The sequence below is a fragment of the Micromys minutus genome (genome assembly GCF_963924665.1).
Source record: "Micromys minutus genome assembly, chromosome: 9".
Lineage (NCBI taxonomy): Eukaryota > Metazoa > Chordata > Mammalia > Rodentia > Muridae > Micromys > Micromys minutus.
Genome location: NC_137978.1, coordinates 27186801 through 27329388, shown reverse-complemented (window position 1 = coordinate 27329388; position 142588 = coordinate 27186801). Strand labels below are relative to the sequence as shown.

At 48.6% G+C, this 142588-nt stretch overlaps 4 protein-coding genes across 14 annotated transcripts; 1 reads left to right on the top strand and 3 right to left on the bottom strand.

The window, feature by feature from the left end:
* Positions 1–18793: 18793 nt before the first annotated feature.
* On the top strand, positions 18794–33675 carry CPT2 (carnitine palmitoyltransferase 2). Its single transcript, XM_080921743.1, has 5 exons — positions 18794–19050; positions 27396–27476; positions 29005–29111; positions 30234–31538; positions 33089–33675. Exons 1-5 carry the CDS (start codon positions 18899–18901, stop codon positions 33418–33420), a joined length of 1977 nt encoding a protein of 658 aa, XP_080777869.1. The 5' UTR covers positions 18794–18898; the 3' UTR covers positions 33421–33675.
* Positions 33676–41802: 8127 nt separating this feature from the next.
* Positions 41803–49622, bottom strand: CZIB (CXXC motif containing zinc binding protein). Its single transcript, XM_080921894.1, has 8 exons — positions 49575–49622; positions 49280–49363; positions 47709–47765; positions 47237–47318; positions 47021–47052; positions 45856–45933; positions 44408–44473; positions 41803–42705 (listed from the first exon to the last, which is right to left on the bottom strand). The coding sequence occupies exons 1-8, from the start codon at positions 49578–49580 to the stop codon at positions 42628–42630; spliced, it is 483 nt and encodes a 160-aa protein (XP_080778020.1). The 5' UTR covers positions 49581–49622; the 3' UTR covers positions 41803–42627.
* Positions 49623–51398: 1776 nt separating this feature from the next.
* Positions 51399–59560, bottom strand: MAGOH (mago homolog, exon junction complex subunit). Its single transcript, XM_080921980.1, has 5 exons — positions 59395–59560; positions 57599–57657; positions 55369–55479; positions 53714–53796; positions 51399–51601 (listed from the first exon to the last, which is right to left on the bottom strand). Exons 1-5 carry the CDS (start codon positions 59480–59482, stop codon positions 51502–51504), a joined length of 441 nt encoding a protein of 146 aa, XP_080778106.1. The 5' UTR covers positions 59483–59560; the 3' UTR covers positions 51399–51501.
* A 10798-nt stretch (positions 59561–70358) lies between these two features.
* LRP8 (LDL receptor related protein 8) lies at positions 70359–138042 on the bottom strand (the record flags this gene model as incomplete). 11 transcript variants are annotated; one of them, XM_080921307.1, is made up of 21 exons in its annotated part: positions 70359–70397; positions 72423–72599; positions 73500–73672; positions 78605–78673; positions 81074–81298; positions 82217–82369; positions 83132–83273; positions 84533–84672; positions 84894–85012; positions 86065–86292; positions 87841–88015; positions 90529–90654; positions 90727–90846; positions 91985–92023; positions 93843–93965; positions 94624–94749; positions 95564–95944; positions 98536–98664; positions 106798–106920; positions 137107–137226; positions 137940–138042. In XM_080921307.1, 21 exons carry the CDS (start codon positions 138040–138042, stop codon positions 70359–70361), a joined length of 3030 nt encoding a protein of 1009 aa, XP_080777433.1. The 11 variants fall into 11 exon arrangements, with proteins under 11 accessions (XP_080777433.1, XP_080777430.1, XP_080777434.1 ...); XM_080921304.1 differs by having other exon boundaries at positions 94615–94746; XM_080921308.1 differs by having other exon boundaries at positions 94624–94746.
* Positions 138043–142588: the final 4546 nt, after the last annotated feature.

The following is a 142588-nucleotide window of genomic DNA, read 5'->3' as shown; positions in this document are numbered from 1 at the left end:
TGACAGTCTCTGCTGCCCTTATCCTGGGAGCCACAGCTCTGCCAAGAACAGTCAGGACTTGCAGTGGCTGTCAGCATTCCACCCATCCCCACCACCGGAGACTGCCAAATATGTTCATTTCTCCTCTCTCTCTCCCTCTCTGCCTCTCTCTCTCTCTCTCTCTCTCTCTCTCTCTCTCTCTCTCTCTCACACACACACACACACACACACACACACCCCTTCCTAATGAAGGCCAAGACTACGTCATAAAGTCTTTCTTTATACTATAAAATTTTCCTGCTTCTGATTTACCTTTGAATTCATGCCAAATACAAATGATGGCGGGTGACTTGCTCTACCAAGTTCCGAATCGCCGGTCTGTGTGTCCTCCCTCGGTGGTGGGGATCCAGCACCCATTTTTTTTTTAAAGGTTAGGCTCTTTCTACCTATGATCACAGTGCTGAGGACATGGAGACAGGAGGGTTTTGGGGGGCTTGCTTGGTGCTGGTCTAGCCAATCTGTATGCTGTAGTGAGACCCTGTTTTAACATGTAAGGTGGAGGAGCTAGACAGATGGTTTCACTGTTAAGAATACTAGCTGTCCTTTCTGAGGACCCAGATTTGATTCCTAGCACCCACATCTGTAATTCCCACCCCAGGGAATCCAACACCCTTCTCTGGCCTCCTCGGGCATTGCAGACACCTCATACACAGACATACACACAGCCAAAACAACTATACATATAAAAAGTGTTCGTGAAAAAAAGGTGGGAAAAGGTTGAGAAACACCCCAACGTCAACATCCATCCTCCACACTCTGTCACACATGTGAACTCATGCACACACAGAATAGAGTTTTCTTGAATAGGATTTTCTGACACACGAGTGCCTAATTTCACAAAGAGTTGTAGTAAAAAGTCAGATGCAAGTCAGATGTAATGGTCCACCCGGTTATCACAGCACACAGAGTATCAGGAGTTAGAGGCCAGCATGAGCTTCCTGTTAACAAGACCTTGTCTCAGATCGAGCTGTGAGTGCTTGGGAAGAGTGTGAGTCATGCGAGCTAGCTGAAGTTGGCTGGCTGTGGCTAGGGTGGGGAGGTGATTCCTGACCTCGGGTTACTATAGAACCAAGCATCACGGAAGCTTGTTTTCTTACTATTTATTGCTCATAAAATTGATTGGCAACCACCTTCCTCCTTCCCCCATGTCCCCGGATCTCCTAGTTGTTTAGATTATGGGTAAACAGCCTGTGGGTGGATATGGAGTGCAGAAGGCGGCAGAGACAGAGGAAGAGGCGCCATAGGGTGGTCCTTGAGAAGCTGTTCTGGCCCACAGTGCTGAGACCCCCATTTTCCATCTCTTCATCGCTGTGAGGCACGCATAATGCCTCCCAAACCAAAGCAGAGTGGATCCTGTCTCCTGAGCATTGTAGAAAGTTCTGTGTCTGCCTTAAAAAAAAAAAAAAAAAAAAAAGGAGAAGAAATTCCAAGCATCCTTTCAGCTCCATTTAGCTCTTTTTATGGCTGTGTTTGGACAAGTTGAGCAAATGAAACGTGACATCCAGCTTGGGGACTTTGGTTGATCGCTGGGTGTTCTGTCTGAGTCAAATCTGAAAGTGCACATCATGGAGGATTCTAAAGGCCCCAGCCTGCCCTGCCTCCAACCCCCACCTTCTCACCCCTCTGCCTCTTCTTGTTCTATCTACAGCCCCCTGTGCCCTTTCCAGAGCCTTTTCCATGCCTGTCTTTCGGGGTGGCCTCTCCTCTCAGTCCCTAAGACTCATCCTGCTTGAAAACCCAGTATCCGAGAAGTAGATTGACTTAGTCATGGTTGCTGTGAAGAAACACCACGACCGGAAGCAACTTGGGAAGGGAAGGGTTTCTTTCTGCTTTAAACTCAGGTCACACTCCACTGCTGAGGGAAGTCCGGACAGGCCTACAGCAGGGCAGGAACACGGGGTAAAGACTGAAGCAGAGACCACAGAGGGGTGCTGCTTACTGGCTTGCTCCTTATGGCTTGCTCAACATGCTTTCTTATACAGGCCAGGACCACCAGCCCATGGTGAGTGGGCTGCCCCCACCCCATATCAATCATTAACAAAATCAATGAGGAATCAAGAAAACGTCCCACAGGCCTGTTCTAAAGGTCAATATGGTAAGGACATTTTCTCAGTAGAGGTCCTCTCTTCCGAAATGACTGTAGGCTATATCATGTTGACATAAAAAAGTAGCCGGTTCACAGAGGCAGGAGGCCCAATTGTTCAAGGTAACCCTTGGCAGTGTAGCAAGATCAAGGCCAGTCTGGAATATATTAGATTCAACTCCCACCCCTCATAAAACACCAGCATTGCCACATTTGTGAGGCCTTCACACACACTTTGGAGAAAGAACCATTTATTTTATCACCTCTGTGTTCACTCCTCCTCACGCCCAGCTCTGAGGGACAGAAGAGAAGGGCGGGTTTGGAGAGGGACAGCTCTCTGCCATTATCCCAGGTGGCTGCAGGGTCTCCTTTCACATCCCCTCTTGCCCTTCTCCATCCTGTTTCTCCATCCTGGGAGCCGACCTGTGACACTGGGACCGTTGGTCTTCAGCTTCAGGTGGGACACACACAGACAATGAGGGTAGGGTCAGGATGAAGAAGACAGAGTCAAGGGGGGTCGCCACACATCCCACTGCTTTCTTCTTGTGGGGCCACCTAAGGCTGGGTCTATGCTGAGCAAGGTCACGTGGTCTCTCCATGAAAGTAACCACTGCAGAGGTGGCAAGCCTTAGTGATGATGATGATGCTCATGTTGCTAGGCAACTCAGGGACTCCCTAGTTACGAGTTCTTCACATCTTTGTAAGTCTGACCTTTGTTCAAATGTTTTTAAATACCCAATTTGAGCACACCACCTGCTCCCTGCCCACTCCACCCTCAACGGAGAAGACACACTTTAATGTCCTCCTTAAACCTGGTGGGTGAGATTTGGGGAGGGGAGTCCAGAGAACTGATCCCACTTCTTCCCTATAAGTGTGACTGACTACAGGGCTGGGAGAAGAACACATTGGCCAGAAGACTTACACCAGCAAAACGAAGCCAGTGGTTCCCTGAAGTCCCCGGAAGTACCTGTGTACATGTTCATACATGTATGTGGAGAGACTGACAGACACAGCACATCTCCTGCAGATGGACTGCTAACATCAGCACACAGCTGAGTGAATCGTAACATACCCTAATGGCTAATTTTTCTGTCAACATGGCTGAACTACGGTGCTTAAATACTTGACTAAATTTTATTCTGGATGCTTCTGCCAAAGTATTTGGGGTCAGATTGACATTTAAACAGGTGACCTTTGGGAAAAGAAATATGTCCTTCATTTTTACTGCCACTTATGTGTAAGCCTCACAAACCTCAGCCTCTCTCCACACATACTCTGCTGGTTCTGTTTCTCTGGAGAGTCCCAACTTATACCTTCCCCATCAATGAGTCAATATGGGATCAATCAATGGCAGCCTGCCTGGGGCTTCATTTGACTGGATGTTTGTCACCTCTTGAGAGCCATGCAAGCCATTCCAAAGCAGGGAATCTGCTAAGCATTCAGCAGACTGTCACCCTCAACTGCCTCCACCAGCCTTGCCTTACCCACCTATGACTGACCCTTTTCCCTGATTTTCCTTATTTTCCCCACCTCTGTCTGAAGCATAAAGCCTGCAGTGGTCAACTTATGCTAACCTTTAGCTTCCACCTTCCCATTTTCAGATTTTTCCCTACTTCTGGGTATGCAGAATGCTTGGTGATTCATACTGTACACACGTCATGCTCTCTAGGCATAGGGCCCTGTGTTAGAACCAATCACATAGACCTAGGCTTCAAGATACCCAGAGCCTAGGAAAACCCAGGTTGGAAACAATTAAATGTGTTCACGATTGGCAGTGCCCCAAGACCACACTGGCTTGGGAGAGGAGAGGCCGCTTGCAGAGGAAGGATGTTCGTAATGTTCCCTCCTCTATACCTCAGGAAAGCCCCAGTGTTCTTCCTGAATTTCAATCAGGATCGGCAAAAGACTAAAATCACTGATTCTTTTGATCAAGCAGTCAAATACATGGGCCAAACACAGGAAGATACTGGGGAACTCTGTGACGGGTGCACTCCATCTGGGGGTTGGCAATCTCTGGATAGGCTGCTGAAGAAAAGATGGCTGACAGATAACAAGCACGCCCTCTGTCCCCAGCCTCTGTAGAGAGTGTCCAGTTAGCATTCACTCAGCCCTTGGAAGTGTGTACTGCAACCCCATTTTGCAGAAAAGGAACTGAGATGCAGACTCATGACTTGACAAGACTACTGCTTAGCAGTGATGGGGTCAGGATTTAAAGTCACAAAGTCTCACTCCATGGCCCTTGAGCCTCCTTGCTGGACAGAGTCCAGAGCAAGCACCCAAGAACAATCCCTTACAAATAGGGCAGGGCATTTCCGATGGACATGTAGTCAGGAGAACATCCCTCTGTGAGCTCTTAGCATGTTCTCTGCTTTCTGCATTTGGAAGCTTGAGGCACTGAACCTCCCTGCAGCTGTGACTGATGGCACAGCTGCATTAGTGAGCACACACAGTAGTTCCAGGGCTTCTGGAGTGTCTGAATGACATCAGTCTAAGATCCTTAAAGAGAATTTAAATGCCCAAGAACTAAATAAACTCCCGCAACCACTCACCGAGATTCTGGTGTGTATAAACAGCTCAAGGAGTTACATCTGGCAGCCCATTGACAGGAATTTCTGTTTACTAGCTAAAGTGGTGCCCCCGTGTGGCCAGACTGAAAACCATGATTTGCAAGGGACTTGACTAGCCCCTTTGAAATTGCAACTAACTTTGCAACTAACTTTTATTTCAATTGGGAATAGTTATATATTTTAAAGTTAGACACAAGGTCAAATTTTATTTGTACTTTATACAGCAGGGTCTTATATTCCAATAACTTAAATTTAAGTGCCTGTGAGGGCTAGGGTTTAGGTGGGTCCCATGCCATCGAGCTTGATGAGACTTCAGGGAGGAGGAGCTAGGGGGCTCCTGAGAATAAGTACCATGCCATCTGGCTTTGGGAAGAGTTTTCTAAAAGACCACACAGAAGCAGACCACAGAAGCTGGGGACACATGCTGGCAATTCCAGCACTCGGGAGCTAGAGATTCAAGATCATCCTCCATTACATAACACACTTGAGGTCAGCAAGGGCTGAGAGAGAGAGAGAGAGAGAGAAGAGGACAGCCCAGGATATGACACCACGAGGAACCAGAAAAGACTTCATGAAAAATTGGCTGTGTGGATCCCAGGCCCTGAGAGAGCAGCTGGGGAGAATCAGGCAGGGCCAGGTGAAGGAGGGCCACGTGTGCTATAGGAAGGACCGTTTCTCTCGTGGATTGGAGGCCGCTGAGTGATGGAAGGAAAATCTCTGCATTCAGGATGATTAGGAATCACAGAGTCAGACCCAAGGAGAGAAGAGAACATAAGGAACAAGGACACTATCGGCAGACTGTTGCCAACGCGGCTCGTTCGTTCTTCAGATAGTGACTGAGCCCCTGACTCTGTTCCAGGCCGCTCTCTGGGCATTACAGCCAGAGACAATAAAGGACAAGACTGACTCAGGGAGGTTCTGTTTGAGGGCCACAGCAACAATAAAGGAGGAGTAGAGGCCAGAGAATATGGTTGTGAATGGTTCTCGACTTCCTGGAAGATGATGGGGAGGGAGCTGGTGAGAGACTGAGTAAAAGATCACTGGGATAAGGGAGTTCAGGATCCCAAGTTCTGGCAGGAGGGGTGCTGGGCAGAAAGGCCAGCAGCAAGGAGCTAGGAGGCTGGAGTGACTGAAACAGAATCAAGTCTGGTGAGGTGTGTGTGTGTGTGTGTGTGTGTAGAGAGAGAGAGAGAGAGAGAAAGAGAGAGAGAGATAGACACACACAGAGACAGACAGACAGACAGACAGACACACACACACACACACACACACACACACACACGGCGGGGGGGGGGCAATACTTAACATTTAGACTTTGTGGTCTCTTAGAACTGATTATGCAACTTGGCCACAGTAGCATGGATGCAGCTACAGATTATTCGAAAGAATTGGGGGCATGGCAGAGCTGCAGGAGGACCACAAGTTCAAGGCTTGCCTGTACTACAGACTGAGTTCTAGGCTGGCCTAAGAAACTTAGTAAGAACCTGTCTCAAAACTAAAACTTAAGAGGGCGTTTGCCTATCATGAATAAAGCTGTAGGTTCAATCCCCAGTACAGAAAAGCAAAAAGAGGACAGGGGGAGTTTGGGTGTGAGAGCTTACTGGGGTCAGGTATAGAGAATGAAAGGTCTGGGTATAGAGTATTTACCTAGTGTGTGAGACCCTAGGTTTAATCCTCAGCACTAGGTGGGTGGTGGGGGCTGAGGGGTGTCTTATTTAGACTTTCCATTGCTGTAAAGAGACACCATGACCAAGGCAACTCTTATAAAGGACAACATTTAATTGGGACTGACTTATAGGTTCAGAGGTTCAGTCCATTCTCATCAAGTCAGGAAGCACGGCAGCATCCAGGCAGGCCTGGTGCAGGAGGAGCTGAGAGTTCTACATCTTGTTCCAAAGGTGAACAGGAGAAGACTGGCTCCCAGGCAATTAAGAGGAGGGTCTCAAAGCCCACCTCAACAGCGGCACACTTCCTCTGACAAGGCCACACCTCCTAATAGTGTCACTTCCTGTCACTATCTCCACAGGGGTGCAGAGGAGGATGGAACCGAGTATAGTACACATGGAGCACAGAGAGCTATTTGGGGATGAATGGCTGAACGGAAAAGATTTAAAAGGAAGCCGTAATTGGGACAAGGTATGAGATCCAGACAGAGCTGCAGGTGATAATGAAGCAAACGGTTGCCAAGGATCTGCCTAAGGCCTTGGACCCAGAGTGGCGATCAGATGAGCTGCCGGCGAGAAGGACTGTGATTGCTGAAGTCTGAGGGCCAGCTGTCTCTAAGTTCCTAGGCTCACTGAAGGATGTTGGGGAGCAGCACCCCTTCTCTATGGCACTTGAAGCACACCGCTACTGCTGTATAATTGCTTTCAGGTCCACCTGGCATCTGCAGTCTGCGCCACCGCCACATTTAATTTTGTAGAATTGGCACAGAGTGGGGGCTTAGGGACAGCCCCAGTGAAGGTGAGCTACAGGAAGGCAGCAGTTCCAGTCAGCTTGACAGGACAGTGATCTCCTGGGCCACATCACAAACATCACAGAGTATGCATACTCCCCTGCCCTCTCCCTTTTCCTCCCCAACTCTTTTTGTCCTAGGTATGTGGATGGATTCTTGGCAAAGACCAACCATGTTTATTTAACACAGAAGCATCGCTGATGGTCCGTCCAGATCTAGATCTTAATATAAGAGCTCACCAGTCCACTGTTGCTTCAGGTCGCAATGCCTGGGGTCGTCTGGTGGAGTCTATCCAGAGTGGGTCATACAGCCATATAGTCACATGACTGGCCTTGGGATTTTTAAGAAGGCTATTCAGTAGGTGCCAAAGGATCAGTCCTATTGCCTCCAGAGTCAGTCCATGCCAGGCCCACTTCCTGTCCTGCTTTTTAACACAAGGCCAGTTACTGAAGAGTTGCTATCTTCAGGAGTCTAGCTGGGTCTGCTCACAAAATACCGACTGGCCTAAAACTGACTGTTCCTTCACAGGAGGGGGCAGGAAGGGCCACAGGAACCTCATCCAAACATGTAGACATGCCTCCCAACCAGCTATGAACAAGTCTGTCCTAATTGCAAATGGTCTTGAGAGGTCAGAGAGGGCTGTTGAATATAGGTAAGGAAGGACTAGTGGGAGAGGCTCTATCTACACAGCCAACGGGAAGCCATTATCCACCGTGGATGCAATCTGTCTCATGTGGCTGCTTTAAGATCACTCATGGTTCTTCCTGTAACCCCTCACCCCTTGCTCTGTCAGTAAACCTTATCATCAAGTGACCACTGGTGGAATTATACTTCAATTTGTCTTTGGGATCATAGGAAGAGGGGATAGATAGTGTTTATGTCTCTGCCTGGGAAGGGAGTTGGGCAGCGATGCCCTGTTACTAGGTCTCCTTAAAGAATCAGACTTTCAGTAGTGCAGTGCAGAGACAGCTATAGCATTAGTAGGCAGCCTAGACCATTCTAGTACTCTAGAGCTGAGAACTACTGACCTGGGCCTGGATGCTTCCTAATTCTGATCTCTGAATAGTTCTAATTCATTCATTATCTGAGATTTTGTTGAGCTTTTTCTCCCTGCCAGCCACTGACCATGGTGAATACAAACAAGAGGCACAGCAAAGGCAGGTGGGGCAGAAATCCCAGGCATGTGATGGGTGGTGTGGGAGCCCAGGACATGGGTAGAGGGTTCTCATAGTTTGATCGGTTAAGAACAGGAAGGAAAACTGAGCATGGGGTTCACTAGTTGAGAAATGCCCCAAGCTGAGAAAGCAAAGGCAGGTGGATCCCTGGGTTCAACCAGGCTAGCTTTGTTGGCAAGCCCCAGGCCTGTAAGAGATCCTGCCTCAAAAACCCCCCAAGGTGAATGGCTTCTGAGAAAGGATATCTGAAGTGGACCTCTGGCGCCCACATGCATGCACATATATGTGCATATACAAACAGAAAAGAAAGGGCAGGATGTGATAATGGACTGGAATTACAGCTTAGAGCACAGAAAAAAGGTGGCCCAATGCTCTATCCATTGGGATAATCTTGAGTTCACTCAGGGAGGGAAAAAGTGGGTGAAAATAGTAAGAGACCATGAAGGGTGCTAAGCTCAGAGACTGAGCCTCATTCTCCATGCCTAAGATTCCACAAAAACTAAATGTTGGTGGGGTGCATGCCTTTAATTCTAGCACTTGAAGGCCAGTCTGGTCTATATAGCAAGTACCAGGACATCCAGGACTATATAGAGACCCTGTCAAAAGAAAAATGCAGACCAGTAACAAACACAGCAAATGCTAGCTAGCTAGCTCTCACCACGGCCATGACTTCATTACTGTTGTTACTACTGACAGGTTTTTGTTTTAGGACTATTCTACAAACAAGATACAGAATGAGCTAGAAAGAACCTATCACTCCCCATCCCCCCCCCCCGTGTGTGTGTACATGTGTATGTGCATACCATATATGTTCAGGTGCCCCAGGAGGCCAGAAGAAGGTGTCATTAAATCTCCTGAAACTGGAGTTAGAGGTGACTCTGTGCCTCCTGATGTGGTTTCTGGAGACTGAACTTTGGTCCTCTGGAAGAGCATCAAGCTCTCTTAGCCTTCAAGCTGTCTCTCCACCCCTAAGGCAGTGTTATGGGGCATGAGGACTGTATACCTAAATTATGGAAGGAAATGAGTTTGGAGTATTTCAGAGACAGCCCAACTGGAGGAAAAGAGTCTTGAAGGACAGAGGTGAGAGATGTCTAGGGAGCCTGGTTCCTGAGAGCTGTCCTGAGATCAGCACCCACCTTCAGGTCAGAAGCTGTGTATACATTCCCTGTGCACAACTGACCTGATTTCATGACATCCCCTAAGGAAAGCTGTTTATGTAGTGTCATCTTCAACTCAGCCTATTTTCACATGCTTCCCACCGTCCTCACCAAGCTCCCCCTTGGAAGGGGACATTCTCTAACAGGCTGGATCATGGCAAATGTGGGGTTGACAGGTTTTGCCTTTTAACCTTCTCCCCTGGCTAAAACCTATCTCTTTGTTTACTTTTCCAAAGTTAATCCCCAAAGTCCGTTCCCTTATTTGGCCACTGACTCATTCTGAGACAAAGCACTAAGGTCCAAAAATCAAAATTCATTTTTTGGCTAACATGTGCAATCAGAATTAGTTTACCAACTCACCCTAGCACAGATTCCTCCTTTTTCTCCTTAAAGACCCACTCCTGCACAAAACCAAGCGAAACCAGAAAACCCACCTACTTTTTGCTTGCTCCTTTTTGGTACTGGTGCTGCCTTTGCACACACACACACACACACACACACACACACACAACCACCACCACCACCATCACCACCACAGTACCCCTCTTGGGTAATACATCTCTTTTGGGCTGAGAATTTGATGTCTGGGTATGTCCTGTACAGACTTCAAAGGGGCCACCCTCTCTTCCAGGTGTCAGTGGTTTTAGAACTGCATATTTAGTAGAGGATGGCATTTAACTTTAATACCACCTACCTTTCCAGCAGGAATATCTAGAAATTGGCCAAGGCACATAACAGAATGTTCTGGAAGGGTCCTTCCTATCTTAAATGGCAAGCCCATCCTTAAGTAGGCCCTGGCCGAATTGGCCAGTGACATGAGAGAGAACAGTTGGTCTCACAGCTGGAAGGAACTCTTCTGTCCCAAGAAGTCCTTCCCGGGCATAAAGAACAAGAAAGCTCACTCAGGCTGCAAAGGTAGCTGGAGGACAGATGTCGCCATCCCTTTCAGTAAGTTCGGAAACCCAAAACTATGCCTTGTTTGCTCTGCACTTTCACTCAACGTTCCTGCCAGTTACCTGCTATGTGTCTTCTCCAGGTGTTGATATTAAGAATTTGTTGGGTCAAGTTCTTTTCACGTAGTGGGCCAGCTGTTCACAAGCCTGGGAAGTATTTTGTACTCGCTGAGTGTAAGGTAAATGGCATGAAAACAGGGATCACAAGCAATCAGAGACACAGCTCTAACAAGTGCCACCTCCTCAGCCAGAAGGCGCGCAGGGGGGAGGGGGCTCATCCCTGTCCTCCTTTTCCATGGCTGGTTGGATGTCCCCTACCCCCATCGTGGTGTTGGGGAGTCCTGAGGAAAAACACATACATATCCTCACCCCATGTCAGCAAGTGGGCTGGTGACTGCCATTGTGATGTTAGGGGATATCTCCACTCTACCAGTGCAAGAGGGATATTCCGGGGTAGGAAAGCCCAATGTTTCTAGGCAGGGCTTAATCCCTCATCATCAAAGGGGAGGAAGTTTAGGTGAAACAATGCCAGGGCTAAGCGAGGGTCCCGTTTGAACTCCAAGGAGGTAAACTGAGTCAGCCACTCCTTTAGAGTCCTAGTGGGCCTTTCTACTAGCACTTGGTCTTGGGGGTTATAGGGAATCCCAAAAGTATGGTTAATCTCACTGAGCTGTTGAGAGGCAAAGGCAACAGGGTCATTACCTGTCTTCAAAGCCCAAAGCACACCCATAACCAAGGCAGATTTCTCAGCCTTGATGGTGCAGGAGGCTTTTTCTCCCGTCAAGGCTACGACATATACAGAGGAGCAGCAAGTACCTGCACTAACATATACGTGCCTAAGATTACCAAAGGACGGATAGTGAGTCAAGTCCATCTGCCAAATAGCATTGGGGAGTAACCCTTTTGGCTTGACACCTCCCCCGTTGAGAGGCACCAATGGTGCAAACGGGCACAAGTGGCACAAGATCTTGCAAGATGCTTGCATTGTGTCGTAGATCGTTCCGGCAAGAGCTTGTGTAAGTTTTGCAAGGAAAGGTGGAACTTGATGCAGTGGTCTAGCCCGTTCAACAGTCATTATCATTAAGTTGGTCGTCTCACTGCCCTTAGCCAAGATTGCTGGCAACCTGGCCTGGGGTCTGATGTGAGAAATGAACCATGGTGTGCCCTGTTCTCAAGGGACTCATAAGGACGTGTATGGAACTCTTCGGATCTTTTATGTAGGACGATAGTGTTCAAATAGCCCGTATTGCATACTGGCCGCCCGAAAATATGACAGGTTCAGCCTGACAGAGTTCAAAGATCCTCAGGGGCCCCAACAACTCTTCTAATTAGACTGATCCGTGGTTCAGAAGGAAGTGAGTAACATCCTTCAAAGCCTGGCCTCTGTAGTAAAATCCTGTATCTTTGTTGGCAGTGGCCTTAGGGATTAGGCTAGAACTGGGTAGCCTTCGGGGCTTAACTTCAATAGGTAAATGGAGAAGGGCTCCCAGGTGGCTACCTGGGGATAGGTGGTTATCAAGAGTGTACGGAAAACCTGTCAACATTTTCTTGAAAACTAAGGGAATCTGCCCATAAAGATTGAGAGTGCTTAAGAGAAAAGGGCAATATTGTCTTATCAGGTTTCTTATTATAAATTCTTCTTATTAAACGCCTTAAGAGCAAGTTTAAAAGTGATTTCATATTTGGAAGTTACCTTATGAACTTCTGAGTGAGCTTGGTGCAGCCACATGAAGGGGCCATTTTGCCACAGGGCCCCTAGGAACGCCCTAAATGATCCACATAATTACTGCCAGCAAAGGCCTCAGAGGGTTATGTCTATGAAAGCCTGTGTCAGATAAGCAGGTCATTGTCTTCTGCAGGAGTCTCAGCATCATGGGTAAGGATAATCTTAGTAGAGGGGCCATTGGGGTGCCCCAATAGGGAGAAGAGGTTTCTCATCTCTTGATCGGGGATTGGAAGAAATGGCTTTAACCAATTAATAGTCTCACACAGTTGTTGAAGCCCCACGAGGGAGAAGGTCTCTTTCCAAGAAATAGAGAATCCCAGAAAGGCATACAGAGGGCACTGACTGAAACTTTTGGGGGCCAACCCACAGATTAAGATCTTCTAATCTTTTAGGAGCTGTGAGGTAGCCCCTTGTAAAAAAGATGAATCAGGATGTGCCAGCATAATGTCATCCATATAATGAACAGTCAAAATATCTTTAGGGACTGCTTGAAAAGCTGGCAGATGGTGGGACTATTCTTCATTCTCTGTGGGAGGACTGTCCATTGGTGTCTCTTAACTGGGTTTTGCATATTAAGTTCCCACACTATAAAGACAAAGCGGCATCTGTCTTTTGGTGTGTGTGTGGGGGGGGGGGGATTTGGAAAACCAGTTCTTGATATCCATCACTAGTCTGTGACAGGAGGGTAGAGGGCACCAGAATGAAGCAATCCCGCCCTAGTAGTCCCCATTTCTTCCATTTGTTCATTGATAGCTCTCAGATCTTGTAAGAGTCTATATTTTCCTGACTTCTTTTTTTATAACAAAGATGGGGGTGTTGTGTCTACTGGTCAAGGGTTCTAAGTGACCCAATTTAAGTTGTTCCTCAACCAGTTCTTTGAGTGCGGACACTTTTGGTTCAATGATTGGCCGCTGGTCCACCCAGATATTGGTGTCTGATAGCCAGGTCAGCAGTATGGGGTCAGATACTGCAATAGGAGGAGGCTCTGGGTGGGCAGTGTCCCTTAGAATTGGGGTGATCCCCTTTTAGGAGGCCTGTTCATGTTCCATGATGTCATCAAAGAAGGCCTTCTCATCCATTGTAAGGAGGGTACCCATGTCTTCTAATATGTCCCTGCCCCAAAGAGTGTGAGGGGTGTCAGCAACAACAAATCCCATCTATGTTACAGTCATGGGTAGATGTGGAAACACAGAGAGAGTACAATATATAGTAGGCTTGGAGTGGTCCCCTCTTATTGACAGGGCTGAGGGACACCCCTTTTGGAGCTTAAATCATCCTTGAGTTTATCAGAGTTCTAGGACCTGCAGTCTTGTGCCCAGTGAAAACCTTTGTTACTGTGAGGCCACTTTGTTCTTGGCCTAGCGTTAGTGCAGACCCTGTGGAGATGTCCTGTCTTTCCACAGCCACAGCAGGGACAATTGTCGCTACCTTCTCTGACCAGCAGAAAAGGAGTGACAACACAGCGTTCTTCTCAAAGTGGTTTATTCAGGAACCTTACAGCATCTTTCGGTCCCTTTTTGTCTCTGTTTCTCTTTCTGTTTTTTCCCCCCAAGCACTGTCCCTTTTATCCTCTCTCAACTCCACCTCCTCAGTCCATGTTGTGTGGCTGCAGTTCATAGGTCCATGTCATCTGGCCTGATCTCGTGCGCCTGCGCAGCTCGCATGGTGGGTGTGGCTAATATCAGGGGCAGGAGGAAGTCAGGTGCTAGTCACAAGACTTGGCCGGAGTCCCAGTCACCATCTTTGGACTGCCGCCACACCCACTCTCCACAGACAATCAGACAGGCCTCTCTGTGAGAATCTGTTGTTAGACCTTTTCCTGTCAGCCAACAGGGCATCGAGAAAGGTAGTCAGGGTTGCTATAGGGTCTGCTCTGGGGTCAAGGTCCCTGGTGGTCACTACCCATTTATGAAGGTTATCTTTACTGTGGACTTCTGCCATTTCGGGTGGGAACATCAAGACCCTCCCAGGTCAATCGTTTAAAAAGCATGTCTTGAATGTGTCCCGCATCCACGCTTCTCTCCATTGCCTCAGAAACCCTTGTGAGAAAGTCCATAAAGGACTCGCCAGATTGTTGTACGGAAATAGAGGGACCCCTGGGAGTGCAGGCCTTGAAAGACAGATCGGCCACTTGGCTGATAGTAGCTTGTCCCCTGGCTGATCAGCATGTCTAGGGTGACGTTAAGGTATATTCAAGATTTAAGCGTGCCTGACTCTCAGTCATGTCCTGATATGCTGACCAGTTAAAAAACATGGTGGGTTCCACTACTGCTTTTGTACCAGTCATAATAGGTTTATAAGTGCATGGATGGCCCATTCTCTGAAGACCTGTTCAAAGCAGGGAGAGCTGTCCAGGGCAGCGGCAACAGAGGTACATACACCCCTGGCTGACCTCCCTTTAATTAGAAGGTGGCCAGTGAATCAGGGTGTGACTCTCCCTGCCCTTGGGGGTTGGGGAAGAGCTGGTGCAGATTCAAAATGCCACAGCAAGCTCATCTAAACTGCTGCAAACTCCTTTAGTACCCTCCCCCTTGTCCCCATTGGTTCCCAAGAAAGCGTCTCTTCTAAACAGCAGTTCCTGATTGGCTGGCACTGTTTGCACCAGCAATCCTTGGTCTCTCATGCAGTCCTCAATTAGGTCCTCCACGGGAGATGCTTTTGCAGCTGCACGGGCCCCCTGCTTTTGCATAGAGGCAGCCGGGCCGTTCCTGCTACACCTCCCTATCTGGACAATTGACACAAAGGAATAATACAAAGGCCTCCACGCTTACCTCTCATGGGAGCAAAGCACATAGAACATGAAGGGGCCAATTTACTAGTGAGGGGGCGGGGCCAAAGGAGGGCACTCCACCATGAGGAAAAAAGGATGGTGACTGCAATGCAAAACTAAGCCAGAACTCGAGCAAGCTCAACGCCCATACTCCCATTGGTGAAGAGCACCATGCTGGACACCGGATGTTGCTTGTCACCCTGACCTTGGGGGCAGTGGTAAGAAGGCACAGAGTCAATAACCCAGACTCCTGGAGTCTGGCACATGGCAAAAACAGACTCGTTTCGTTCAGGAACTGGCAATATCTCCTTCCTAAAATTTCATTGGTTCTCAAGTAGCCAGAGATGACGCTGTCTTTTTCTCAGTGGCTCGCTCCATTGCCTGGTCCAGCATCAGCAGCCTCTAGCTGTACTGTCAGATTCTAGGTTGGCTTAGGGAGGAGCTATCAGTGGCCTATATGCCAGCATTGTGGCTGGGCCTGCTTTGCTAAGTTCCTCCTTCAGTCAGAGACGCCTTTAGCAGCCACACACCACTGTGGTGCTTGCTCTAGGTAAAACCTGGTAGAAACTGGAAACTTGGGACTCAAGCCCAGCCCACTTCCTGTCATTTCTTTGACTACTGGACTGTTCACTTCTGCTGTGTTTGGTTTCCCTTTACCAGCTGGAACTTTTTGTTGAAACGTGAGCTTTTTCTTCACGTATCTATAAAGTCTCTTGTTTCTGAGAACATTCATTGTGAAATTGAATATTACTTTAACCTGGCTACTGTGTTGAATCCCTTCATCATTAATTCAAGCTAGAACAAAACTCTGGGAATTACTTCAATACAGCTGCTTTGGTCTTCAGGCTTTTTCTCTAAGTAGATGAACTTCCTTGATCCTTACACAGTCTTCCTAGACTCCCAGCTCATGATATCTGCCTTAGTTAGGGTTTTATTGCTGTGAACAGACACCATGACCAAGGCAACTCTTATAAAGGCAACTTTTAATTGGGGCTGGCTTACAGGTTCAGAGGTGCAGTCCATTATCATCAAGGTGGGAGCATGGCAGCATCCAGGCAGGCATGGTTTAAGGGGAGCTGAGAGTTCTACATCTTCATCCAAAGGAAGCCAGGAACAGACTGAGCATCCTCAGGCAGCTAGGAGGCCTACTCCCAGAGTGACACACTTCCTCCAACAAGGCCACACCTTCTAATAGTGCCACACCCGGGGCCAAGCATATTCGAACCATCACAATATCTTTAATGTGGTACAGGATCATACCTAAATAAAATATGCACAGTCCTTGCCCACAGAAGGGCCAAGGTAAGACATGGGTACATTCATGCAAACAAGGTCTCTACCCTTGAGGAACTCAAAGTTTACTGTAAGAGGTAGATAATCAAACAACTCACAACTGAGCTAAGCTTTTTGTAGGATTGGGGGGTGGGAGCATTGTGGAATCACAGCGGGAAGAACTCACTCTTGCAAAATGAAGGACTAGGATGGAGAGGAACTCCTGAGACACTGGAGCTCAGGATCCCTACAGCGCTGAGATAGGGCAGTGTCCCAGTGGAACAGCATCCTGAGACATGGGAGCTCAGGCACCACAAGCTCCGAGATAAAGCAGAGGTACTGCAGCTCTCAGGGGAGGGTATCCCCCAGCTCAGGAGCCTCAGCCTCCCTCCTTTTCTTTGCTTCTTCTCTTCATTGCTTCTTTTCTTCTCGGCTTCTTCTGCTGAAAGAGTCACACCAGGCAGAATCTCATGAAAGAGATTTGTTGGGAGGTCCAGGGTGTAGAGGATGATCCAGGGATGGCTGCCCTCTGCTTCCGGGGGGGGGGGCAGCAAGGAATTGGACAAAGGGCAGCACTTACACAGTATTTCTTAGGGGGCAGAGCATTTAAGGGTAGAGATTTTTAGATTGGTGGGTTTTCCTGTTCAGGGATTGGTGGTTTTTTTCACTCCCCTGTTCCCTGAATTGGGCCCTTGGGTTAGAGTAAGCCCTGGATGTTCTGGAATTCACTTTGTAGACTAGGCTATCCTTGAACTCACATAGAATCGTTTGCCTCTGCTTCCCAAGGCTTTAATCTCAGCATTCCTGGCCTGACAAATAAACCTTTTCAGAAAGGACTTTATATTTTCCCTATGACACCATATCCCACAGACAAGATATTCTGATGCTTTGAACTTGGGCCAGATCTGTTCTCTCCTCAAGGGAAGAAACCTAGGTGTTTGGTATTTTTTCAATGTTGATGTGTTTTTGTTTTTAAATTACCATTTTATAATTTTGTGGTGGAGGTCAGAGGACATCCTTCACAAGTCAGCTCTTTTTCCATCACGTGTGTCTTGAGGATTAAATGCGGATCATCAGATTAGTGGCTAGACGTTTACTCACTGAGCTATCTTACCAGTCAACACTGAATCAATTCTCCTGCCTCTACCTCCCCAATGCTGGGATTACAGGCGTTTATCACCACATTTGGTTGGTTTATGGGATACCGGGGATTGAATCCAGGATTTCATCCCTGCTAAGCAAGCACTCTATCCACCTGAGCAGCATTGTCAGGTCCCATTAGCTTTGAATTCTGTGCTTAGTTCTTGAGTCAGTGAAAAGTTCTTCACTGTGGAGCTTGTTAGTAATCTTCCTGTTTAACTGCTGGTCACCTAAACAAGGACAGAGCCCGAGAAACAAACTCAGGTCGCCTGAACTCCAACTCACGACTCTTCCTACTTCCGGAACAGACAAAATGTACGTGACTGCTTCAGATCTACAGGGTCCTGACAGGCAGCTGGAGAAGAAAAGTCGTGTTCCTAGAATGGAATTCTGTTGTACTCCAAGTCAGAATGATTCTCCATATAGAGAGAAACTAAATGGTAGCAGAACCCATTAATTCTTTAGCTACAGATGAGGCAGAGACCAGGGGCCTGGGGTATATGTTGCTTGTCTGTGGTGGTTTAGTGATGGATGAGGGATATTCAAGATCAAGAATCTTTGGATCAGAGTTGAGAACTTCAGGACCCATGTGTGTTGACAGGCAGCCTCCTTTGGTGGACTGAACCTAGAAGATACCCTTAGCCAGAAGACAAGAATTTTCTCTTAATAGGGAAGCCGGTTTTGTTTTTGTTTGTTTTGCATTTTTTTGTTTCCTTTGAGAATTTACTCTGAAAAGGGATGCTCATCTCTGATCCCTGTGTGTTTTTTTCTTTCTTCCTCTTGTTTTGATTAAGATAGTTTTGTGTAGCTCAGGATGGCTTCAAACTCACTATGTAGCTTAATGTAGGTTAGAATTATTAATTCTCTGCCTCTCCCACAGATTACAGGCATCACCCCCAATTCCCAGTTATACATTTTTTAAAACATTGCCTAGCTGAGTGGGCACCTGAGTAGAATTTGGAAGCCACTCACTTCGAAGACTTCAGACCTGGGGAACACTACAAGGACCTAATATGAGCAAAGTATTCTGCCTAACAAATTGTATTGGTAAAATAAGTATGTCTGTTGTTCAGTAAATCTAGAACCGTGGGGGAGTTTTGTTGATCTTGTTTTCTACTTAGATGATGTCATCTAAGGTTTGAAATGTTCTTGGTCTCTAGAAACCAAGCCTTGACAAGTTTGGGTCTGCCAAATGCCAAAAGTTTCAGAGTTTCTTTTTCTCTACCTCTGATTTCTATCCTGTCTGTGAAAGGAAAAGAGGGCAGCTTCAGAGCTGTATGCCTGCCGCCTGGGGCAAGAAGCTGGACTTACGGTCTTGGAGACAGCTCCCTGGCCGGGTGGGCGCGGCCCGTTCGTGGGCGTGGCCACGATGTGGGCGGGTTCTTGGAGAGGCTGAGTGTGGGCCGGGCCGCTGCGGGGCCGCGCCCGGAAGTGCCCTGTGGGCGGAGTTGAACTGGACGTTGAGTTTCTGCGTAGTGTCCCGGGCCTGAGGGCAGCGGCCTGTTTCCCCACGAACTCCCTCAGCCGCCGCGTTCTCCAGCCGCCGTTGCCGCCCGGGACGATGGTGCCGCGCCTGCTGTTGAGTGCCTGGCCCCGCTGCCCCTCGCTTGTCTTAGGAGCCCCTAGTCGGTCTTTAAGTGCTGTCTCGGGGTCCGACGAGTATCTGCAGCGCAGCATCGTGCCCACTATGCACTATCAGGACAGCCTGCCCAGGTGAGCCCAGCCTCCTGGCCCCAGCCGCAGACCCGACCCCTGGCACTCAGGACTTACCCTCAACCTCCAGCCCTGGAGGCAGCCACTTTCCCCAGCTTGGGAAACCTGAGACTGAGAATTCCCTGGCTCAGAAGATTCAGAAACTGTAAAGTCCCCTCCATACCCTTCCTGTCTATAAGTTTCATCTTGAATCCTACAAACTCCCTCTCCATTAATCTTAGACAGCTATCCTGAGCCCTTCACACTTAATGCCTTGAAAACCACCCGAATCCTTTCTACTAAGGGTAGTCAAAATTCCTTGTTTTGAGACAGGGTTTCTTTGTGTGCCCTAGAACTAGCTCTGTAGACCAGGCTGGCCTACAGTGATCCTCTTGCTTCTGCCTACAGAGTGCTGGGATTAAAGGCATAGGGCACCCCCCATCCAGGTGGGTGGATCAATGCCTAACACGAGACTCCCTCAGGTCAATTTCCACCATTCACCCTCTTTCCCTGTGACTGAGAACAAACCACTCCTTCCAGCACCTGCTGTTAGTGTCACGTCTGTTGCTGCAAGCACACCTTCATCCTCAGTTTAGCACTCTCTACAGCCTTAACCTAGAACCTGCTCACCCTCCCCCACACGACCTAACCTATCCAAACAGCCCTAATAAGTGTTTCTCCATGCCCATTCAGCCCCTCTCCCCAGTATGTCCTTAAATCTGGATTCTAGTTTTCTCTCTGATCTCTCAGCTCTGATCTGGGTTGCCATATCTACTCCAAGAATAGAAATTACCTTCTCTCTAAGCCAAACCTAAATTGTCTTTGCTTCATTCACTGTTTATCTCCCAAACTAAGCTCCAAACCTGTTTCAAAATCCCTTCCCACAGCCCTTCTGGCTCAGCTGCCAGCCATCTCCTGTTCAGGAGCTTCCTGTTCAATCCAGGAAAAGACAAACATTGTACCAAGGTATTGTTCCCTGCTGTGGGGTTTGTTTTCCTCCCCGTCCAGCAGTTATTTAGTGTCGCCAGCCCACCCTGCCTTCTCAGCAAGAACACGCTGGGAATAATGTGTGTGTGTGTGTGTGTGTGTGTGTGTGTGTGTGTGTATGTGTGTACTGCCTGGTTTTGTATGTCAACTTGACACAAGCTGGAGTTATCACAGAGAAAGGAGCCTCCCTTGAGGAAATGCCTCTTTGAGATCCAGCAATAAGGCATTTTCTCAACTAGTGATCAAGGTGGGAGGGCCCCTTGTGGGTGGTGCCGTCCCTGGTTTGGTGCCCAGTATGCTAATGTGTAAGACCAACTACAGGGAGGTAATCTGAATTCAGCAGGAGGGAGTGGGGAAGAGAAAAGATCTTTGCTATTGTAGGATGCGGGTGTAACCTGGCCTCCTGACAGCTTGTGTGAGTAGCACTAATATGTAGGGGAAAGGTGAGGGCTTGGGAAAGAGTGGTTTCATTTGCTGAGTCAGATGGGCACTGACTTGATTGGCAGGCTTGTGCCTCACCCAGGTTTAAGAGCAGACGCACTGCTGGCAGTTTAGAGTTGGAAAACTGTAAGAATAGCCAGCATTGTTTAGTCCTGTCCACAGCACAGACGTCTGTAAGATCCTGGAAATATAAATAGTACCACTAGTCAAGTGTAGTGGGACCTACCTTTAATCCGAGCGTTCAGAAGGTGGGGGCTGGCTGTGAGTTCAAGACCTGCCTGATTTATATCGTGAGTTCCAGGACAGCCAGAGCTACATTTTAGAGCCTGTCTTGGGAAAAGCAAAAACAAAACAAAACAAAACAAAACAAAAAAACCAAAAACAAAAAATAACCAGCCCCCTCCTCCAAAACCCAAGCAAAGCCATACTACTACTGTATGTTCTTCATGGAACAGCCAACTTTCCTGGGGCCTCATCTAGAAGTGGGAGTTAGAGGAGACTCCTGTGTCAGCAGTTCTGGGCTAGGAAGGTATATTCTCTTTGACACTTGGCAAGGAGCTCTGACCTTGAGGAGGTCGGGTGTTTGTCGTCAGGGCTACAGTTTTGCACAATTAAAGAGCCACAGTCCTCTGTGAGGTGAATGGCAACACAGTTCTTTGGACTATTAGGAGTTCTGTGGGATAAGATGCCAGGGATGAGGAAACCATTGTCACACCCATTGTTCTCTTCATCACTGCTTCATTTTAGCCACAGAGGCCTTAGACTCTGTCTAGTAGGAGCCCTGGAATTATCACTTGCTTGACTTTCGAAAGTGCTATGGCCTTTGTTCTTGTATAAGAGGTTCATAGCCGGGGTATAGAAAGAGTGGTTAAGAGTGATTGCTGCTCTTGCAGAGGCCTTGAGTTCTGTTCCCAGTACCACATCCAGCTCCAGAGGGAGTAATTAGAACTAAACACCCCATGTAAAGCCCTTGTGCACGTTTGGCACAGAGCACTTAGTAGGCATTCACAACCATGGTACCTGGTGTGAGAAGACAACTGCTGGGCTGCCAGTGACCTAATGTTTGGGTTGCTGAAGGAAGCCCGGTAGACAAGGGGACACTGACCTGGATTTGACATTTACCGAGTGAAAGAAAGAACAGAGCTGGGAGACAGGAAAGGGTCCCCGAAACAGTGTTGTATGTAGAGAGGTGGAGAAGTAGTCATTAGCACAGAGCTGCACCATTTGGGCCTTGCTGTTTTGGGGCTGCAGTGTTTCTTGGGGGAGTCTCGTTAGATCTACAGTTGGACTGCAATAATAAACGCCAATTATCTGTTGTTGTTCTTTTAACCACCTACAGTGATAGCCAGTGTTCAAAACAGAATGGGCAGATTCTGTAGGGAACCCGTGTGGCAGGCAAGAGTGGGCAGGGTTCACCTGGCGCTAGAGTAACTGGTAGAGACTAATTTGTAAGCTCCAACGGCATGTCTTCCAGGCCAGACTCTGTTTTCCAGAATAACTTTATTCCTAAATGACTCTTGTGAACACTACCCCAATTATAACTAGATCCTGTAGACTGGGAAGGTATTTTATCTGTGTTCCTGCAGGAAGAAAGCCAAAGTCCCTGCTTTAGGGGAGCAGACTGGGTAGGAGAGCATGTGACTCTGTAGCTTTCACAGGAGATAAATCTATGTAAAATTTCCCTTTCATATTTATTCAGGCAAATGTCTGTTAGGTAGGGATGGGGGTACAACAGAAAACATGAGTGGTTAAGATGAAGTTGCTGTAAGCATCTCTCCAGACCCTGGCTCTAACCTCTTTTGAGGCTTGATGAGTCACCCAGAGATCTCCTGTCTTGGTCTCGTTACTGGGATAATGGTTGGGGAACACTCTATAAAAAGAAGATTATTATAATAAGAGTCTTTGTACATGTTGCAGAAAGTCCAATTAAACTGGCTTAAGTAACTCAAGATCTATGAGCTCATGCCGGCTTCCGGAACCCACTGATGCGTTTGGCCTCCCACTGAGCTCTCCGTTTGTGATTTCATTTTTGAGCCAGCCTTCTCTTCATGGCTGCAGAGAGGCAGGCAGCCCAGGAAGCACGGCTTACACCTGTCTCTTGGTGACCAGAACTGATGAACATTTTTCCTCGAAATTCTAAGTTCTATCTCATTGGCTTTTCACTGGGTTGGCAAAGATCTGACCAGGAGGCTGGAAGCCCACATTCAGAGTGGGTCTTCCCACCTCACTAGCCTAACTAAGAAGATTTCTCACAGGCTGCAGGCTGGCCCAACTCAGGCAGTGATTCTAGGCTGTGTGGAGTTGACAGTTAAAAAAACGGTCCTTTCGCATGTAGATGGGCTGGTCTGCTAGCCCTAAGCATCCTCCTGTCTTCAGCTATATCTAGTGCTAGCATTACACCCCTGTGCTGCCTGCCATACCTTCTTCTTCTTCTTCTTTTTTTTTTTTTTGAACAACTTTATTTTAAAAAACAAAGATAAATGTACAAATTTTAAGCATTTTTGCATAAAAGTATACAAATACATTTTTGTCAGTGCTTGGCTTTTTTTTTTTTTTTTTAAAAAGGTTTGATAGTGTGCATTAAGATCTTACTAGTTACAATGAGCATAAAGTACATGTAAAACAGGATGTAACCCAGAATTAGTCAAAGTTTTCTTGGTGTGTAAGGATTAAGCATAATAGTTTTTCCTTTTCTTTTTCTTTTTTTCTTTTCTTGAACTTCACACAGTCTGTGAGTTGTTTCTGGGGTGTTCAGAGCTTTCTGGGGTTAGTATCCCATTACCAGTGACTACATATTATGTCTGTTCTTTTGTGACTGGGTTATCTCACTCAGGATGATATATTCTCTAGATGCATCCAATTTCTAAGAATTTCATAAAGTCATTGTTTCTGATAGCTGAGTAGTACTCCATTGTGTAAATATACCACAATTTTTGTATCCATTCATCTACTGAAGGACATCTGGGTTCTTTCCAGCTTCTGGCTATTATAAATAGAGCTGCTATGAACATTGTAGTGCATGCGTCTTTGTTGTATTTTGGAGCGTCTCTGGGGTATATGCCCAGAAGTGGAATAACTGGGTCTTCAGGTAGTACTATGTCCAATTTTCTGAGGAATTGCCAGACTAATTTCCAGAGTGGTTGTACCAGTTTACAACCCCACCAACAGTGGAGAAGTGTTCCTCTTTCTCCACATCCTTGCCAGCATCTGTTGTTGTCTGAGTTTTGGATCTTGGCCAATCTGACTGGTGTGAGGTGGAATCTCAGGGTTGTTTTGATTTGCATTTCCCTGATGGCTAAGGATGTTAAGCACTTCCTTACATGCTTCTCAGCCATTCGATATTCTTAAATTGAGAACTTTTTGTTTAGCTCTGTACCCCATTTTTTAATAGGGTTGTTTGATTCTCAGGTATCTAGCTTCTTGAGTTCCTTGTACACCTTGGATATTAGGCCTCTATCTTATGTGGGGTTGATAAAGATCTTTTCCCACTCTGTTGGCTGCCGTTTTGTTTTCTTGACAGTGTCCTTAGCCTTACAGAAACTTTGCAATCTCATTAAGTCCCATTGGTCAATCTTTGACCTTAGAGCACAAGTCATTGGTGTTTGGTTCAGGAAATTTTCTCTTGTGCCTGTGTGTTCTAAGGTTTTCCCTACTTTCTCATCTAATAGTTTCAGTGTACCTGGTTTAATGTGGAGATCTTTGATCCACTTGCACTTGAGCTTTTTACAAGGAGATAAGAAAGAATCTATTTTCATATTTCTGTATGCTGAGTGCCAGATAGACCAACACCATTTGTTGAAGAGGCTGTCCTTTTTCCATTGAATGTTTACAGCTCCTTTGTCAAAAATCAGGTGACCATATATGTGAGGGCTCATTTCTGGATCTTCTATTCCATTGATCTACGTGCCTATTTCTGTACCAGTACCATGCAGTTTTTAGCACACATACCTTCTTTTTTTAAAGTGGGTTCTGGGGCCTCAAACTCAGGCCCTCCTGCTTCTTAAGCAAGCACTGTACTGATTCAACCATCTTGCCAGCCAGAATTCACTGTTTTCCAGTATAACTTCAGCATATTCACAGCACTGTGCAGCCATCACTACTGTGGGATGCATCTTAGCATCCTTTCCCCTCAAAGCCTGTCATTAGTTAGACACATCCCACTCTGTCTGCCTCCCCTTTGTATCCCTGATCTTCCTTCTAGAAGGTGACCTAATGTTTGAACTTAGGATTGTTGTCAACAATCAGACATTTTCTGGCGTGCCATCTATAAAGAGAATAAACTTGCAGTTGGCAAAATCCTGCTGCTTCTGGTTTCACTCTTTTCCTGTATGGAGGAACTGGTAAAAGTTCAAATGGCCAAATTAGAGCAATAAACTGTTGCAATGTATTCAGTCCTGAAAAGACACAAATGTTCAGGGTGAAGACGGTAAGGGAAGAAACACAGATGATCATGTCAAAACCCATAGGATACTTGGAGAGTTTCTAGCCTATCTTGTATGTGGTAACAATTTTAAGCATCCATTAACGATTTCACAGTTTGGTGAGGAGAAAAATAAAATTGCCACAGGGCTGGAGAGATGGCTCAGCGGTTAAGAGCACTGACTACTCTTCCAGAGGTCCGGAGTTCAATTCCCAGCAACCACATGGTGGTTCAGAACCATCAGTAATGGGGTCAGATGCCCTCTTCTGGTTTGTCTGAAATCAGCTATAGTGTGTCATAAAATAAATAAATCTTAAAAAAAAAAAAAAGAATTGCCACAAAATTGAAGGGAAAAAAAACCCCACTTATCTCTGTGTGTATGTGTGTGCATGTGTGTGTATGTGTGTGTGTATGCGAGTGCGTGCAAGTGCATGCATATGCTGTGTGGGCATTCATCTGCTGTGTGGAAGAGGAGGTCAGAGGACAAATTTCAGGTTCTTTTTCATCATGTGGTCCCTGGGGATCAAACTCAGGTCATTAGGCTTGAAGATGAATGCCTTTACTCACTGGGCCCTCCTCCTGACTCTTGCCTCTAAATTTGGTAGAGAAAAACCTGGAGAGTAGGTTCTTCTTGGGAGTGGGCTTTTATTGAAACAGTAAGTGTGCCATTATAGCAAATCTGAACTGACATAATGACTCACCTCTGTAATCACAGCACTTTGGAGGCTGAGGCAGTCTATCCTGGGCTTTATAGCATGACCTTGTCCCCAAAACAGCAAAGCAGCTTTGGCTTTTGTGGTCCTTGTGCTATCTTCCTTCATGTTGTGATGTGCAAGATGGCTTTCAAGATTTTAATCTTCTGCTAGGTGAGGGGGTCCATACCTTTAATCTCAGCACTTGGGAGGTAGAAAGAAGCAGATGGATCTTGTGAGTTTCTAGGCCACCCAGGGCTACATAGTTAGACCCAGTTTCCAAATAAGTAAGTAAGTAAATAAATAAACAAACAAATAATTTTGGACTGGAGAGATGGCTCAGCAGTTAAGAGTACCAGCTGCTGCTCTTCCAAAGGACCTGGGTTCAATTCCCAGCATTCACACAGCTCACAGCTGTCTATAACCTCAGTTCCAGGGGATCTGACACCCTCATGCAGACATGCATGTGTATAAAATAAATTAGGAAAGAGAAGAGGGAGGTACATCCCAAGCCATACTCAAGAAGAAAGAAAAAGAAAAAAGAAAGGAAGGAAGACCCAGCCTTCCCAGATTCCCCAGCCTCCAGAGCATAAGAACCTTTTCTTTGTAAATGATGTTGTCTTGTGTTGTGAAGAGCAAGTCATTAGTTAATTCATCAGATATAAGTTTATTAAAACCCTGCCCTATGTTGGCCCACATACCAATGGTCGTTAGAGAAGTTGTACGGGAACAATTAGTAGTGGAAAGGCCTGCTCTGTAAGACACCATAACCACAGAGGCAGTTCTATTCCCCTCTTCCTGGCTTCATACTCATTGGCTGGAAACTTCCAGAAACCTGCAGATGTTACAGTTCAGGGTCCATCCCAGGAGCTTTCCTGGAGGGAGCTCGAACAAATCTCTCCTCCTCTAAGTTATTTTTCTCAGGACTCTAGTCACAGGAACAAAAAAATGTTTGTGTTGTGAAATTAGTGATTTAAAGCAAAGTCACCACTCTTCCAGAGGTCCTGAGTTCAAATCCCAGCATCCACATGGTGGCTCACAACCATCTGTAATGAGATCTGATGCCCTCTTCTGGTGTGTCTGAAGACAGCTATAATATATATAAATTATATATATATATATATATGATAAATCTTTAAAAAGAAGAGGAGGAACCGCCTGGCCACTAAGCTAAAGCAATATAAAACTAAGCTAGTGTGTATGTGTCATCAGCGGATCTAAGAGAACCTAGGCGGGGCTGGTAGTGTGTTCCGCCAGGAGCTTAAAGCAGGGTAGCAAGAGCTACACACAACACTGGAGTAAAAGCATGAGCCTCCATGTTTGGCCTTGTTTTACTCTTATGTGAGTTTCTTTTGTAAAATGCTCAACAATACTTTACAAACAAAACTCTTTTCCTTTCATCATGGATTTGGGAATGTATGTTCAGTCAAAAACTAGGACTTAGTACTAAACCATGTTAGAGTTAGTATAACTGGCCAGGAAACAGGAATGCTTGGGCTAGCCTCTACTTTTAGAGAAATTTTACTAGAATAGAATAGGATAGATTTAACTGTTGAAGCAGTAGTAAATTCATCAGCTCTGATTGTTACTACTTGTTTATTTACTGTGGTGTAGAATAAAACCTAGGACTTCAGGCAAGCTATGCTAGGGAAGTGCTCTACAGTGACCTACATCCCAGCCCTTGTTCATCAATTCTAATGTGTTACTGGCTTTTTCTTTTTAGAAAGGGAATTAATTATCCAGTACTTGGTTTACTAGTTTGGCCTACAAAGCTTCTGATGACTTCCTGTGCTGTCAGCCTCACACTGATTTTGTGTTCTCCCTAGGCTGCCTATCCCTAAACTTGAAGACACCATGAAGAGATACCTCAGTGCACAGAAGCCTCTGTTGAATGACAGCCAGTTCAGGTAAACACTGTGAACTCAGAGAACCATTGCTAGCAGGTAGAATTCCAAGGCAGGCTAGCAAAAGTCACAGACCAAACTTTAATGGATGTCAGTGGCCTGACAGAGTCTCCTGAACCTAGAACCTGGTTTATATATTTGCAAATTCAGGAATTAGGTTTTCCTTCTAAAGGCTAATTAAGCTAGGGTAAGTCCCTCTAGTGAGACCCAGCAGGAGATGGTTAATAAGCCAGAATGGCATGTTTGTGCTTTATCTTGGGAGGCTGGCTAGTACTGATCATATCAAGAGGCCAGTGTTCTAGGAGGGAGGCACATAAAAGATCATACAGCAGACCAGAGTCTGCTTGCTGAAGATGTTTACCAGGTTGGATACTGTGCCCCAAACACCTTTTAAAATCTCAGAATGAGACATGGAAACCAGATTGTTGCAGATATAATTAATTTAGATGAGGTTCTATTGGGATTGGGTGGATCCCTAATCCAGCAAGACTGATGTCCTTAAGAGTTGTTAACAGCCATAAAGAACTCAGGTAGAGATTGGATTGTTGTGTTCACAAGTACAGAACACCAAGGACTGTTGCCAATGGAACAGAGTCTGTCTTCCATGGTCTGCAGAAAGAATGCCGTCTTGTTTACACTTAGTTTCCTGCTTCTAGCTTCCAGGACCCCCAGTGAGTAAAACCTTAGGGGTGTTTTTGTTGTTGTTGTTTTGTTTGTTTGTTGTTGTTTTGAGACAGGACCTTTGTACATAGTACTGGTTGTCCTGGAACTCACTATGTAGACTAGGCTGGTCTTGAACTCACAGAGTGCTTGTATCAAAGGCATGCACCATCACACTGGGTTTTCATCTATATTGGTTCTGTGGTACCAGTAAGAGCAACTTAGGAAACCAACTTAGCACAGACTGAAGAGAACATCACATCGGGTGTTAGAATAGGATTGCATCAAAGCCTTGTAGTGTAGTATAGTTGGTGCTGCTTCCCAGCCTGGGGGTTTCTGTACAGATCACTAGTATTGTTGTTAGAGTCTCAGTCCTTCACTCACAGTGAAAGGAACAGGTGAACTGTTCATAGTCTAGGCCTCTGCTTTGAAATAGTCATCTACAGCTGCCTTTTACAACACAATGGCTTCCAGTTACTATGCCATGCTTTCCTCTAGCCTAAGCTTTGTGCTTTTTAATTCCTTGCAATGACATATTCTCTTTTATGCAAACAGAAACCGAAGCCTGGGGATATGAGCAACTTGTCTGAAGTCACCCAGTTGACTGTGGCAGCTAGGATTCAACTTGACCCCTTTTGATCCCAGTGCATTCTCCCTGCCCAACAGCCTCCTAGTGAACACGTGCTTTTGTGCGGTGCCATTGGCCTTCCCGGTTCCCTAGGTATAATCCAGATGCCTGCTCTTCTCTTCTGATCTTATTCCCAGGTTGTGGGATATGCTGTTGGAACCCAGAGTGTGAATTCCTGGCCAGGAACCTGTAAGCCATGTATTCCCCACTGTGGTTTGATCTGTCTTTTCTTGAACATTACAGGAAAACAGAGTTGTTGTGTAAGAACTTTGAGCACGGCGTTGGGAAGGAGCTGCACGAACACCTGCTCGCTCAGGATAAGCAGAATAAGCACACCAGCTACATCTCAGGTAGGTGGGCAGGGGTGGGGTCCTGATTCCCCTGCAACAGCGCAACTTCTTCCCTCCTGAGGTGTGTGGAAGGAGGCTTAAGCAGGTGTGGACTGGCCTCCATACACAAGACCAGCTTATCCTGATGGAGAGAACAAGAGTGGGGAAGGAATTATAGAGTTGCAGGCAAACATAGTACCATTTCACCCTGGTCCTCTGGGAGGTCTGCTGCATGAAGCAGATTGTATCTTGCCATCTTGCTATGTTGACATTGGCCTTCTTCCATCTGTCTTGGGCATTACCAGTTGCCTAGATACTTTCAGACTTTCAGTCTTTCCTTTCTCATTCTCTTGACCTTGGCAGTTTTGTAATCTTGACTGCCCTGACTACCCAAAAGGCTGAGAAAGAAGCATTACAAATTTCAGATCAGCTGTGGCAACAGTGAGACCCTGTCTAGGGTCATAAAAAAGATATACATATTAGAAGCAGTTGCTTTTGAGAGTGTGGAAACTGGAACTTTCACATAAGGCTTATGAGTATTCATCAGAGGGCTTAAGTTGTAGAAGCCAGGTGTGGTGGGAAAGCCTTTAATACCAGCACTGAGGAAGCAGAGGCATTCAGATCTCTGTAAATTCAAGGCCAGCCTGGTCTACATAGTGAATTCCAGGACTGCTATGGCTATATAGAGATACCCTGTCTCACAAAACAAAACAAAACAACAACAAAAAACTAAATAAAAAAATGTTAAAGGCTTAGGAAAGACTTACCTAGCTTACATATATTCTTAGAAACGTGAGAATACATGTCCACAGGGAGACTTCATATAAAGGTTCATAGGACTATCATGCTTGGCTAAGGGGTGAAAAAAAACCCGGATATTCACTAACTGATGAATGGATAAACAGGTGTACTATATCCACGTTACATGCATGTTACAACCTGGGTAAACCTCAGAACCATTATTAAAAGTAACAGAATCCAGACGCCTAAGACCACGCGTTGTGTGATTCTGTTGGTATGGCGTAAAACATTGTGCAGCCAAATACAGCCACCTTCTTGGAGTTGGTACCGTTTCTTCCACTGGAGCTGGGATTCTTTTCTCTTTAGACATTGCATTAGCTTTTTATGTTTTCTCTTTCTTAGGCCCCTGGTTTGATATGTATTTAACTGCTAGAGACTCTGTCGTTTTAAACTTTAACCCATTTATGGCATTCAATCCGGACCCGAAGTCTGAGTATAATGACCAGCTCACCCGGGCGACCAACTTGACAGTCTCTGCAGTCCGGTTCCTGAAGACACTTCGGGCCGGCCTTCTAGAGCCAGAAGTGTTCCACTTGAACCCTGCCAAAAGTGACACAGATGCTTTCAAAAGACTCATACGCTTTGTTCCTTCCTCTCTGTCCTGGTATGGAGCCTACCTATTCAACGCATATCCCCTGGATATGTCCCAATATTTTCGGCTTTTCAATTCAACTCGTATACCCAAACCCAGCCGAGACGAGCTTTTTACTGATGCCAAGGCTAGACACCTCCTGGTCCTGAGAAAAGGACATTTCTATGTCTTTGATGTCCTCGATCAAGATGGGAACATCGTGCATCCCTCAAAAATTCAGGCACACCTAAAGTACATTCTCTCGGACAGCAGCCCTGTGCCCGAGTTTCCCCTGGCATATTTGACCAGTGAGAACCGAGATGTCTGGGCAGAGCTCAGACAGAAGTTGATTCTTGGTGGTAACGAGGAAACCCTGAGGAAAGTGGACTCTGCTGTCTTCTGCCTCTGCCTAGATGACTTCCCGATGAAGGATCTTATTCACTTGTCACACACCATGCTGCATGGTGACGGCACAAACCGCTGGTTTGACAAGTCCTTTAACCTCATTGTAGCCAAGGATGGCACTGCGGCGGTCCACTTTGAGCATGCGTGGGGGGATGGTGTAGCGGTGCTTAGGTTTTTCAATGAAGTGTTCAAAGACAGCACTCAGACCCCTGCCATCACTCCCCAGAGCCAGCCAGCCTCCACCGACTCCTCTGCATCTGTGCAGAAACTCAACTTCAAGCTCAGTAGTGCTTTAAAGGCTGGTATCACCACTGCCAAGGAGAAGTTTGAGACCACCACGGAAACCCTCACCATTGACTCCATTCAGTTTCAGAGAGGTGGCAAGGAATTCTTGAAGAAGAAAAAGCTGAGCCCTGATGCAGTGGCCCAGCTGGCCTTCCAGATGGCTTTCCTGAGACAGTATGGCCAGACAGTGGCTACCTATGAATCCTGCAGCACTGCAGCCTTCAAGCACGGCCGCACAGAGACTATCCGCCCAGCCTCCATCTTTACTAAGAGATGCTCAGAGGCGTTTGTCAGGGAGCCCTCCAAGCACAGTGTGGGCGAGCTTCAGCACATGATGGCCGAGTGTTCCAAATACCATGGCCAGCTGACCAAGGAAGCAGCAATGGGTAAGGCATGGGTGGGGAGAACACCGTGGGTCTTGCCCTCCCTGAGCCTCAGCAATACTCCACTCACATCACTGGGTTTAATCTACTTGCCAACTCCCCTAGCCATGTCTGAACAGCCAGAGTAGCCACTGGGGTCAGAAGCTAAGGTGACACGGGAACTGTCCCCTCTTCTAAAGTCGATTTCAGCTGCATCAAATGGTTTGTTTTGTTGTTGCTTTGTTTTTCCGCTGCCCCTTATTGGTCATCACACATTTTGGCCATTTAGGATCTCTAAGCCTCTCCTCTCATTTCACCTCAGCTACAGTGCATTGGCTCTGTAAATAGTCTGTCTCAGAAGCTCATGACAGTTGTTTGTTTGCTTGCTTGCTTTTTGAGACAGGGTTTCTCTGTGTAGCTCAGGCTGTCCTGGAACTCTATGTAAACCAAGCTGAATTCAGAGATCTACCTGCTTCTGTTTCTACTGGGGTTATTTTTCTTCAAATCTTTGTGATAAAATCCAAGAACTGGAAAGGACATTGAGGATCTCATAGTCCAGTCTTGTTATGTAGCATTTCATAGCGCCCTGGAATGAAGGGTGCTCAAGACACCTAGGTACTCTTTGTCCGTAAGTTAGGAAGCTAAGCCACTGGCCCAGGATTACACACAGCTGAGATTAGAACCTTGGGTAGACGGCCTTACTGCTTTTTCCACCCAGTGAGTTAGTTATGCAGAGTTTTACCCAGTTTTCTTTTCTTTACCCACTCAAGAAGCAGAAATGTGTGTGTGTGTGTTTTGTTGAGGAATGAACCCAGGGCCCCAGGGCCCATTGAGCCTCATTTCAGTTGTGAAGTTTGTTGTTTCTTTTATACCATCTGGCTCTGAAATGATTCAGTCTTTTTGTTTAACTATTTTAGATGCTTTATTTTATTTTGCCTTTATGTGTGTGCACCATGTGCATTCCTGATGCCCACAGAGGTCAGAAAAGGCCATCATGTCTCCTGGAACTAGAGTCACAGCAGTTGTGAGCCACTATGTGGGTTCTGAGAATCGAACCAGGTCATCTGCAAGTACCCTTGTTTGTTTGTTTGTTTCTCTCTGAGTAGTCCTGGCTGACCTGAAACTCAATGTGTAAACCAGACAGGCCTCAAACTCATAGAGACCCTCATGTCTCTGCCTCCTGAGTTTTGAGATGTTAAAGGTGTGTGCCGTCATGCATGGCCTTCATTTGGTTTTGATACAAGGTTTTTTGCCACGTTATCCATATTGTCCTTAAACTTGTAATCCTCCTGCCTCAGCTTCCCTAGTGCTGGGGGTACAGTTATGCACCACATTCAGTGTTTTTAGCATCTTTCATGTTACATTCATGTTTAGCCCATCGTTAGCAGCTGAGAATGTCGTTTTTACGTGTTCTGGAGCAGCCTGCTGTATGGTGAGCTGGAGGTGTGTGTGTCAGGGTAGAGAAGACCCTTCTCCCACTTTTTGTGTGTTGGTCCCTATTGTGGTTGGGGGTCGCCTAAACCACCTTCACTGTGAGGTCCTGAGACTCTGGGTTTTCATTTTGTCTCTGACAGGCCAGGGCTTTGACCGACACTTGTTTGCTCTGCGGTATCTGGCAACAGCCAGAGGAGTCACCCTACCTGAGCTCTATCTGGACCCTGCGTACCAGCAGATAAACCACAACATCCTGTCCACCAGCACTCTGAACAGCCCAGCAGTGAGCCTTGGGGGCTTTGCCCCTGTAGTCCCTGATGGCTTTGGCATTGCATATGCTGTTCATGATGACTGGATAGGCTGCAATGTCTCCTCCTACTCAGGACGCAATGCCCGAGAGTTTCTCCACTGTGTCCAGAAGTGCTTGGAAGACATGTTCGATGCCCTAGAAGGCAAAGCCATCAAAACTTAGACTCTTGGTTGGTGAAAGCCTCCATTCTTCTTCATGAGCATGGGTGCTCATGTAGCTGGAAGGTAGCATCTCGTGCCCAAGAAAACTAGTCCCAAGGTGCTTGAACAGCCAGTGCTGCAGGTGTGAGCTGGAAGATCCCAAATGAAGGTAATGAGAGACTGTAGCTTTAAAGCCCTTTGTTCAGGAGCTAGGGTCTGGAAAACTAACTCAGCTGTATTTATTGTTTAAATAAAAATAAACCCAGTGTTGCTTGGAGATATGCCCCCCCCCACTGTGTTTCCTAATCCCCCAAAGAACTTTCCAACAGAATGAACAGGTTACACAGTGACTTTGGGGTCCCAGTCTTGGGGTGGTGTGGGTCCTGTTCGCATGTAAGCTTGCCCCAGTATCTGAGATACAGTCTGTTTAAAAGCACTCCTTCCTAAGGTGTGAACTTGCAGGCCAGCTGGAGCAGAAGCTCTTCCCATGGGTTGGAAGACTGTATTCTTTTCTAGCCAGATTAAGAAATTCCAGTCCTTCCTTCCTTCCTTCCTCCCTCCCTCCCTCCCTCCCTTCTTCCTTCCTTTTAAGAATTTGTTTTTATTTTTAATTTTTAAATTATTTTTTTCTTTATAAGGCAGGGTTTCTTTTCTTCACCTAGAACTTGCTCTGTTCTAGGCTGGCCTTGAATTCAGAGATCTGCTTGTCTTTGACTCCTGGAATTAAAGGTTTGTACTAAGTCGCCTGGAGCTAATTTAGCTGGATGGGGTCTTGCCTCTAGGACTTTACTACCTTAATTCAATTTAAAATTCTTGAACACAGGATTTAGCTCCATTTTACTTCCTGGTGTCCAGGAAAAAAATATTGAACCATATATTTTGTATCTTTCCTTTCTCAACTTGCTCCTTTTCATTAAAATGTTCTTCATAAGGGTGAGCTTAGTAACCACACAACAGAATTTACACCAGGATGATTTGAGACTTCCTTTTTCAAAGCAATTAATCTAAATCTCTTCATCTTAAACTCATGTAGATTCTTTGAACAAGGGCAAAAAGCAGCCATGTTCTTCACCAAAATACTACAAAAACAGTCTCTTGGCCACATGCTGAAATTCTCCACTGAAACCGCTTGATCCAAGTCAACACATTTCAAATCACTCTCAGTAACAAAGTCTTCCTTATTCTTACTAGGACAGCCCATTAAGCCCCATTTAAAGCCTTCCACAGCTTTCCAAATCCAAAGTCCCAAAATCCACATTCTTCCAAACAAAAGCATGGTCAGGTCTATCACAGAAATACCCCAGTCCCTGGTACCAACTTCTGTCTTAGTCAGGGTTTTATTGTTGTGAACAGACACCATGACCAAGGCAAGTCTTATAAATAACAACATGTAATTGCGGCTGGCTTACAGGTTCAGAGGTGCAGTCCATTATCATCAAGACAAGAGCATGGCAGCATCCAGGTAGGCACAGTGCAGGAGGAGCTGAGAGTTCTAAATCTTCATCCAAAGGAAGTCAGGAACAGACTGAGCATCCTCAGGCAGCTAGGAGTGTCTCCAAGCCCACCCCCAGAGTGACACATTTCCTCCAACAAGGCCACACCTTCTAATAGTGTCAAACCCTGGGTCCAGCATATGCAAACCGTCACAGATGGTGCATTAGTGGCTCACAATTTGAGAGGTCATGGTGATTGGGGTGCCGTCAGTGGTAACAGGGCAGCTGCTGGTCATGTGGTAGCAGAGAGATGGGCCAGAAGCTGAGACAGGGAAGCCTGAGGGGGCTGCTCCATCTGTGCAGCTACAGAGAAGCTTCCCAGGTATGGCCAGTTGGAGGAGAAGGGCCCACACCACTCACTGTAAGTGAGCCTCACCCATGTGCTGTAAGGAGGCCTCGTCAGTTCCTCACAGTGAACTTCAGTGGAATTGTGCTTCAGTTTGTTGTTGAGACCTTAGGAGAAGGCTTACATTTCCCCCTGGCAATACATTTTAACAACATTTGGCATAGTTGGTAGGATATGACAAACAGGATGAGTTTATGAAATGCAGTTGTAACTGTTGGGATTCTGTAAACCCCACCCCACAGTTACCTGGCAACAGCAGGTATGCTCCCCCTCACAGTTACCTGGCACTATACAGAGAGCTGCTTGCCCCCTCACACACACACACTCTCTCTCTCTCTCTCTCTCTCTCTCTCTCTCTCTCGCTCCTCTCTTGCTGTCCCCCTATCCCTTCCCACCTCTCTCTCCATGTGCTCATAGCTGGCCTCTACTTTTCTACTCCTCTCCCTCTACCCCTACTACCCTTATAACTCCCCTCCTCATGCCCTGAATAAACTCTATTCTATATTGTACCATCGGGAGGAAGGGACTCAACATGCATCTGCCAGAGGCATCCCCTTCTCCCCATACCCCCCACACCTCCACAGAACACATTCCCTCACTCTCTTTATCTTTTCCCTAACAGTATCCCTGATATGAGGAATGAGACAAGCAGATGAAGCCAGGTTGTGTGAATTGGGGTGGAGGTAGTGGTGTTTGTGGAGGAAACTGGCATGGTGGTATTCCTTGCAGGGCTTTGCAGGAATAGTGGCTCAGGCTTGGACAGTGGAAAGTAGTGAGATGTTTGCCTCAGGTGTGGCCAGCAGGACAGGAGCTTGGGGGGAGGGGGGTTACCCCATGTCAGCAGGCTTCTTCCAGGTGGTATGGAGTGGCATTACTGCTTGATGGCTGGGAGTTTTCAATGAAGTGGGGAGGTGGTTTGAGAACTGCCAGAGGTCTAGAGCAGGCATTGCAAGTCCTGGGAGTAACACACCAGGGATGGAGGTATCAAGTGCTGCTGTGGGTAATACAGACCTATCTGAGGCCAGGGGTGGGGACAGCCCAGAGGCAGACTGCTGATATTGGGTGGAGAGTAGAGAGAAAATGACAGCAAGAAAGGGACACCTGGTGGTGGCTTTGACATTGGCATTACTGACGAAGCAGGTAAATTGGGTAAGACAGATGGAAAAATAGAGGTGTTTTCTATGGCTAAGGGACCAAAAGGAAAGAAGGCCAGTAATATACAGCCCCTGCTGGAACCCCTAAATCTGGTTCCCCTGAGAGGAACTTGGTCACAAAAGAATCTGGTTTGTGAGGCTGTGGGTATGGGAACAGGTGGAGATCAGTCCCTGTGTTGTAGAAACAGAGATATTGAGCAGTGTAACCACACATCAGTCCTTGAGACAAGCTGCACAGCCTGAGGCAGTACAAGGGATACAGTCTCTGATGGACTGGTTCATTAGAGCCATTAGAGATGTTTGGTCATCACCAGAGACCTTAGGAAGAACTAACTGGTTTTACCAAGGACCTGAGACTTTGTGTCAGGCTTTCCTCAAAAACAGCTGAAGTGTGTGAGCAAACTTCTGGAAGGCTTTAAAGCCTGAGGAGCAGCTCACAGAAGGCCTCCATGATAAACCCATATAAGTGCAGAAGATCAAGTCTATTCAGAGAGCAGGCAGTCTGCTTCAGCTACAGCCACAGTGCCAGCCGAGAGCCTTCCTGACTCAGAGAACCAGCCTGAGCAAATTCAGCAGGGGAGAGCAAGACCCTACCATTAACTGAGTAGGCCAAAAATTATGAGCCAGATTTACCAAGCTGTTGTGGGTGGGGAATGCAGGGAGGCTTCATGGAAGAGCACCAGGGGATGTGCCCTAGCTATGGTTCCTCCTGCTTTGATGAAACAGCATGATCAAAAAGCAAGTTGGGGGAGGAAAGGGCTTATCTGGCTAATACTTCCACATTACTGTTCATCATTGAAGGAAGTCAGGATAGAAATTCAAACAGATTAGGAACTTGGAGGCAGGAGCTAATGCAGAGGCCATAGAGGAGTGCTGCTTACTGGCTTGCTCCCCATGGCTTGCTCAGCCTGCTTTCTTATAGAACCCAGGACAATCATCCCAGGGATGACACCACCCACAATGGGCAGGACCCTCCCCCATCAGTCACTAACTGAGAAAATACCTATAGGCTTGCCTACAGCTCCATCTTTATGAGAACACTTCCTGAGGTTCCCTCCTCTTAGATGACTTAGTTTGTGTCAGGCTGCTGGCATAAAACCATCCAGCAGTGTGGAAGTGGAATGGTTCAGAGAGGTGACTGAGGGTTGTGGCAAGCTTAGTGCCTCCTGTCTATGACACTGTACCCAACATGGGTGTGCTGGTTTTGATGGCCATCTCCTTGGCTCTCTAAAAGCAGATCATCCCTGCTTTTTGCGCAACTGTATCCCACAGTGATCTCCAGAACCCAGTGAGTGTTGTGCGACACATCACTGGACCACTCAGCACTCGTCTTGCACATTGCTCATGCTGCCGGCTCTAGAGGAAGAACACCGGGTCCCGCTCTGTGCTTTGAATGAGAAATGTCCCGTTAGTCTCTGGTATTTGAATGTTTCCAATTGGTGGCACTTTGGGGAACATTTAGGTGGTATGGTCTTGCTAGGAACTACCTTTGAAGAGACAGGGGAAGCCTTGCCTACTTGAGTTTGCTTCCTTTGTGCTTACAGTTCAAGAGACAAGGTCTCAGTATCCAATTCCTGCTGCTTGCTCTTTGCATCCCTGCCCTGAAGGAACTGTAAGCCAATATAAACTATGTTGTCTTGGGCTGGAGAGGTGGCTCAGTGGCTAAAAGTACTGGCTGTTCTCCCAGAGGTCCTGAGTTCAATTCCCAGCAACCACATGGTGGCTCACAACCATCTGTAATGGGGATCTGATGCCCTCTTCTGGTGTGTCTGAAGACCAGTGAGAGTGTGCCCACATACATAAAATAAAAATAAATCTTAAAAAAAAAGTGTCTTGGTCATGGTGTTTGGTCACAAGAACAGAAAAGTTAACTAGCAGAGTTCCCTGATCTTGCCCTTTTTTTTTTTTTTTTTTTTTTTTTGTGGCCTGAGGTCACTTCTGACCCCCAGGCACTTTGTAGCTCGTTGAGGTGAGGGTTATTGTGGCCAGAGGCCACAGATCTTCCCTAAATGAACTATTGTGAAGCAGTTCTAACTGGCTTTAAATGTAACCCATACCTATGGCTTTCTCCTTGTATTAGATTTTCTGTTCAGAACCATTTATCTCTAGAAGGTGTGAGCACAGAATTTACTCACAGCCCCTCTAAGGAACACAAACTACTTTTCTGTTTTTTCCCACCCTAGAGAGCAACAAGAGGCAGCTGGTAAGCAAAGGTTTTATCTTTACATCTGACAAGAAAACAGCCGTATTCTTCTAGCATGTCAGAAGGCTGCAGGGACTACAACTGTGCCCTGTGCTGGTTCCACGTGGGTACTGGGTCACTAGAGAGCAGTACAGCCTGGCTGCACTTCTGATGAGATCATATGTCAGTTGCATCAGTTTGCTGAGCCTGCTGTCTGCCTCATCTCTACCCCTGCAGCAGCCCCACAGCACCTCCTACTGTGGAGGTGCGTCCCATTCTGCTGGGAGTGCTTCTGCCAATCTCCGGCCTCCACCTGGGAGAAGCACATCTCATGGGCATTCAGTGAAGCCAGGAAATGAGTGTTTTCAACCGTTTTCCCAGTGAGAAGAATGGCTAGGGAGGTATTGCAGCTAGTGGCTTATGCCCCACTCCCTGCTTGCTCCTTAGCACATGAGCTCCAGTGAACCCTTTAAAGCATTTAGTTTAGGGAAGTCCTTGGGAAACAATGCCAGGAGAATGTGCAGAAGGTGCCAGGAAATAATGATGTGCAGTGCTGAGAGCCCTGCAGCTTTCTAAAGGCCTGGCTTGAAAGCCCCTGTCCCCTATCCCCAGGGCTCATACACTGGCACATGGCTTAGGACAGTGCTATGTAAGGATTGCCAGTCAGCTAAGCAGAGACCCTGGATGTTTCTCCTCTGAGAAGTAGCAGAAAAGGCAGTCATACACAAAGCATGCAGTCCAAATACCACAACCACAACACTGTTACTGACAAAAAGCCAAGCTTACACACAGTCTAGCTAAGAAAATACACATTCTGGATAAGGATGGTACTTTTGAAAAAAAGCTGCTCAGGGATAACCCAAGGGCAGACTTAAAGTCCAAACAGAAGCCAGTGTTTGGGAGCAGTGAGGTGGCTCAGTGGGTAAAAGTGCTTGTCACCAGCCTGATTCAATTCCCAGGAGTCCACATGGAGGAGAGAACAGACTAGGTCAAGCTATCCTTTGACCTGTGAGCACGCAGCACAGCTCACTAGTGAGACGGTGGCTTCCTCGGTGATGGCACTTGCTGGCAAGTCTGACAACCTGATTAGATCCTTGGGATCTGCACAGTGGGAGGGAGAACCAACTCCTGCAGTTTCCTCCGACCTCGGTATCTGCCCATCTGTCATCTCCCCAGACTCTACCTTTATTTACAGCTTAAGGGGCAGGTTATCAGGCTTGCCAGCAAGTGCCATCACCCCTAAGCCACCATCTTACTAGTCTATTTAACATTTGTGTATGTGAGGCACGTGTGCTGTGATGTCCTCAGACAGCATCTGGACTGATCTTGAGTAACACTACAGAGCAGAAACTGTCTTCATGCTTACATGAAGAAAATAAGGTCCCAAGATGAAGGATACTTGCCCAGGGTTTGCAGAGAGGCAGATGCTGAGCCCAGTAAGCCTCTCCTGCCTATGTCAGCATCAAAACCCAAGCTTACAAGCCTTGGTTGGAACACATATTCAGTGCACAGTGAAGTAGGGCTCCAACCTTGCCTCACTGCAATTTAACACTTATCTCTACACACAAAGAGTTAATAATTAATATGTTCATTTGCAACACCATCTGTCATTAATGTTTTTTATCAGTGGGTCTGCTTAACCCGTTTATTGATCTGTTTGGCTATCACAAGGCTAGCTTAACTGCCACTGCCCTGTAAGCTGTGGTATCTGGTACATAAGTCATAGGGATTTCGGAATTGTCTCAAGTTCTGTTTGAGCAGAAGTTGCAATTTCAATGAAATTTATAAAATGAAGTTTTTGAAAATGGGTGTCTGACTGAATACTGTCTGTCTACCTATAATTATAATGTAGGTCTTTAATGACGTTCAGTGAAGCTTAATAGTATTCTCCATTGTTATAAACTTCCTTGAGATTAGATCCTTGTTAGTCTGGGAAACCAGGTATATATTCTATTATTTTCTCACTTTGTGGTCCTGAAGTGTAACCAGGGGCTGTTCTGTGCTCTGCCCCTGAGAGACAGCCCACCCTAGGCTATTATAAAACACATCTTTTCTTGAATTAATCTTTGCTTGTCAATTAATTGAAATGCCTTTGGTTCCTCACTGATCCTAAATCTAGCAGCACCTCTGAACTGTTCTGGACATTTTTTAGTTCTTTCCTTTTTTCATCCTTTTTTATCAGGCTGGTGGGACCCAGCAAAACAACCAGAAGCAGTGACAGTCCTCAACACCGACCTTTCCTTATAAACACGACACTTGCTCTTGGCTTTCTCCTAATTCTTGGTCTGGTAAGGTCTTTGTTACTGTTTTGGTTAAACAGGTATTAATGTTACCTGTCTGCATAATCTATTTCGCTTCTTGATGACGACTTGGGTTCCCTAGCCTTCTTCAACCAAGAGTGATTTCATGAACACACACTGGCTGTATAGAGACTAGAAACAAGAAAAGCTACTTCCCAAGTGCAGGGCTACCTGCCTGCTTCTAGGACAGACTGAGGCTTGAGCTAGTGGGTGAGAGCCTGCCTTGAGGGAGGCTGGAAACCATTCTGTCAGTCACAGAAGCACCCAGGAAGCAGGGAACAGAGATGTTCCTGTTTTAATATGCCTTAAAGGCAGATATCAGCCCTCTATGCTAGGTCATCCACTTGGTTGTCAGTAACCTCGAGCTATCACTTGAATGTCCTGCCTGGGCCACTCTTACTCCAACCGGTGGGCTGTACGGCCATGTGCTCACAGCTCACCTTCCCACGGCACTTTCCTCCTTCTTCCTCTCCCTTTTCTCGTGGTCTCTCTTTAGACACTCCCATGGGACTGGGAGTTTGGTATTCACAGCATGGTTGGCAGACTAGAAGGGAGGCAAGCAGACACCTTCCTCCAATCTTAGATGTGGCCCGTTTGCCAGCGCCCTCGGTTTAGCCCTCTTAACCAGCCTGGGGACCACATGCCCTTCTCTACTCTCGGAAGTAGGAAAACGGGCTACAGATGAGATGGCTCAGCAGTTAAGAGCACACAATGCTCTTGCAGAAGGCCCGGGTTGGTTCCTAGGATCCACACTGGGTGGGTCAAAATAGCCTGTAACTAGTTCTAAGGAACATGACATCCCCTTCTGGTCTCCAAGGGTACCTGCACTCACACCCACATACCTACACATAAATACACACAAGTATACATAATTAAAATATATTTTTGTTGTTGCTCCAGTAGAATATTGGAGAAATAAGTGTGTGGAAACAGGTTTTCCAAATAGTGGTTTGCCAAGTAAGAAGGTACAACACACTCATTGCCTAGTACTGCGCCCAGCAGCTCTGTTGGCTGTATGAGGATCTTTGGTTCCACGAGACTCAGAAGGCCATGACTGCTGCCTTCACTCTGAGAACTGTCTGGAAGCAGAACAGGAGATACGTTGGGACCAGCAAGAGGTGCTTCAGGGGACGCAGAGGCTGATTCCACACAAGGAAGAACTTTCATGTTGACTCTGACAGGAAGTACACTATCACAGCCAGTGGACAGAGCCATCACAGGAAATCTGCAGTAGACAAACATGTGGCAGCAGTGGGCTGCTGGTGTCTGGCGTGGGCTCTCGGGTGTGAGACGAGCAGCTAACAGAGATACCAGGGTTTACTGGAGAGTCGCATGATCAGGGAGTGCTTTAGTTTGGAGCTTCTAGGTCCACAGCAGCTCCACGGGCTTCTCTGCCCTTTGTGCCAGTGGCTTTCATGCCTGTGACCCTGTAGGCTGACCTGCCTGCTTCTAAGAGCTGGAGAGCCTTTAGATAAGCTGTGTGCAAACTGATCAGGTACAGCACACGATTACAAAGCAAAGACCTCCAGAGTCCATCCTTATCTGTGGAGGAAGGATTGCTAAGACCACCTTCACACACCACTGTGGCACCAACGGGCTTTATTGGTGGGACTCGGAGCTGTGGAAAACCCTGGCATGCACACTGAGGGCTTGGTACAGGTGCTTAGGAGAGCAGAGATGAGAAGCCTCCACGGGAACTGCGCTCGGGGAACTCTGTCTCTTCCTTCTTACAGGCAGGTTTGCAGGCAGAGAGTTCAGCACTTCACAAACTGATGGGTGACCTCGAAGATCCCCACAGACTCCTGAGCCTTTTCATCATAGTCTGTCCAGTCCTATGAAATAAGAAGGCAGCATGAGCCTTTTAAGGCAGAAAAGGACAATGTGGACAGTGGAGAACCAATCCAGGCTCTGACTCAGCTAGTTATGAACACAGGAGACCCTTAACAGAGCAGACAGCCCAGGCCTAAACCCCATCTCTTGGTCTTGTAACCAGGTCAGTCATGTCATTTCCCCAAACCTGAGCTCGGTTACTGCTGTTAAAGGAGCCGGGCAAACAAACAAAGAGCTGGTGTCATCCTTCACAGTTCGCCCTTCAGAGCTGGAGCACTAGACTTGTCTATCTGCGGGGTTGAGTCAGTACTACAGTGATCACTCACACTTCAACTACTCCTCCTAGGAGCAGGGTTAGCGTCTCATGAGCTGGTCACACAACTTTCATCAACCAGTAACATACTCTACTTTATGTGTTTAAGAGCAGCACACTTACTATGTAGCTCAGCCACCAGCACTGTAACTTGGGCCTGACTGTGCACTGTGTCGGGCACATCCGGCCTTCCTGCACATATAACCATGGACTGCCTGGCGGCGGCCGTGCTAGAGAAACTGTAGTCAGCAATGAAGCTAATGGAGTTCAGGTCACCGGTTAGCAGAGCAGCCATTGGTTTACCTTGGAGAGGCAAAGCCTGGGGCGGGGGGTGTTCAGAGTGCCCCTTGCTGCTGCTAGGCCTTATCATGCTTGATTCTACCACGTTGTGTTTATTGTGGTGTGATTATCCCCACTCCGCTCTGGGCAGTTCACCTGTAGGACAGTGATGGTCTTTCCAGGACAGTGCTATTTACACGAACTAATGATTCAGTTCAACTTTCTGAGAATAGTTTAAAGGTACAAGTGGCCTGGGCTTCTTATGAGGGATATAGAAAAGAGCAATAAAACTAGAAAATACCTCTTTTCAGCTGGATGCGAGATTTACTGAAGATAGGATATAAGAACAGGGACATTTCAGGCACTGCTAGCTCGCAAGTGTTGCCTGTGAGACAGGCCAATGATTCTGTGACTATGGTCAGGTCTGAGTTTCCTGTCGTGTAGCTTACAGATGAAATTACAGGTTTTTGGTATGCACCTGGAGAAAACTGCTGAAAGGAAAATAAAGGACCCTACTGGGAGTGAGAGAGAAGGAAGTAGATGGTCATCTAGGCCAGCTCAGCAAGGCTTTGTACACTAGAACAACTGCACGCTGCTGCCAGCTGGTAAAAGAAAGCTGGCTGAAATATACTTTGATTTGAATTAAACCTTGTTAATCAATAATAAAAAATATTGCTTTGGGGTAAAGATGTAATTATGGGAGCAAAAATAGTAGGGAGAATGCTTAATTACATGTGGGCTTCTGAGGAAATTTGTTTTTTGAAATATGTGACAGGATTATGAGGTAATTTCTTTCTGCAAAGACTTTTGTTCTGAGCAGGAAATAAGAGATGAGGAAAACCACATTAGAGAACAAGAGAAAATATGAGCTTGCTTCGACTGTAACATGTCTGTGTGTCTTCTTATTGCCAGCTTCACAGTTCCGCCTCAGAACCCTGACCGCTGGAGCCGGACTCTGGCCACCGCCCTTAAGCATCGCGCTTCTGGCCATATCAATAGCAGAATCACCAACCAAAAGCACGGAAATCTGGAGCTAGCTCAAAAGCCCTTTTTGCCAAAAAGAGATTTCTACCAGGTACCGTGTAACACCTTGCAGGATCCCCAAGTCTCACCTTTTCTTGTAGATTAATGTCACTGAAGACTGTCCCTGACTCCATACCTTCAGCAGCAAACCCAGCCTGCAGGGGACAGGAAGACAGTAGGGAGGTTAGGGAAAAGAAGGTGCCTGTGAATACTTCCCCAGGCCTGCTCTTCCTAGCAAAGCCTTCAAGATGAAAGGCGACTTCAGCGTATACAACTGCTCCTGAAAAACTCCAGTTTCCAAGTTACTTGGCACTGCCATGGTGTCTCTAAATTACAGCCCTGGTTTCCTTTCTGTTGCTGTGATAAGCACCATGACCCAAAAGTACCTTGGGAGAGCCAGGGCTTACTTCTCGCACGGCCATCATCCAGGGACACCAGGCGGGACCCTACAAATAGGCAGAGCATCTAGGAGGAGAGCTCCCTGGCCTGCTCAGAGCTTTTCTTTCCCATCCTTTTCTGGTTTTGAGGCAGTCTCACTATGTAGTCCTGGCTGACCTGGAACTTGCTCTGTAAATCATGTTGGTTTTGAGCTCACAGAGATCCGCCTGCCTCTGCCCCTCAAGCACTGGGAGTAAAGGCATGTAACCACGGCCAGACCCAGCTATTTTTCTTGTATCTCCCAGGCCCACCTCGATCAGCAAGGGGGACAGTTCTTCAGCTGTTTCCTACTCAGGTTTGTGTTAACAAAATCTAACCAAGTATAAAGGCAGGATAGGGATAAACTCTCCCCTCATTCTATCTGTGTGAGGACTGGGTATGCACCCTACTTCCCTCTCTGAGCCTTAGTTTGTGGGGTGTTTGTTTGGTGAGACAGGCCTCTCTACATATCCTTGGTTATCCTGGAATTTGCTAAGGAGACTGAGCTGTCTTTGAACTCACAGAAATCCACCTGCCTCAGCCTCCTGAGTGCTGGGATTATAGGTGGGCCGCACTATGCCTGGCTCTGAACCTAGGTTTTGTTTGTTTGATCCTGAGACAGGGTCTCATGATCCCAGGCTGGCCTTAAACTTTCTGTGTGGCTGAAGATTTTTATTTGTTTTTGATTATGATATGGGATGCCAACACCATCTTCTCTAACTTACCCCACAGGTTTACTGTAAGGTGAATTGTACAAATAAGGGATGAGCACTGACTGTAAGACTCAGACATGGGTTCGAATCACAGTCCCTGCTTACTGACTGTAGGAGTCTGCCACGCCGCAGTCTCTGAAGTTCCCTTGTCTAAAAACTAGGATGAATATAACTAGGGTTGCAGTAAGGATGAAATGAAGTAACACAGAAAGGTGATGGGCATGAATACAGCACACAGCAGGCATTTAATAAGTGACAGTTGCAATTCACAGACTTCCTGCTTTGTGTTGTAGCTCAGTGCTTGAACATGGACGGGAAGAGCAAGATGGGGAATTCCTATTTTAGTTTCTATAAGAAGCAAAGTTCACTCATTTCATTCCCACCACAGAGAGTATTAAAATACATACCTGGGGCTGGAAGTCAATTGGTTCAAGGCCCCGGCACTCAAACTCTACTATTGTCTTGAACTTCTCATTGTCTTCAGCCTAGAGAGGAAGTGTATTGAGGAGGCAGGCCTAATGGGCCTTAGGGAGACCCCATGCCTTCTGTCCTTTCTACCTTGTGGGCCCTTACTGGACCCATGAGCCTTGAATAAGACCCAGAGCAAGATTGGTCTTTAAAATAATCAAAAAGCCTGTTTTGGGTACTGCTCCCAATAGGACCTTCTGTAGACACAGATTCTGTAGGAGAGTAAGGGTCCTTGGATCAGCCTTCCTGCATGTCAATAGAGCAGAGGAAACTCTACATGTTTATTGTAAGAATCTGAATCATACACTAAGAGTCAAGCATTGACCCTAACACTATGTTACATGAATAGTAAATGACCAAGACAGAATGTTAAGCCACAAGGGCTCTAGACCATCAACATATTCTCAGTAAGGACACCATACCCTTTTGCTAACCATCCACCATGTTGGGCTGGAGAGATGGCTCAGAGGTTAAGAGCACTGTCTGCTCTTCCAGAGGTTCTGAGTTCAATTTCCAGCAGTTGCTATAGATGGTAACTCATAATCATCTATAATGAGATCTGGTGCCCTCTTCTGTCCTGCAAGCAGACAGAACACTAAATACATAATAAATATATCTTAAAAAAATAAGGGGGAAAAAAGCCACCATCTACCATGTCATGAAGAGAAGGGCTGGAGAAGGTACCTCTTGGGAGGTGGGTAGGCAGAAATCCATGTCTACTTCATCCATGGGCTCAGACTACGGAGCACCATGCCCTGATTTTCATCCCCTGTACTTTCAGGAAAACACTGCAGTATCAACCAGTGAATAATGTAGATATGGTGGACAAAAGGTCCTGAGCAAATGAACAACTGAGCTACGTTCATGAGAGAGCAGTAAGCAGGGGACCATGGTGTCAAGTACCTGGACTCAGCATTCAGGAGGCCGAAAGGAGCATGATGAGCTTGCCTGAGCTACCACTGAGAGCTAGTCTCAAGCAAAACAAAAAGTACATGGGGCGATGTCCAGTGGCAGGCCACTCTGATGCGGGTACTCGGAACCCACTCCCCCAGCCATCAGGTCAGATTTAATCCCACCATTTCTAATGCTGCAGCAGAAACTTACATTGTAAGACTTGATAGTGCCGCTCAAAATTTCTGAAATACAAAAAGGAAAAGCTGACTTGAATTTATACCCAGGATCACTCAGGTGCCCAGACATGACCTGGGGAAAAAGAGCTGCACGGGGTTTAGTAATTCACACCCAAGTCCATCCCTGCACAACACAAGCATGCTCCTTCCAGTCAGCCTGGAAGAGCCCGGTAGGCACGGCCTGACCTACCAATAGAGTTTTCCCGTGCACACAGCTTGCACTTCTGGACCATGGAGGCACTGCCTCGGCCTCCCTTCAGCGCCACACTGTCCTGACAAAAAGCAAACAGAAAGATTTCATCCCACCACCTCATCCAGTGGAAAAAACTAAGCCCACAGACAGAAGTGAGTTCACTTGCTGACAAGTGACAAGAGGGTTAAGCAGAGCTCAGTAGTATAACATGCTCAGGGTGTGCAAAACCCTGGACTCAATTCCCTAGGTGGGGCAGAATCTTAAAGAGTCTTTTTGTGGTTGACAAAAAAGTCCCTCTTGATTTTGAACTCTGCCTCATATCCCAAAGCTGCCTGTTGTTCCCCATGTGGGTCACATTGGTTCTCTCTCAACGCCTGCCCCCCAAATGGTCTAAGGAAAGAGAGATGAAGGCCAGTTTCCCCAAATTTCTGCCCAGGAGCATATGTGTTTATGTGGTAAGAACCATTACCATCAGCCGGATATATTGCCACTTCTCTGAAACCTCACCACAGTTGCCACATTTCATCTTGGGGAAGAAAAAAAATATTAGTTGAACAGGTGACTTACTTGGAAAGACATCATGGGAAGGGTACGGCATAGTGTAAACAAGCTCATAGCCTAATGCCTCTTTTTTTTTTTTTTTTTTAATATTTTAAAGGTTTATTCATTATATACACTGTGGCTGTCTTCAGACACACCAGAAGAGGGCATCAGATTCCATTATATACGGTTATGAACCATTATGTGGTTGCTGGGAATTTAACTCAGGACCTCTGGGAGAGCAGTCAGTGCTCTTAACCACTGAGCCATCTCTCCAGCCCCTAATATCCCCAAATTTATTTATTTTAGATGAGATCTCACTACATAGCCCAAACTGTTTTTGAGCCTGAGATCTTCCTGCCTCTGCTTTCCAGTACTGGGGTTATGTTACAAATGAGTGCCTCTGTACATAATGTATCCCATCTTCTAGGTGATTCTTACATCATCCTACAGTCAGTTCCAATGAGGACATGAGCAGATTTATTTCCAGGTAAGAGCACGTTGTTTCTGATGCTGTCACCCCTGTCCTCCTCTAGAATCTGTGCCATTTGGCTGGGGACTCTAGGTTGTCACAGGCCTCCAGCAACTCTGCTGGTTAGGAGCTCTGTGCTTAGAGTCCTGAGAGCTGGGGTTAACAGTTCATCATTTTGTTACTGTTTTTCTCTCCTTCATTATTCTGTGTTTCTTCAAGTCAGAGAAGTTCATTCTTCAAATGAGCACTGGATCTCCTGCTCTAAACATTTGGAAATAAGAGCTGTGGGTGCAATGGTAGAGCATTTGTCTAGTATGGGGTGTTGTGTGTGGGGAAATAAAAGTGATCAGTTATGGCCTCCAGAAAGACAAGGCTTTTTGGTTAGGGATGTGAGTCACTGAGATAGACTAGGAGAATAAAGCATAATCTGCTACAATAAAGAGCCTCACACTGTTTTAACCTCTACAGACTATAGGGCAGAGTACCTACCCAGTTGACTAGCACTGTGTGAGGACAAAGGGTGGTCAACTTTCACAGTAAGTAAAGCCAGCAAATAAAACAAGCTGAGTTTATTCCCTATACTAAGCAATCACAAGGTCCCTTCAAATAACATTTTGTTCAGTGTACGTTTACAAACCAAGAGCTGGAAGGATTTCACATCAGGAGAGTACTAGTGTGCTGCCCCAAATTCAGATATACCCCCAGAACAAAAGGGGGGCACAAACAGAAAACTCCAGTGTGTAATCCTAGCAATCCTAGCAAGACCAGGAGTTCAAAGTCATCCTTCGATACATAAAAGAACTCAAGGCCAGCCTAGATTACGTAAGACTAATGTTTAATCAATAAAAATAAAATTTAAAGTTCCATCCTAAAAACTCACTTAGATGCCTGGGTAAGTACCTCAGACCCAACAGAACAGAAAAGCTCCCAGTTCAACACTGAGATCATGGCTTGGCCATGAGCACTAAGATGCGCACTGCTCCCCGATGCTCCTCCCCTTCCCAGAAGAAGTCCGCCTTCCATCGTACCTTCAGGTACCACCGGAAGTCCTCGCCCACCGGCCGAAGGTTCGTGACGTTCTCCAGCGTGGCTTTGAGCTGCAGAGCGATTTTCTGAGAAGTGGGCGGGACAAGCTGAATGCAAGGCCTCAGCTGCGTGCCACGCCCCACTCCGCCCCTCCCGGCTGAAGCCCGGTCTCCAGGGCCTCACTCCTTCCATTCCCTCCTGGCCTGAGCTCACGACTTAGAGCTCCTCGTTATCTCCGCCCCACCCCTCACTCGGCTACCGGATGGGATGCCCCGATAGAGAATCGCGTCCCCTTACCCCCATAGCAGCTTGGTTCACGTTGTTCAGCCGCGACAGCTGCTTTCCGGCCGGTCGTAAAAGGCTTGGCGCACCGCGCAGCCTCAGTACGGGTGGGCGGGGAGCGGGCCGTTGGTGAGCAGTGTTGGTTGGTTTTTCCTGGTTTGTCCCTCCTTAAACGGCTGTGCAGGGCTGTTCTCTGTTGGTTGTAGGTTCGCTGGAACAGATGTAATCGCTACTGCTAGAGATAGTTCCTGATTCTTAGTCTGTCCATCACTAAACGGGCTCAAAATCCTCTGCCTTTTCTAGGCCCTCGGTTCTCACTACCCCGTGGTCCTGAGGCTTCTCAGATTACATTGCAGCCTCGCAGATTTGGGATAGTCGCCCTTCTAAACTGCCCACTTTGATCTACGTGATCTGATGCTGCGGACCTTTCCCACAGGGCTGCCCTGTGTCTACCTGTCTGAACAGGGCTGGCTTTCCCCAACCTTAGAGTCACATACTTAACGACACTGCAGGAGCTGTGGGCACCAACATTCGAAAATATGTTCCACTCTTTTCGAGACAGGGTTCATCTTTTTAATAATAGCCCTAGCTGTCCTGCACTCGCTTTATAGACCTCGCTTCGAATTCAAAGAGATCCACCTGCCTCTGCCTCCCCAGTGCTGGCATTTATGGCCTAGTCTTTTTAAATTTTGTGTGTTTATTTTGGCAGGTAGTATGTCTGTGCTCCACATGCATGCAGCTCCTACTGAGGCTATAAGAGGGTACCATAACCCTTTCTAACAGATTGATGTGAGCAATCCCGTGGATGTTAGGAACAGGATAGGGTCCTTTACTCGAGCAGCAAGTTCTCTTGACGGCTGAGCCATCTCCCTACTTGCTGACACCGCCAGACTGGCTTTTATCTCAGAAGTCTGGCATCCTGGCATGTCAGATACAAATGATATCCTTAACCCGAAGCAGAAAAGTCTGAGGACGCTTGGGACCTTGTCTCAGACTGGAATGTCTCTAAGGCTATGTATTTACTCATGTCCTTTCAGCAAGATGAAACCTATCAAGTAAATTTAAGTAATGGCAAGAGAAAGCTCCTGCCAATCTACCTACTTAAGTTTTCCTTCACACTGAAATAAAGGATATGTAAAAAGGCCCAACCACAGTACAATTTCATGCCTGAGAAGGTAACACTAATGCTAGCCACGTTTTACTACTGAACTATAACTCCAGCAATTAATTATCTTGTACATTTTCAGGGTTTCCATTTCCCTCGAAAGTTAAAAATCCAGGTTGAACTGGGTGTGTTGTCACCTGCCTGTAATTCCAACACTTGGGAGACTGATCCCAAGTTCAAAGTTATCCTGGGCAAAGGGAAGGGAGGCTTTGTCAAAACAAAATCCAGGTACCTTGTCCTGGAATATTGCTAATGAGATTCATAATTCTCACTATACTGAAAAAATTTAGATGTGTGTGTGGGCACACACCCATGGAACAGAACAGGAGTGGAAGTTCTGAGATCTTGCCTTCCACCTTATTAAGGCAGGGTCTCTTTCTACTACTGTGTGGCTTAGTCCAGGATAGCTGGCCCAGTGGAGATCCCGGGGATGTGGGTGGTGGTCAGTTTTATCCAGCTAAAGCTTGCACTGCCAGAACCATCTCTTTGGCCCTCACTGTATTTTTAAACCTTTCCTATTATTTCCTGTAAAATGGCAGTTTTTAGGCAGTTGCTCAGGTTTTTTTTTCCTTTCCTTTGACAAATCTCCTATAGAATGTTTGCATTTACATGCTGAAAATTCAGATATTTAGGTGTTTAAAAAATAACAAAAAAGATGTTATCACATTTTTTAAAGACATTATTTATTGTTTACAAAAATCGCCCCAATATACAGAAAAAAAATCCTAATTACGGTAACTAAAGCCTCCCACCCACCTTGTGTCCACAATATTCAATCTAGATTGGTTTGATCTTGAAGTGTAATCCAATAAGACTGAAGACTAAACACTTCAGGTCCTGGACAAGATAATAAAACACTCGTAAGCCTTCTGGATCCCTAAAATACAAAAGAAAACCAAAATGTTTAAGAAGCAGAGAAAAATCGGCAAATACAAAAGAATTAATAACCCCGATTACTACAAAAATGTTCCTTATGAAGATATTTACAGTAATAAAGACTGAGGAAGCACACGTCCTTTAAAATGGAGTATTATGAAGCCATTTAAGCAATGTTGTTTTTATTGTGAAAATATGTTAAATTAAGGGAAAAAAACCTGATTTCTACAACAGTTTGTCTCTTGTACTTTCAAAACAAAACTATATGTAGAAGTGGAAATTCAGGTCAGTTAGTGGTGGACAAATGCAAGTCTCTAACCATGTTCGATTCCTAGCACCACAAACCTAAACAAAAAGTCACACCTCCACCCTCCTACAGGGTGAAGGGGTTAAAATTTGTTTTGTTAGGCTGGAGAGATGGCTCAGCAGTTCAGAGCACTGACTGCTCTTCCAGAGGTCTTGAGTTCAATTCCCAGCAACCACATGGTGGCTCACAACCATCTGTAATGAGATCTGATGCCCTCTTCTGGTGTGTCTGAAGACAGCTACAGTGTACTTATAAATAATAAATAAATCTTTTAAAAAATTGTTTTGTTTTTGAGGCTGGATCTTGTTATATACACCAGGATGGCTCAACCATGGGATTCCTATGGTGTTGTTTTTGTTAAACAAAATCTCAATTGTTTGGTTTTATCAATGAAGATTGCAGAGCCAGATGCTGGGGTGAAAGCCTCCTATCTCAGAAGGACAGAGAAAGCACCTAGCTGACCTTCCTCATCAGCTAATGTCCCAGAAGCCATTTCCTAAAAAAATCCTTCAAACTGAAGCCCCTTTCTTCTACTTCCTGTGTGTCTATCTGCCCTCCTGACTTCCTGTTACTCTCTATGGTTTTCTTCTTCTGTTCATTCTCGGTCAACTGTTTGCTCTGCCTTTCAGCCAGTGATTGAGTTTATTTAATCTGTTTACAATATCCAAGCAGAAAGTTCTTGGATTAAAGGTGCATGCAAAGGCTGAGCCATACTACAATTAAAGGTAGGGTTTTTCAAAGTAAATAATCTTGGGGTTCACAGTGTGATCCGATATTTCTGTGCTATCTCTCCCAAGTACTTGAGATTTCAAGTATGCACCACCATGTCTCAGATCCTAGTGTTTGCTAAGACTAAGAATTTACATGTGAAGATGTTAGGTAGCGCTGGGCATAGGAGACACACATGCTTCTATTCAAAGTTCAAGGCTGCCTGACTTACATAGCTGAGTTCCTGGACAGTCATGGTTATCACTGGTTGTCTATCAAGGATATGAAAGAACATTCCCTTTCTCTTTTCTACATTTCCTGTATTTTCTACAATCATTATTGTTCTCAGAATTGAAGAAAAAAAGTTTAAAGCTAGTAAGCAGGACTGACAAGTATGTCCAGGAAGCAGAGAACTGCCAAATTCCATGGGTTCTTTCTAGCACATAGTGTCACATCCTGGTGCTAAGAATTCAAATTTCACCAAGACTAAGATGGACTGACTATTCTCAACAGTTAACACCAAGAAAGTTGTTCACACAGTAAGCAGTATTGTATGGCTTCATTTCATTTTCTCTTCTGGTTATCACTACGCATTCCTCCATGTCACTGGGAAGCATTAACTGCATGAACCCCACAAATAAAAGAAGAAACTTCTGAAAATACAACTGGCCCGAATCTGCGAGCTCTGCACTCATAAGCTCAACCATGGGTGGATGCGTTAGGCTTATGAGGTTTCCAACTGTCACATGTATGTTTTCTCTTGCCATCATTTCCTAAGCGATACATTTTAACAGCTATTTATACAGAGTCTGGTTTTACAAAGATGACTTAAAGTATATAGAAAGTACACAGACTCCATGCAAACATGACAATATTTTATATAAGGAGATTAGGCATTAAAGATTCTAGTACCTAAATTCCTAAAACCAACCCCTCCATGATACTGAACCACTGTAACCTGGAGCCCCCTATGAATAAAGAGGATCCCACCACCCACTTCTGCGCTGTGTCTGCACCACATCTTTGATGGTGCCCCGTGTGGCTGACACTTTTCAATCTTTAACAACAGAAACAACTGATTATGTCATATATGCTTACTTAGACTGGTTGACATCAATAAGGGAACCAATTTTTGATGTTGTAAAAGAAATGTGTTCATCTCCAATGACAATTTCAAGCTCCTAAAAAAAAAAGAAATTAAAAAAAAAAAAAAAAACAAAACCCAAAGTCAGACAGTGTTGGTTCATTCATCAAGCACACCGGGACAATGGCTCATCCAAACTCTGGTCTTTATGTTTGCATCATTAGTGTGTGTGTGTGTGTGTGTGTGTGTGTGTGTAAGATATATGCATGAAGGCATGAATCTCAGCATATTCATGGAGGTATGATGACAACTTATTAAGGTTCTCCTCATACCTTTTCATGGGTTCTGGAGACTGAACACAGCTGTCAGGTGTGACTGCAAGAACCTTCACCCTATGATCCACCTTGCTGCCCCCATCCCCATTCCATCTTTTTAGGAAACACACATTAATGCCTGTCTTCCACTCTATTCTCTGGCATCCCCTAAAGCTGCTGTGTACTCCTTCCACTTGCTTTTTTTAAGACTTAACACCATCTTTTTAAAGAAATGGCCACAGCACATGTGTACACGTTCTTTTTCATTCAATATTGTTTCTAAGATTTACCCTCATTGAACTGCTCAACACTTAAATGCTCTGAACATGCCATTTCCTTACTGAGTGGACTTAAGTTCCCAAATTTTGTTACTATAAATGATGTGGCAAGAATGTTCTAGGTCTTGGGGCTGAGCTCACAGTACACATTTGTGCTAGCCCTGGGTTAGGTCCCCAGGCTCACTCTGCCAGCTCCCATCCACATGGCTGCCGATGCGGCTGCACAGACACTCCATTCCTACCAGCAGTGTACCGGCTCTTTTTATCCCTTTGAAGACCTGGGGGAGGCTTTAAGTGTTCTCCTACTTTTGCAGGTTACAAATGCACCTGTGGATCTTTTCTGTGTTTACTAGCTATAATTCGAGTCTATAAACTGTCTACTTATAACCTTTGCAACATTTTTCCCTACCCAGGGTTATCTTTTTATTGGTTTAAATATATTTTCTAACAATCTTCAGCCAGTCTGTGGGTTGTTTCAACTTTATTTTGATATCTTTTAGCAAACAACTTTTAAGGTTTTTTTAAAATGTATTTGTTAAGACAGGGTTTCTCTGTGTAGCCCTGGCTGTCCTGGAACTCACAAGATCCCCCTGCCTCTTCCACTATAACAGCCTAGCTACGTTTTAACGTTAATGAAGTAAGATTTATAAATCTTCTCCTTGAACTTGCTATGTAGATCCAGGCTGGCCTAGAATCCAGAGATCCACCGGCCTCTGGTTCCCAAGTGCTGAGGGCAGATGCATACACCACCATGCCCAGCAGAAAAAGCCCCCAGGCTTTAGGATAGAGATACAGGGTGATACATGAGAAACACAGAAAAAGAAGTCTGCAGTAGAAGAGTAAGTAGCACTCAAGGTAGAATTATCTTTTATTTTTTAATTACCAAGATGGTAATATTGGGCTGGAAAGCTGATTGCCCTTCCAGAGGATCTGAGCTGCATCCCCAGCACCATCATGGAATTAATGGCTCCCTAGAACAGGGTATTCCTAGACATGTAGGGCTCCCTCCTCCCCATGTCCCACAGAGCAGCAGTCCTCTCTGTAAGAAGTACAAAGGGCAGTCAATAAAGCACTCACCTGCCGGCCCACTCGATCAGGAGGGGGCCACAGAGCATCATCTTCTTTAGTGATTTCACTATCATCGATAATTCTCTTTAATTCTTCCATCACACTTTTATGTACATAAGCCTGGAATCAAGTTAAGATGTATGAGCCTATAGGAACCATTCTCATTCAAACCACCGCACGCCAACATTATTCTAACTCAGAAAACGATAGGAGATAAAAATGACTGCTCCTGAAGATCTGTCTCTGGCACCTCCATGAGGAGGGTCAGGATCACACGTATCCAATGACAACATTCCAGCTCCCCAGCTTCCTGCTGGCACATCCTTTTCACACACATCTCTCTCTGCTTTAGTTTGAATGTTTGTGCCCCCGCCCCAGATTATGTTGAAATTTAATTGCCAATGTGAGCAGAGTGAGAGGTAAAGCCCTTAGTACAGATCGGGCACAAGGACAGAGGATGCAAGGGAATTGAAGGGAATTGTTTGGCCCCCTTTGCTCCTTTGTCACATGAGGAACAAAGTTTGTTTTAGGAGGTTACAGCAATAAGACACCATACAGAACAGATGGGGTCCTCACCATACACCAAACCTGACAGGGTCTTGGAATTCACTGAGTGGTGAATCCATTCTTTATACCCAGCCTGAGGTATTTTAATATAGCAGACAATGGACGGAGAGACACCTCTGCTCTGTGGAATGGCTTGGACATGATTTCAGTGTGTCCTCCCAACTCCATTTATGTGACTAAAGGTCTGGTCCTCAGGCTGGCACTATGGGAAACAGTGCAGACCTTGAAGAGGTGGGAATTAACGTTAGGTCATTAGATCATTGTAGAGTATCATCAGAGAAACTGTGGACTCCAGTGTCTGTGAGAGGACACTGCATGGCCACACGCATTCCCACTCTGCTGTCATGTTTGGATTTTGAGCCTCCAGAATGATGAACTAAATAAGCTCTTCTTTGTCTTTGAAAGTCTCACTTAGTCGCACTGGCTTCAAACTTACTATAAACTCTAGATCAGGCTGTCTCAGACTCAGAGACTGCCCTCATTCTGCCTCTCGAGTGCTGGGATTAAGATCACACACCATCACCAGCCCCATCACTGTGTCCAACTTGAATTTCTAATACCCCTGCCTTCAACTACCAAGTCCTGGGATTGTAGGCATCTATGATTCCTGGCAATAATCCTGCAATAGCTTCTGTCAGACATACGGTATCGTGGTAACAAAAAACCAATACCAACTACTTCTTAAAGACAAGGTTTTATACAGCTCTGATTGGCCTTGAACCTCCCCAGTGCTGATATTACAGACATGACTAGCATAACCAGTTTCTGTGAAGCTAAGGATGAAACCCAGAACCTCATGACGACAAGCACTCTATCAACTGTGCCTCATCCCAGTATTCTTAATTAGACAGTATGTTTTAGAGGAGCACTGGGTCATGCAATAAAACAGAAAAAGATATGATGCTGACTTGGCATAAAATGAACTGCTAAATAGTATAAAGACATACTGACTGTCATATTTTTAAGTATAACAAACTGGCTAAAAGAAAAGCAGTTGTGATGAAGCCTTAATGATATGGTAGAAATCCCAGCAGAATGGACACAGGAACTTTACTAAGATATGGATAGGCCCTAATTCCTATCAACATCCCTTACAAGATAGATAAGAATAACTATTAAAGCCTCAGGTTTAATATCTAGGCTATCATTTTCTTATATGAAAATATGGCAGAATACTGTCACGTGGGCTTTTATAATCAGGATTAAAGAACAGACATATATGTAAAATTCCTAGTGTCACACAAGGGATCCATCAGCTGCACTTAAAAGACTTTCCCCATGTCTTTCCTCTTCAGAAGTAAATTCAATGCTCTCTTCCTAGTCTATGTACTAGAAACTATATCAAACACTGTAAATATATTTACTTCTGTGATAGCACGTGGGAGTGGAAGGTAGGTTTTCTCATCCTTTGTTTTACAGAGAACAAGTCCAGCCAGTTCAGTCACACAGTCAGTACGGGGTATATCAAGGGTACAAACCAAGACATACAGATTTCAAAAAATTTCTAGCTACTGATTCTGCACTGGGGGGAAAAAGCGAATCAGACCTGAGATATAATCTAGCTGTTTAGAAATAAGTGCTTGCTTCCCGCCGATCATCTTTCATTACCATTACCAGAGAGAGCATAAACAATGTGAAACAGAAGGCTAACGAGTAGAGGAGAGGTCCGTACCTCTTTCCTGATCATGACGTCATTTTTGTAATTGCTGTTGTTGGCATATCGCAATTTACCTTCGGGAGAAGAATAATGAACGAAATGTATTAGAAAACATAAACATGTCATCATTACCCTCCTAAGAATATCAGCTTTGCCTGTATTAGATGTAATGTTTCAACCCATTACCCAGCTGGGATATTCATCTTTTTGGTGCTTTACTTTACACAACTGAACAACAGAAGACCTGAAAGTCCTGGCAAAGGCTATGATGATAGAGCAAAAGAACACATTCTCAACTCTGGCAAACAGTTCTGCAGGTTAGCGTCTTCAGATGCAAACAGGAATTTTAATTGCTTTCACCTGCACAGAGAACATGCTGATTTTAACTCGGTTGTGAAAACTAAGAAAGCTGCATGCATTCGAGCAAGCAAACAAGCACGAATGCACAGTTACTGATCTATTTCTGCATTTTTAAATTGAGCACATTTAGTTCATAAGGTTCTTTGTGTTATGTGTACAACCAAAAGACTACCTTGGGCATATCCTGAAGATAAAGATTTAAAAAAGTCATGGTGACACACACTATTAATCCCAGCAGGCAGAGGTAGGTGAATCTCCTTGAGTTTGAGGCTAGTCTGGTCTGCACTGCAATTCTGGCACAGACAGGGCTACACAGTAAGAATCTGTCTCAAAAATCAAACAATAAAACAGCCCACAGTGTATTAGGTGCTGTGGTAGAAAGAAACAAGAGTAAACTTTGGAAAGAACCACCTAATGTAGGCTGAAGATCTGAGTAGTTTCATGCATAAAGTTGCTTTGGGGGCAGTTGGGGGGCTAAAGGAGGAATGTACAAGTAAAGTGTAGGTACAGGTTAAAGGACCAAGAAGACAAGACAGTGTTTTGGACAGAAGTCACAGCAAAGAGGCTGAAAACTAAAAAGTGCTTGGGACACTGCAGGCATAAAAAAGTCATTTGATTCTAAGAGTGTGGAAAGAATAATTAATGTAGGGCTGGAAAGGCAGGCAGAAACTCAATCCTGGCTGTATGCCATGGTAAGGGTTTGAATTTTGTCAGGAAGATAAAAGGGAAGCTATTGAAAATATCAGAGCGATAGAGTAATGTAATTACATAGGCCTGATGCTACATTTTCTTGTCCAGGATACTTTTAAAAGAATAAACCACATCTTTTCTCTTGAAAAGTCTTCATCTGTTTCCTGTTGCTTCTATTCATGCCCTACAAACACCTGTATAGTGAGGCTCCTAACATCACCTACTGTCCTTCGGTCGTTCCAGTCACCACCTGAAATATGCTGGTTCTTTGCGGCCCTATGACCTTGACACGTGCTACTCCTATAGATGCTTTTCTTTCCTGAACTTCAAAAGTCGCTCCCTTTTCCATCACGCCTTAATTCAAATACCCAGTCTTCAGAGTGCTCTCTAAAAGCGACCTTATATTTTGATCACTCCTCACTACAAGAGGTCACTGTGGTTTCTTCCGGCTCTGAAACATGTTCCACGAGAGGGAAAATTTATTTTCGTTGCTCGGTCCCCAGATTAGAAAACAACCTGTTCGAAGATGGACATTCAATCTTTGTTGAAATGTAAACAATCTGGCTTTTTAAGAAATACCAAGAAGCTCCAGCGGATGAAGAAAGAACCAATGAAGCCGACAAAAGAAAGCGCCTTTCACAGCCCAACAGCATCCACCGGTCTGAGTCCCTTGCTTCGCTTAGCCACAATCCAGAGCCCGCCTTCTCGGCCGCCCTCCCCCGGTCCGGTCCCAATGCCCGCAGGCGGGAGGCCGCTCTTACCGTCAGGTCGGAATTCAAACTCCAGGAACTCATGACCGAACTTGCCTTTGTGACCCACGTAGTAACGTAGGTAAAAGTCACTCTCCATGCCTCGCAAGGGACAAGCAAGACCGAATTTCAGGAACAGATGACACTACCACGGCCTGCGGTCTGCGTCCAACACGGGCGTAATGGTGGCGCGCGGAAATGACGTCAGCCATGCGCCGTTAAGAGCTTTGCACTCTCCGGAGGCGGGAACGAGATTACCACGCCCCCTCGTCTAGAAGCAAGATCTAGGTCGCCTCGGGCCCCCTCGCTGGGAGTCAGAAGTTCTGGAAGGTCATGGAAACTGAGAACTGCATCTGGAAAGAGCTGACCTAGGTTTCAGCCCAACACTGAGCGCTAGAGTCCAGTCAGGCTCAACCCCAATTTAAAGAGACAAGTGTCGAACGAGGCTATTCACACTCTGAACCTAGATGGGTTTCCACAGTAAAATGGGGCAGAATGATTCAGCCATCTATGAGCACGCTGTCCCCCTTCTTCCACTCCCCAGTGTGTGGATCAAGAGCTGGCTTTGGGGCAGGAGAGTAGTAGTGAATGTAGTAGTTTAGCGCTAAAGAGAGTAACGCAGAGGGGGGCACGAGTTTGAGACCAGTGGCTACATACCAACACCCAGTTTCGAAAAACAAAGTTGGCTTTATGTCTTTAAGAAAACTGTTTCAATGACTCCTTACCCAATCCACAATGTTGCCTGAAACTTGCCTGAGCTTAGCCAACATCCCTTCCTGCTATTTATTTTATGTATAAGCAAAGTACTGCTACATGATCCAGACTGACCTGGAACTACTAACCCTCCTATCACATCCTCCGGAATAAGTTGTCTTGCATTCTTTCCTGTCTTCCAAGATAACTGATGTCCAGGATAGGTGTTGTGGGTCAGCTAAATGGATGTTGGATCCTTACTCCAAATCATTTTATTTAGCATTGATTCTCAGCCCTGGCCACATGCTTACAGAATCCAGTTTCATTGAATCCTCTAAAAAAATACGCAGGTCAGGACTGGGTCAATGCCTTCAATCCCAACACTTCAGAGGTAGAGTGGAGTAGGCCTCTGTGAGTTTAAGCCTCGACTTCTCTATACATAGTGAGTTCCAGGCCAGCCAGGACCACCAAGTGAGACACACACTTACTTTATTTTACCTACTCGACCTTAAAATTCCCACAACCAGAAAACTTTCACAGAGGTCAACTTTGGCTCTTGAAAATGAACCTCTTGGGCAGTGGTCCCCACGTTTGACTCACCTCGTTTTGTTTTGTTAAGTGCTAGTCATACAGGATTGACACACATCTTTACCAGAGTTGCTGTACCACCACTCTCAGCCCTGCCACTGCTTTGTTTCTTGTTCTCTGAGACAGGGTGTGACCGTGTAGCCCTGGCTGGCCCGAAACTCACTATATTGGCCGGACTGGACTTGAGTGAAGAGGGCCACCTGCCTTTGCCTCTGGAGCGCTGCTATCAAAGGCATGTGCCACCGCCATGCCCGGCTCTCACTGCATTTTAGAAAGATCACTTTGGTTGTCATGTAGCAAGACTGGAATGTAGAAGGGCCGAACTGTGTTACATGGAGGTAGGAGTTGATAAAGTAACCCATGAAGTTAGCATTGTGATGGCGATCCATGTGAGGTGGTGACTGTGGGATCTGGAAAATGAGTGGGTCTGAAATGAAGTATCTTAACCAAAGGGTAGGCGAAGGAGACTGAGCTGTGGCCCAAGCTGTAAGGAGAAAACCAGGAATGCGAAGCCATAGAAGCCAAAATAAGAGTATTCCAAGAAGAGTGGCCTAGTGTAAAATACTGCTCCTAGGTCAAGGAAGAAAAGGACTGGGGGTGTCTACAAGGAGGCCCTAGATGACTAGAATGGCTATTCCTGGTTGTCAATTTGACCAAATCTGGAATGAACTACAATCCAGAATTGAAGATTCACCTACGATCCAGATCTTGAGTCTGGGAGATACAAGTTTCTGACCTGGATCTTGGCATGGAGATTTTGAGGCATAAATGGCTATGAATCCCAGGAGACTAAGGCAAGGGGATCTCTAAGTTCAAGGTCATTTGGGATAAAGCAAGTCCCAGATCCAGGCATAGTGGTACACCCTTTAATCTGGGCCACACCTTCTGTTGGAGACCTACATAAGGACATTGGAAGAAGGAAGATTCTGTTTGCCTTGTGAGACTGAGCAACTGCTAGGTCCTTGGAGCTTGACTACAGACTATAAGTCATCATAATAAATTCCTTTACTACATAGATACTACCTATAAGTTTGGTGACTCTAGAGAGCCCTGACTAAGATAGAAGTTGGTACCAGGGACTGGGGTATTGCTGTGATAGGCCTGATCATGCTTTTGTTTGGAAGAATTCGGATTTGGGGACTTTGGATTTGGAAAGCAGTGGAATGCTTTAAATTGGGGCTTAATGGGCCATCCTAGTAGGGATATGGAAGATTTTGTTGCCAAGAGTAATTTGAATTGTGTTGACCTGGCCTAAAAGGTTTCAGAGAAAAATTTCAGTATGTAGTATACGGACCATTTTGTGGTATTTTGGTGAAGAATGTGGCTTCTTTTTGTCCTTGTCTGAAGAGTCTGCCTGAGGTTAAGATGAAGAGATTCAGATTAATTGCATCGACAAAGGAAGTCTCAGAAATGCCCATCATAGACTTTGTTCTCTGGTTAAGTCTCATGAAGAGCATTTTAAACAAGCATAGCAAGCTGAGAAAGGAAAAATATAAAATATATTGTTTCAAGTATTAAAGGGGCACCAGGAAGTAAAATGGAGCTGAATCCTGAGTTCAGTGATTTTAAATTGAATTAAGGGAGTGGGACTTTGGGGCAAGATCCTACCCAGCTAAATTTAGATCCAGGCACAGTGGTGCACACTTTTAATTCCAGGAGACAGGCATGCAATTTAAGGTCTATCTACAGAGCAAGATCCAGGACAGCCAAGCTTAGGTAGTCAAGGGGTTGGAAAGGAGGAAGCTAGTGATAATGTAATAGAACAAGGGGGCCATGTTCCAGCTCCTGCAAACAGCAGAACTCGGCGGCTTCAGCCATGCGTCTCTCTGGCTTTATATCAAGAGGTAAAGGAGACGATTGGCACAGTTAATGCTAGTTAGCTGGACCTAAGAAATTAGTGATTAAGAAGAGACCGGCATCACTGAGGTGAAATCTTCTGGGAAGTGTTCTCTGGGAGCACAAAGAAGCTGTGTTCCAGAGATAGCCAAGGTTGTACCTCATGCTGCAGCTGTACTTGGTAATGTGTAAGAGTCACCCAGGTGGGACTGGTTTTGAAGGCATGAAGGGGTCACGGAGAGGAGCTGAGGCTTGACACCGCGAGAGGCCATGGAAAACCACTGTTGAAGCCTCGGTTACAGCTGATGGCCCAGGACTGAAGGGTTCATGAAAAGGAGCTGAGGCTTGGCACCAAGAAGAGAGCCTGTGAGAGGCTCTTGGTGAAGCCTAGTTGCAGCAGAAGACTGCAGCATACCATGGGATGATCATCAAGAACAGCAGCAGCAGCGGAGTGGATCAACCTGAGGTTAGAGTGCTACAGAGGGCAGAGCTGGAGAAGTGACACCAGTCCTTGGGAGAAGCCCGGAAGATCATGTGTGGATCCCAGAAATTGGAACAAGAAGCTGTAACATTGAAGTTGCCTTGGAGACCCCAAGATATTTGAGATGCCAGAGCCATGGGTTTTCTGCTGAGGAAAGCTGCTAACAGGGAGTGGAACCAGCCCAGGAGAAAGAAGTTTGTTGCAGTCAACAAAGATGAAAAGGGATTTGGGAGATCTGAAGACTGCTTTGACATTAGCCTTAGAGAGGCAGAGTTTGGAGTTTGCCTAGCTGGTTTCCTGTCTTGCTTTGGGAATTACAGTTAAATTTCTCAGAAGAGACTTTGAACTTTGGACTCTTAACATTGTTGAGATTGCCATAGACTATGGGGACTTTGGAAGCTAACTAAATGTATTTATTTTGCATTATGCTATGTTTAGGTATGCCCCCATAGACTCATATGTTTGGACAAGACTATGGGGGCCAGGGAGTGGAATGTGATGGTTTGTATATGCTTAGCTCAGGAAGTGGCACTATTAGGAGGTGTGGCCTTGTTGGGGTAGGGGTGGCCTTGTGGTAGGTGTGGTCACTGTGGGTGTGGGCTCAAATGCCTATGATTTCTACTCCTGTTACAGTGCTATTTGCTGCCAAGAAAGTGCCTATAGCCTCATGGGGTGTTCCCTATGGTCAGCTGACTGAAGAAGAGAAGACTAGGACCTGGTTTACTGATGGTTCTGCATGTTATACAAGCACCACCCAGAAATGGACAGCTGCAGCATTACAACCCCTTTCTTGGACAACCCTGAAAGATACCAGTGAAGGAAAATCTTCACAGTGTGCAGAACTTTGGGCAGTACACATGGTATTACATTTTGTTTGGAAGAAGAAATGACCAGATGTATGATTGTTCACTGACTCAATGGACTGGCTGGATGGCCAGGGACTTGGAAAGATCATGATTGGAAAGTTGGTAAGACATCTGGGGAAGATGTGGATAGATCTCTCCAAATGGGCAAAGAATGTGAAGATATTTGTGTCTCATGTAAATGCTCACCAAAAGGTGACTTGAGCTTCGGAAGAGTTTAGTAATCAAGTGGATAAGATGTCCCGTTCTGTGGACAATCAGCCTCTTTCCCCAGCCATCCCTGTCATTGCTCAATGGGCACATGAACAAAGTGGCCATGGTGGCTGAGATGGAAGTTATGCTTGGGCTCAACAATGTTGTTATATGTAAGGAAGGAAGGCACAAGATAAGGCAAGTCCTGTGATTGAACAAGAAAAAAACATAGGCAGGAATAGAGTTTTTGAAAGGGGAAAATTTTTTGCTTCCTGTCCCCACAATTCTAGGTTCTGCTGGCCTAGAGGTTTTGGTTCCAGGGGTGAGGGTTCTCCTACCAGGAGCCACAACAAACATTAGGAAGGAAGATAGATCCAGATTACTGTGGGGAAATTGGATTGCCTCTCCACAATGGAGGTAAAAAGGATTATGTCTGGGGTGCAGGAGATCCCCTAGGGAGTCTTAGTACTACCATGTCCTGTGATTAAAGTCAATGGGAAACTACAACAGCCTGATCCAAGCAGGATGACCAAGTACGCAGACCCATCAGGAATGAAGGTGTGGGTCACTCCTCCAGGAAAAGAGCCAAGACATGTTGAGGTGCCTGCAGAAGGTAGAAGAAATACAGAATGGGTAGTAGAGGAAGGTAATTATAAATACCAGCTAAGGCCATGTAACCAGTAGCAAAAGAGAGGATTATAAAGTAATATGAATGATTATTTTGTTAAGAAAACATTTATGCTTTCTTCCAATTTCTTTAACATCATTTGGTATGTAAGTTGAGATACTAAAAGAATGTTCCCAAGGGACATTGCCTCACTGTAATTTATAAATGCGTTTGTGATTGTACCAGGAATGGCTATATCATGTGAGGTGTATTCATGACCTGTTACTGTTTCATGTGGACATGAGATATTATTTGTGTCAAGTTGACAAGGGGTGGATTGTAATGGCTATTCCTGGTTGTCAACTTGACTATATCTGGAGTGAACCACAATCCAGAATTGAAGATTCACCTGTGATCCAGATCTTGAGACCGGGAGATACAAGTTTCTGACCTGGATCTTGGCATGGAGATCTTGACACATAGTGGCTATGAGCTCAAGGTCATCTGGGACAAAGCAAGCCCCAGACATAGTGCTTCACCCTTTAATCTGGGATACACCTTCTGCTGGAGACCTATACAAGGGCACTGGAAGAAGGAAGAGTCTGCTAGCAACTATAGCAACTACTAGATTCTTGGAGCTGGGCTACAGACTATAAGTCACCATAATAAACTCCTTTACTATGTAAGTTCTGTGACTCTAGAGAACCCTGACTAACACAGTAGACAAAGGAGACTGAGCTGTGGCCCAAGCTGTAAGGAGAAAACCAGGAATGTGAAGCCATAGAAACTAAAATAAGAGTATTCCAAGAAGAGTGGCCTAGTGTAAAATACTGCTCCTAGGTCAAGGAAGAAAAGGACTAGGGTGTCTACAAGGAGGCCCTAGGTGACCTTGGTAAAAGTCACTCAATGGCATGAGAGTAAGTTGCAGGTCAGAATGACTGGGCTGCACGTGAACAAAAACCATAATGGAAATAGAGTTTTCTAATCCAGACAGATGAGCTTACTTCCTAGCAGAGAGACTACCTAAACTGAGTCCTAAATAGGTAGGAAGAAAACATAGGCAGAGAGTGCTATACATTCTATCGTTCTTTAGGACTACAAGAAAGAACTGTGTGGATTTGGGCTGTTACTTTACATCTCTTTATAAAATGGGAGTGGATAATACCGAATACTTATTGCTAAGATTGAGGTCTTTGTGCAAAACCTTTGGTATACATTAGGGGGTTAGCTGGTGAGAGGGCACACCTTCCCTCCACCCCCACCAAATCACCACAAGGAAACAAAACATTTTGAAAAATGAATTTAATCTCTCTAGAAATAGTGTGCAGACTTTACAGATGTCCACATTTGGATGATGTCAGTACAGCTAATGAAATGGAGCACACTTGCTCCAGTCCCTCTGCCTCTGGAAGAAGCTAGACTGCCGAGTACAGGAGCTAATGGAACCCAGAATGACATGACAGGAGCAGAAATGGTTAATGTGACCTAATATTTTTACATGCCCTACTATTACACCAAATATGGTAACTGGAGGGTGGGGTGACAAACAAGAAAATCCATTTGAATAGTGAGTTTGAAAACCAGTACCTTACCCCTCACATCAACAGCTTGTAGAGAACAAAATGCTATTTTAAAAGCCTGTGGTTTGTACAGTCTTCTCTTGTAGTTTTTGTAAAAAAAAAAAAGTATCAAAACCTTGTTTTTAAATATATATATTTATATTTATACAGGTAGCTTTTTAAAATTTATTTTTTATAGCACAATGTATTTGCAAATGCAGTTCCTGCTGATTCTTAAGACTGTGCACATGGTGCCCAGCCTGAATGAAGCTTCCTTTAGTTAACTGAAAATTTGAAGACATAATTTCTTCCACCTTCTAAATTCTCCATCCTGGAAACTCCCAAATACCCTAAAAATATAGTGTAAAGAGATGGACTTTCTATCTTCATGCATTTATGGGGAAGGAAATTACATAATTGGAAAGTGCTGACTTACTGATGTTTCATGAAATGGTGAGTGTGTGGCCGGGCAGGAGTCTTTGTAGTGCTGTGGGGTTGGATTTTCTCCACCCAATAGCGCCTGACTGTAATGTGATTGAGTTACCCTGTCCAAATTCTGTGTCTTTATCATCTTGTTCTCTTCCTCCCAGGTGAGACCATTTCAAAGGTGCTCAGCAACATGGCACGCTTCTGTTCAAAATCCTACCGCCTTTCCGTTAGCTTTCACTAACCATACCAAAAATCTCTGACTCAAATAAATAAAACAGTCATTTCCCTATAGCCACCGGAAAGCTCTGGGCGGATGCCTGCAAAGTGCTGGCAGTGAGTTTCCCACAATGCCTTGCACACGGGAACTGACCAAAGAAATGCCCGCTTACTTAGATCGGACATTATTTTATAAAGTGCTTCTGTTGAACGTGTCTTTCCATCCAGTTTCACATCTTGCCAAAACTCCTTAAGTTCTTTATTCCAGGTGTCATGATACATGTTCTCCTTAAAAGACCTGCTGCTGATTCACTCCTCAATCTTGGTTAGCCCAGTCTCTCTTCTCACAGAAGAAGACTGAACACCTTTTACTTTTGAAGACTTGGCTTCGGGTCACTTCTGTGTAGACCTGATTTTTTCACCTCTTCGGGTAAAATGTCCCCCTCCCCCCTCTCTTGTGCCTTGGGAGTATTCTAAGTGAGATCTACGGAAATCTGTTTTTTTTCTTCCTGTATCCACACATACTGCTGTGAGTCCTGAAAGGGTGAAGACCATGGACGGCCTGCGATGTCTGCAGTGCCTGGCACACAGCAGCCAGGGGATAGTCAGAGTGTGTAGTGACACACAGGAGTTACTGCCATCCATATAAATCCATCTCGTTCTTCTTACTCCCGAGTCAGAAGCCGTCCGTCTGTCCCTCTCTGTGTCCACACATACACACATTCTGGAGAGTAAACAACATTGTAGTTTCTTGTTACATAAAGTCCTTTCTGTCTGTCAGTGCCTTCAACCCACTGGGCAGATAGCTGTGGGAGAGGGAGCAGGCTTGAGGCCTTGTTCAGGCTGCCCAGAGTCGTCTTCTAGAGAAGGGAGGGGTGGGATTTGTTTTTATAAGTAGTTTGTTGAATTTTATGCCCTCTTGGTTTATCACTAAGCGTTCTTCTGGTTGTTATTGGCCGTGGATACAAAAGCAGAGGCAAAGGGCCATAGAAAATCTGAATTACACTTCAGAATGAGGCTCAAAAAGTTTCCAAGGATAGGAGAGAGTGGATCTGCCTCCTCAGAGTGCTTACGCTCTCCAGCCGCCCCTGGATTTGTCCATCTGTCTACTGCAGGCTGCTCTCAAACTGCAGCTGCAGCACATTCAGGACACACAGTATTTTGATATGAATCTAACCATCTTTTGGAAACCCTCAACGGTTTGTCTCAACCTTGTTGTGATGGCTAGGATCTGGCTAAAAGTTCAGAAACTGCACTCACTATTAAGGTTCAGTTTCCTCGGAAGCAGATCAAAGAAAAACCCCTGCCTGTCTTGTGTAAATATTGATGCCTTCACTTCCGCCATTTTTCTCCAGTAAACATTGATCCGCCTTCCCATTCTTGGGTGAACAGCGATAGGTGAGCTCCAGAGAAGTTGGCTGCCTGTCCTTGAAACTGTTTGCAATGGGTCAGGGGTCAGCTGCGTTTCTTCAACGAATATCTCAAGACCACCAGAAAACAGTTGTCAGACAGAATAGCCAAGCTTGGAACACGGCCACGTTTTTAAGGTCAGAAAACATGAGTGACATAGAACAAGCTCCTGAGAACAACAGGAGGACAGCCTTCAGACAGTCTGCCTGGAAGTTGAAAGGGCATCAAGCAGGTGAGCCGTTGGCTTCACTGGTTTGGGGGAACACGGAGACACGTCTCAAATGTCAAATTCCATTATGTCAGATTAGACATTAGTCTGGCACCACTTACGTCAAACACCTTTGTGTTGTCCCTGGTCATTAAGCTAGAGTAAATTAGAAGAGAGCAACGGAAAGACTACACTTTGGAAGAGAAGGCTAGTGAGGACTTAATTCCTTCTGGGACCCATGAGATTATGTTTTCCAATAGTGGATTCCGCAGACAGAAAATGGCATTTCTCCCACCCCCAAGGCTCAGAAAATGTAAAGGTGTTACATATGAAGAAATTCTATACAAATAACCCAGAGTTTTTCCTTTTATTTATAAAGCAATAAAACAAACCTTGTGTGGGCACATGCCCAATATGCTATAATAAATCATGGTATTCCTCCAAAATATAAATTTGGACATATTTGCCTTTTTTGGACTTAGTCTTACCCATGTGAACATACAGTGGTAAGAAACATGTTTACTTTTTAAAAATGTTTCCCCTATGTAAGAAAAATGGTAGAAAGTAAGGGGATGAGAAATAGATGTGGCCAAATCATTCCAAAATTTTCATCCTCGTTCACATGACTCAGAACTTCAGTGCCTGAGCCAGTCCTTACAGTAAACTTGGGAGTCCTAGAAATGCCTTCACTCAGCTCTAGAGAAGTGGTTCTCAGCCTTCCCAATGTTGTACAGATCGAACCATAAGATTACTTTCATTTCTACTTCACAACTGTAACTTTGCTTCTATTATGAATCATAATGTAAATCTCTGTGTTCTCCTATGCTCTTAGGTGACCCTTGTAAAAGGATTGAGAATGGCTGCTCTAAAGGGTCAGCCTTTGGGTACTTCAGAGGGAGCTTACCGAAGCTGATCTGGGTCCTTACTAAGAGTTGAATTTTGAAAGGACGCTGTTGTCTTGAGCTCATGAGGGTCTGTGGCATGGTGCAGTATCTGTACACTGGCCAGAGAGCCAAGGTGGCCATCACGACAGCCACGGAGGAGCTGAAAAGCTTTTTGCTGGCCTATCAGAGCTTCAGGAGCAGCCAGAGGTGAAGAGATCTACCTTTCCCACATGTCTGCACAAACCGTGGTATCTGTTTTCCGAGCAAAGTTTCTGAAGGTGTCTCTGAAAACTTGACACCCTCACGTGGACTGTTTTAAAATAACTGTTTTTATGTATTTGAACAATAGTCATAAGCGTGCCTCTTCTCTACAGATTTTTTTTTCTCTCATACAAACACACACACATAAACAGAGTCTGTGCAGTGGGCCAATCATACCAAAAATAAATACTCTCACTTCTCTAGATTATTTATAGAGCTAACCTTATGTATGAAATATGTTAATAAATAATCTAAATGGGGAAGGGAGTTGAAGTGTTCTTTCTTTTTATACTTATGTTGATGGATAGCCACAAAGCATAATTTTATTTACAAAAAAAAAAAAAAAAAACCCAAGTTCCTCAAACCTAAAAAAGCTTTCAAATCAAACATCCTCTATAAATGCTGTGTTCAAATGATGAGTAGAGGTTGTACCATTGGCCCCGTTTGGTTATGTGCATCAGGTTAGTCACTCAGCAGTGGCTGTCCCATGAATTCTTCACGGGTAGTGCAACCAGTTAAAAAGTGTATAAAACATTATACATATAAAAGCTTTCACATCCTTTGGATGTTTGCAGTTCATCATAACTTTGTGGTTACCTTTCCGCAACATAAATTTAAAAAAAGTTACACACACTCATACACATTCACACAGACCCATATATAGAAATGGCATTCATCCAATCACACACCATCCAGAGAGTAGTGCATAGGACTGAACTCCATGAGGCACGAAGTGGGTGGGCCCATCCTCAGGGCAGTCCGTCATCTTCAAGACTTAATGCCACTCGCTGGGGAAATAGACCAAAGAAATGCTCGTTAGATCTACAAGAGGCAATCTTTACTGAATGGCAACATAGTATCAGACATGCTATTACTTTACAGACATTAGTTCAGGTAATCTTCACTGCCAATGATAAGATTTATCTGACTTAATTTTAGAGGCGAGAAAACTGAGGCTCAGTCAGCACTCTGGATCACATAGCAAACGGCTGAACTCAAGTTTGATCCCATGTCTGTGCGGACCTACAAGTGTAGCTTTCCCCCACCACTGTGTTCTGTGCTTTCAGAAAGAAAGGTAGCAAAGACCTAACCGTGGCTCCTTATAGTAGTTTAAGTTGGGGTTAACTGTCAAATGTTAAATCTTGGGCCACCTGTCCCCAGCCACCTGTCCCCAGAATACAAATCACAGTTTTCCTACTCTTGTGGGATTTATGTCTTCTTATGCTCTCTGATCTGCATTAGTCTCAGAGTTCTGGACAGGAAAGCTCCAAAACTTATTTTTGAACAAGTGATCCCTTTTCTAGGATGTACACCCAACGTTCCTTGGCTCATGGTGAGCCTTGACTACCACACCGTCCGTTTCCTGCACACCTTCCTTGGATGGACCCAGGCTGTGTTCCCCCTCTCAGAGCTTTATGATTTGGGGATAGCCTCGCTGCACTTTTCTAAGCCTTAGTTTCATCAGCTATCAGTGAGGCTTGTATCTACTTCATGGGATAGGTGAGAAACCCAATGAAAAACTGTATCTGGAGTTCTTACACGCTACCTAGCAAGTACGACGTCTCAAGTAGTCTAGTCAAACCTAACCAGCACAAAATAAGCATTTTCCAACTCTGGACATGCTATATATGACAAAAAGAAAAAAATTAGAAACCTACTACCTTTCAAGTTAATTTTGAGTTATTTTTAATTTTTCCATGCTTTTCTTTTAAATTTCTCCATGCATGTTTTACTAACAGTGATATTGCCAAGCCCACCCTTATTCTTGCTGAGCCTATGTAGGCCAAAGACAGGCTCTGGCAGTGATGGCAAAGCTACAGGAGAAAAGGACAGAAGAAGACAGGAGGTGGAGAATTCGATTTCCAGAGCTTGGAGGACATGTACCCCATGACAAATTGGAAGGAACTTGGGCCTCTGTGCACTGCCTGGAGTTAATCTTGGTTCTGCCACTTTCTGGCTATGGTCTTGGACAAGTTATTAAAATCCTGTGGGTCTCAGTTTTCTCAACTGTAAATGAAACTAATACTATCACCTCCAGAGGGAACTGTGAAGACTAAAGAGAAAGGCCTGATACATGGAAAGCAGTGTCTGACACATAGTAGGCACTTTCCAAATACCCCTTTGCTTACTCCATTTCTCTGTGATTAGCAGAAGCTTATCACACAGGACAGGGTCTCTCTGTGTATCCTGGCTGTCCTGTAACTCCCTCTGTAGACCAGCTGGCCTCGAGCTCAGAGATCCAACTGACTAATCAGAGTAACTTCACTGCATCATTTCCTTCTCTGGCAATGACAGTTCTTTAGTGTAGACTGATTTTTAATTTACAAATGCTCTTAAACTTTATAATCTCAGGAAGTAGAGACTGGGGTTTCCACTCTCACCTCACTAGTAAAGGTAGTTAGTAGACAAGACTGCAGGGCCATGGAATGGTTGCAGAGTCATTTTCTCGCTCCAAACTGTAGGGTTCCTTGTACCATGCCTTCTCTGATCTCTAAAAATCTGTTTGCCTGCACTGGCCACAGTTATTCCGGAGCCTCCAGACCATCTGCTAGCCCTCACTACGCTGCTCAACTTCATTCCATACATCTCTCCTTTACCGTTTGCTTCAACAGCAGTTTGCCTGCCACACATTGAGTTATTTCTTTCACATGCTGTTTCCTCTGTCTAGGGCAAGTCCATTCTTCGTCTGTCCCAGTGGCAAGCTTACATTTGTAGCCTTCTAACTTCAGAAAGCCTGCTAGGATTTGCTGTAGCTGCCTAGGTTTATGGCCCTCACTCACCAGCCCCTCAGGCTCAGAGTGGCACTGCCCTACCTTGCACTTGACGACAGGCAGCTCGGAAAGAGGGTTCTTCGGGAGTTGGTGCAGCTGTGACCTTGGTTCTCCCGGCAAGACAAAAAGCTCCTTGAGGGCAGGGGCTGGGTCTTCCAGGTCTCTGGTCTCCCCAAGACAGGGCTCTGCCCACAGTGGGCGATCATAGCTGCTGATTGCCTGATAGGGGGATGGACCGGATGACCTCTGAGGTCATACTCAGCCCCCTGACTCTGCTGTGCAACAATGACACCTGTTCTAAGCACTTCATAACTCTCACTCCCCACATGCTCTTTCCTGCCTCTACACCTTTCTCTTTGGACTGTCATTTCTATTCTTCCCTACCTGAAAATTACTATTTTTTTAAAGACACAGCTCATGTGTTCCTGGGAGTCATTTTATGCACTAGATCCCCAGACAAACTAGCAGTCCCCCCTTGCTGTGTTTCCACGCTGTCCATCCATTCAGCCTCCATTAAAGCCAGTCATGCTATGCCAAGCCCAGGGAAACAGACTAACCACCTCAGATCCTGCCCTCAGGGACCTCATGGTCTAATGGCTTAACTGCTAAGCAAAAAGTAAGAGGACTGTGGATGGAGAGACCCAGGAAACTGTGGGAGAAGAAAGCAAGCCTAGGAAGGCTTCCTAGAAAGATTCAACTGCCACCCCACAACACCGAGCATCTCTAACTCTCCAGCGGGGACTTGGGAAGCAATGTGCTCCTTAACTCTGAATACTTGATGTCTAATGTGGTGGTTGGCATTTAACTGGTATTCAGAGCTTGTTGGAATTCAGCCAGTTACCCTTCTACAGAAAGTCATTTGGCTTCTTAACTGCTAGGAAGACCCTGAAGGTAAAAGGTATCCTGATACTCTGCTTCCCCCATCGCCTGCTTCAGTATGGCTGTGCTCTCCCAGAGGAAAACCTGATGTGTGGGAGGTTCTTGATAAGGTGGAAGGGAAGAAGGGAGGAAGGGAGGGAGGGAGGAAGGAAGGAAGGAAGGAAGGAAGGAAGGAAGGAAGGAAGGAAGAGGGTGAGTGGAAAGGAGGGAGGGAAGGAGCTCTCAGTGAGGGGTACTTACTGCGGGGTAGACATGGCCAATCTGAGCCGTTCTCCCTATGTGAAGTTCATCTTCCTCTTCCTCTTCTGTTGTTTTCCTGTACACTGGGTTGTCGAAATTCATGCTCTTGGTATTCTTGCGCTTCCAGTTTCTCCAGATGAGGTACCCACTCATACACAGTAGGGCTAATACCACTGGAGGAAAGGCCACATCACACTGAACAACCAGGAGCTCTGGCCCAGCATCCGCACCGATCTGCCTCCTCCCCAACTTTATTACCCCTTGCTTCCCAGCTCCATTTCTGTATGTCCATTTTTCTCCTGCTTGAGAGTCCTCTCACCACTGCATTCCTTTATTAATTCTTCACCTCTTGTGACATCTTTCCCAACTGCTCTGGGAAGAACCTGCTGGTCTCTTAGGTGCGTTCCCAGGCCACACTTAAATTCAAGTATCTGTTTTCTCAACTGGACTGAGATCCTGAGGGTTGTACTAGCTTTTTTAAAAAGGTGATTTTTATCACTTTTACTTATGTGTATGTACATGTGTTTGTGTGTGTATACATATGTACATGCATGCACAGATATAGGTGGAATAAGGTATCTGATAGCCTGGTACTCGTGTAACTGTTGGTTGTGAGCCATCTGACATGGATGATGAGAAGTAAACTCTGGTCTTTTAGACGAACAGCCAACGTCCCTAACTGCTGAACCATCTCTCTGGCCCTGGGCGTTTTTATTTCTTTCTCTGTGTTCATGCCTAGTATGTGTTCCGTCACACTTGCTAAATGACTGAGAAGTGTTTGTCTACACTTGTATCCTAACACTGCTGCTAATCTGGAACTCTTAAGAGGCCATTCTCCCTCCAAATTGCATGTCTTTCAACTCCAAGGCTCTATCTGACGAAGAGAGTCTCTAGAAGGGGATACAGAAGGCAACACAGGTTTGAGTCCAAAACTTCAGGGCTGGTTAAAAATACTAAGCAGCTTGGTTCTTGTTGGACAGATGGGAAAGTCAAGACCTAGCCCACTCTCTGTCCCTTTGTCAGAAGAAAGGAAGGAGTGTCTTACAGCCCAGGGCTAAGGCCTTGGGAAGAATCTTGCTTGATTCCAACTTGATGGACAGATCCTTTAGAACTGATGCAAGTGCAAACCAAGAGTTAGGTCAAGAAGAGACTGGGCAAGAACTCAGCTAAGCATGGGGAACTGAAAAGGTAACCCAAGGAAGCCAACAGGAAGGGAGTTTCCCAGGCTGTGCCCACCAAAGTACACAGTGGTCTGAGCACATTGATGGACATGATTTAGGAGGGCTGTAGAGGGGTTTCTGTTTGAGTAAGAATACCATAAAGCAACAAGAAAAGGAGCATTACAGAAGTAGGTAAAAGAATATCAGAAGTAATCTAGTTACTCAAGAATCAATATAAAAAATCAATAGCCTCCCTTTTTAGTAAGCAGTAACATTAGAATGCCAGATGTGGAGCTTGTGCCTGTAATTCTAGAGCTCAGGAGACAGGGGAAAATTATCAAGAGCTTAAGGACAGTCTGCACTACATGGTTAGCTTTGGCAAGTCTAACTTACAGAATTTCTGCAACCCTGACTAACAAACAAAATTCCCAAATAAATAACCAATTAGAAAGTGTCATGAAACAAGCACATTCATAATGGTCTAGTAAAAGTTACAAAATAGACTAGTTATAAAACTAGACTAACCTAACAAGAAGTAGGCAAATGCAACATGATCTATCAAAGTCTGCTAAAGGACATAAGGGAAGGCTGAAATAAAGATGCCATGCCTTCAGTGGGAAATTTTGATACTGTAAAAATGTAAATTCCTCTCACATAAGTGTATCTATCCAAAACAAGCTAAATGAAAATCCTATCATAAATTTTACAAACAGCACAATTATGCCAAAGTCCACTTTTCTAAAGTTCATCTAGAAGAGAATCCAAATGCCAACATTTAGGAAAATGCTTCCAAGGATGGCATTGCTCGTCTATGGGAATAGACAGGCAGTAGACGAGGCTAAATATGGTTCTGGAAAATCTATACACACATGTGGACAATTATATCCACAGGTTAGAATGGGTATAACAAATTACAAGGTCACGCCATCCTCTAAAATAGTAATATGACACACTGAAAAAAGTTTAAGTTAGAAGAAGAAAATATGAGAAGAAATTTTAATAACTCAGAACGAAGCGGGCCTTTCTAAGCAAGACAGTAAACGCAGAACTCACAGAACAAAAGATTCAATTTAAATACTGATTCTTACATCGAGGAATAGCAACCTGAAAGGACACACAGATGGTAGGAACAGAATCACTAAAAATAAAGTAGACTAGTCATCTCTCCATCTCTCCACCATCTTTTGTGGTGAACCCTTTTTTTCTTTTCTTTTTTCTTTCTTTCCTTTTTTTTTTTTTTAATATTTATTTACTTTATGTAAGTACACTGTCAATGTCTTCAGACACACCAGAAGAGGGCATCAGATCCCATTACAGATGGTTGTGAGCCACCATGTGGTTGCTGAGGATTAAAAGCAGGGCCTCTGGAAGAACAATCAGTGCTCCTAACCACTGAGCCATCTTTGCAGCCCGTGGTGAGCCCTTTCAAGACCAATTCAAGTGCTACCTTCTCTAGAACCTTCACCTCCACTCTGGGACCACCTTTCCATTTCCTTCCCAGGAATATCAAATACTGTTGTATCACACCAATGTATATGTCATGCCTCCTACAGCACATTATATAAACTATGCAATAGCACTACTATATGTGACTTAAAAGAGAACAGAGTCTCTAAGGGAGATGTGCTGGCTAGTTTTATGTCAACTTGACCCAGGGCTAGAGTCATCTGAGAGAAGGGAGCCTCAATTAAGAAAATGTCTCCATAAGATTGGGCTGTAAGCAAGCCTATGGGGCATTTTTTTAACTAATGATTGATGGGGAGAGTCCAGCCTATTATGGGTGGTTCCAACCCTGGGCTGGTGGTCCTGAGTTCTCTAAGAAAGCAGGCTAAGCAAGCCATGGGGAGCAAGCCATTAATCAGAACCTCTCCATGGCCTCTGCATCAGCTCCTGCCTCCAACTTCCTGCCCTGTTTGAGTTCCTACCTGACTTCCTTCCACGATGAACAGTGATATGGAAGCTTAAGCCAAATAAATTCTTACTTCCCAAAGTTGCTTTGGTTATGGTAGGTCATCACAGCAGTAGTAATACTAACTAGTAATAGTAATTACTAGCACAGGAGTTAAACCTTAAAGTGGACAATCCATCTCAAAAATGAGTCAGGCACGAGAAAGTGGATCAACAGGACACATGTGAATATCATAGTGGGAGGGAATGAGTCACCCCAAATTCTGAGTCTTCCCCTAGATTGCTGTCTTACTGAACTCCTAGCTCAACCTCCCTAACTCTCTCCACGCCTCTCCCACTGCTGGCTTTGCACATGCTGTCAGCATTGCTTGGGCTGTTCTCGATTCTTCTTAAAGGGCCAACTCAGCTCAAGGATTATTTCCACTGGGAAATCTCGCCTGTTTTCTTCCATTTTAGACCAAAGCAACTCCTTGGCATCCCCACTCAACACAGTAACATAGCTTACTCTTAGGATTTGCCATGCCATAATCAACTTTCTTGTGTTCTGTGATTCCTTTGTCCTGCTAGGGTTTTTAAGAATTACATTTACTTAGCTATTTTGCAGGGTGGGGTGTGCATGCTACAAGGTGGAGTATGTGGGACCCAGAGGACATATTACAGGAACCAACCCTGCTTCAACCATGTGGGGTGCAGGGACAGAACTCAGGTAGTCAGCCTTGGTGGCAAAGGCCTTTGCCCATGAATACTAGGCTCCATTAAAGGATTACTAACAAGTACTATAAAGAAAATGCAATGGATTTGGAAGTGAAATGAGTCCAAATAAGTGTTCGCTTGGATAGCTACTTAATAAAGGTGCAACAGTTCCCTCTTCCCAGAAACACCCTGTGTACTGAGCTAGATCCTGCACACATGCTGGATTTTAAAATTCTATTCTCATTAACTGTAGCAAGAGGTTATTTATTACTGGTGTTTAACACCTCCCTATATACCATCCGCTGAGCACTGTATACGGTGCTCAAGTGGAGAGGACTCGATGCTGTTCCTCAAGCTCTAACCTGTTTGTCATAGTGTTTCTTGTGTGTGATTTTACAGTTTGCAAAATACTAAAAAGTATTTTAATGAGTCTGATTCTGTGAAATCTGTCATCCTGAACATGTACAATCTGTTGCTTCCATGTTCACTCTATTAAGTGTTCTATTTCCATATTTTGATTCTACCAATATATTTATTAGTGGACCACAAAGTGTTTCTGAGCCCATAAATACAAGAGTAGCCCAGCTTGGCTATTTTAGAATACCAAAATACTTGTGGGTACTCATAGCTGAAGAGATAATCCTGATTTTTTTTTTCTTGCAGATCAAGTTTTTCCGGGTTTTTATTCAATGAATAAATGATGAACCAATTTCATCATTTACAATAATAGACTTCCTGAGGGTGCTACAGTTTTTACCATGATTTGAGCATGAGCTTATCTGAGTTTGCAAAGGAAATCAAATAATAGGTGTTTTCATTTAACTATACTGTGGCAATTTACCCATAAATCTTGTTAGGTAGAGACTAGACATCTATAGGATAGGACCCTGTCTTACTTATCCTTTAACTACCTTCCCTTTCCTTATTAGAGTTTGGCACATAGTAGCTGCTCAATAAATGTTTATTGAAAACCAAAGAGAAAGAAAACAAGACAGGATGATTTCCTCAAGAAATGACAAGCAGTCTGGTTCATCTGTTAACAAATACATAATATCCTATAATGTGGCATGTGGGAGAGTGGTGAGCAAGAGACACCGGCCTAGTCCCCAAGGAGCATTCATCTGTCTTCACATAGTGAGTGTGGGGTGTGGAGGTGGGCGGGGCAGGGAGATGTGCCTGGATGTTCACATAGGTGCAGAAGTTGAAGAATACTGTGTGCAGGGCAAGAACCCACGTTGAACCAGGCAGCACGCACAGTTCTTTATCCCCTTTATCCCTTCAGTGCCTTTCCCAAACCTTGGACAAAGAGTCCTTTTGCCCTCCACTAGTTGGGGCCACACTCACCTATGGGCACGATGACTCCAATGACAGCAGCGGTGACTGTTGAGCCCATCCGGCTGCCTTCATTCCCATCTGTAAAACACCATGTACAGAATAATGCTCCATCACTGAATCCAAGCCCTGCCTGCCCTGAAGCCGTAAGGACCACCCACCCAACCTCTTCTTGTCCTTGCTCTAAGACGATGCTCCCAGTTACTGTGTATTAATTCAGCCTTACTAAAATTCATCAAAACTCCAGGGGAAAATAGGACTGGCTGAGGTTATTTCACATCCAGGAAACTAAATTTTGATAAACGCAGACTTGGGACTTGAACTCAGGACTCATGACCCAAGTCTCATTCTTTCTCATAGCATCAAGATGGTAGGAATCTGGGGGCTCCACAGCAGGTGAGAGCTTAGGTCTCCTTGTTACTGATGGGGGCAGCTGTGTTTTTCCACCAAAATCCATGTCTACACTGTTTTGATGGTCTGCCTGGTCTATGTACTACCAGCTTGTTCTAGGAGATTAAAACGAGATATACTAGAATGTCGTAGAGTGTAATTGGGAACATAAGTCTCTGGGTCAGGTTTCCTCGGTTCAAATTCTATCTCTACTACATATTACTTGTATGACACTGTGCAAGTTAATATAATGTTAGCATATAATGTATATTATAGTTCTTGATCTTAAATTTTTAAGGATTAAATGGGAAAACCGATATAAGATACTTCACACAATGTCTAGCTGGCATTGCCTAATTCAAGATGGCAATGTGGGGGTCGTAGTTATTCTAAGAGCTACATTTAAAAAGGTATGTTAGCCAGGCACGATGGTGCATGCCTATCACAAACCACTCAGGATGCTAAGGATAGAAGACCTCAAGATCATACTAGCCTGGGCTACATAGTGAGACCCCCATCTCTAAAGAAAGGATCTTTGTTATTGTTGTTAAAGGCACAATAAAGACCATTCTTAAACTGAAGAGTGATTATAAAATGAACTATGTTTTAAATAAGTATCCTTTGCTAACTCTAACAGCCATCTTCCCTGACACCTGTACAGCATCAGGCCCTGGGATCTCATGAGAGCTCTCTGAGACATGAGAGGAATGGCTAGCCACTGGCAATGTCCCTCGACCCATCCCCTCAAGCCGTTTCTCCATGTCACTTCAAGAGACTCTGACGAACCAGAGAGCTGCACTCCTTACCAGTGGCTCACTGGTTAAGTGCTGGTCATTTGAGAATGAGGATGTGAGTTCTGCTCCTCAGTACGTGTAAAGCCAAGCATGGAAGCATGTGCCCAAAGTCCCAGCACTGAAGGAGGGACAGGAGGAGACCTGAAGCCCACTGACCAGCCAGTTTAGCTGAATCAGTGAGCTCCAGGGTCTGTGAGAGGCTCCGTCTCAAGAATTCAGATGAAGAACTACTGAGAGCACTCCCAAAGTTATCAGCAAGCACACATACATACCATACGTCCTTAACACACACACACACACACACACAGAAAGCAGTGCTGTCCCCTTGCTCTGATGTGCTAGAACACACTCTGAGGCCTGCCAGAGCACTCGGAGCTCTGCCCCAGATGAGAGGAAATGGAATTCCACCTCTGCAAACTCCAGGCCGCCTCAACAGTCTCTTCTTAGAATCTAGATCCTGTTGGCTAAATAGCCCTGATCTGGACTATGTCACCATGTCGCTTGGTTTCTGGGCCAGCCATGTGTGGAAAAAATGTGAGAGATGGTTTATCATCTGAAATGACCCCCCACCCCGGGAAATTATAAAGGCATTTTCTGGTTAATGAGATAGAACAGTTCCAACAGAGACAATTGCTGCTCCCAATGACTTAAGAAGTGCTAAGCTTAACTATCCTAGGGTTTGGAAACAGGCACAAGCAGGTCACACTTCACATTACTGTCTGGACAGCTTACCAAGGCTGCTGGGAGCTCTGATCAGAGCTTTTCAAATTTGATGACAGCCACCTCAGAAACACATGAAACGCTGACATACATCCAGGCAGCTGGGCATGTCCATTCACAATAGCCTCTTTTGCCTAGCTCCCTCTCTTGAGGTTGGGTCTTACTACGTTGCCTTGGCTAGCCTGGAACTCTCTATGTAGATCAGGCTGGCCTAAACTCAGATCTACCTGCCTCTGTCTCCTGTTTGCTGAGATTAAAGATGTGCGCCACCACTACCGTTTGCCTCTGCTGACCATCTTGAGAAGCAAGCAGAGTGTGGCTTATTAATTGTTCCTTTTAGGGGACGGGACAATGACATTTAGAGATGGAATAAATGGTTTGCCTCCAGACCCTTTCAAACTTATGGACACCCAAGTTTCCTCAATCCCAGGACGGCCCCTTCTCGCTCTTGCTTCCTTCTAAGAGGAGGACATTATGTAATTCTGGCATGATCTCTCTTCCCAGCCACTCCCGACCCTCATCCTGGCTTCCACAGGACTCCCCAAAGTTATGAGAAATGCAGAGCCGACTTCCTTACAGTGCTGGGAGTGGTTGCTGGTTGCAGGGCTCAGGGTGGATGAGCTGGTGCTGGAAGCCCTAGGAACGTTAACTGAGTGAGGGACAGCAGCTGTCTGGCTTGGCGTCCCTGTGCTGTGGTTCTGGTAGGTAGGGTCGTGGGTGGTTGTCCCTGGGGCTCTCGCTGTAGCAGGTACTGTCCTTGTCATAGCAGAGGCTAAGGTTGTAGTTGAGGTAGACTGAGGTGCTAGAGGGGAAAAGACAGAGCAGTTTGTTACTTTAGTGCCTAAATTATTGCTGCTGAGTTAGCTCAGAACTTTCCCCCATCGCCCTGAATGGGCCATGATCGTCCTAGCACTTCACTTTGATCTGAGAAGGATGAGTCCGCGGAACAGTGCTGTAGAAACAAGTGTGGAAGAGGCCTCTGTAAAAGGTTAGCGGGAGAAAATGCAAATCTGGACGCATTTTATCCTATAGTTACATCATTAGGTTTAAATTCTTCCTGTTAAACAATTGAATCTGGACATTAGAAAGGATGCAACAGACTTAACGCTCAAACCAAAGGCCACAGCTGTACATGGAGACTGGGAAACAAACCCCACTTACGAGGATGATGTGCTGTTCCACCATTAGTTACAATTGCACTCAAGAGTGTCTATGCAGTGCGCTAGGCTAAGACAGGCAGCGAGGATCGAGGGCTCTTTACTCAAAGTTTTCTTTATTTTTTTACTTTAAAAAAAGATGTGTTTACTTTATTTTATATCTATGGGTGTTTTGCCTGTGTACCACGAGCTCGCCTGGTGTCCTCAGAGGCCAGTAGAAGGAATCAGGATCGGAACTTCTGGGATTGGAGTTAAGGTTGGCTGTGAGCCAGCATATGGGTGCTAGGAATTGAACCAGGGTCCTCTGCAAGAGCAACAAGCGCTCTCAGCCATTAATTTGAGGTTTTCAAGGGATTCCAGAAACTTCCTGGAAGTGGAATTTAAAAATACTTTCTGCACATTGCACTTTTCTGGGAGAAGGGGAAGCCCTAGGAGGGGCCAGGAAAGCACACATTCAAGTTTAAATAAGATGAATGTGCAAACATGAGAGGCAACCAGGGAAGATGGAGGAAAACCCGGAGCATACTGTGTCCTAGGAGTCAAGGGCAATGTCTGTCACTAACCTCGGTAGCATCTCTTCATGTCTGGGCCCAGCCACATTGTGTCAGGACAGGCACATGTGTACTTGGGAGAGTGGCTGGAAATCTGAGGAGCAGGAAGGCACAGGTATTCGCAGCCGCCGTTGGGCTGGGCACTCAGTTCACAGGCGTCCGCAGCTAATAGCAAGGGGAGGAGCAGACACAGAGCATGTTGGGAGATTGACAGGCCATGCCAGGTCCTCTTGTCCACCAATAGAGATTCCACCAACTGGACTTGCACAAAAATCTTTCCCTACTTGGGCACCTGCCGGCATAGTACTTGGGACTTTATCGTTACCCTCATTCATTCTTACAGTTCTGCGAGGTGGGTGGTATGGCCCCAACTGACAAAGAAGCCTACGCTCAGAGAACACGTGTAAACGTTACAACCCTGGGAAGCTTGGAGGCAGACTTGAAATTGAGGTGTGTTGATCCCCAAACTAAAACTACCCCCTCCCCCACTGCGTTTGTCTTGTGTGCCTGCGGTCTCTTTCTGCTTTAAATCTCTAAACTAGAATCAGACACCAACCTTTATCTTCTTGCCCCTCTTTGCTGTCTCCCTTACCCTGGCGGCCGATACCGGTTACAGCTGGTTGTGACAGCAGATGAGACAGCCCTGCAGTACGACTTATTAGACTGTTTCCAGTGAGCCACCTGGCTAACTATAAGGACACGTGAGTTTATGACACTGCAAACTGGGCGAAAGAAGTGAACGCACGCTGAAGTGCTACGACAGAAGGAACTCGGCAGTCGGGCAGACCCGAGTTTAGATTTTTGTTCTACCCGCTAACATTGTTTTATCCAACATCGGTTTCCTCAGCTGTTGAGAAATTCAATAAGCACCTGCTATAGTATGGGCAAAACCAGGATGCTGTGTGCTTCTTTATTCACACTGCTTACCCTGTGGCTGCTTCAGCTCGTGGAAGAGTACAATGTCATGAGGGTTATTGAGGTTCTCAGCCAGGATGGAGATTTCCAGGCCATTGAGCCGATTTGCGCTGAAAATGGCCTCATTTTCCAGATCTGTCCAGAATACCTTGTCCTGTAGAATACGGATGTGAGGGATAGGAAGCCCAGAATCTAAACTCCATCCCAGTCTTAGGGCCTAGTCCCGAATCGGAGACGGGACGAACTGGTCTCAGCGCTGTCTACCCTGCCCACAGGTTTTCAGAGGACTCTGCCTCTGACAATGAAGCAAAGTCTCCTAGCTTCCTTCTGTCCTCGATCATTACTAGGGGATTCTGTGCCACTGAGCAAAGCTTACTTCCTGGAGCCAAAAGAAACCCAAGATTGGGTGTCTACACCTGGGACTAGGATCAGAAGGGGTGTTTGAGTTCCTGTTGCCTTTTGGAAGGAACACAAGTCTATAGGGTTAGTCCATAGAAGGCTAGACACACAACTGTAGGTAAATCCACAATTACAGGTGCAACCATGCATCTTGTCCACAGACCCAGACACGCCCGCACAGGTCATAAAGACATAATCATGCTGAAGTAATACCTTCTAGTGTATGTACACAAAAAAGTGCACACACAGGAGTGTGTGTACACATTTACTCTGGTGCATTCATGCAGACTCATGCACATATACATACTTTACACATGCCAGGGAGATGCTCAGGTACACATACATACACTTAAGTTGAAGCAGGGGATAGATTTAAAAGAGACGCTTTGCACACAAGTTCAATCAGTACTGACTGAGGCTGCTCTGAGGAAACACTGCTGTTGCCCGGCACAGACCACCACCTCCTTACTCCCCTTCCCTTGATGCCAGGGTTAGTTTGGGGGAAGAGCTGTGTGTAAGCTCTGCTTCCTTATTTCCCCAAAAGAAAGGATGTTAAGGTCAGAGCAAATGGGCTTCTTGCTTCTTTTCCTTCTTGGGAGCTTCCTGAGGCCTTGGGTAGTGTCTAATTTATTTCTAGGACCCCCAGGATTTGGCAAAGATCTACAAAAATGAGACAAACTGCATAGCATCTCTCAGGATGTGCCGTACACTAAATAATTCCTTTCTCCCCGCCTCTTTCTGTACGTGGGATACAGTGCTAGTTACAGAGGAAGCATCCGTGCCAGGCGATTTCCCTGTGTGACCTTCTCTGAAGGCTCTTGGGGAGAACACAGAAAAGGCTGCTAGGCAGACTGAGCCTCTGTGGAGGCAGCTCTGGGAGTCTATACACACCTGTCAGATGGCTTCCCCGTTCTTTTGTTTCCCTTTGGAGAAATCTGGAAGCATCCTATTTGAACAAACCTTTTCTGGGTTTCAGCTTCCTGACAGGGTCATGCCTACCCCTATGGGGCTCACCTCAAACACAGCTACCGAAAAAGGGTGACTCAGGAAGTCAGCGGAGAAAATCAGCATCTTTCTGTTGCCTCCATTGAAGTCAATGCTGGAGAGCTGGTGCAGCTTGGAGTCCACCCAGTACAAACGCTGGCTCAGCAAGTCTTGGGGAGGAGGCAGGAGGTCAGACACCAGTTACTGCAGCTACATCTCTGCTCCACTGCACTCCCCCCTACCCACATTCCCAGGCCTCAGACTGAACTTGGCCTAAGGGAGCAAAGACACTGGCCACCATGAGGGGACCCTCACACAAGACCCATGGGACTCCTAACAGTTGTCAGGATCAGTTCTAGACTCCCAACTCACGTAGACAGGCAGGACTCACCCAGGGTGATTCCGTTGGGCCACTCAATGTTATCTGAAACCAGCGTTTGCCGGTCTGCACCATTGAGCCCAGCCTTCTCAATCTTTGCTCGGAAACCCCAGTCAGACCAGTACATGAACCTGAAAGACAGAAGAGCCCAAATTAGCTTCTTGCTCGGGATAGTCGGAGTGGTCTGCGTCACAAAGGTTCAGTGAGTCACTGCAGAGTTGGAGATCATATTTAGCAGGTAAATCTCGTCCTTTGGAACTATCAAATCTTAGAACAGGCACTTTAACCTTTAACCCATAAGAGTCTGGGAAAGCTCAACTTGCCCGTAACCTACTTAGTCTCAGCCGAATGGTCTCCGAGCTCTGCCCTCATTGTAGCAGCTCTAACCAGAACCCTAGAGCATCTGTGTGGGAAGACCCCTCCCACACATCTCCTGATTTACAGAGAAGTAGAAGACTGTCTTCACTCAGGTCCCTGCTCCTAAACCCTCATTTCCACTAGAGGTCACAGTGGCTTCACTCTTACTAATTCAGCCTTTCATGAGGAGGAAGGAACATTTCCACTAAGGGAGCTCCTAACCCCACCCAGTTGGGGCCAGAGCAAAGTAGCCTAGGTAAAGGGGCCACATACTGGGCAACAAGGTTCAGGGCAGGGGTGGGGAAGGGTGAGGAGCTAGGAGCAGCACAGCCCTAGGGACCTGGGTCCTCGAATCTTACTGTACTGAGTGTAACTCCCACTGGGGAAAGTTATAGGGAGACAGATTTGGGGTTAAGAGGAAAAGCTCCGCGGTGTAATGGGTAGGTATTCCATAATGAAATAGGTTCCATGAAAAAGAAATGAATTCTCTGTCCCGGAAAATGGTTAGGCAGCTACCAGATACCTATGGACAAGAAGCGTGAAAAAGGCCTCTATCTCTAAAGCTACCAGGGATCTCTAGTTTATGGCATTCTAAGATGTGCCATTTTAGTGATACAATGAATGAGCCAAGACTTCAGGGTGCTCTCTGGTGACTAATGCCCGATAAACCTTGGCCGAGGACAAAGAAGACGTGGGCCATCTGGACTTTCTTCCCTGTGTCTGACTGGCCCACAAGCTTCTAGAACCTTTGAGAGCTCTTGGAGTAGATGCAGGAGAACCGAGCGCCTTCGCTGGTGCAATGGGAAGCTTGTGTGGAGATACTCACCCTCGCAGGGGGTCAACGGCAATGGCTCGGGGCTCACTGAGTTCACGGCTGAAGAGAGTACAGCGGCGGCGTCCATCGGTCGTGGCCACTGAGATGGTCTTATTGCCCGAGTCTGTCCAGTAGAGGTGCTTATGGACCCAGTCCACCGCCAGGCCCTCCGGGGAGTGCAGCTGCTCATCAATGACGACCACCTGCTCTTCCGGTATACTGGCCTTGTCCATGGGGGCGCTTAGGAGAAAGCAGGGCTGGCCATGGGCAGATGCTCCTCCCACGGGCCCATGTGGAGCTGCCTCCGCAACCCTCCCCTCTTTGTCCTCTCTCTGGGCCATAGCAGTGGGCTTTAGAGAAACTAATCTCCACTCAACACATTCCTGGAGCCACCAGGGTAGGAACACGGTCTGAACCGGCTAGTTTCTGGCCTGGAGGAGCTCAGTTAGTGCGGGGAAGAAGCTTTGCAGGCAGGTACAATGCAGTGTGGAAGCCTACGGCAGCAGGAAAATGGAGACTGCACCACCCTGCAGAGTGGGAGAAGCCTTTGTGGTTGTGTCTTGAAGGACTTAGGCTCACCAGGGGTTACAAAAGATGGAACCAAACACTCTAAGAGACCAGTCCACGCAAGCGCGGAAGTGCGAATACCCGGAGAGGATGCAGTGTTTGGTGTGGCAGAGCTGGTTTATGGGACGCAAAACCGGAAATGAGTTCAGGCGAGAACCGTATCCTGACAGCTCGGAGCGCACTGCTAAGGAACGGGATTGTATCTTGGGCAAGGGACAGGTAACTGAATGAGTCCAAGGACATGGCTGGGAATGTTAGGTCACTGTGGCTGCTGCGGAATGAATGGTCTCAAAGGAAGGGGAGGAAGAGAAAGCGCTGAGGGGGAGGTTATGACGCAGTCTGCAGGAGGCTGCGCAGTGCAGAGAGAGCAGGCTACACTGGCGTCTGCCCCACCCCCACGGCGCTCTATTTGATCACACTGCCTGCTGCCATCCGCAGCCCTCACTGGGCAGTGCTGACAAGTCCCTGAAGGTCCAGACTGCAGAGCACTCTTAGATACCACATGGGCACCTTTATTCAGTGCATAGCAAACTGCAAGTCCCTATGCCTGTCCCTCAATCACAGACTGCCCAGCCCCTGATACCTGATCTCCCATGTGTCCCATCCCAAAGAAGGCCACAGCTGTGGTTTCTGAGGCCCCCAATTAACCTGTGAGTTAATTCAAGTAATGCCTCATCCAGCCCCACACCCAGGCTCTCACTAGACACTGCTTCCCGGTCACATTTGCTGGACAGACTCTAGCTGCCTCTGTGTATGTAGTAGGCATGCTTTCAGTGTGTGTGTGTGTGTGTGTGTGTGTGTGTAGGCAGGAATCCAGATGTCAGTGAATCACACTTGGCAGTCTCTGGTCTTCTCATCTTCCCACCCATCCATTCCATCTTTCTACAGTGACTCAATGTCTACCCAATGCCTGGTTATCTGCAGTCCTGCCAAGTGGATCTCAGCCAGAGGCCAGATCGTAGTCATCTTGAGTCCCCAGGGTCCAGAACACAGGTCTGTGATCTTATTTGTAGTTCTCCCAGGGGAGGTTTCTCCCTTCCCTCATTTTTCTGTCCTGCACTTCATGGCGAGGTCACCAGGGGTCAGACGCATGGATCCAGCTGTGAGTCTGTATCCCCTCAAGCCCAACTCTGCCCTAAGAGGCAGAGGCCAGGCTTCCTCTCTGTAAACCGCCCCTCCCTCAAGCTTCTCAGGCCTGGCTGCATTGTGCAGGACACTCACCTGTAGATCTTTCGGTAGGAAAGGTCGCACCAGTATATTCGATTGGTAGCTACCTCCACATCCAGTGCCACGACATTTTTGAGCATGGGGATGAGGCGCGAGTAGTCCCGCTTCACCAGGTCTATCCGCCGCACCTCGTGCCGGTTCGTGAAGATGAGGGACGGGCTCTTGCCAGCTGCCACGCAAGAAAGCAGTGTCAATGGAGAAAGCAGGGGGCCTAGAAACCATGTCTCTGCCTCTCGTTTGCTGGGTGAGATTTACAGGAAGTGGGGCTAAGGCTAGCAGGGCAGATGAGTAATGGGAACCAGCACACAGCAGAACCTCTATGCTCTGTTAGGTACACGCTCCCAAGTCCATGACTCCCCGTGTGTTCATGCCCGCACCGAGTCCGTGTGCTTCTTTCCAGACACTACCAGCCTTTCTGCTTGGGGCTCCACCTGCCATCCTGCAAGAACGGCCTACCTAAAGCTCATAAAGGTCCCAGAAAGACAGCTCAGTGGGCTAGATGAAGTTTGCTGAGCCATCAACAGAGGTAGGACATGTGGCATCTGACAAATCACATACATGCACTGGACAGAACATACAACTGACCATGTATAGTCAAAACCTATTTTTAGACTCTGGAATCTAGAGTAAGATTCAGAAGACCACATGGGTGGGGCCTAGATACTCGACTTCCGTTTTGAAGATCGATGTCCCAGAGGTCTTTAAGGACCTTTCGCTGCACCACCCGCAGGTGGTTTTGAGATGTATCACGAAATTCTCAGGCACAGTTCCCATGTTTGCCGGTACACATGTCTGTCAGCCACCTGGTCTGGTTTCTGTGCATCTGTGCCAGGCTAATGGGGACAGGATGGGTGCAGTCCAGAACCATGTACTGACCGGGGCTGTGTAGTGTACACACAGATACAATGTGTGTAGGGACGGAAACTTTCAGGGCAAAGGGTAAGAGGGAAGCGGTGATACAAACAGCCAGAAAATGGGGCTCAAAGTACTGGAAGCGCCAGACGGAAAGCTACGTTCTAGGCCTGCTCTGTCACCTACAAACCAGAACTTTCCTTACCCCAAACTACAGCCACAACCTCACCTCTCTGAGGTGGTAAGCTGGGGCAGAGGGCATCGTGTGAACTTTATTGAGGGCTGTGTCAGCAACAGGGTTTGATTTGAGTTTTTGTATAACTGCACCTCAGATGTCACATGATTTGCTGTGTATATTCAGAATGTCGGCACTGCCTACATATGGGCCATGTCATTCCTGTCCCAAGTGGAAGTAAAGACAGGTCCCGTGTGACGCGTGAATGTGTGTTAGAGTATGGTGTGGGTGGGGTACTGGGGATTTATCGGTTTCGTATCAAGTGTTGTACCTGCTGTGTTACTGTCAACTATGCGTTCTATCAAGCATTTGTGTGAAAATCCAGACCTTGACTGAACTGTTTGTCAATACCTCCGTGTGAAGAGCTACACTTTTCTTATACACAACCTGCAGCAAGTGGACATTCCTCTCAGATTTGCCTCTTTCACCATCTTTCTCGTACACTGAAATAGCAATTCTTATTTTTTTCCAGTTATTTGTCCTTGGAATCTTGATTCATTTTTCTCTAGAATCCCACATTAAATTTAGAAGCAAACCCTGTAGCTTGGCCCTCAACACACACACACACACACACACACACACACACGTTTGTTTCTCAATATTTCCTCAACAACCATCCTGCTCCAAGCCTTTCTCCTGGAGTACCGCAGCAACACGTGGCTTCTCTCTGGCCCTCTGCAGTCTGTTCTCAGCAATGGAGCCAGGCAGAGCGTAAACGTTACAATGCATTTCCCTTCCACTTGGAACCCTCTGAGGGTTTCTCTCAGACTCAGGAGAAACCAAGTCTGTCTGTACAATGGTCTGGAAGGTTCTGGGGGAGCTCTTCCTAATGTCCTTGTTCCAACTACACCAGCTTCCCCGTAGTTCCTTCAACATCTGAGCATGCGCCCTGCTTAGGACTTTAGTGCTTTCTGCTCCTTCAGCCTGGGATGCTGTTCCTGCTCGCCCCTTCACCTCCGTCAACTTCTCATTCAAATATCACCTTCTTAGTGAGAGCGCCCCTGACTGTTCTATTACAACCATAACCTACCATTCTCTCAGACTTTCATCTCTACTCCCTACTGTATTTTCCCTCAGCCTTCCTTGCCGTCTGCCACGTGCTTATTTTATTTAGCTATCTTATTTTTATTTCAGCTATCTCAGTCACTAGGAGGCATACTGTGTCATTTGCTGACTGAATCTTAGTGCCCACAGCAGGGCTGCTGCATTTCATATGAAGGACTAAGTAATTACATCAGCTGGATAAACGGATCAGTATAGAGAAGTGCACACGTCTTGCTCTTTGTGTGAGCTGCCTATATGGGCTCTGGGGTCCAAGCTTGTGCCTATGCATTGTGCCGTGCAAGTGTGAGCTGCAGGCTGTCATGAATGGTCCTAACCATGCCTGTGGGCGTTAGCATGCATCGGATCACGTGTGTCTGTCATGCAGCGGGTCATGTATGTGATGTTCACTTGTACAATGAACACTGTGTGTGACCCACTTGCTTCCTGTGTGTGTACATGTGTGTTTAACCACTCCTCACATATGCGGAAGTTTGGTGTTTTCTAGACCCCCCCCCCCAAGAGCTGTTCCCTGTCCTTTAGGAAGTTCGTACCTACAGCTTTGCAGTTCTTGGTCAGCGTATCCATCTCATAGCCAGGGTGGCATTCACACTTAAAGTAGCCCTTGTAATTCACACAAATTTGGCTGCAAGCATCTGGGTCTTGGCATTCGTCAATATCTGTGGAAAAGACCAGAAGTCAGAACTAGCAGGAGCCCCCTCATGTGCTCAGGTGGGCGGGGGAGGGCTCACCACCACAGGTCTTCTGGTCCAAGAGCTGGAAGCCGGATGGGCATGTGCACTCAAAGCCGATCTTGAGGTCGGTGCAGATGTGGGAACAGCCACCATTATTGTGCAGACACTCATTCAGCCCTGGGGAGGGACACGGGCTGCTGAAGTCTTCTGACAGGCAGGGAAGTAGCCCAGAGCAAAGCAAAGCCTTGGGGCAGCAGACACCCACAACCAGGAAACCAGGAAGCTGCATTGAACCAATAGCCAGGTGACTGGGAAGGAGGAGGATCAGCGGGCAGGCGCCATGATTAGACAGGGCCAGTGGAACAAAGGAAACGCAGGTCCTGGCCCTCCTAGGCCAGGGCTCTCTCCACTACTAGACTGGAAGCAGCTAGGTCTTACCTGGAGCTCTGAGGTCTTTCACAAACACAGTTTTTATAGTTCTTTCTTCCTTCTAACCTTTAAGCTTAAGCTTGCATGTCTAATGTCCACCCCTGGGATATCCCCCAAATGCCTTCTGAATGCCTCTGTGCATCCATCTCCAGGTTTGGGGCGGGGGGGGGGGGGAGCTCCGGAGGCAGGTGACACCACTTTGGAATGCTGCTGCCCTTACAAGTCTCTTCCTCCAGGAACTGCCTCCTGTAGCTTTGCTCCTTTTCCCAGCACTTCTCGTGGGGTCAGCCAAGGTGCAGAGGCCCCCTCAGATCTCAGTAAACTGCTGACTTCTGGTTCCCTACTATTTGTGTGCCTCCTCAAGGCAGGGCCCAGAGTTAGTTTGCCAGTTGGCAGAAGTCAGACAGTGCAGAATGCCCTTACTTGCTACAGCTGAGTCTCTAGGCCACACTATCTTTTAAATATGCCAATGGTCAAGTCCAGGATTACGCCATGGAGCCTTTTCAACCCTTCTCTGACCCGTCTCACTGAACTACCATGTTACCAAGTGCTGTAAAAAATGGAGAGAGGCCACGAGGCCATCTGGGTCTGGTCCCTTGTTCTCTGATCCCTCACCACCTTCTGGAGGGTCCTAGGGAGGTCAGGACCTAGGCTTACCAAGTTCTCACAGCACCTTCTGAGCTTAGAATCACAGAAAGTCAATCCCACAAGCCAGGGGAAGCACCATGCCAACCCTTCTCCCACCAGGCTACTCCAGCCAAGCAAAGCAGAGCTGAGCGGAGCCAGCCGCGGCCATGCACCCCGCTGGTCGGAGCTGCCCATCCCAGGCCATGCATAGCTGTGGGCACCCCCAGCCGGAGCCATGCTTAGGGGATGTCCCCTTTACCCCTGGGCCTCCTCCTGTTTCCCTGGAATGTTGGTGGAACTGAAAGAACAAGACCACAGCGAACCCATGACTTTGGGGGAATGGGAGTAGCTCCATCAGGCTCAACCCTGGGAAGCCCGACTTCTGGAGGTGGTTTGAGCCATGGTAGCTTCAAACTGGTTGCTGGGAGAGTACCTACTGGGAACCATTTGGTCACTCACACCCTCTGTTACCTGTCTTGGGTCTTATTATCCCACAAGGTCCATCCATCCATTTGTTTTCCTGTTCACACGCTGCCACAGTCACGCACCCACCCACTTCCCTCCTCTCTCCTTGCAGGTCTCGGCAGTCCCCAGTTCTATTTACTGGACACAGCCACCCAGCATGTATAGGGTGGCACTGCCCAGGGAGCACTCAACACGACTGGCTTCTGATGAGAGAAGGTATAGAATGCCCCAAGGCCAACATGGGTTGAGAGGGGAAAGCTAGGAGACCTGGTTAGTTTATTCCTGATTTGGAAGGCCTACAGGGAGCCCCTGTCCTTCTCTAATTCTGTGTAGCCCAGAGAGGAAGGAAGAGGCTGGAGGTAGCATCTGATGTCACCCCCCCATCACGGTACATACTTGCATGCACACACCTTCATGCATACACACATACCTGCATGCACACACCTTCATGCATACACACATACCTGCATGCACACACCTTCATGCATACACACATACCTGCATGCACACACCTTCGTGCATACATACACACACACACTAGCTTATGTGCAGGGTCACAGACAGGTCTTCAGGCTCCACAGAGATAAAGAAGCAGGCAGAGACGCACAAATGCAGTAATTCAGAGACGTGGGCACGGATACTTGTCTCTCACCAGCAGACAGAGAGAACACGGGTAGACACAAACAGGCACATATTTCTTTGACGTGTCATGCAGAAGATAGGGCGGGGTTGGCAGGTTAGTAGACCCTGGCTAACTACAGATCTGAGTGCTGTGGAGAAGGTTCATCTGCTCCTCTTCCACGAACCCCTTCTGGGTCTATTCCAGGTAAGGCCTGTGGGCAGTGGGTATCTGTCTTCTGCAAACCCAGGCAGAGGCTCAGTGGGCTCTCAGTGTCCGACTTCATCTACATCTCCAGTAGGGGAGCAAAGAAGCTGACCCTGGGGAGCTGTGAGTGCCCAGGAGGGAAGATGCGGGTGGCCTTTCAGGAGAGATGACAAGGGGCCGATCTGACTCTGTTATCTGGGGATTCCTTGGTCCAGTTCTCTAAACTCTGAGACAAGCAGAGATGACTCAAACTCCTCTGCACACACATGGGCTCCTGCTCCACCTCAGCTCAGAGCCTCTGTTCTCCTCACTAGTCCCTGGAGAACTGGCTCACCTTACTTCTCTCTAGGTAGATTGCAACTCTGAGCTCTTTCAGGCTTCCAGGAACGGCGACACTGCCCACTCTGGGAGAGCCCTACTGCCACCCAGCCCGGCTGCGCTGTGCTGCTGGGATACACTCCTAACCGACTCCCTGGCTGCTTCTTCCAGCCTTTTACTTTGTAAGGCGACCTGGCAAGGAAGAGGTCAGGGCCAAGGCCATGGCTAGATTAGCAGGGCACAGAGAAAGGGTGCACACTCAGTCTGTATGTGGCTGAGAGGAGGAGGCTGATTTTGTGAGAAGCAGCTTAATCTGAGCATGTAGACTGCAAAAGAGGGCCCTGGGGCTTTGCAGCAAAACAGACCAGGGGATCCCAGTGGCAAATGGCCCGGTGCAAGGCTATGGAAGAGCACATGGTCTAGAGGGCAAGAGGGCATCAGCGTGGATGCCAGGAAGGAGCACGGAGAGAGCATTAGTTCCGCCGTTAGGTGTAGACAGGTAGCATACCACACACTTTCTGAGGTTCATCCGACCAGTCCCGGCAGTCCCTCTGATCATCACACACTTTCCCGCCGTCCACGCACTCGCCACTCTTACACTGAAATCTGCGGGGACCCTCACAAGTTGACTCTGTCGGGCCAGACAAGAGAGTGGACAGTGCCTGTGAGACAGGTAGGTAGGAAGCACAAGGCTGGGCGGGGCCAAGCAAGGCCAACCCTAACGGGTCTCTTAGGGGACCTTAAGACAGACAGTGGGGCCGTGCTCTTCTCACAGGACATCCTCATAGATCCACACAGGGGCCTTTGTCTGTCCCGGGAGTCCCAAGGGGGGATGTTTGCCCCACGGGCCTGGGATACGGTGCACTGCCTCTTTGCCCACTGAAATGAACCCTCTCAGATGACGGGTGGGTAGGGCCTCTATCCCTGCGGAGCAGGTGTCGACCAGCAGAGCCACCTGAGATTGAGAGGCAGGCTCTTGTGGGCAGGCTTCAGTCTGCCAAGTCTGGGACCTAGTCAGGAAGGCCACAAGGAAGCTCGGGTGTGGAGAGAAACCGGGAGGCTAGATCCTTGGCAGTGCCCTGCCTTAGCCCTCTTCAGCGTTTACAAAGTCCTTAATCAAAAGTCCAGTTCTTGGAGCCCAGACCCCCATGGGAAGGAATTCCAGTGATAGAGGTACGGGATGTTGAAGGGGTAAAAATCATCTCAGAGATCAAGGGCAGAACTCCAGCTCCGTCCTCTCCGAGCCTTTCCCCACAGAGGCCGCCGACCCTTGCCGTGACCGCACGCACCCTGCAGGCAGCCAGCTTCGTCACTCCCGTCCGGACAGTCCCGCTCCTGGTTGCACCGTTTGATTGCAGGCACACAAGTCCCATCCCCACACTGGACCTCATTCTCACGGCAGGGTCCTGGTGCTGCTGAGACGGGGCAAGAGGTCAGGACCCACGTGGCGCCAGGACATCTCCCCCGCCCCCCACCTCCTGCCCCATCTGCCCCTGGAAAGAATGAACCAGTGTCCGAGCTTAGGAGGCCTCAGAGGACACCTACCCAAAACATCTCTAGTGTACACATGGGGAGACTGAAGCTCAGAGAGGGGGGATGCCTTGCCAAAGGTCACACAGCACTCCAGTTTCCTGTTTCCCTGACCACCACCTCAGCACAGACATGAGGTTTTCCGCTGAGTCCTGGTGCTCAGGACTCAGTGATTTGGTCCCTTTAGTCAACGTTCCCCGAGCCCGGCACTGTGCTGGGTGTTGGTGGGAGCCCGGAGACTAAGAGCCCATTCCCAGAAGCTCAGGTGCAGGGAGATGGGGGAATGCACAGAGGAAGAAAGCACAGTGTGAGTTGTGCCTGATAAAGAAAGAGCTGTGGGGATCTGCCAAAGTCCTGGAAGGGACCCAACATAGCTGGGCCAGTCAGCAGAATCTGAGGCAGTCCTAGGACAGAGGTGTGTGGGGGAGGGGTGGGGGAGGGACCAGTGCCAGACTCCTTGGAACGGAAAAGGACAGCAACAGGTGTGATGGAATGGCCACACAGCAAAGACAAAGGTACCGGTGAAGAAGCCTGGCTTCTGGGGTCAGACCTGAGCTCCACTCCTTAGCAGCCATGTGACCTTCCGCAAGTCACTTCATTCTCCCAGTGTAAAGTCTTTTAAAGCAGGGTTTGTACTCCCAGTAGGAGGGTCATAGCAGCAGGCTCTGGGTGGGGCTGGGTGACACGGAGGGGGCTTACAGCAGTCGGCCTCGTCAGATTTGTCCTTGCAGTCGCGGTCGCCGTCGCAGCGCCAGCCCAGGTGTATGCACTCGCCGCTGCGGCATGTGAACTGGGCGGTGGGGGCGCAGGCTGCTGGCGTGGCTGTGGTCCCCTGGCCTGCTCGCCCGCAGAGCTCAGCCGCCTCATCCGAGCGGTCCTCACAGTCGAACTGGCCGTCGCAGACCCAGCGCTCAGGGATGCAGGTGCCGCCTCCTCCGCAACGGAACTCGCGGGGCGGGCAGGCGGGGTCCAAGCAGCCGCGCTCGTCGCTGCCGTCGCCGCAGTCGTCGTCGCCGTCGCACACGAACACAGAGGCCAGGCAGGAGCGGTTGCTGCACTGGAACTCGTGCGGGGCGCACACTGCGCAGGACAGAGAGCCGGTCGGCCGGCCGGATCCTATCCCTTGCGACCCAGCCCGTGGTTTCTCATACAGGGGTACGGGGAGTTCTGACCCTCGCTACAGCATAGGTCCTGCTGTTGACTTGACCACACTTGCCCTTTCTGAATCTCTGCCCTGCAGCTAGCAAACATGGTGGGGCAGAGAGGGGCTCTAAGGTTACAGAGCGCTATTGTCTTGAAGGATAGGAAACCATCTGTACAGGACTGACACCAGATGACAGGGCAAGGGCTCGTCCGTTTGTGGCATAGTTGTGTGTCCAGCTTGTGGATGCTATTTAATTCTCCAGCTAGGAATCTACGACCCTGGTCCCCACACCTCACTCCTGAACATACCCCAGCTATGGCCCCCTTGACGATCTGCTAGGCCCAGGGCCCATCGTTCCACTCCACGGTTTTGTTCACGTTGCTTGCTCCATCTTCTGGGACACCCTGCAGCCTACCACTGCGTCTAGCTCTAAATCAGAGCTCTTCCACTGCATGGGTCCAAATTTCACCTCCATCCATCACATCTGCCCCAGCCTGCCTTCTGTGTGCCTCTCCCACATGTCTGGGTTCCATCCTTCATACTTCCTTAGTCTAAGGACGGGCACAGAGGCCCCTTGTAGGGTGTGGATGAAGTCATTAAAGAACAGCTCTGGCCCTGTCTGTGGCCTGGGCTTCCTCTATCGCATAGGGTAGTCTGAAGCTCACAGGAAAGACCTTAGAGGCCAGCCAGCCCTGCTGTTAAAGACCGGAAGCCTGAGGCTCGGACGGGAGCACCTTGCTCATGGTTACAGGTGATGAGAACCAGAACTCAGGGTCCAGAGCATTTTCTTCTACTCTGACCTATCCTCTCAGCTTTCTTGTTTTGTTTGTTTGTTTGTTTGTTTCATTTGTTTGGTTTGGTTTGTTTTCAAGGCATCCCCTACCTTCTCCCCCTCTTTAGAGCTCCACCCTGGGGGCTCAAGGGGGTCAGAAATACTGTGGCTATGACTGCCACCAATATGGTGGTAGCAGTTCCTCATCTCTCCACACGGGGGCGTCCGGAACCCACGTTTCTATTTTCTGGTGACAAGATGTCAATTTTCACCGCTACTGAACATAAAGTATTGTCTTCTGTGTTAGTGTCAGCAGATCATGCCATGTTCTTCTGACAGCTCTACTGAGCCCCTGATGGCTGCATTCCTCCCCCCCCCCGGGCTTTTGGGATGTGGTGGCACCAGAGGGAAAAGCACATGCTCTCTGGTACCCCAGTCCCCAAGATGCTGCTGCTGACACGGCCTGCCTGTCTAGACAGTTTATACAAGCCTAGGGAGAGAAGATTCCGTCTTCTGGGAGTCCTGACAGGAAGTGCTTCGTAATAATGGATTCCCAGAGAGGTTCTGAAGCTGACAGTGACTGGCAGACCCCACCAACAAAGCCAGGGCCCCCACTCCCCACATTTACAAGCAGAACAGAACTGGAGAACTATCAGAGAGCTGGGGAAGGGGTTTCCTTCCCTGCCCAGGCCACAGCAAGCCCGACAGGACCTTCTCTCAGCTTGGTTTCTTTAATTAAGAGGAAATGTTCCTGTCCTCAAATGTCCTACCTGCAATGTGGCTAGTAGCCTTATACTGGGTCATGTGACTACAAGTTTGGGGTTGTTGGGGGCGGCTGTCATGGGTGGATGAGATCACTGAAGTTTTAAAGTGTCGATCCTAGCCAGGACCCTTGCCCCCATCCACACACTTCCTGCTTCAGACCCACCAACCCTCCACAAGAGAGTTCCTGGACCAAGGTAAGGTCGGGCATATACCCCCCATAACCGGGATATCTCAGCCCAGGCTAGTAACACAGCTTGTCCGTAGTCCCCAGGGAAACACTGTGGGGTCACCTGATTGTCCCTTCCAGAACCTTACTCCAGACCCGGCATACGGTAGGTACCCAGAGAAGTAAAATGAGCCAGGCCACGCATGGCCCTCTCCTCGAACCCCCAGCCCAAACCTTGCTGGGCTGCTCTCTGAGAAGGAGATAATCCTGTGTTTGAAGTTCAGCCATGTGGAACCGTCCCAATGGTCAGTCCCATCTGTCCCTGCTGAGGCTGCTTCTCTGCATGTGACATGCGCCCCAGCCTGAGATGTCAGCAGTGACTGTCCTTCACACCCTGAGAGTCCGTCAGCACAAGCCCTATCCCAGTGCTGCCAGTACCCTGGCACAGCACGCCACATTTTAGACAGCCCAGCTTTCCGTCCCCCTGCTCTTGCTTGGAGATCAGTTGGAACAGTAGAATTGTAGAATGGATGAGCAGATGTCAGACATGGTAAAAAGCTGTGTGTAGACCTGAATTTGAACCTCAGTTCCACCCCTCAGCCTTGGGCATGTTTCCTCCCTTGTCTGAGCCTCAGTTTCCTCATCCATTAAATGGGATGGTAATGGCTAGTCATGGGGTGGTCATGAGGATGAAAGAAGAAAACGTCTCCTAAGTGCCCAGTTGTTTGTTTCTAATGTTCTCATCCTTACACTTCCCTTCTCTCGACCCTCCCAAGAAGAGGTCAGCGCTCCTGAGGCTGCCTGACCACTGGCCCCGGACTCACAGGTAGGACAGCCGGCCTCGTCTGCTCCGCCGTCACAGTCCTTCTCTCCGTCACAGCGCCACGAAGCAGGCACACACTTGTGGCTGGTGGGTCCGCAGCTTAACTTCTCGGCGGGACACTCTTCACTGGCTGTAGAGAGACGTCCGTGCGCAGCTTAGTTAAGAGCGACTCAGGTCATAGTGCCACCCAGTCCTGCTGCTTGGCCTAAGTCCCTGGCAGTCCACTAGGGCACTCCTGCTTCATGTCTTCATCAGAAGCCAACCTGTTCTGAAGGCCTGCTGTGTCCTAAATCTGACCTCACCCCACACAACCCTGCCTAACACCTTCTCAGGGTCTCCTAGTCTAAGGCACCCAAGTCTTTCTTGACCCAAGGGCCCCTACATATCTCCTCTTTAAGATCTAACAATCCCACCTTTGCTATGTCCCAACTGTGTGCCTCTGGGTAAGATATGGCTAACTGGACCTCAGTTTACCTTCCAGATCAGCAACTGTGATCTAAACCTGTGGAGGGCTCATCAAAACCTCAGCAACAACAATCTCAGTCTCTGCAAAGATGGGGCCGAGCCCACCACGGAGAGCAGCCTCCGCGTGCCGGGCCCAGCGGGACTCTGCAGCTATAATTACTGCAGCCACAATCAGAGGCTGACTCCATCAGGGGCCTGGAGCCTCTGGGTTGGTTCTCAATTTGCAGGAATGAGTACCCTGTTCAGGACTGGGGGAAGCTCTTACTCCACATGACAGCTGAGGCAGATGCACCTACGACCTCTGGTTGGCTCCCTGCTGCCCTCCGCGGTGCGCAGGAGTCCTGGCCTCAGGTCTAGATTATGATTATGCCAGGCACAGTGCTAGATGCTTCCATTTAGTCTTTATAATAACGCAGCGGGGTGAGGATTATGTCAGCCTCCAGCACAGCTCTGAAGGCCGGCTGCCTCGGCTGGAATCGGAGCTGCCATTCGCTGGCCACGTGACCTTGGCCTAACATACTTCTCTTTGTGTCAACAAAGTGTGGGTGAGCCAATGACCTGCTGCATAGGATCATTTTACTGACCAGGTTAATGTCTATAAAACGTTTAGACCATTCAGCCTAGGCTTACTACGCGTCCCCGGTTATCATCATCCACATGCAATCGATGAGACTCCCAGTCTCGTTTATCCAGTCAATGAGTAATTGAGCACTGCTGGGTAGCAGACATGGCGCTAAGTCCTGAGTTCCAGACACACGTGCACACACACACACACACACACACACACACACACACACACACGAGAATGACATGGGCATTTGGCAGCTTTGCCTGATACCAGAGACTGGGCGCAGTTTTATACCCCCAGAAGAAGGGTGATTCATGTCTCGCTCTGATCTATGATTTGTTTCCTCTCATTTTATTTCTATGGCTGAAATGAAAGGCCACAAGAGATGAATAAAAATGGACTGATGCAAGAAAGGCACAGAAAAATGGGCAGGGGAGGGGCAGGGGAAGGGGCAGTGGGCAGGGACAGGGGCAGTGGGCAGGGGAGGAACAGGGGGGAAGGGGAGGGGCAGTGGGCAGGGAAGGGGCAGGGGAGGAGCAGGGGGAGGGGGAGGGGCAGTGGCAGGGGAGGAGCAGGGGAAGGGGGGAGGGGCAGTGGGCAGGGGAGGGGCAGGGGGGAAGGGGAGGGGCAGTGGGCAGGGGAGGGGCAGGGGGCAGGGGAGGAGCAGGGGGGAAGGGGAGGGGCAGTGGGCAGGGGAGGGGCAGGGGGGAAGGGGAGGGGCAGTGGGCAGGGGTGGGGCAGGGGGCAGGGGAGGGGCAGTGGGCAGGGGAGGAGCAGGGGGGAAGGGGAGGGGCAGTGGGCAGGGGAGGGGCAGGGGGCAGGGGAGGAGCAGGGGGCAGGGGGGAGGGGCAGTGGGCAGGGGAGGAGCAGGGGGAGGGGGGAGGGGCAGTGGCAGGTGTCTAAATCAAGGTCCCCAGGTGATCACATACTGTTGCAGTGTGAGGAGAGCAGATCCCGAAGCTATCCCATGGGACACCTGTGGTGGAGTACAGGGCAGTCTGCTGGGAACATGGCGCTCACGGAGTTCACTCTACATGAAGTTAACTGTCAGGTAGAGCTCTGGAAAGCGCTGATACTCTGAGCTGTAAAAATGGCCACCTTTGCTGGAAGATGGTGGCACATACATTTAACCCCAGCACTCAGGGGGTGGAGGCAGGCGAATCTCTGAGTTCAGTGCCAAACTGGTCTACAGAATTAGTTCCAGGACAGCCAGGGCTACACAGAGAAACCCAAAAAGCCACTTTGGGCTGTTTTGTGGGGTGGTGAATTGTGGGGGTGATGAAGGGGGAGGGGGAATTGGGGAGAGCACGTCTGTCATCAATGTTGGAGAGCCACGAGCGCTTCCCGATGCCTCGGAACATGAAGCAGCTGGAACTGACCAGCTGACTCTCAGAAGGTACTAACCAAGAGGTCGGAACTGGGGGCGGGGGTGGCAGCCATTAGAAGCTCAAGTTCCTGGGCCCCAGGTCATGGTGAGTGAATCGAGATGTTGAGGGTCAAGGAATTTGCATTTTTAAAAGTTTTATATTTTTCTTCCAGTGAATTTGTCTGCTATGTGTACACGGGTGCTGACTGGGGGAAAGTGGAGTCAGACCCCTGGGTGCTGGAACCGGAACTCAGGCCCCCTGGAAAAGCATAAAGTACTTTCAACCACAGAGCCTCTGCTCCAGGCCCTGGACCTGCATTTGAGTTTTAGCCAAAGCAGTTCCGGGGTACCTCTGTGGAAGAACCCCGAGTAACAATCTGCATACTGAAAAGGTATGGTACTTCATCTTCATGTAACGCCACGGCGCCCTGTAACACCTTGCAGCCCCCCAAGAAAGCAACAGGTGGGAGGAGAAAGGGAGCACGAGGCACCACCCACTCATAAAACTGAGCCTCACAGGGGAGTAGAAAGGGCCACGGCCACACTTACATGGAGGTAAGTGGGTCAGCCTGCTCAAGTTCAAAGCTGGCTTTCCCGTTCCACCTCACCTAGGAGGCAATAAAGCCACTGAGAGCAACACCCTCACCAATGGAGTTAGAAAAGAACTCCTCTTAGAAAAGAAGCTGCAGAATAGATAAAACATACACACGCACCACACACACACACACACACACACACACACACACACACACACACGAACATGCACACACTTGCACACACACACACACACGCACACACTGGGATTCTCTTTCGTTTTCTCTTTTGAGCCAGAAAGAACAAAGTTATGTCATTTTCAGGAAAATGAATTCAATGGGAGGTAATCATATTAAGCAATTAAGTTAGACTCAGAAAGACAAATATTGCATGTCCCCTCTCATTTGTGGTTCTAATTTTATATACATATATAAAATTAGTGTGTGTGTGTGTATGACATTAAAACAGAAGCAAAATTACCTACAGGAACAAAGGGGCTAATAGGAGGGGGAAGGGTAAAGGAATAACACACTATACATCTGTATGAAAATGGACTTATGGGCCACAGCACTATGTACATGCAATACACAAGTAAAGCTGTAATATAATATAATATATTATAATATAATATAGATCTTCGAGGCAGACCCCATGCCCCTGTACTATGAAGATCTGGGTGAGAAAGCAACCACTGTGAGAAATGGACCCTCACCAAACACCAATCCGTGGATGCCCTATATATGCACCAGAACTATATGCAATGGATTTCTATAATTTACAACAAGTCGGTGGCATTTTGTTTTAATAAACAAAAACTAAGAACTAACTCATCACCGCCCCCACCCTGAACCCTGCCTGACAGGCAAGAAGGTTGAGTAGATTCCAGAAGTACCGTTCTCGAAGGGACAGTGCAATGCTGTTTCCCAGACTGAAGAGGGCAGCAGTCCTAAGGATCAGAGACATCTAGTAACTTGCCAAAATATGCACAGCATACGAAAGATAGAGTCTGGGTTCCTCTGAACCAAAAGTTTATAGCCCGACAAAAGCCCTGCCCTTCCATCACACCATGCACGACTGAGAGCCAGTCCCAAACTCTCTTACCTGAAGCCGAGGCCAGAAATAGCCTTTGGCCAGATGCACCTCCTTGGAGGCCTGGCTCTGCAGCCCCCAGGGCAGCAGGCAGCCGGTTGAACTTTTAATGAATATTTATACAGTTAACAGCATAACCTTTCAACAAGGACAATGATTAAACAATCTGTCTGCTTCCTTTCTTTATAATTAATAAGGCATTTGCTGTGTCCCTAAATAGACAGTTCTAATTACAGGCTCTCAAGAATCAGCAGTGCCTGCTACTGGTCCCTTCACCCCTAAAGAGACGAGGCTCTTGGAAGGCCAGGACAAAAGAGGTCAAGGAGATCAAGGTGACAGTCATCTCTTGGAGTGGTATTCTAGGGTCCAGAGAAGGGCAGGTACATCAAAGGCCTGTCTCTCTTGTGATAGCTCTTCCCCAAAGCAGGTTCTAGGCGTGGCTCCCCAGGCTCAGGGTCGGGAAGTGCTGGTGGGTTCCTCCCAGACAGAGAGCGAAGCCCAGAATGTGTAAGTCTCTTGCTGAGAGTCTTATGGAGGGAGCAGAGGTGGACTTCCATTCCAGATCTACCCTGCTTAGTTAGCCACTGCACACAAGACTCTTCTGCTTTCTCTGGCATGGCTAGAAAGGTCAACGAGGTGTCCATCTAGTCTGTGCTCACATAGGCTGAGCAATGAGGCCATCTAATGTCTACTTCCAGGATCCTTGAGGCCAAAACCTATAGGCAGGTTGGGAGAGGTGAAGGAGCCTGGGTTTTAGAGTCAGTAGACCTAGGACCAAATATAATTTACTAAGGTCCTCAGACTATACACTTGACTTCCGTCTCTCTCTCGGTCTCCTCTGCTGAAGGTTCGCAGGAGGCAATATGGAAATCCCTACAGTCAAAAGCCTGGAACACGCTCGCAGCTCAGGAAAGTTATTCTTGTCCTGTCATACGCAATGAAAATGTAAATGACTGAGACTTGGGGAAGCTGATCCCACCCCTGGGGGATGCAGGGAGCTCACGTGTGTCATCATGACACCCTATCCCAGTACAGCTTTTCCCTCAGGAATAGTTGCTCCCAAGGGAGACCCTTGGCTTGCTGTCCAAGTGTTCCAGCTTCTAAGAGTCCCTGCTGCCAGACAATGCTGTGTGTGTGTAGGGGTGGGGGGGGGGCTGAAGTGCCACCCTGAAGTGACTGAAGGCATTAATTAATTTCCCAAGAATCCTGTTCCAGAAATCCTTTGCCAACTCATAAGGTTAATAAAGAAAGAAAGAAGAAAAACGTTTGTTGCCAGTACCTGATGGCTACTCACTGGTCTACAGTCTTAGGGACTTGAGATTTATGGACAGATCCTTTCCAAATGGGGATTGCCTGCTCTAAGAAGCCTGGGGACATAGGGGACGTCTAAGTGTCACATGGCTGGGAAAGCTAAGGAAGTGCGTTAGGAGGCACACCCTCGCACCCTATCTCCCTGAAGGAGCAGAATTGCAGCAGGGCTCCTCCACACAGCATCAGGCAAAATGGGTGAGGTCAGATCTCCAGACCTGGACTTCCTAATCTATACCACTGCGAGCAGAGGTGAGGAGTGAGGGCCCCGTCTAGCTGCTAAGAAAGGAAAATATCCACGTTTCCCATAAATCAGTCTTTCTGCTCCCTGCCTCTTCCCCTTCCTGCGATGCCTGAAGGTGGGTCAGAGGCGTCCCCAATCAAGTGAGCTAAAATTAGAGCCCGAATGATACTTTCATTAGGCAAATGTTCTGGGCTTTCCCATTCTGACTCTGGCTGCATTTGATGAGTACCTGCTCCTGGGTCCCTCTTCATCCCACAGCCCCGCTCAACATCATTTCAATAGTACGAATCTAGTGTCCTGATAATCTAATGAACTGTTATGTTTGGGGCAGAGAGTTTGAGGCCCAAGTATGAAAATAGATGAAACTGAGAAAGACTAGGCAACTTAGATGAGGCTCCAAGGCAAAGGACACGATCCAGCTGAACCAGACCCCAAGCCGACTGCTCTCCTCCATCTATAATCTTCCTGTGAGGGGTGAGGAGTAAGGCTCTATCCTGGGAGCTGGCACAGTCCCAGAAACCTGGTAGGCTATGGAAGTTGCTATGGCAACACCAATTAAATGGACAGCGGGTTGGCTGCTGGGTTTTCATTCAGTTGGGAAGCTGTGAGCAAGCTTGCTACAAGTCCAGCTGCCCCGCATTCTCCCTGGCCTTCAGGGTCCTCTCTAGATGAGTCTTCCAGGCAACCCTCCATAATCAAAGACACCATGACCATTGCCATGGTCATAAAGTAGGGATCCCAGACTTTGCACCCCACTGGACAAGGGCAAAAAGAGGGTCTTGGACTACTAAGAATTTAGGAATCTTAAAATGGGTAAATCTTTAGGATTCTAGATTGGGACCCTTGTATGGTAGTGGGGGGGGGTGGATATAGGACCTCATAAGAACTGCCTGGGATAATCCACGGGGAGCTGGGCCTTTTCACTCATAGGTACTGCCTTGGTTGCTGCTCCCATGACTCTCAGAAAGCTTGAGAAGCCCGTCTTTTGTCACAGGGGAGACACTTGCCACAAACAGGCTGTGTCTGTGAAGCAAGTCTATCAAGTTCTTAAGGCCTCTAGCTGCTCAGTCGTTAACTCGGGGACCTGGGAGTCAGGAGTGGGGTATGTGGGTCTATCCCAGGCCGGAAGACAGTGCGCGTTCTGAGGAAGAAAGACGAGAAAACAGGCAGGAGAGGAGAGAGGGGTGTGGTAAGGTGGCGGCAGGAAGCGCGAGTCAGAAGGGAGAGAGCCCAGGAGAATGAGGACAGGTGAGAGGGCCCAACAGGGCTGGGGGGAAGCAATATGAGAGAAGGGAGTACATAGCTCTCAGGCAGCAAGACTGCCCTTCCCACCATGATCTCTGCAAAGCCTCTACCTACGTCCAGGATCACAAGGCAGAACTTGTCTGACTATTAGGGTAGGAAACCCCAACCCAAACCCAGAAACTCTCCAGGAGGCACAGGCTCTACCCCTTCTGGGCTGAGCAGTCATGGCCAAGAGGCCAAACCTGGTCCAGCCTGTTTCTTTCTCTGGGGGAGACGCAGCACCCTTACGTGCTCCAGGCTGGCATGAAGGTGGGGGTCACTGGTACGTGTGGCAGGGCTCCCTTCCTTTGGAAGGGCAGGAAAGAGAGCGGGGCTTCCTTCCGCCTCCAGGTCTCCTAGGACAGCATGGAGTGGCATTCGGTGTGGTAAGGAAAGGATGGGCCTGCGGTAAAACTGGGGAGGGCTTGGCAGCTGCCTAGAAAATGAGGGGGCCTTTGTCTGGGGCGGGGTCTCTCTTGTTCTCCCTTTCTCTTTCTCTCTTGGAAACTGGTAGCTCTGTTGCTAGGAGACAAGGAAACCCAGTTATCATCAGAGGCAGCCTTAAATGGAACTCCGGCCTCCATTGTCCCTATCTACCTTCTAGGGCAAATGTTAGCCCCTTCAGTCCCACCATCCTCCACGTGTTCCCCGCAGCCTTTTGTCTCAGGCTTGTTCTGCTACAGCACCGCCCCTGGACCACTGGGCCCTCCCCCCCTCCGCCTTCTCATCTCCTTTTTAATTTATCAAATGTCACGGAATGACCCGCCAGGTCTAAGTTTGCTTTGAGGATTAAAGCCTAGGAAAGAAATCGTGGAGAGACAAAGCCCCAAGTGTGGAAGGCAGAGTCCCGGAGCACCAGCTACGCCACCTCACCCCGGTTCCTTAAGTCATCATGTAGCTAGCGGCAAAGAACAGGCTTCCTGTGCTCAGCACACCCAAGCCCGAGAAAAGAGGCTTGAAGTCTTGGCTGGGTGGCCGAGGACAAATCAGCCTAACTCTCTGAGTTTCTGTATGCCCCTTTGAAAATTCAGAACGTGGCAGTACCTGCCTCTAGAGGCTGCTACATAGATAAAGGGATACAAAGAGCTCGGCGAGGTGTGGCCCGAGGTAAATGATTAACACGCACCAGCTGCTGGAATTACGATTCAGATCCTCAAGAATGAGAGCAGGGAGCCTTAAGAGATGAGGCAGGCTACTTCTGAACACTGTTCTAACTCCTGGTGCTACCGGAAGAGTCCAGCTCCGAGGGAGCCGAGAAGACATCCGGGAAACAAGCAGCTAGGTAGACAGACAGACAGACACTTGCCTGCTTCCCAGGAACCTCCCACTTCCCAGAGGGTCTGGCACAGAGCATCCTGTGAGCCTAACAACCTGAGGGGGAAACTGAGGCCGGGGCAAGACTCACAACAGGTAGCCTTTGATTCGTCAGATCCATCGGGACACTCCTCCTCGCCGTCACACTTCCAGCGCTCCGGGATGCAGTGGCCATTATCACACGTAAAGTCACTGTCTGCGCAGGTCCTCTTGGCTGTGGGGCGAAGATAAGAAAGGGTGAGCACGGAATGCTTTTCTAAGACAGAGGCAGGAGGCAAGAGGGTAACTGGTGTGTGTTTAGCCTAACAAGGGTACCACCCAAGCTCCCCGAGGGTCTGCAAGGAGCTCAGGCACAGCTAGGCTGGCACCGTGGTACCACACCATAACCCCTCTCTCCATCACTCCTCCTGCAAGGAGGTCTCAGCCTCTTTTCCTGCTTATACCGCACAACCAGGCCCCCTGGGAAAAGCACCGAGAACCCTAAAGGGAGATGATGATTCTGTGGCGAGAAGAATGAGGAATTTTGTCCTTGAAGTTGTGGCCATGATGGAGCATGGGTTCCTGCCATCTGTGTGAATTCGAGGACATTACTAACCTCTGAGCTCCCTCGTGTTGACTATGAGCTGGGAGTGCAGAAAGGCTGACCGACGGCAGGAAGCTAACGTGTGAGGATGTGCCATTGGGCCCTGTCTGTGTCAATACAACTATCGCTGTGTGTCCGTACAAGCTGAGCTCTCATGACTCATAGCAAAGCAGGGGCAAGAATGTGGATACCACGCCCAGCCCCAAACCATTTGCTGCCCCGTGGGCCTAGATCTGAAGGAAACCGGATTTAAAGGTCAGGGTGGAGAAGGTCCCAGATTTGCCCCCTTATTATTTCTCTGTATTGTCCTGGTGCCTGGCACTGATCATACATCTCTTCAGGTGAGGGCACGACAAGGCAGCTGCCCCAGCAGGGAACCTGCGGGTGAACGTGGGAAGTGTGGAGTAGAGGTTGGAGGACTTGTCCTTTGGCTCCTTGCGCCCTTCATGTACTTCAGGACCTCCAAGAGTTGGGGACTTCTCAACATCACCTGCATTCAGCTCCCATGAGCCTCACCTAGGACCGAGGGTCCAGGAGTGGTAGTAGGAAGGGAGGGGCTCTGCACTGGGAGCTAGCAGGCCCGCATTTACATTTTGGCTGATCTTCTTTGCCCGTGTACTCTCATGTAAGACACTTTCCCTTCCAGGCCTTTGGTCTTCATGGGGAAAGGGAAGAGATTTGGTAAGACACAAGCCTTTGGGCATAGTAGATAGTCACAGGCCAAGAGGCCTCAGAACTCGCAGAGATACTCAAGAGACCCTGAAGGACAGTGGAACTCGATGTGATAATGGGTACTGCCACCCGGATACTGAACCTCTCTAGCAGCTAGAAAGTCTTCCTCCTTTCCTTTCCCTTTCCAACTTCCCAAATGGCCCAACTGACTACTGTTGGTCCCTGCTTACTTTGTTCCTCTCTGCCAAGGCTGTCGTCTGAAAATCCTTACGCTGCTTTTCCATATGAGCTTGGATGTACTTTCGTCACCACACCCCCCCCTCGTCTCTGTCGGGGGGCCCCCCGAGTTGCCAGAATCTCTAAATGGTCCTCTACAGCTTGTCAAATTCGGTACAGTTGGAAGATATTCGGGGCTTTTGGTTGCATAGGCTCTGCCCTGCTCCTCAATTTTGCTATTGTGGACAGAGCCCTGACAGAAAGTAGGTGGGTGTGCAAGGCTGTGTGTCAGTAGAAGCTTGTTTCCAAAGACCAGCAATAGGCTAGCTTTGGCCTGTGCCCTTAAATCTGATGCCCTTTGCTTTACATCACCACTGGTCCTGTGGTCTGGTGTGGCTTGCTTTTCTCCTGTCTTTCCACAAGAAACTATGGAAAGATTCCCCCCCACCCACCCCGGGACCCAGCTCAGGGCAGACCACAGGAGGACACCAATCCCTGACTGGCATCTCTGCTGACATATCCAGGGTAGGGCTCCTCCCCTTGGTAAACACAGTCCATGGCCTGAGGGTTTGTTGGGATTTGTCTGTACTTTTCCGTCTTGCGGTCTCCAGCTACCTAGTGGGGTTTCGGGAACCCTGACTGTCTTCTTTGACTCTGGTCCACGTCTGCTTTGCTTTTCCATGGTATCCTTTGGGCATCTTTACTCTGGGTTTTCTTCATGTCTTCCTGAGACAGACGCCTCCATTTCTTCTTTTTCTAGCTCTCTTGATGCTGCTGGGTGTTTTACTCAGGAAATCCCAGGACAAATAGCCTGATATTTCATCATTTGACATAGATAGACTCCCAGCTCTAAAGTCATTTCTAAGGTCACATGGAAGTGGGAGCAGATCTAAGTCTGGCAAGTCAACAACAGGTTTCCTCCAGCACAGTCCTCAGTGACTGGCACATCTGACAGAAAAGCCCCTCAAGTACCTGGAGGAGCCTGTGAGAGCCCCAGTATCCAATAGGCCTGTGCCCCTGGGAATGCAGAGGCTAGGAAGGCTGATCCAAGGAGCCCCAACAAGGGGACAAGCCTGCCAAGGAGCAAAACAAGTTGCTTAAGATAATGCAGGAACGCTGTCACTGGGCACAAGACAGCCAGATGCCATCCTAGCATTCTTAGCTCCTGGGCATTCTGGGGGTGCAGGATGAGAACTTGCTCTCTCCCCGTATGCCAAGAAGCCATGACAGACACTGGGCAATGAAGCCATAGCAGCCAAATGCTAGAAATGGCAGCTCAGGCTCAGCTGACCCACCGCAGACTGCGGGACAGACTGTTTCAGGATCTGAGCCGGCCTGGTCATATTCACCCAGATCTACGCTTGGGCCTCTCACCCCAAATCCTACAATACCCTCACGGCTACAGTGGTAGCTGCTGCCGATCTGTTCTACAGAAGAAACTGAGGGTAAAAAGGTAAGTAAGTGCGTAGGTGACAGGAAGACTTCAGGGGTCTGTGTGACAGCTGCAAAAAGTAAGTAAATCCCTTTCCTCACACCTGTAGCCATGAGTGGTGATCGGCAGGGGAAGAGCGAAGACTCCTGAGACAGAGGCCCCTCAAATCTCAGGGACCTTACTACAAGCAAACCACTAAGCACAGAGGCTCCTGCACAGAGGTATACCCTTGCCTTGTGCCCAGAAGTGTGTAGCAGAAACCTAGCTTGTGACGATCCGTGCTTGGGAAACGTACCACTCTGAAGAAATGGAGGCGGTATGGTCGCCTTCGGGCTAGAGACTACACTACACTTAGCCACCCTTGAATTCCCTCTGTGGGACCTCTGTAATCACATGGAAGGATCTGGCACGGGAGCTTAAGATGAATTCTGGCATGGCTACCTCTTCACTAGGTGACTGGGGGCAAGTCCTTTCTGTCTCTGAACCAGTAGGGATGCGGCTTTCCTGTGTAGCACTGCCACAGGACAAAAGGCAAGAGAGCTCAGTGAATAAGCTCAGCGTCGTCAGGTCCCTCAGTGTAACCAGGCTAGCTCAGCCCTGCCGCTGGAAGAGGCCATGCGGTGGGTCAAGCTGTCATTGCAGGCCAGGCCAGACCCTACTTTCATGGGCTTGGCTTTGGTTCCCAGGGCAATTCCCCAGCTGGGCTCCAGGCTGTGGTTCCCTGTTTCCAGGGATTTATGTCCCTCTGTGCCAGTCTGCCCCTTGGACAATGCCCACCTCTGTGAGTCCCTGTGCTCCACGCTGCAGGAGTGATGCATAGTCATCCAGGGTCTGCGACATCATAATCTGGTGCCATGGCAACAGATGGACTGCCACAAAGGCTCTGGGATTCCACAGGGTGGTGAGGAGGGGCCTACCCCAGGGAAGAGCAGAGGACAGTGGGAAATTCAGGACAAAGGGGATGGGAGCTCCTGCTATGTATAATAAGAACTCAAGCCAAGGAAAGCGTCAGACAGTTCGTGGTCAAAGGGACTCTTCTGCCACCTGTGGCTGTGTGACCTTATTCAAGATGCACTACTTCTCTGAGCCTCACAAAACACACAGGGCTGCCATGAGGAACAAGGATGGAGCTGCTATGGGCTAAGGATGGTGCTAGAGATTCATGAACTGAGAAACAAAGGGGGACATAGCGGAGTATCAAGTCACAGCCCTGGTCCCAGCTGAAGGGCTGTGTGTGGTGTACAGTTGTCTGTTCTCACATCTGGCTGGCACTCTTCTTCAGGCGATGGAGGTGTGGTGCTGGTCCTTCGGCAGTTCCCAGCCCCTGTTTGTTCCTGCAAATTACCATACTCACTCATCACTCCCACCTCCCACCCCCAGAGGCGTCCTTCCCAAAACAAAACACATCCTCAAGCCGAGGATGCCACCCACACTCCGGTGAAGAGATGTGGCTTCAAATAAGCCAGCTGCCAGCTGCTCTTCGGGGCCCAGATGAGTGACAGCTCAAGGCCACAGTGTGTGCCTGTGGGAGGCTACACTCAAGTGCCTGGGTCCCACTGTGTGACCAGGAAACCCGATAAAGGCCACTGGAGGAAGATTGCGCCCAATGAAGGTGCCTAGGCAAGGATGCGGGGTTGGGATGAAGGGTGTTCTGGGAAGGGTTAACAGGCCTGGACTGGAGGAACCAGCATTGTCTGTAAGGGACTCAGGCAGCAAGTATCATGGAGCCTGAGAGCTCTACCAGGCTAGCCGCCAACTCGCTCTGCCTAGCATCAAACTGCCTCTTGGAGGGCCAGTTTGACCTTGCTGTCCTTGAGCTCACCCAGGGACCCACTGAATGTGTGGCTGACCGCAGGACGGCTTATTCAGCAGCCAGTGAGACCCACAGCTCTGTTTTGGGATTTGGTAAGGCTACCCACCATGGACCAACAGCTCCTAGCAGAGGAAGACAGAATACAGGCAAGAAAGCCTGGATGGCCATCTGCTCAGATCTTGGGGATATACCGTAAATAATCATGATGCCACCAGCTTAATAAAAGCTCTACCCCACCCCCATAAAAATCCTGCAGCAGATACCTGACTGGCTGTTTCCTCCAGCACATCCAGTCTTGTTTAATGAAGATTTCCACTTTTGGATGCCATGTCTATTAATCTTCCAAGATAAGGAAGCCCACTGATCCATTTCTGGGAAGCACTACATGATGCAAGCTCTTGATTCTATGGCAAGATGAGGCCCTTGGAAGGACCTAGCAGAGAATGGTACCCAGCCATCTCACTGTGAGCCTCTCCTACTAGACCACGAATAACAGGTGTTCCAAGAGCACTCAGCAATGAGGAAATGCAAGTCCTCACATCAGGGACTGATTTGAGGGAGGGTTCAGGACAGGGAGAGGGCAGGAGATATCAGGGTTGCAAACTGTCTGCCCTCTAGTCTCCTGGGTTCCAGAGAGAAGCTGAGCAAGAGACAAATAAGAAAGGTGGAGCCCAGCTCAACACTGCAACTGAGTGACCCAAGGTGCCCACAGAGGGAAGGGGAACCAAAGGCATAAAGTTTCCACCCCAGAACCTAACCAGAGGTTACCCACTCAGGGGCTTCCCACTTCCTCTCTCTCAGGCCTAGGCCAGCACAGGGAGGCCTGGCTCTGCCGGCAGCCAGCCCTAAGGCAGCTGGGCACTTGTACCCTGTTCGGGGAGATGAAAGGGCTGCTCCCCACACAGTTACCCTCAGAGCTCGCCAGGCCCCTAGGTTGCCAAGACAACTGCTGCCAGCAGAATGAAGATCCGGGGTGGGGGCAGGGGGCGTGCCAGACCGCCCCTGGCCTACTAACCTGGCAGGCAGATTTAAATGACAGCCCAGGAAGCTACTATTAAACTGTCACCCCAGTCAACAGGACGACAGACTAAGAGTGTTCTCTGACTGCAGCAACAACACAGCAGGAGTGAGAGGGGGAGGAGACAGTGGCCTGGAGCAGCCCTGCACCCCCTTCCAGGAGGCCCTGGCCTGCCGCTTGTCCACCCACTGCCAGAGACACCCCCATCCCCCAGGCTGTGGCGGGTCCTGGCAAGGAGCTGCAGCTTGGTGCAAGGCCTGACAAAGGTTATTTTTCACACTTAAGAAGAGGAACCTTTTCCCAAGTGAAACTCCACAACACAGAAAACAGATAAAAATACATCTGTGCTGTGGAAACAGGGCGAGAAGTGGGGAATCCCGTCAGCCGTTTCCTTCGAAAGGAACCTTTCCCTGCAGGAACCTCATGAAACTCTGGGAACTGGACCCCCTCCCAACCCCCGCCAGGAGCTACTTCGTGGTTCAGCAGCTCTGGGTTCAAACCCTTACCCATCTTCAGGCATGTTCCCATAAGCCCTGAGTTTAAAGATCCTTTGGGTCTGACATTTAAAACGGCTTCCCTGTCTCACGCACTACGTCTCTAAGGATTTCTAGTTGTAGTGCCTCACACCCTGAGCCCCTATTCTGTCTAGGTCTCTGACAGACACTGCCAGTCAGAGATATCAGAAGTGGACGGCACAGCTGCATCCCCACAAGGCAGTTGTTTCTGTAGGTCCAGGTGACCACACTCTAACAATCCACAACTCCAGGCTCTTGGTAGTATTGGGCAGCAGAGTCCTGACACACATCAAGAATAGCACATGAGGCTTGGGATTTTGGCTCAGTGCGCCCACCTGCTCTAGGACTTAGGCCACCACTGTCCATCAGCAGGTGACGGTCACAGACAACCGAGTCCTTTCTCCTCTCCTGCAGAGAATGAAGACTCCACAGCTAAGGAGGCCTCTCAGGGTCAGATCACCTAAGCAAAGCCATCATTGCTCTTAAAAGTTTCCCTTGAGTTTTTCTGGTTGTTTCCTGCCCTGCTTGCTACAGGTTACATATTTTATCGAAGGCACATCAGGAGTCAAACAAAATGTCCCCAAACACCGATAGGGAGAGGCCAAGAGTCCATGGGGACGCCTGGTGGGAGACACCTGCAGGAACACTTATGGGGGTGGTGGAGCTGGGCTTCAGGATCAGGTAACAATGGCTATGCAGATGTCATCAGCGTGACTCCGTGACATCCACTACTCCCAGTGAAGAGATGGGTTTTCCTGCCATCCTCAGCTAAGGACCTTAGAGGGAGGTACCAGATGACAGGAGAGAGTCCCAGAGAGATGTGAGTAAAATATCACAGCCAGCGGTGTCTAAGCTAAGTCACAAACTCATATCTCTCTCCCTGACCCAGGTTCTCCCCCGGTGTCCTCATCCTAGGATCTCCTTCAGAGGATATCTCTAGCCCCACATCCCTAACTAGTAAAGTGCCCTCTTCCACTCTGGGTCTGACTTTCCTCATCGGAACCAGACTCTAAGGACTCCCTCAAGCTGATGTTCTAGACCAGTGGCTCTAAGACACACATAGGCTGTGATCTTTGGTGTGCTCTAAGGCCCTCCAAAAGGGTCACTTGGGGCTTCCCACAACAAGCCCCTGCTCCCAGATCCAGCACATCCCAGTTGGTGTTAGACACTCTCTGACCCTGGTCTGACTGTCACCAAGGGAAGTCCAGGCTCTCCCTGGGGTATGTGGGACTCCCAGTCGCCACAGGAAAGATGAGTAGCTCTGAGGGAGACAACAAAGGCATCTTCCTGTCACAGTGATTTGTAGAAGCAGGCAGTATTGAGCCAGTGACAGCTGGGAGTGGGGGAGGGTACACAGGGAGCCATGGTTAGGAGGGGATCCGAAAGGGTCTTGGGCTGGTGCCTGCCAAACCCAATGTTGCTTGGAGGCACAGGTGCACACCCCATGAGCACCATCTTCTGGGATCAGATTGGCCTGTCCTGAAATGTGGGCTGCCCACCTTCCAGAATTGTAGGTCCCCGGGAAACAGCTGGAAGAAAACTCAGGGCATCCCCAAAGTGGAAACTTCCTGGGAGCAGGAGGCAAGGTTGGGAAATCCTTTTAGAGCAGGGTTTCTAGCCCAGGGTCCTGCCTGGCTCCAGCTGTCCCATTTGCCACTGGGACAGAGGATACCTGAGTTGTCTCACTGAGTTCTGACCAGAAATCTTCCTACCTGAGCCCAGACAAGCCACCCAAAGATTCTAAGAGGTCTGTGGTTCTCTCGTTCTCTCTCTCTCTCTCTCTCTCTCTCTCTCTCTCTCTCTCTTCCTCCCTCCCTCCTCCCCTCCCTCCCTCCCTCCCTCTCTCTCTCTCTAAGCCTGCCAGGTCTGTTTCATTTAGGAACCTGCCATAGGCTTCCTAATGGGACGAGAGGCAGCTTAGTTACAGTTTAGAAGGTTCTAGATTACATCCTAGCCCCACTGCCAATATGCCGACGGACCCTGAGCAGGCTACTTGAGGCTTAAGGCTTCATCAACTGCCAATGGAAAGGCCAGAGTTTCCAGAGCAGAACTTGACATCCAATGCTAAGGAAGCCGGGCCATAGAAGCAAACCCAAGGACCCGTGGGTGCAAAGGAATATGGGATGGAGAGCTTGGGTACCATTGTGCTGGTGGCCTAGAGTGCCACCCCTCAGGAGGTGCTTTTCCCACCCCCAGCCCCAGCAGTGTGCACAGGACAGCTCCAAGGAAAGCGGTGGAAGCCCTATCATGCAGTACCACACAGCACCACACAGGGAGGGGTAAGCTGTGCGGGGCACAGCTTCCATCCTGGAAAGACTAAGGGGCCTCTACCGGACAGGACCAAGCTGAGTAAGTCATCCTAGAGGCTCAGTACAGGTGATACAGGCATGGCTCAGCCACCTTCCCCAGCTGAGACCAGAGAGATGCACACCCTCATCAGTCTGGGCCAATGGAAAATCTAGGCCTGGGCTGAAGCAATCCTGGGCCCTACTCCAGGTTGCTCCTGGCTTCTGGGGATGGGGGTACACTGGACAAGTCCTCTACCTCCTGCAGTCCAGTCTCCTCCTCCTCCTAGAGAAGAGAAAAGGCGAAGTTTGTCCATGAGCCCAATTTAAGGTGCCTATACATGAAAGTGAAGGGGACAGATGGGGCGTTCTCCAACTGTGGGCCAGCACGTCAGTTCCAACTTCCAGAAGGAAGGGCAGGTGTTTGTTAGGGTGACAAGGTCAGCTGAGCCCAGGGTTCAGGTAGGATGCCCAAGCGATGGAGCAATGAACCCTGAAAGCAGGAACAACTGGGGAGCTAAGTTCGCAGGTGGGGACCAAAGGGGAGGTTTTAGGGGACACAAAGATGAGGGGGAAAGCTGAGCTCAAAGGACTACATCAAGGCAGAGTTCCTACACAGTCTATGCCTAGCTGAGGTAACAAGGACCCCAAAATAATGGCCATAATCCAGAATGGGACAAGACAAGGGTCTTGATTAGAGCCAAGGGGGGTAGGCTGGGCATGATGGTATACATCTTTAATCACAGCGCTTAGGAGTCAAAGGTGGGTGGATTTCAAGGCCAGCCAGGGATACATAGTAAAACTCTGTCCCATCCCCAGATCCCCAAAAAAGCAAAGGTAGCAGAGATCACTCACTTCCCCTCTCTGGACCAGCTTTAGGACATGGATACCGAGCCAGGGGAGGGAAGGCTGCCGGAAGAGGAAGACTTTAGTTGGACCTGAGAGAAAGGGGTGATTTGGATTAGGACAAAGCTTGCTCTCTGTGTCTCTGTCTCTGTGTCTCTCTCCTTCTCTCTCTCATCGAGGTCCTATACATTGGCTAACCCAGACCTTATGTGTTTAGTGAGACTCTGGTCACAGCTGTGCAGCCCACGGTGACACAGACAAGGTCCTGGAAGGAAGCTGTACAGTGATAAGTTCCTTTCTCAGGCCCTCGGTCTCCTTCCCTAGAGCACTGGGCTAGCATTTGGGGTGGTGTGACTTGTAGGAGGTATTGATATTGACATCATGTAGTGGGCTGGGTAGCTCACCAAGGCTTTCCTTCTGGGACTGCAAGGAGAGCTAGGCTACCTTCCTTCTGGAGTGGCTGAGGGCTCAGATGAACAAGAGACATGTGTGGCTCAGGTCCCATAAAGTGCTGAATGGGGAACCAGGTCATGTAGGGCACAAAAGGCAGGCAGAAAAAACCTGGAACTTGGGCCTTGGAGGCTACCTGACCCAATCCTCAACTTTATGATGCCAGGGAAACTGGGGCCAACCTGAGGTGACATTTCCAAGGTAAACTTAGCAAAGCAATTTCTCCCTCACAAGACCCAACACGAAAGAACTGCATGCAGCTGAAGAGACCAGGGGAAGACTGCTGGGAGGCAGCTCAGCTGATGAAGTGCCTGCTGTGCTAACCAAAGAACCTGATTCTGCTCCCCTGACACACATAGCTCTAGAAGGGTAAGGGAAGACAAGTAGAACCCTAGAGCTTACTGGCCAGCCAGTCTAACCAAATAGTGAGCTCTGTATTAAGTGACATTCAGTGAGAGGCCCTGTGAGAGCACAGTATCTGTCTGTCTGTCTATCTATCTGTCTGTCTGTCTGTCTATCTATCTATCTATCTGTCTGTCTGTCTATCCATTTATCTACCTACCCACCCATCCATCTATCCAACCTTCCATCCATCCATCATCTATCCATCCACCTAGCATCTATCTATCTATCTATCTATCTATCTATCTATCTATCTATCTATCCATATCCATCCATCCATCTATCCATCATCTATTTAACTATTCATCCATCTATCGTCTATCTACCTATCCATCCATCCATCGTCTATCTACCCATCCATCCATCCATCCATTCATCATCCATCCATCCATCCATCCATCCATCCATCCATCATCTGTCTACCTATTTCTCTCCATCTCTATCTCTCTCAGAATCACAAAGGAGCCATAGAACCACAAATCCAACTCTCCATAGTCCAAGATAAAAATTTTAGAGTGTCAAAACACAAAGTTAGACTACTCGGGCCCACTAGGCCAGAATGTGAGGACACTAGCCACAGAAGCTTTCCAACTCGGTCATCAGAGACCCTACCGGCAAGCTGCAGAACTCCAGAAACTCTGGTCATGGGATCTAACACAGGTGCCAGAAGCAGCAGGCATGGCCACCCCTCCCCCACCGCAGGCACAGGAATCCTGTTCCCACCACTGACATATGGCCCGTCTGTGCAGGCAAGAGGCTGAAAGCTGTCCCTCCTGCACAGGGAGGGAAATAAGTTCTCAACGGGAGACCCCCACTTTGTACAAATGGATTCTTCACCCTCCTTGTTCTTTGGCTCTGGTCAGAAGAATTCTCAGGGAAGTGGCAAGGAGCCAAGAGCTGCCATGGAATGACTTTAACCAGCAGACAGGCTGGTAATAGGTTTCAGTGGGAAAAAAGGCAGGAGCAGGCGATTCATTCCAACTCGCTATGCGATAAAGAAAATTAAGGCATAATACTGAGAAGGCAGTGCCTCTGTTAACCTGTGTGGAATACCAATTACTTCAAGCTCCTAAAAATTGCTAGAAATAAAAAGAAAACCCCAGAAGAGTGTGATTGTGGCCCAAGGCTCATCTGGATTAGGCTGTTTGTTTGCCCTGGCACCCTAATGATGGGAGTGAGGAAAACTTCCCTGTTACCTGGGAGACAGCTATGCCAAAATGGGGCGGGGGGGGGGGCAAGGCAAGTGTTGGGACTCTGTAAACCCCACCCCTCAATTACTTGGCAGTAACCAGGTATGCTCCGCCCCAGTGACCTGACATTATAAAAGGGGCTGCTTGCCCCCTCCTCTCTCTCTTGGCCCCTCTTGCCTCCTGGCTCTCTTGCTCTCCCACCCCATCCCTCCTCTTCCCCTTCCCTTTCCCCCTCTCCCTCCACGTGCTCATGGCCGGCCTCTACTCCTCTATTCCTCTCTCTCTCTCTCTCTCTCTCTCTCTCTCTCTCTTTCTCTCTTTCTGCCTGTACCACCCTCTTAACTCTCCCACGACCTGAATAAACTCTATTCTGTACTATACCGTTGTGCGGCTGGTCCCTCAGGGGGAAGGGGTTCCCAACATAGGCCTCCCAGAGGCATCTCCCTTGCCCCCAGGCCTCGCCACACCTCCATGAGCCATATGCCCTCCCACTCTCTTCATCCTTCCCCTAACATTGGTGCCGAAACCCGGGACGTCATCTTTTCACAACATTGGTGCCCCGTGACTTTTCCTTTCAGTGACTTTTCCTTTCACTAGTGCCCTGTCATCTTTTCCTTTCAGCAAGCCCACGTGTAGCCACTGGTCTGCTTGGCAAGTGCTTAGGATAGAGGAAATCCCCAGGTTCACTCAGGGAGGGCTAGGTGCAGAGGCTGCTGGACCTCCCCTATCCTTCCTTCTAGGGCACCTTCAGTGCTAGGCATAGTATCTGGGAGGACCTGCAGAGAGAGTAGCTTGTGTAAGGCATGGATGCATCACCTGTCAATTAAAAATCCTATGGCCTATAGGAAAGGGTAGAATAGAAGGTGGGACATCCAGGAGGTAGAAAGAATTCTGGGTAGTGCCAGGCTTGGGAGATTCATACGGGAAGATGTGTCAAGACAGAGGCTTGGTGCCTGAGCACAGGTAACCAGCCATGTGGCAGAATGCACGTTACAATAAATGGGTTATTTCGAGTTGTGATCTAGTCAGAGAAGAGCCCCGCTATATGGTCAATTTATATTTTGAGTCTGAATCTAATTTCTGAGGGCATGGGGCTGGGAGGAAGAAGTAGACCTAACTTATACAAGGAGCAGCTTCATTCCGACTCAACAGGAGAGTCTCAGTCTCTACTGCTGGAAGCCGTAGAATCGGGAGTGGGGGAGGGGTGCTCACTGTGTGCTAGGCACCTGCCAGGTACTGGTGAGCTCTGAAGTTAGCGACGACTGGTCCTAGGAGGCATTCATCTGAAGGCAGCCAGAGAGCAAACAGCACAGGTAGCGTTGGTGACCAGGGCAACAGAGACAGTGAGGAGGGCTGATGCTCACAGGCCTCTGACCCACACCTTAGCACTCTACCTTTCCTTGGTGCTCCTTATGCACGGTAAAGATACCAACTGCCTGGAGCCAGCCTGTTCCCCAGTAAAATGCCCCACTGAGGCTTGCATGGAGGTGAAGCCGCCTACCACACAAGCATTGCCTGCACTACAGAACAAACTCATTCCCCTTGGTCTTCCTTTCAAGTTGCCAGTTCCTCTGGGGAGATGTTTGGGAGAGTCTAGTTTACTGTCTGCTGTGGTCCTCCTCCTGCCAGGAACAGGTTACACAGGTCCCAGGACGTAAATCCTGGCTCTGCCGCTCACTGGCTATGTGACCTCATGCAGGTTGCTTGGCCTGGTGTATACTATTTACTCTTAGATGAGGAATGTAAGACTTGGCCCTGACCACGGAGTGATGGCTACCTCATTACTCCTTAGGGTATACAGAGCCCATCACATACAGTTCCTCACTTAATTTGGGGCTGAGAAATAAACTTAGGGCCTCATGCATGCTCTGTCGTTACTTAGTTCAGAGAAGGAGAAGATGGGCCTAGGTCACAGAATAAATGAGTAGACCTACTAGGTCCAGTGCTCTCCAGCAGCTCAGGGTGCCTCCTCTAAGGAATGAGAACACAGGAGCTGCAGACGGAACTCAGAGCTCGATCCCAGTCAGTCCTTGAAATAAGAGGGATAACTCAGGAACCTCTCCGAGCCACCATGAAACTCTGACGGCAAAGAAGATGCAGAAGGCACAAATTGCTGGACCGGGCACTAGCCCTAGTGGAACAGAGGAAAAAAATAAAACACCACAGGGAGTCCAGAGACTGGGCTCCAGTCCTGTCCCTCCATCCTGGCTCTGTGCTTGGATCGGCCTGGGTTTTCCCATCTGTCAAACACGGCACAAGGATTCCTGCCTCCTTCCCAGTGCCAGTGTATACCTGCCAAACCTAGCTCCATCCTGCCTTCTACCCAGACAGTCTGCGATCACCACCTCTGCCAGGGAGGCTCAAGAGGCCGCTGGGCACACAGCCCAGCCTGTCTCACTTTGCTCTCAAGCCAGGCCTGGGCGTAGACCACACACACAGGACGTATGTTGAAATGGACATACAGGCCCTCAGGCAGCGCACAGTGCACACACATGCAGATGAGCACGCATGAACAGATACACATACACTTGGCCACTCCTTCCCACACCGAGCCATACTGTGTACATGCTGCAGCACACGGGTTGCATACCCACACACGCACAGGTGGCTTCCTATAATGCTCACACACTGCAGAAAAATATGCAGAGATTTGACTGCCTCTCCTGTGACAGCCAGATGGTGGGATTCTCCCACTGGGCTACCATTTAATGCTCTAATTAATTAAAAAAAAAAAGCCTAGGCACCCAAGGCCTGGATTTATTCCAAATGTCTCAGGCATGGCCCCGCTATAGGCCAAGGAAGACAGCAGGACTTAGGGGGAGGGGGGAACATTGCACCTAACAGAGGCCCCACCCCTCACCTTGCTAAGAAGCAGGCAAGGGCCATCTGCCCCTACCACTCAAGCTGGGGAAAGATTGCACTGTAGCATTTCCTGGATTTTCACCTGGTCCTAGGGAGCTCTGTTTCTGCTGGAGCGGGGAACTGGAGGTGGGTCCCTTAGACTGCACTGCAACGGGAAAGTGTTTGCCAACACTGGGGTGGACTGCAGGCTTACAGACAGATCCAGAGCTGTCTTTGCTGAGTCCTACTGTGCACAGAGCCTGCGTACTTCCACAGGAGGACACCGAAGGGACTGTGTGCATGGCAGTCTGCTGTGAGACAGGACTGAGGCAGAGCTGAGGGAACAGGCAGAGGGGCTGCCAAGCTCCCAGCGTGAGTTTCTGTACTGCAGTGAGGCAGTCAGCTGGAAACAGTCAGCTGACCTAAGTCTTCCAGGGAGCCAATCCCTAAACACACACACGCACACTCACACACACACACCATTCACACACTCACACACACACACACCACACACACACACACACACTCACACACACACACCACACTCACACAACACACCCTCATACACACACACACACAAACACCACACTCACACACTTACACTCACACACACTCACACACACACCACACTCACACACACACTCACACACCCTCATACACACACACTCACACACTCTCTCTCTCTCTCTCTCTCTCTCTTTCACACACACACACACTCACACACACACCACACTCACACACACACTCACACACCCTCATACACACACACTCACACACACTCTCTCTCTCTCTCTCTCTCTTTCTCACACACACACACACACACACACACACACACACACACACACACACACCAGGATGGAGGAGAGTACAGGCAAGGGAGAACTGAGCATCATTTGCCCTCCAAGCCTTTCCCATGTGGCTTTTGCTTCTGAGCGTTTGAGAAACTCGTAGTAAACTTACCGCCTCACTTATGAGTAATCTGCTGTCAGGAGCTCTGTGTAAGCGCAGGGCTGAATAACAAGGCTTAATTAACGTTAATGTTGTGACAGATCTCAACCTGAGTGGGGAAATCTCCCATATCCTGTACCCAAGCCCCTGCCTGCTCTCTCCTGCTCATGTGGGAGGTGAGAGGCTCAGCAGGGGTCTGAGATACTGAGAGGCAAACGAAGACTGTCTCTAACACAATATTAGGGTGGAGATTGGGGTCTTGAAGCCAGAGAGAGAGAGATCAGTCTAGGATGCCAGAAGCCTTGAATATCCATTTCCAATAGGGCTATCACATTGCCCTTGAAAGCCAGACCCTAGGCTCTGAATTCTCTATCCCTTCATATGTCATGTCACCTTAAGTGAGTTTACCCACCTTTTGGTGCCTCACAGAGTAAGGCTACTAAGTTGACACCATTCACTGTGACCATCAGTCCTCAGTCCTCTGAGGTGGGGACCACTGTGGCCCTGTGCAGACAGGACACCCTGGCCCTAAGAGGGAAACTGACCCACCCGACTCTGATGCTGTGTGACTGTGGTAGTATTACACTCACTGAAAAAAAAAAGCACCTCAGAGAGTCCAAAAATCCAAGGTTTGTGTGGAAAGGTTAGGCCCTGGCTCTGTCTTGGGTGTTTGTGGGATGACTTGGTAAATGATATGGAAGGAAGAAGGGTTAGTGGGCATTCCACTGTGGTGGCCCCAGCGCCTGTTTTTCAGCCACTGGGGCTGAACTAAGCTGCCTCAGCACCCAGAGTGCTCAGCCAGTGTCGGTCAGACTCTGGGGAAGAGACAACAGTGGCCGTGGTCCAGAAACAAGCACATCCCCTGCTCAGGGTGCACACCAACTTCCATTCACCTTGGCTCTCCAGCAGGGACCTAGCACAAGGCAGACACACCGTAATTTATCATTAATGACTGTCATTATTAATAATAATGAGTGGGCTGGAGAGATGGCTCAGCGGTTAAGAAAGAGCACTCAAAGATCCTGAGTTCAAATCCCGGCAACCACACGGTGGCTCACAACCATCTGTAATGGGTTCTGATGCCCTCTTCTGGTGTGTCTGAAGAGAGCTATAGTGTGCTCATATACATAAAACAAATAGCCCTGCACGCATCTTGGGTGACTCTAGGCAAATCACCTGTCAGTTTAAGGACGTTGGGCTCCATCCCAAAGTGGACCACACATTGGCTTCAGAGGCAGGGAGACCCTGGGCCCTAGGTTCTCAGTGCCTGATGTGAGACTATTGCAGCTGGAACTTGGTACTAGAGACATGCCCAGGAACGCACTAGTGCGCAGATAGAGTCTACCCCAAGAAAAGCACTGGGAACCCTTATTAGACCAGTGGCACCCAACAAGCCCCAGCACACCAACCCCTGCTCCGGGAGGCCCACCCTCTCACCTTCTTGACGCACACCCAAAGTCACTCATTACTTTCTGTCCCAGCTCCTCTGTGAAGAACCAGTGCGACCCAACACAAGCTTAGACCACAGCCAACACCCTGGGGACCCAACCCTGCCAGGGGTCACTAAGAAACTGGGCAGACTCAAGGGAGTCTCAGTGTTCACAGAGATGCTCTGAGCTGGGAAGACCAGCCAGAGGCCCTGGTGAACCCCATGGAAAGCTGGGATGCCCGAGGCCTCAGGACAGACAGACAGAACACTCTGAGAGCTGAGGAATGCATTATGAAGGAGCAAGGTTCTATCTCAGAAGCTATGCAAGCATAGAATCCATCTGCCTACCCATCCGCCCATCCACCCATCCAACAATTGTCCACTGGGTCCTCTGTGCCCACTGGGGGTATGGGAGAGAGCCATTCTTGCTTGTTGAAACCACCCTAAAGAAACAAGACACGCCGAAGGAACCAGATCAACCCCAGATCAGGACTGTCCACCCTTGGAGTATGTCAGGGGCCAGGAGAAATGCAAGATGCATGAAGGCAGCTTGGTAAAATCCAGACAGCACATCCAAGTGTGAGTGCTGGCCCAGAAGGCATCCTGCTTGAGCCCCTACCCCCCACCCCCTCTCCCCCACCCCTCCATCCCCCACCCCCATGCTATCTGTGATCCAAAGGCCTCCTGTCCCCAGGCCCTTCCTTGGCCACAGCTCAGTGCCAATCTCTAGAGCCCCTGCCCACCCCCAACACCCAGTGAAGAGAGCAACATCTGTCCTTGGTGGGTAGGGGCAAGAGCACGGCCAGTCGAGGCAGGTGGCAGGCTCACCCCTTGCCCACTCTCCTGCCCCATAACATCCACACGTAACCCACCCCCAAGTTCCTGGGGAACGGGCTCTGAGGAGGCCAGGCAGCCAGACCACCAGCTGCTTCCCCTGCCTACACAAACCATGGACACAAAGCACCCTCCCCCAGCTCTGCTCGCCTGTGGTGACAGCCTCTTGGCACCAGCTCTCCCCTCCCTCCATCTGTCAGGAATCAGTGCAGACAAACTGTGAGAACCAAAGAGGAAGTAGCAATGCTGCATGGACCCCTCCCCTCTCCCTGCCTTCCCAGCGCTCCTTCTCCTCTCCATTCCCCCTCCTCCATCTGTCTCCATGGTCCCTACAGATGAGGACATTGATAGAGTGGGCATGCAGAAAGGATGAGGACAGGCTACCCAGCAACACCCCTGACAGCCACCATGACCATAGCGTGGCACCTTCTAGTCTTCCCTTCTCCCTAGCCATCAAGGGATGCTGACATTGAGAACTCTGTGTTCCCACCTGTATAATGGGTACAGTAATTTCTTACCATGCCACCCCACAAGGCCTAACATGAGCCTCAAGACCACACATGGAAGGGGCTTTGTCCATTGTAAAGCTTCATAGGAGACAGATGGCCAGGGTCTTTGTTTGGTACCGTCTAGAGTTTCAGTGCTGCCTTTCCCTGGGAGTCGTGAGGCCATAGCACAACTTGATGGATAAATGTCCTGCAGAGTATGGAAGACCACAGGGGGACCCTTCAGGGCTACAGAGTCTCCCCATAATTTTGAGAGGTGAGCAGGGTGAGGCTGAGGAAACCAAATAGCTGTGCTAGAGGCAGACTGTGTATCAGTGCCTGGGAGTCCTGGTCCTCTACTGCACCCAGAAGGCCCACCCATGCCTAACTTCCTAGCAGGCTTTAAGTCTCTGTGCTCTCCACAGCATGGAGTCTCAGAGACCAGCACTTTGGTTATCAGGTGAGCCGGGCCCAACTGGCTCTACAAGTACCTGGGGAACCCCTGCTGTAGGGCTCCAGGAGTGCGGAGCAGCGGTCAGGACTTGCGGGGGTGCACGAAGGCTGGTCCAGTGTTCGGGGGACTGAGGGCTTCCTGAGATGTGAGACTTTTATTTTTAACTCCAGACGGTTCTGTGCAGAGCAAAATGAGTGAGTCACCCTGATGTGGGGTAGCTCTTGGCAGTGACTGGCAATAGGCAAGCATAATTTTCACTGGAAAGGCTGCCTACTGCCCCTACCTGTGAGAGTCCCCGTGGAGGGGAAGCTCTGGTCTGACTCCAGTCATAACATATAGGGGAAGAGGTCATGGGGTCCTTCACCACATTTAAGGAGAAGATCACGGGTCCTCCACCCCTTCATAGTGGCAGAGGCTGAGGCTCCAAGGAGATAACACATAGAAACAGGAGCCAGTAGCCCTGTGGTAGGGCCCATGGCACACAACCAAACTCAGGGAACATTGGAGGGAGAAACACAGGGTTCTAGTCTCCTTTACGCTTTCCTGGAACTTCTCAGTGATCTTAGGCCCAACCCCAAGTGCCAAGGGAGCAGACATACTGCAAGACATAGAGAGCGCTCGGCGTACACAAGGCCCAGGGTCACCCTCCACTTAGCCTAACTCTCCCTTCCAGTACAGGCATTCCCCAGCCCCTGCTCCCACATGTCACATATACACTGTAGAACCATAAATTACCATTAGGTCATCACAGAGCGACAAGGACAGAAATGGAGAGAAACCTGCAAGGCCAGAAGTGTGTCAGAGGGGCACTCTGGAAACGGCAGGTCTACAGGTAAGTAGTGTGGCCTGCACTGGGGAGATGGCTGGAGTACAGTCCTGGGGCTCTCGGGGCAGAATGGAGACCTGAGGCCACAGAGGAGGCGGGTGCATGGTAAGTTGACTCTGAACATCATCTGAGGAGACTGCCACCTCTAAGGCAGGCAAGGAGCACAGCCTCGCCCCTTTCAGAGTGCCCCTGCAAACAGAGGTTAGACAGAAGGCAGAAGACAGAATTCAAGGCGTACTACCATAGAGTCTGGGAGGGTAAGTCAGTTTCGGGGAGCGGGGCATGGACTGACAGGTGGCAGGCAGGGGGAAGGATTTTGGGGGACCATAACAAGTGAGGGTGCAGGGAATGGAGATTTCCAGCCAGAGCCCCACACTCGTGTACTGAACCATCCATGGCTGTCACAGGCCTCGACGCTCTTGCCAAGGAAGCTAAACTTTCTACAGGATGTCACCTTTGCCTCCTGTCCTCTGGAAGGAGGCATGCCAATGGCATCTGAGGATGTGCAGCCTGTGAACCCCACGGCGAGGTCAGAGAGCTGGGGGCCTCCAAGCAGGATGAGCCTCCCTGCACGGGGACAGTGGCAGGGTAGAGAGGAAGGGGTCAGAGTGGGCTTGAGAGGTAGGAGCAGCCTCTGTAAGCAGAGGCTCCTAATCAGCTGGACACAGAAGGCAGGCAGGAGGGACTGACTGAAAACACTGTCTTGGCAGAGAGTAGCAGTAGGCAGTCTGCGAGTTTCTTGTCTCAGGAGGTGCTAGACCTTACCCCTGACTGCTGGGAGATTCCTGTGTGTGCTGGCCAGAGCCTGCTTCACTCCAATGGCCAAAGTTTGCGCATGTGGTGCCTTGGGGCTTTCAGAGGGACATCTCTCTGAGGCCAGGCATACAGGTCTCCAGCAGTGCACAAAACAGAACAATTTGGGCCTCTCCCTTCAAGCACTCCCCATTCCCAAAGACAGAATACTGGGGTTGGGCAGGGGACAGAAGATGGAGACGAGGCAGCCCTTCAGCCTTGCCTGTCACACTCTGCCATCACAGGCCAGTGTCCTCCCTGAAGGACCTGGTATTCTTCCCTTTCTGGGTACATCCAGAGGAAGGGCCAGACATGTAACCTCCTCCGCACATCACCCCTGCGGGTCCCTGAGGCTCTGCGCTCATTTCTTAACAAGGTTCCCTGGAAGGACTCACGCTAATTAAACTGGGCCAGTAAGTTCCAGCCTGGGCCACGAGAATGTAGGGTACTAAAGAATCTTCCTGGGGGCTCCCTGGCTCCTCCCACCCCATTCAACAGTGATACAGGAGGCAATCGTTCATGACAGGTTGAAGACAGGCTTAAAGGAGGCTGAGGCTTGTTCCTGTTGCTTCTGCTTCTAAAATGAATCCCACCGTCACCCAGAGGTAGTTTGTGACGGGCTCCACTCGTAATGCCTGGACTCCCCAGAAGTCAGGCAACTTGCCCAGAGTTGCTCAGCTACAAAGTGTTGAAGGTTGGACTTGGCCTCCCTGGGAGAAGGATTTTTCACTTCTGGACTCCCAACTGGCCATGAGCTAAGTTGAGACTGCTACTCAGGCCCAGAAAGGAGCTGGGGCTGCAGTTCAGTTGCTGCCTACAGTGGCTCAAATACTGGTCTACTAAACCTTCCCCAGAGAGGGCCATAGCTCTACCAGGGTCCTACCGTTAAGTCACAACAGGCAGCTTCCTGGGTTTTAGGGTGGGGCTGAAACCCTGGGGTTGAGGAGCTTGCAACATGGTTAAGTTCTCTAGCAACAAATGGGTTTCCAGAGAGGGAACTCAGCACAAGGCTGTAGGGGCAGGAAAGACCCAGGCCAGCGAGAGAGAAGGAAAGGCAGAAGGTGTTGAGCAAAAACCCAGGACTACAGTTCACACCGCGTGCTCCAACCCATGGGGTATACTCAACGGGGCTGCAGCGTTTATGGTGCATTCCATAAGTAGGCATGACTTTGTCCCTACATGGGACACAGTCTGGGGTTCATGTTCAAGGGACTTACCCAGGGCCGAGGCTAGAGCTAACTGACAGTACAGACCACGGTGGCACTAGTACCAGCTGATTTGACACCTACCAGGGATGCACACAGGTGAGGCTGGCAGCAGGAGGAGACAAACATCCTTTCACAGGCAGCCAATACGAAGTCTGGCCTGGCTAGCTCACCAGCATTAAAAAGTCACCCCAGGCAGCTCAGCAAAAGTAAACAGGCATAAAAAGCTCCAAGGAGGGATGGAGGAGATGGTTCCGTAGGCAAGAGCATTTACTGTGTAAGCATCAAGACCCAGATGAAGCCCCAAACCCACATGAAAGCTGGCCATGGAAGCACAGCACGTAACCTGTAACCCCGGCATCAGGGGCAGAAACAGACCCAGGAGCTTGCCAGTCAGCAAGCCTACGTGTAACCGTGAGTGTCGGGTCTCAAGAGAAGAAGAGCAACAGAGGAAGACAACCAGTATTAATGCCTGGCCTCTGCATGAACATACTGGCACACACTCGCTCATGCACGTGCACATATACACACACACACACACACACACACCACTCCACCACATCACACACATATACACACACCATATACATACCACACACATATACACACATCCCACATATATACCACACACACACCCACACATACATACCACTCCACCACACACATATACACACACCCCACATATACACCATACACACACACACACACACACACACACACACACACACACTGTTGATGTGGTTTGCCCTTTTTGTGTACAGTTCAGATCATGTCCCCTCAGGGTTAGAGCAGCGCCCCTGGGGTCCACAGGCTTGGTTCTCACTGCTCCCCATTCCGTCTCTGGATGTGAACCTCCTGAAGCTCCTCGGAGCCTCATACTCGGGACCTGACTGTGGTGAACTCCAGCTTCCATGAACACCCTGAATATCAGGGGAAAACAACAGAATCCTAGAGGATTTGTGCTGAGTATTACCTAGAGGCACCCCACTTTCAAACAGTAGAGACCCCCCCAAGAGGTTCATGGATCTGCCAAGTGGCCGCTTGGCGGGATGGGCCTGCAGCCTGGCCCCCAGCTGTGGATAAGGACCTCAGTCCTCAGGGGGGAGCCAGACAGCACATCGCAGGCTGTGGCCTGGGCTGCAAAGGCTCAGGACAGACTGGGAACAGATTGCTGGCGCCTCTCTAGTTACAAATAAATCCCAGCCACAACAGCCTAGGGGGGGGACTTTTGCTTGGTTTGGGCCACTTTGGCAGGGGTAGGAAGAAGAGTGTCACCTTGGTTTGTCCAGAATGATCACTTCCCTCCTGGTTACACTTGCTCCCAAGCATACACTGTATTGCCAGAGTCAAAAGAAGGGGCATTTTTTAATTAAAAAATTTTATGCACTATATTTTGACCATATTCTTTTCCCTCCCCCTCCCCATTAACCCTCCCCCCCCCCCCCCGCACGCGCCAGATCCTTCACATCTCCCTTTGCATAGCCAACATCATGTTCTCTCTCTCTTTAAAACAGACAATGAAAGGCCTGGACTTTAAGGGGTGATGCGCAGCAGATGGTAGATCAAGGTCTAGGAAGTGGGCATGAAGGAGGGCTGGCTTGGATGTCCTTGGATTCAGGCCATCAGGAAAGCCCACGCTGCCTCCAGCTAGTCAGCCAGGCAGCTTAACCTAGGCCTGGTGGGACCTTCCTGCCTCTCACCAGCTGCCATGTTCCTGATGCTCCCCTCCCCGGACCCACTTCAAACCAAGGGTGAGCCAGCTCCCAGAGTCACCTAGAAGCTTCTCTGGGCCCCACAGCAGTCAGGGTGGGAGTGACTGCTGAGGCACTATTGCTGCCTGGTCACCTCCTTCCCTCCGGGCAGCTGACCTACATCTATCTCTCGTGCTGTTCTCTCAGCAGCTGCCCTCTTGCTGAGCCCTTGGTGGAGGACAGTGGCTGACATACGCAGGAATCATGCGCTCAGGAAGGGGCTGGGAATGTCCGTCTACTGGTCACACACCTCCATGCTGTGGCTGCTTCAGGATGACTTGAGGGGCAGGCGGCAAGCCTTGCTTGCTCATTTCCTTCCATCGAGGTACTTATCCAACCCAACCAGGAGCTTAAGCACACAGAAGGGAAAGCAGCCAAAGAAGCCTGCACCTTGCTGCTGAATTCCGGATCCTAAAGTGCTCAACTGCTCTCTCTACAGGCCCAGACCAATATCTAGCTCAGGGTAGACTCCTTTTTCCCAGGCTCGCTCCAGCCCTGAGCTCAGACCCGGGCAGGAGTTTGATGTTCAGAGGGGCCAGCGGTACAGATAAAGCAAGGAGCAACGAATGAAGGGAGAAATGAAGTTCAGATGGGGAAGCCACTTGTCCAAGTCACATAACCAGTTTGGAACAGAAACAGAATAATCACCGCAAAGCTATGAGGGAGATGTGTTCTACTAATGTGTTAAGACAAATGAAGCAATAGTTTGGTTATATTGTGGGGGTTTTGTCCTTGGGCCAGAACACAGTTGTCCTTTATCTCTGCTCTGTGTGACCCAGATATGGCTACTTTGTCTGTGTCATGGGGCTGGGACAAGGTGGCCCTGTGCTTAGGGTTCTTTGGGCTGGCTGGACACCGGGGCCATCAGGGAACACAGGGGTATTCCTAAGATGGGGTCATCTTTTGCTATTTGTCTCGGCTTCATGTATTTTGCTTTGTTTTTCTTTTTAGTTAGAGTCTAGCAATAAAGACCAAAGAATTTAGGCCAGCCTAAAATTCGAGATCCTCTTGCCTCACTCGACCTCCCAGTAGCGGGAGTTACAGACATCTCTATCCACAGGAGAACATGTCACCACACTAAGGGTCCATCCAGTCCTTTAAAACAATGTTACTGGCATGGGGCATTATCTATGATGTGAGAAAATGATCTGAATAATGAGGTACCGTTTTTGTTTAAGAGAATTACTTTCATGTAATCAGAGGTTATTTCTGTAAGGGAACTTCAAGTCCTGTGAGGTCCCTCGTCCTGGAATGCATCTTCAGGGCAGTGGGGCCTACTCACTCCATCGCTGGCTTCCCAGCTGCATGACCGCGGGGCAGCACTGAGGGCGAGAAGATGGTGGCAGGGAACTGACAGAGTAACAGGCATCCCTTGTAGAACCAAGCGCCAGGCCAGTGTCCTTCCTGATTGATGGCCAAGGGTACCCCAAAGTTTGTCTTGCTCAGGAGGGAGACAGGACTGGGCAGTGTGTCCTTCGACCCCAAGATATAACCCCCACAATATAACCAAACTATTGTCCAAGAGAGTGGAGAGAGCTGAGAGAGAAGCCAATTTGTGTTTGTAATCAAAGCACTCAGGTGGCTGAGGCAGGAGGTTTACTATGAATTCAAGATCAGCCTGGTCTACAGAGTGAGACCATATCTCAAGAGGAATAAATATAAAATGGGGGACTGGTGTGGCAGGAGGAAGGGAGAGAGGGAGGGAGGGAGAGAGGGGGAGGGTGGGAGGGAAGAGGAGGAGGTAGAGGAGGAGGTTGTGGAAGAGGAGGAGGAGGTGGGGATGGAGGAAGAGGAGGAGGAAGAGGAGGAGGAGGTGGAGATGGAGGGAGGGGAGGAGGAGGAGGAGGAGGATGTGGAAGAGGAGGGAGGGGAGGAGGAGGAGAAAGGCCATATTCAGCACACAAGCCACACCATTTCTCTCTAAGCCTGTTTCCTCTTTAAAACGGGACTAAGAAGTAAACAGAGATAAAAAAGAGCTAAAGAAAATAAACTACCCAACACACCTGCAGGCCAGTAGCCAGTACCTGTTAGTGGAGCTCTCCAGAGGAAGGTGCCTATTCTGGAGTCCCTGGTGCCTAGCACAGGGCTAGGTGAGAAAGAACCTGAGACTAAATACAGAGCAGGCTAAGGAAAGGTACCCTGGGAGAGGTGGCACCCACACCTTCAGAGACCCAGCTGGAGCCCAGCCACCTTCCTGGAACAGTGAGGTTCCTGGGGACATGACCATTCACTGTGGGCCAGGAGAATGCCACCTGACTAAACCCTGAGGTGTGCTTGTTCCACTAGTCCTCTGGGTCCCACTCTTTTTCTGTTCCTGAGATCCCTTGGATTCACCTGCTACCTCATTCCCCAAGGAGGAAAGCTATCTGTCAGTCAGTCAGTCAGCAGCAGCAACAACGGTAAGGAAGAAGCCACACAGCCATGGGCCAGCTGCAGCCTCAGAAACTGAGGGGACTCTGACCCAGGAGGGGCCATGGAACGTCCAAGGGAGAACCTTCAGGACTCTCACGGCTGAACAATCTGGTGGCACAGACAGCAAGGCAAGATTGGGACCTGTTTCAGTGTCAGGGTACAGCTGACACAGGTAGAAGGGAAAAACGCAGGAAGCTGGCCACCAGGACCTGCCCTTCCCAGCCCCAGCCTACTTTCAGAGATGAGCCACATCTGTTAGATTCATTTCTTTCCCAGTCTCTTCTTGGATATTTCTGCACACCTAGGTCATCTTGGAGACACCTTCATTGTGGCTGTACCGTCATCCTCTGTCTGAAGCCCCCATCTCCCCCCACCACCACACCACACTGCCCTTGTCTGAAGCCCCCACCTCCCCCCCCACACCACACTGCCTGTCTGAAGCCACACCCCCTGCTGGAGCCACACCCCCTGTCGGAGCCACACCCTCTGCTGGAGACACAACCCCTGCTGGAGCCACACCCCCTGTCGGAGCCACACCCCCTGCTGGAGCCACACCCCCTGCTGGAGCCCTCAGAAACTCTTGGAGTAGGGTTCTGATGGCTGCTGTAGTAGCAGCCTTAGAGGTGTTCAGCTGAGTTTTGCCCACCATGCTACCACTGCCACCCATCAGCCACTTCCTACTCATCAAGCACATTCTCTCAGTTAACCCTACATCTCTGGGAAGGAGGAGCCATTGTCACTAGGTCCATTCAGCCAGGAGGGGACAGCTGGGGTTATCTGATCCAGAGCTGCACAGAGTTGGGATTTCAGTGTTCCCAAGTCCCTTAACTCAGCCTGAAAGAAGAGTGGCACCTTCTTCAGGAAGAACTCCTTGTCTAAGTCTCAGACAGTAGTTCTCAATGCTGCAACCCTTAATAGAGTTCCTCGGATTATCATTCTATCATTATTTATTATATATTAATTCTATTATAAAATTATGTTGTTGCTGCTTCATAACTGTGATTTTGCTACCATTATGAATCATAATGTAAATATCTGATCTGCAGAATATCTTATCTGTGACCTTCCCCCCAATGGGGTCATGACACAGAGGTTGAGAAACACCGGGAAAGCAGGGAGCAGGAGGCAGAACAGTGTCCTGGGAAGGCAAACAGCACACACAAAGGTCTGAGGTGAGAGGCAGAAGGCAGGTAAAAAAACAGGAAAAGGCTGGAGGGCAGTGGGCACAGGGCCTGAACAAGGAGGGCCAACAAAGAGGGCACAGTGCTAGCTCCAACCTCAGGGTGCTGGGGTGGCAGAACAGCTTGGTCAGACAGGAAAACCAAGGTTCAGAGAAGAACGACCCTGCCAACGGTGTCATCTATCCAAAGGGGCAATGAAGTAGGGCTGGCGTCTTGGTTAACTATACCCTGCAGCCAAATGTGTGCTACATCACAAGTCAGGACCTATAGCCAAATTGTCATCATTTTTAAGGCCATCACCAGGCAAGCTCTAGAAGCCCTGTGGCCTGGTCAGGGCCAACTAGTGGGCCTGGAGCCTGGGGGGCCGGGCTGTAGCGGTTATTCACGGAGTGAGGAGATGAATAGCAGCAGAGAGCCAAGGCAAGGGAAAAGCAGCTGAGTACAGATGTACAGATTGGGGGCTTCCTGACTCAATCTCCCACAAAGCAGTCCAGCATTCCAGGAGCTGGGGAAGTTGGGGGGGGGAGAACCTCACACATCTCGGGATGAGAAATGGAGGCCTGGGGGGACCTGTGCAGGCTCCGTGGTTGCATGCCTGAATTGCGCATTTGAAGCGATTTTATTTAAACACACTGTTTCTTACCCCTCTGAGCTTCTCCACAGGTGGAAATGGCTCAAGCCTCTCAGGCTCAACCATCTTACAGACTGAGGCGCATCAGCAGAGACACGTGGCCTGGGGCTCGCTGCCTGGAGGTCCCCAATGCTTGACAAGTGTGAATAGGTGCTGTGTTTGATGTTCCAGGAGCAAAGGCCTGGCAAAAGACCAGAATCCCCACCTCTGCTCCCAGACACCAGGAAGCAACAGGAAACCCAGGCCTAAGTGAGCCCACAGGCTGGAGTCCCACCCAACTTCCCCTGGCTGGAGCCCTAGGGCGCCAGACCTTTCCTCCCCTTTGAAGACACATTGGGAACTGAAGTCCCAGTAAGTTTCCCTTCCCTTGCCCACCAGCTGTGGGCCAAGAGCCCTCCCTGAAGATAAAGATCAAGACTTAGAAGACCTCAGTGTGAGTTTCAGAGCCAAGGAAAAGCTGTATGATTTGAGAGTCAGATTACCTCTCTGCGCATTGGTGGTGACCTCTGGTGGTGACCTCTGCAGCATGAGGTCTGTGCCACCTTTTACTTCGGTTGAGACAGAGTCTCACTACTTAGCATTAGCTAGACTGGAACTCATTATGTAGACCAAACTGGCCTCAAACTCATAAAAACCCTCTTGCCTCTGCCTCCCAAGTGATGGGATTAAAGGCACACACCACCATGACCCACCTGTGTCCCTTATTTTAAGATGTCAAGTCTCGAGTGACTTCTACCCCTCCCTACCCCCACTCCCACTCTATTTTACAGCCTAGGGGCAAAGAGGCTGAGCAACCAGGTCCTTTGTGGACAGAACAGAGAAAGTATGGGGGGTGGGGGGGAGTCTGGGCAGGTGGTCTGGAGTGGTGTATCCTCAGTGTAAGTATCTGTGTGTCCAAAGGCCACAGAGGGTGTCAGATCAGATGTGGAGCTGGAGTTACCAGAAGTCATGAGATGCTAGGCATGGGTGTAGATGCTTGGAACTGAACTCTGGTCTTCTGCAAGAACACTAAGTATTTAAACTACAGAGCTATTTCTCCAGCTCTTTGGAGAAGAATTTCCAAATACCTTCCCCTCCCCTTCTTGTCAGCCCCACGAGAAGACGTCCTATGATCTGATACAGAACGGAGAGACGGGCATCCTGGTGAGCACCTGAGAAAGCCACCTCAGCAGAGTCAAGCCGTGTGCAACTGATACGTGCTGTCACTAGAGCCACGGTAGTTTCTACTCCACACTGTTGGCACCGTGGACATCTGCCCACTCACTGCCTAGAACCCAGCCTCGCCCATCTCAAACCAAAGCAGCTGCCAGACGCCCTCAGAACTCTCCTAATCCCATCTCCGATTATCAGCCACCCTTGCCCGCCATACTGTCATAAGTGAACAGTAGCAGACCCTCTTGTCCACACCACACTCCCTACTACGTTAATTCATGCCTGAGCTAACCTGGAGAGATCTTGACCAACCAAGTTCTGCCCTCCATCCTGCCTAGGCTGTGTGACCCATCTCTCCAAGCCACTATCTCTACCTATAAAATGACAAGGAAAACGTCACAACCACGCTCACAAGACAGCCAAGTTATAAGATACAAGGTTTCTATTTCTGCACCCTGTATGTGCCCCTCTAAGAAAACCAGAACAACTCCCAGGCATGAGATTCCCTTTAATATTTTACCCAACCACAGCCACAGCAATACAAATTAAATTAATATCTCTGGTAGATGCCTCAGTTCAGGCTTTCGCTTGACAACTCAGTAGCCACAGAGCAAGTACCTCTTCTGTAACACAAACTGCTGTGAAGTGTGTCAGCCCTCCATAGGCTGCAGTTACAGCTCAAATGAGAAACTGAGGCAGTCGGGCTCTGTATGCGCAAAAGCCTGTACTAGGCTAGTCTAGAGTGAACTGCCAGGCTGACTGACTCAAGGGAAGCTCTCTGCTTGCCTGTTAGCTCACGGAGGACCTGAGATGGGCCTTCTGCTGAAGGCACCACAGTCAAGCTGGAGGATGCTGACTTTGAGGCAGAGAACCAACGAAGTGGGAGAGAGGTGACTCCCACAAGTTTTCCTCTTGTCTTCACATACATGCACTCCGCCCCCCAAATAATGTTAAACCAGGAAACCTTAAGGACTTAACAGACTGCTTCCTAGGGTTGCTCAGCCTACCGTTCCTGAATGCTAAGCATATGTTCACCTGGTGTGCCCCCCCACCCCCATTCCGACATTGTGCTCCCACACGCAGGGCTGCTCTGATCCTGTACACCCAACATCGGCAGGCAAACGGCAGCCTCTGTAATGACAACTGAAAGGCCTCCTAGGTAGATGTGGCAAGAAGAGTGTGGGTACCAGGAACTGCACTCCTTTCACAGCAGAGAAAGCCTGCCGACTCCGTTGGGGCAGGCCCCAAAGCCACCTGAATACCCGCCTGTACAAGGGGGAACTTCCATCAGTTGCTCAGGGTGTATAAAGGCCACGCACAGCAAAGCATTGGGGCTCGATTTTGGCCTGCCTTGCCTGCCGTTGCTCCGGTGGCTTCCAGGAAACACACTCTTCCTCCTGAGCCCCTCCTTGCTGTTGGCCCCATGACTCACACCCAGCCTGGGCTGGCAGGAGGAAAATGCTTTCTGAAGGGTGACTCGACAGAAAGGCAGCGGGCTGTGACCAGGACCTGAGCTTACCACGCGGAGGATGCGCGCGGGGGTGCGGCCGGGGCGGGCCAGGGCAGGGCCTAGAGCCCTTTACGGCACACCGCCAGCCCCACGATTGGCCGCTCCGGCCACAGGCCTATGGGGTGGTCCTTGCGCAGCCAATCAGTGGCCCCGGGGAGCCCATTCATTCATAAAACCGAGCAAGGAAAGAGCCCCTCACGGCCCAAGCTCTGTGGAACTTTGAAGTGCGCGCGTCCAGTGTGGTCCAGATGGGGGGTCCGACTCATAGAGTTTAGAGGTGAGTAGGGACTGCCGCGTCCCCGCCCATGGTCTCGGGCTAATAGCCTCAGCAAGCTGCGCTGGGCTCCACCCTAAACAGGACACGCCTGCCACAGTGCTCCCGCCGACAGCTAAGAGCCACCCAGCGGGGAACAAGGCCGCCAGCCTGGGGCAGGTGGCCCCATGACGGATGCAGCCACGTGCGCAGCGGAGCATGGCGTTCCTCCCCCCCTACGGTTCCCCCTCCCCTGGTCGCCGCGGCGACTCACGGCAGTCGTCCTCGTCGCTGTTGTCCGAGCAGTCGTTGTCCTCATCGCATCTCCACACCGAGGGGATGCAGCGCTCGTTCCGACACCGAAACTGGTTCTCTTCACACTCCTTGACCGGCCCTGCGGGGGATGGGGGGTTGTGAGCTGGGTGACTGCACAGGAGCCCGCTCCCCACCATGCAGCCCTGGCTGCCGAGAAGTCCAGTGGGTATAGGAAAGGGGGAGATACCGGTGAGCTCCGGAGCTTCAGGCACCTTAATTCCGGGAGAGAACAGGATGCCACGGGTTCCTCCACTGCAGGACCGACTGATGGTACAGTGAGACCAGACACACGCTTAACGGCCCGTGGCTATACCCCGTCTTCAGACACACTCACCCTCACACACAACACAAGTCGTGTCCACGCAGACGTAGCCGGAGGGGAGCCCCGCACACTGGCGACACACGCGCCGAGCGCAAGGGCTCGGTCCCTTCTCAACCTGTCACTCTCCTCGGCCCGCAGGGGTCCCCGGAAACGCATTGTCAGGAAAGGCTGTACCGCTTCGCTCATCATCGCGATGGAGCGCGCGTGTCAAATGAAACCAAACCCCAGACCCTGAACGACTACCCCCCGCAAAGTTCACGGGCCGGGGGGACCCGGCGCCCATCCCCCAGGAAGGTGCTCGGAGCCGGGGTAGAGCTACGGTAACCAGAACCGTGAGCGGGGGTCCAAGGCGAAGCCAGGGAACAGGGTTCCCGGGAGCCTCTCTCCTGGGGCCTCGCCGTACAGCACCCCCTCCCCCCGGCCGCGCTTTGTTGGCGGCTCCGAGCGGGCCGGGGAAGCGCCGAACGCACCTTGGCCGCCGGGCAGCGGATCCGCTGCGGAGAGATGCTGAAGCTGAAGCAGCAGCAGCAACAGCGCCAGCGGCCGGAGCGCGCCCCGCTCTGGGCGGCCCATGGCGCGCCCGGGGCTCCGGCCGCCGCGCCCCGAGACCCCCGCGCCGCCGCCGCGCCTCAGCCCGCCAAGTCCTTGCCGCGGCGCCGGGGCTGCCGCTGCCGCCGCCGCCGCCACCACCGCTGCCGCCCGCCCCGGCTCCCCGGCTGCATTTCAAGCAGGTTCGGTGACGCTCGGCGGCGGGGCGGGCTCAGGCTGGGCGCGCGGCCCGGGTCCTGGGCGGCCGCCGCCGGCGCGCGCGCTCCCTCCCGCCGCCGCCTCCGCCCCACGCTCCTCCCCCGCCTGTCCTTGTCCCCTCCTCTCTCGGTCGGAGCCCCAGGACCCTGCTCTATGTGCGCGCAGGTGCTGGGAGCTGTAGACACAAGGACCAGTCCGACTAGGCTCTGCCCCCTCCCCCCGGTTTTCCCGCAGAGGTGGCTAGCAGATGAGAGAAGGAGGCCTATCGGGGAGAGCTCCGGCTCGGAGGAAGGAGATGTTCTGGATGCACAGACCGGTGTAGTGAACGCGCAGGGCGCGACAAGGCTGAAAGCATTGCCAAGGAGAAGCTAGGGGTGCCGAGCAAGACGTGTCATAGCTTCAGATTAGACGAGTCGCTTTCTGCGAGCGTGTGCATCTGTGATTATTATACATTGTATGATCCTGAGAAAGGTGAGGGTCTGACGCACAGACCACAGACTGTTAACCATATTCATCCTTCTCCCTTGGCCAAGCAGATCAATGGCCCTGAAGGTATGACAAGGTAATCTTTGCTGCAGAGAAGGGCAGGGACTGTGGAAGCTCAGATGTGACACCCTTGCAGCCAGAGACCGCACATCTAGTGTCTCTGTTTGGGCCCCACTAGCTTCTGCACAAAGAAAGCCCCTCCTTGGCAGTGCGACCCCACCTCCTCTACTCTTCCGTGTCGGAAAGGCCACGCTTAGACTAGATTCAGCCACCTGCTGGTGAGCCTGGCCTAGCAGCACAATCTTCTTCAGAGAGTGAGATTCTTGGGCATTGGTTCTAAACCAGACCCTCTGAGGGTGCCAAGACCCAGTGTTAAATCGGCTCTCTCTCTTCAGAAAAGAAAAGAAAAAGAAATAAAGGGGGGGGGGAGAGTGGGCACTGTGATTCCTATGCCAAGCTGGATGGGTGCACAGCCCTGCTGGGTCAGCAGCCTCCTCGGTCTAATGTCTTCCCCAAAAACGGTAGCCCATGACAATGGCTATGGCCACCGCAAACCTTGAGAGACCACAAGTACATCACCCCTTAGTCACCCCTTAGGCCCCATGCTGGGTCTGGAAGTCCTGGCCACAGTGAGGTCCCTAGCAGAAGGAAAGACAGACATCAACAGAAGAAAATGTAAACAAAAACTTATGCAGCAAGTGCTGTGTGTATTGAAGGCTCAAGGCTGCAGCATGGTAAATAAGGTACACCCCCAACCTCCCAATGCTTACATATTAGGAGAGAAAAATACAGAAGCCCAAAAGAGTTCTATCAGATCATCATAAAAGCTATGAGAAAATACACAGTTTGAGGGCATGGAAGTAATTTTAGAGAGGTGATCACCTCAGAGGAACCAGACCACATGATGGTCAATCGCAAGGCTATTCTTGGCAGAGGAAGAGCGATGGAGACATGTCACATCATGGTAAATTAGTGATGGGAGAAGTTGGCACATCAGGGTGGCTTTGTAGGCCACAGCAAGGAGCTTGGATTTCTCCCCCAGGCACAATGGTACCCCACTGTGACATCCTCAAAGGTTAGGATGGAACTTCTCCTACAACCCAGATTCACCCATCTGGCCTCACATGGGTTCTGCTCTGCACTCCTGGGAAACTCAGTCCCATTATCAGGCCTCGAGGATGCTGGGGACTGGAGAGTCTTGGTGGTTCCTTCTGTGCTAAGATTTTTGCATGGGGGTAAAGTTTAGGCTATAGCTCAAAAGGATAAGAGCCTTTGAGTCTGGGCCTGCTCCTTTCTTCCCTGACTATATGAATGTGGTCGCCTCCGCTGCTGTGGTTCAGGTTCCGAGTATAAAAGATGGCATGGGGAAGGGGGTCGCAATACTCACCACACAGGCTGATGTGAGGTTTAGATTACATGTGGTTGTGTAAGAGCCATGTGCAGAACACAGTAGATGCCTAATAAATATCAGTTACTGTTACTATTATTATTTAAAACACCCTCCTCAAAAACCTCTAATAGCCCCAAACCTTAAAAGACACAAATTGCCCAGCCTGGGAATATAGTTCAGTGGACACAGGCTCATAATTCGAGCTACTTGGGGGACTAAGGTAGGAGAAGTACAGGTTCAAGGCCTGTCTGTGGTACGGAGAGTTCAGATCCAGTCTGGGAGGCCTCCACAGCAGGCTCCCTGCTCATCAGAGGCCCACCGGCCTGCTCCTCACACCTACCTGCTTCCCATCTGCCCCTGCCAACTGGGTCTCACACCTTTTCCAGTTTGTGCCCTCTGCATGAAACACTTACCTAGGCTGGCGTCTGTCCATCTTTGGGCCTCTGTTCACATAACCTTCTGTAAAGAAGCTTCTGGTCTCTCTACAGAAACTTCCCATGTAGAACTTTTCCATGGCCCTGTGGGTCAATCTCTCTGAACTGCTGGTAGATCTATTTCTGTGCAGAGGCCTCAGATCAGAAGGGCTTGCTAGTCCCTGCTTTGTCTCCACTGGTGGCTTATGAAAGATTAATGTAGACCCACAAATTTGCCCAGGACCAGAAAGCGGGGGTGGAGGGTGGGGGGAGGAATGATCTGTGTGACGTCAAGGAAGTTTCTTGGATTCTTGTTAATTTTCTCTTCTATAAAGTAGATATATAGACCTATGAGGTGGCTGAGCAGGTAAAGGTGATTGACATAGAATTGATAACCTGAGTTTCGGCTCCGGGGACTCATGATACAAGGAAAGAACCAACTCCCTCAAGTTGTCCTTTGGCTTCCACATGTATGCTGTAGAATACAGGCGAGTACATACACACACACACACGTGCACACACATAAGCACACACATGCACAGGCACAGACAGATGCGCACACACACAGGCACAGATGTATGTACAAACACACGTGCACACACGCACATGCACTAGTGTACAAGGACACACAAACTGTAATCAACATTTCGATAAATAAATTTAGTAAATAAATAGAGTAGGAATGGGGTCGATCAGAGTGGTTTATGCCTATAATCTCAGCACGTGGGAGGTTGGAACAAAATCGTCACAAGCTTGAGGCCAGTCTGGGCTATAGTAAGACCTTGTGTCGAAAATAACAATTAAAAAAATACTACTGTTTAAAAGCACCAATTGTCTATCGCTATACAACAAACAACCCATAAACTTATCAATTTAAGACAAAATGGGGTTGGGCACAATGGCACATTCTTTTAATTCCAGTACTCAGGAAGCAGAGGTAGGCAGATCTCTATGAGTTTGGAGCCAGAATGCCAGAATGCTCATCATAGTGAATTCCAAAACAGAGATTTGGCCATGTAGAGACGACATCTCAAAACAAAAACAAAAACAAAGAAGACAATATGGATCTGGAGGTGGGGTTAGGGAGCAGCTCACAGGGAGCAGTGTAGTTCTCCAAGGCTGACCTGGGCTGGAGGCTTTAGGATGGCTCCCTGAGTGGCTGGTGAGCCCATGATAGTGGTCAGCAAGGGGACTTTCTGGAACTGTGTGAGTGTCCTCAGGACATGTCAACTGGCTTCCCAGGACAGCTGGTCCCCTTGAGATTGAGGGACACAGTATTCTTCAAACTAAATTTAATTTACCTTTTAATAAACACACAAAATGACAGGCTCCCTTCTAATATTTCCACATATGCTTAGTCATGGTTGATCCTACCCCCGCTGGTCTGTGTCCCCACTCCTGCTCCTGTCCACAGGGCCGTTTCTACTCCAGGACCTGCCCTTCACTTTCGTATCACATGTGTCTGATGCTCTCTTCACCCACTTCCTTAAGTTCCCCCTTTCCCCTCACGGACCCCTTCTGGGTTCCTACCCCCACCCACACTCACATGCACATTCATACTCCTGGATCCAAACCAGAAGCTAGGATCCACGTATGAGAAATGGGAGGTGAGAATGGGAGGTGTTTGTCTTTCTGGTTCCCCTGAATACCTCTCCAGTCTCATCCATTTCACTGTAGATAGCCTATTTCATGTGTGTGTGTGTGTGTGTGTGTGTGTGTGTATGTGTGTGTGTGTATGTGTGTGTGTGTGTGTATGTGTGTGTGTGTGTGTGTGTGTGTGTGTGTGTGTAGGTGCACATTTCTGTGCACATGTGTGAAGATGTATGTGGAGGCCAGAGGACTTCTCTTATAGACATACCCCAGATACTACCCGTTTTGTTTATTTGACTTGGGCCTTTTACTGGCTAGTAACTTGCTAATTAGCCTGGCTGGCCAACGAGCCTCAGGGAACCCCCCCCCCCCTTTCAGCTCACTCAAGCATAAGGGATTACTAGCACACAATACCACACCTGACTGTCTACCTATGGGTTCTGGAGATCAAACTCAGGCCTCATGTTTGTAAGGCAAGCACTTTATCAGCTGA

Bases quoted from the DNA above. Each gene is read 5' to 3' on its own strand.
- CPT2 (XM_080921743.1), top strand. From the start codon at position 18,899: ATGGTGCCGCGCCTGCTGTTGAGTGCCTGGCCCCGCTGCCCCTCGCTT. The intron at 27,477-29,004 runs GTAAACACTGTG...TGAACATTACAG, and splicing joins TTGAATGACAGCCAGTTCAG to GAAAACAGAGTTGTTGTGTA. The intron at 31,539-33,088 runs GTAAGGCATGGG...TGTCTCTGACAG, and splicing joins GACCAAGGAAGCAGCAATGG to GCCAGGGCTTTGACCGACAC.
- CZIB (XM_080921894.1), bottom strand. The intron at 47,766-49,279 runs GTACGATGGAAG...TTCTTCCCCAAG, and splicing joins ACTTCCGGTGGTACCTGAAG to ATGAAATGTGGCAACTGTGG. The intron at 42,706-44,407 runs GTGAGACTTGGG...CTTATTTCATAG, and splicing joins ACATTAATCTACAAGAAAAG to GACTGGACAGACTATGATGA.
- MAGOH (XM_080921980.1), bottom strand. From the start codon at position 59,482: ATGGAGAGTGACTTTTACCTACGTTACTACGTGGGTCACAAAGGCAAG. The intron at 53,797-55,368 runs GTGAGTGCTTTA...TTTTTTTTTTAG, and splicing joins CTGATCGAGTGGGCCGGCAG to GAGCTTGAAATTGTCATTGG. The intron at 51,602-53,713 runs GTAAGCATATAT...TTTGTATTTTAG, and splicing joins ATTGATGTCAACCAGTCTAA to GGATCCAGAAGGCTTACGAG.